Source organism: Adiantum capillus-veneris, chromosome 14 (genome assembly GCF_014529385.1).
Source record: "Adiantum capillus-veneris isolate H3 chromosome 14, ASM1452938v2, whole genome shotgun sequence".
Taxonomy (NCBI): domain Eukaryota; kingdom Viridiplantae; phylum Streptophyta; class Polypodiopsida; order Polypodiales; family Pteridaceae; genus Adiantum; species Adiantum capillus-veneris.
Window position 1 is genome coordinate 119,611,275 of NC_140944.1, and position 144,179 is coordinate 119,755,453.

At 40.8% G+C, this 144,179-nt stretch overlaps 1 protein-coding gene and 2 pseudogenes across 1 annotated transcript; 1 reads left to right on the forward strand and 2 right to left on the reverse strand.

The window, feature by feature from the left end:
* The first annotated feature begins 34,371 nt into the window (after positions 1 to 34,371).
* On the forward strand, positions 34,372 to 34,944 carry LOC147443028 (uncharacterized). The gene is made up of 3 exons (XM_086529768.1): positions 34,372 to 34,626; positions 34,715 to 34,759; positions 34,888 to 34,944. The coding sequence occupies exons 1-3, from the start codon at positions 34,372 to 34,374 to the stop codon at positions 34,942 to 34,944; spliced, it is 357 nt and encodes a 118-aa protein (XP_086385894.1).
* A 3,755-nt stretch (positions 34,945 to 38,699) lies between these two features.
* Positions 38,700 to 98,478, reverse strand: LOC147443029 (uncharacterized; annotated as a pseudogene).
* Positions 98,479 to 100,550: 2,072 nt separating this feature from the next.
* On the reverse strand, positions 100,551 to 107,481 carry LOC147443030 (uncharacterized; annotated as a pseudogene).
* Positions 107,482 to 144,179: the final 36,698 nt, after the last annotated feature.

A 144,179-nucleotide genomic window follows, 5' to 3' on the forward strand; every position in this document is an offset into this window, starting at 1 on the left:
TTTAATAATATAACCCTTCAATAATGCATACCTTCATGGATACATACAAGAGGGAAGGGCCTACTAAAAGACTTTATGAAAAGTAAGATCCAAAGCTTCTTGGACCATCCCAATTTGAAAATCCTGGCCTAAGGGCGTGGAGAAAAGGCCAAAAGCAAGTCAAGCTCTTTTAGTAGGCCAATTTTGCCTTTTGAAGCATGTCAATCCGAGTTACAGGTCAAAAGTTACAGGGAAACCAGTGAAAAACCCTCTCACAACTACACTGCAAGAAGAGATAGTAAACAGGTGAATCAAGTGAAAAGAGGTAATCTTGGTCTTTTTCCATAAAATAAGATATTTGGAGGGTAAAAGATATAAGCATGTGAATGTGACACCTCAAAGATGCCTTGAAGGACAAGACACACAAGTTGGGACCCCCTGCTGGAGCCACACAGAAGATGCTTAGGTGGGGCCCACATACATCATGCACCCACATAGAGCCTCAACGACCAAAAATGCTGAATTTCATGATATTTTGAGTCCTAATATTGCCCATTTTAAGAAATATCCAAAGAACATTTTATTTGGGCTAACTCTTTAGCCTAATCAAGTGATTATGTAAAACATGGCTAAAACATTATGTGATTATGATCTATCTCTAATTCTATCTTTACTCCTCCTTTGATCTCTCTTGTTGTGTCCTAATTGTTTCATTGGAAGGTATTCAAGCAGCAATCTTGTCAATGTAACGGGCACAACCTTCTTGCGGGAAACAATTATGTGCACAAGGTTAGTAACCATATCTTCATCTTTCACAAGCACCTCTCTCTCTCTTAAGGTTCTCATTCTCTTCCACAAACTCTAGAATCTCCTTGCTACAGGTACTTCTCTCCCCGCAGTATCCTTATTGTCTAAGGGCAACAATAGGGCTTGGGAGAGAAACTCGCTTCTTCTTCTCCTTTCACTTCTTTCACGCCTTTATCTTTGAACATACTAAGTATATCATCGATGAATAACCATAATCCATATAGAGGCGATTTCTTTCATTTCCATTCTATGCAATCTATTAGGGTCAACATTTGGATTAGTCGAAAGATTCACTTTCAGCAACGCAGAGTGTTTCTATTTGGTCTTGAAAGGCTCAACGAAATACTTCTCTCACCAGATCCCATCATACTACCTATTATTGACTATAAATTCTCTTTTGATGTGAGTGTGGTTATTTTATTATGAATCAAGAGGATTTGTACTCACAACTAATCCCCATCACTAGGAAAAACATATTCATTATAGTAAGCACAAAGCTACAGTTCCAAAGAGCAATCCTTAGCTTATTTGGACAACAAAGATTAAATATCATTAACTCACCCATTAACCCTTTTATCCTACCCATGATACGATATGATCGTAATCTCGATGTTTTCATTTTTGTTTTGTTTTGACTATCTTTCATGAGTTCTCTCCATCACGTGTGTGTTTGTAAGGGAAAGTGAGTGGCTTCTTTGGCTACATTTCTTCTTTAGCTCTAGAAGCTATGTTATCTACATCTTAGCTCCTTCTCATAACCCTTGAGCTTCCTCACAAACTCTCACAGCAAGAGGCCCGGTGCCTTCCTGGCAAGACCGCCAACTTCTTGACAACTTCTAAGTCAGAAGAGTCACTAGCTGGTAGTTGGGGTCTTGAGTAGTACTGCCTTGGGTTCCTGCTGATGACCTAGAGCCTAATGTGGAGGGATAATGGGTGCCCATGTAAACAGAGGTACTCTCTATATGCTCGTGCTCTAGCACACGACCAGAGTGTAGGGGCATGTGAACTTGAAACCCTAGAAGTGTTGGTGAGTGCTCATGAAGCTGGCCGCTCACCTAGTTTTTTTTGGGGTGTTTGCAACCCAGTTTTACTTATAAATTTTTGATTTTTTGGCCTTTTTATCTGACCAATCAATGGAATATAGCGTGTGATAGCTCAAAACAAGTGTCTCCATCAGAGAGATGTGGCGTGCTTTACAACCCAAGATTTGGTTACTCCTCGCCCTCAAAATCCTCAAAATAGTCTATTTCTAGTTGGGAAAACGCTTAAAATGGAAAGCCCAAGGGTGCAAGTGTGAAGGGGAGGGTGGAGGATTTGTCTCAGATGCACTCACTCCCTCTTGTGGAGGTAGACTATACATATAGTCTAGGGTCTCTACTATATCATAAGACTGAGGACTAGAGCTTGGGCTTGGGCTTGGGGAATGATCCCAATCCCTATAGGTCATTTTTTTAATACACGATTAAAAAAATATATATTTTTGGATTTTATATTTAATTTTCTTGATTGATTGATTGATCGATTTATTTTTGGATTGAAAATATAGATTTTGTGCAAAAAGTGTAGGAAATTATTGTAAAATGAAAAAAAAAGACAAAATTTGAACCGAAAATTCGACAAAATACTAAACACTAAGATTTTAATGAAGGGCTTGAAAAAAAATCCAAAAATTACTATAAAGTGCAGAACATTGCAGAGAACGCTTGAAATTACTTCTAGAAAAATAAAAGAATGCAAACACAACATTTGTCCAAACCCTAAACCTTTCCTCATCCAAACAACAGATCTATAGGAAGCCTTAAAAATTTAAAAACTGCAGGAAGGAAAAATAAACGGTTGCATCCTAAGGTAAACGCACAGTGCCTCCTCGACAGCGACGCCAAAAATGTCATGTTGTCGGGGACTTGTCGTGCGTTGCACGTGAGCCACTAAGGCTACAAACACACAACCCGTGCTTGCTCACAACCTCAAATAGTGTGTCACTCACCTTTGTTTTTCTGTCATTGTAGGAGTCTTGTCGTCGTGAAGAGGGATCCTTTCGTCACCACTGCTCAACCGCCTCGCTACTACCGTAAGGTCCCTTGCTTTACCCTCCCTCGCACACACATGCTCTCAAACACTCACGCACAAACGCAATGAAAAGCTACTTCAAACTCATTGAGGACATGATTGGTGATAAGAGTGAATCCTCATGGCTGGTGCTAATTTCTTGAGCACAAAATGAAGAAGTCAAATCCACCCAAAACTAAATCTAGAAATTGAATGTGTATCTTAATATTTTTATATAAGCTACCATGGTTTTCATCTATTTGTATCAATAAAAATCACCTTACATGGAAATGTTTTTAGATAACCATGGTAATTTATTGAAGGATACTTGATTTTATTTGTGGTTTTAATCATCTTTTCGTCAATCTCTTGATTCCAAACCACGATTGATTTTTTACTCTTGCAAACAATATGTAAAGATGGTATTACACAAGACCAAGGAGGGACTGCAGCACTCATGATGAAGGGGGATTGTTATGCCATTTGGGTTATTGGTTCTAGTGGCTAAACAAGCAAGAACATGAGCTACATGGACCAAACATATGCAAACACGACATGCATCTACTGAAAGCAAGCGATTGGAAAAACATATGGCTAGAGAGGGGAGATTTTATACCACTTGGAATGAAAAGACTTTCTATTTGCCATGAACTCCCGTACTAGAGTGATCTGCTGATTAATCATCTCCTCGATTGAATGCACATCTTCAAGAATGTGGGGTAGATCATATGGAGAACCATCACTGAGAAAAGGGAGAGCAAGGCCCAAAGAGATGAGCTGTAGGCTGTGGGTCGAATGCCAGAGATGTGGCCTCGACTTAAACCCAATGGAAAGTTTGCTATACCAAAAGGACCATGGGTTTTGAGTCGTGCAGAAGAGAAACAAGTGAAGAAGACTATATATTCATTCAAGACTCTCACTGGATGAATGCGATGTTTGAAAACGGCTTTTATTAGAGATGAAAATATTAATGGTCCTAACTCCCACGATTGGCACAAATTTTTACATTTTATCTTACCAATTGCCATAAAAGATTGTTTGATAGATGACATTAGAAGAACAATCTACAAAATTAGTGAGTTGGTATGCTGGATCAGTTCAAAAGAGATAAGAGAAGACAACATCGTTGCATGACGCTTAAATGCTATTGAAATGTGTGCATGGTGGAGAAGTACTTTCCAACAAACATTCTTACCATCCAAATGCATGTACTTGTGCATGTGGTCAATGAAGTTGCAGTTGTTGGGGTAGTTCATAGCAGATGGATGTTCTTCTTGGAGAGATTTATTAAGACTTTAAAGGGGTTCGTTCGTCAAAGGGCTCGTCCCAAGGGTAGCACGGCCGAAGGATGGCTTGTACAAGAGTCTCTTGTCCTCATGAATGAATTTTAGGGCTCAATTGATCCGGAGATGTCAACGTCAAGGTGATAGGGGACGAGCCAAATGGACAAGGCATAATTAGGAAGATGGACATCACAATACGAGAAAAGATTATAAGCTTTTACCTTCTCAACTTAGACATATGAAAAAGTGGCTAGAGAAGTATGAAGGAAAAAAGCTATAATGCTTGACAGATCACCTGCAATTCAAGTGCAACTATGCCACTAGAAACCTTACTTTTCCAAATCATCTTCAGAAATTGTCTGACTTTCCAACTTGGTTAGATCCAACAATCTCAGAGGCAAAGAGGAATGGAGTGTTGATTACTGAACATAAAGAGGAGATGTCAAGGGGTTGCAATTGGCATGTATATTTTCACAACTTTTGTTTTGAGCTCCACATGATAGCATTACTTTAATAACTTTAAGTCTGTTTCAATTTTGTGGCTACAATATCACAAATATGTAGCTTTGTGGTCGCATGGGAAACACTTGAGATTGCAACGGATCGACAAACAAAGGGTCACTTTTGACTGTGGTGTTAAGGCAAGCTTCTTCCAAGAAAGCAGGAGTAGTGTCAGGGATGAGAACGTAGAGACTAGCCAGCTTGAATACTTTGGCTACATCTAAGACACCTTGAAGATTAGCTTTAGAAAGTTTTATATTTTTATCTTTGATGTCAAGTGGTTCAAAGTTATATCCAGCGGCCCTAATGCAACTGTGTGCAAAGACAAGAGTGGATTGATTCAAGTGAACTCTAGACGGGTGTGGACAGATGTGTGGGATATATTCGTATTTCCGCAGCATTGTGAACAAGATGTGTTTACACAAGATCCACTATGAAGAGAAAATGATGAAAATGATATGTCTAAACTGTGCTAGCTCTATGTTGTTCAAGTTGCTCCATGGAGCAAGCAAGTGTGTGAAGGATTGGACGTTGAGGTTCAAGAGGTGATTCATGAAAAAAGTGCAGGGCCGATGGATAATGTATGTTTGGATTTTGAGCTAGAGGTCAGTGGTGAGCATATGCCTGAACCTAGAGATGAAGTGTCAAATACTGAAGCTAATGCAGAGAACGACAAAGAAGTAGGGTTTGATAACGAAATTGTAGAAGTATAGATTGAGATAGACATCTTTGGTGCATCAAATCTCATAGAAGATGAGCGATTAACTAATGATTTTTGCTAGGAACTCCTTTGTAAAACTCTTTTTATTAGCCTACAATACACTTTAGATTTATTCATTTGTCTTTGCGATTTATTTATTTTTTATTTGTGTTGATTAAGCGTTTCTTCTGTAAACTAACATATTTTGTGGGTGTTATTTGTGTATCTGTAGGCGTGGCTGATGACAATGATCCATACTCTCCTAGTTTTAGTTTTTCTGTCACTCCGGTTGGCATGTCACCTGAGCAAAATAGGTCTCTTTTTGACACAGTTCACACTAGAGCAGATCGCAATGGCACAGAACCTTTGGGAAGCAGGTTCCTCTATACCTACTACGACCGACCCTATGCCTAGGCCTAGTGTGGTCCCTCACCGACCGGCCCCACACCTCAGTCGAGTGGACCCTCTATGCTTAGGACAAGTGTGCGTCATTCTGCAAGCAGTGTTTGATGTGTTAGCGGTTCTACCAAAGCGTCCATACCACCAAGAGAGTGTCCACCACTCTCTTCAGTAGATAGTTCACCGATTGGCACATCACATACACCTTGGGGATCACACGATCATGACCCTAGCAAGGTGTACAAGAGGAGGGATGGGGCTGTCGTGGAGGATAGGGTCAGAAAGGCCATCCAGTAGAGGATTTGATAGCTCTGTAGAGTTCAGATTGGTCACTCTGTGATGGAGATTTGCGATAATCTTGACGATGAAAGAAAGAGTTACATAGTCAAGGCCATTCACAGAGAGTACAGGCCGATAGAGGGGTACGATCCAGTCTCGAATGGCTAGATTTTGGACGTGGCAAAGGCCACAATGTCACACCGTCGGCCAAGGACGAGACACAGGTACAATGCCGACAGTCCGAAGCCGGAATGGTTGGACATAGAGGAGTGGGCGGGGATTGCACGAGAGACACAAGACAATCCTAACAGATTTCAGTAGTAGAGAGATGTAGCGAGAGCACATTTGGAGTCTGTTGGAGCATCACATCTTGGGAGCAGAGGCTACGACACACTGTGACATGAGTTTGTAAGTATTGTACGTATGCTTTGCATTGTTGAAAATTTAGATGTTATTTGAAGATTTATCTCATGATTAAACCATAATTTTGCCTGAAATTGTTGTGAAGTGCCTTCCGACACGTAGAGAGCAAAAGTATGGGTACAAGCATGGATTTGTGGCCCTTTTGACCTTGCTGCAAGAGGAAGGAGAGGACGTCGACTGGGAGGCATTACCATGAGGGTCTTCTTCATACAGTCTTACTCAGTCATCTTGATACAGTCTTCTTGGTACAATTTTGTTTTTAGTTATGGTCTTCTTGATACACTCTTACTCAATGATTGTTTGCATGTACAGTTTGTAGTGCTTATGTTGATGGTTTTGCTTTCTGTTTGTGATTATGATTTGTTTTAGAATTATGGTATGGCATAGAGGTTATGGTTATGGTATGGCACAAAGGTTTTTGTGATGGTTTGGCAATCAAGTTATGGTTATGGTTTTGCAATGATGGTATGGCAATCATGTGATGGTTATGGTTTGGCATTTAGATTCTGGTTATGGTTATGGTTTTGCAATGATGGTATGGTTATTATGGTTATGGTATGACAAGCAAGTTATGATAATGGTTATGGAATGGGAAGTGTTTATGTTTACGGTTTTGTAGTTTTCGAATCATGTTTTCATTATGTCTATAAAATCTTTATGCCATTTTGCCTATGGTTAGGAGTCAACGTTATGGTTATGCTTTTGAGAACTTGTCATGATTAAACTTTTGATTTTGTGGTTTTGTTCTTTTTATAGTTTTGCTAATCTGTATACTTTTGCTCTTTAGCGTCAACTTGTAGGTGGAGTGCGGTTGCTTCTGCACTCTTCCTCTGGACAGAGAAGGCTGTTTTTTGTTGATGCATCACTTATGGGTGAGGCAATCTTTAAGATCATTTAGTGCCTTTTGGTATCTGATCTTCCTCTCTTTATATGGCACTTGCAAGAACTGCATGGTGATTTTGTTTTTCAGCTCCACTTGCTGAGTAGCCTACAAAGCGTTATGTCAGGTTGCTGATCACTAGCCCAAATATTTACGTTCCCATAGAGGACTTCTTCGGAAGGTTGACCACTAAGGTCATAGCACAACCCTTTGTTACCCATGAGAAATGACATCCAAGGGGTGCCTGCTTGCTCTGGCTCATGGAATGTCGTTAGTAGACGTAGACCTAATTTTAGGGAAGTCTCATTGAGAAGATGAAGACACTAGTTAGTGAAAGATTCCATTTAATTAGAGATAGTGTGTGTGTGTGTGTGTGTGTTGTTGGCCTTGTTTGACCTCTCCTCAAGTTGGTCGCTTAAGTATATGCAAGAATAATATTGATGGAAGAAGTCTCTTGTATACCTATGTGGCTTCATTGAAAGCCTTAATAATAGAGGTCAATGGAGATTGACGTGCTTTGCATAGTTGGGTGAAAAACACATTGTCCAAGGCAAAGAGTTTTTCATCCATTTCCAAGACACGTTTTGCAAGAAGTTCCTCCTCACATGAAGCATGATCATCTGTACTTGACATATGTTGGGAGAGATGAGGCAACTTTTTCCAACAATGAAGTCAATGGCCAATCTATATTATTTCACTGGGTGCCATCATACTACCCCTTATAGACTATAACTTTTCTTTTGACACAAGTGTAATTATCTTGCTATGAACCAAGAAAATTTGTACACACAATTAATCCCAATCACTAGACAGAATGTATACATTATGGTAGGCACAAAATTACAATTCCAAAGAACAATTTATAGCCCATTTGGTTGGCAAAGATTGAACACCATTAACTTATCTATTAAACCTTTCATATTACCCATGATAGGATACGACCATAGCCTTGATGTTTTCATCTTTGTGTTTTTGTTATATGCTCTTTTGTGTTCTTTCTTTTTGTGTGCGAGTGCAAGAGAGAAAGAATGGGGCTTGTTTGATTACGCTTCCTTCCAAACCCTAGACTTCATGGCATCTATGGTATAACTCCTTCATATAGTTTTTGGAGTTCTCTCACAAACTCTCACAGCCAAGGCCCGATGCTTTCATACCAAGACCGCAAAATTCTTGAGACCCCATTTGCTAAATGGGATATAGAGTTTGTGGGTCCAATACAACCACCCACAAACAAAACTCAAGCGCAATATATTATTGTGGTCACAAATTAATTGACCAAATGGACGAAGGCACGAGCCACCAAGAAGAACGATGTTATAACTATTATTGCATTCCTATACGAATGCATATGTACTTGATACAAACTTCCTATTGAGCTTGTACGTGACCACGGATTGCATTTCCTCAATGAGGTGATAGAACACCTACTAGACAAGTTTATGGTAATCCAAAATAAATTTACATCCTATCATCCTCAAGAAAATGGTCAAGCAGAACATACAAACCAAAATTCTGAGCTTTGTACTAACCAAAATTGTTAGTTCACGTAGAACGGACTAGGAAATGCATCTTCATTCTATCTTGTGGGCTTATCAAGTTTCATTCAAAATAGCCTTGAACACAACTTGTTTTAACTTGGTCTATGACCTGGATACAATATTGCCGATGGAAATCTTACTACCACTCTCACAGTCACAAGTGAGTTGGAATGGAACGGACACGAGTTGTCATAATTAATTGAAAACTTAGAAAGAACGACTAGATGAAAAATATTTAGTGGCCATTGCCTATATATATAAACGGAAACGAAAACAAAAATAGATTTTTGACTCACATTTGTTGACTAAAGTTTTCAAAGAAGGGGATTTAGTCCTAGTATACTCATTGAAACAACATATACCCAAGTTCAAGAAAAAAGGACATGGTCCTTTTGCCATTGAAGATGTTTGACCGAGTGGTGCAGTCAAACTAGCCACCCTAGATGGGGAAATTATGGAATTTTAGATTAGTGGGTGTCGACTTCGAAAATATAATTGTCCCTTGACTAATGATCTTTTGCAAAGAATGCATGCAGCCAAGGAAAGAAATCTTAAATGATAGTAGGTGACAAATTTGGGTGCCTAAAAAGTTCCAAGGGTAAATAATTGCCTCCAAGATTGTCATCACGACTTCACAAGGGATTAGAGATTCTCCTACAATTGCACTTATACCCCTCCCACCAAGGCCTTCTAGGCCAAAAACAAGACTACTCATTAAATGTGTTTGATGAGCACCCAATTGTTGTTGTGGACAAATTTGTTAAGTTTAAACTAGAAAAACATCTAGCTCTACTTAATTGAAGATTGGAATGTGACAATTGTAAAACGGTACATTTTTTCTCCACTCTTGACCTTCCTTGAGAGACAAGGTAATTGAAGCTGAGTAATCAACCACCATGATGCTGTCTTTTAAGAGAAGAGGCTGAATTTTGTGGTTTTTTGAAAGATATGGGTAATTTGGAGGAGGAAAAATGAGACTAGGTGGTCAATTTTGGAATGGAATTGTGTGTGGGAGGTATGAGTTCACCATGGTTTCTCTTATTCTTCAAGGTTGAGGAGAAGGTGAGTAGGGTGCAGAGAGGAGGGGTGAGAGAGGTGGGGATGATGAGTGGAGAAGTGTGTGTGAAAGAGGAAAATGATAAAGTGGAAGAGAGAGTGTGGCTGCATAACATGGGAAAACTGGGGTCCCCTAATAAAATCATAGCTCACAGCTCGTAGCACAAAAAAATATGAAAAAATTTGAGGCAAAAGTTTGTATCACCATTTCAAATTCGGAAAAAATACGAGCTACAACTTTCGTTTGTATCACCATTTCAAATTCGGAGAGCAAGTGAACTTTAAAAATTCAGCAAAACCGACCGTTTTTTTCCACTGCACAAGGTCCTTGTGGGGTCCTTCTTTGGATGATTCTTTTGAATACCTCCAAGAGTGAGCCCTCCATAGTGCATGTATGCATGCCACCTACCCTTGACCTTATTTGGTAGGTCTATAATTGAAGGTATTGTTGAGATCATGATATAAGTGAATAGTACAACTAAGAAAATCGAATATTGAGGGGTCTAAAAAATGTGTACATGTCAAATATAAATAATATAGGTGGAAAAATATAAAGGGGTCAAAATAAATCTCTCTCATTATAAGTCTACCATAAAAAGATGAATATTTTTTGTGGTCTAATTTATGAGAGTAATAGAGAATATATGTAGGAAGGAAAAAATCACAATAGTGAAAAAAATATACACATAAATAGAACTAGTTTTTTTGGATTTTTGTTGGGATGGAGTTACACCAAAAATAAGAGAAGCTTGCATGAAATTATTTTTATATGGAATAAAGAGTATGCAAAATGATAAGAAAAAATATGGTAATGGTGAGTCAATGTACATAGCATAAATAACACACCATAGGTAGAAATTTTTAAATAAATATCACAATATTTATGAAAAATCCTTTTATTTAGGCCCTATATACAATGAAATATTTACACACAAATGGGCCATAATATACTTATAATTTTTATTTTTTTTTATTTTTTTGGCTCAACTAGCCCAGTGACTAGCTAGCTGAGGGTTTTAAAGAAAATATGGGGAAAGTTCCCTAACTCACATACGCCTATATATAGTGAAATGGTAGGGATAGACATAGTGTTTGAGTGATTTGATAGGGTGAGGTAGCTTACTATGGCCACTATGGAAAGCCAAAAAACGGCTATCATTAGCCCTCCCCCAGGATGATGGTATATTCATGTACCATCATAGAGCATCTTTTCCAAAGAGAGTGCTTCAGAGTCCTTGACAAGATCTTCATTGTTTGGCCCCTTGGAATTTTGGTTTATGTTACACTCATGCTTCATGTAACAATACTTACATGAGACAGCGGCCTTTGGACAGATCTTTGGTAGATCCTTTGGTAGAAGGCGACTCAAATAGGGCTTCAAGCGATACCCGTTTACCCACCCAGGAGTGCTCTTTACCGTTCAAGTCCATAAGCTGATAGTAACTAGAATTGAAAGCCTTCTTGACTATGTATGGCCCTTGCCATCTAGTTTCAAATTTGGCATCAAAACGATTATCGAGTCGATTGTCATACCTTAGCACAAGATCTCCTTCATTGATGCCTTTGTCCTTCAGTTTCTTATCAAGCTTCTCCTTTGTCTGTGTGGCTTTCCTCTTATAGCACTCGTATGCTGCTTCTCTTTTCCACTCAAGCTCGGCTAAGGTAAGAAGTCGATCCATCCATGCTTCTTGATCATCTTGTGCTGATTTGCCATGAAGTCGCATTGTTGGAATGTTTAGCTCAATTGGCTATAAAGCCTCTTGACCATAGACCAAGTGAAATGGTGTGAACTCCGTGGCTTCCCTATATGTGGTTCGATATGCCCACAAGGCACCATCCAAGAAGTCATCCCATAATTTTGTCTTGTTTTGCACCATCTTTCTAATGATTCCTACAATGACACCATTAGCCTTCTCCACCAAACCATTTGACTGTGGGTAGTATGGCGTGCTATGACGATGTAGAATGTGAAGCTCTTCACAAACTTCTGTGAGAAAGCCCTTCCTAAACCCTGGACCATTATCAGAAACAATCTCCAAAGGTGTGCCAAATCTGCAACAAATGTGATTGTACACAAACTTGCTAACTTTCCTCTCATTCACTCTTGCCACACTTTGAGCTTCCACCCACCTAGTCATATAGTCTACAGCCACTAGAATGTAGAGTTTACCATATTTTTTCCTAGGCAGAGGACCCATAGCATCAATGCCCCACTTTTCAAAGGGTCCATTTGCAAGCACTATTTGCCTCGGGCCATGCACCAACCTTCTATTTCCATTTATCTGACAATTGTGACAGCTTTTACACCAATGTTGAACATCCACATGCAAGCTTGGCCAAACATACCCCGCAAGCAAAATCTTCTTCACAGTTGATTCTTGGGCAAAATGACCACCACATGCCTCTTCATGCAAACCTTTTAGAATGTCTGGAATTTCCTCGATAGTTGGTACTCTTCTGCACACTTGATCCTTCCCTCTTTGATAGAGGGAGCCTTCTAGGAAGAGATAGAAACTTGCCTTCTTCATGAGTCTCCTCTTCTGAGCCTTCGTGAAGTCTTGTGGAAACTCACCCTCCAAAATGTAGCCGATAATGGGAGCCAATGACTCCAATCCCTGGTATCTCGGTTGCTTGACAGCTGTTGCCACCATGATGACGTGCACTTCTCTCTCAACACATGTAACTGCTTGTTGTGCAAGTAAATCGGCATCTTCATTTTGTTTCCTCGGAATATGATATAGTTGCACTTCTTCAAACTGATTAAACATCTTACAAATGGCATGAACTTTTGTCCTTAAGCTTTCATTCTTGCATGCCCAAATGCCTAAAATCTGTTTAACAATGAGAAGTGCATCTCCCTTTACCATGAGACGTTTTATCCCTTGGCCAATGCACATCTTCAAACCATGAAGTAGTGTGTCGTATTCTGCTTCATTGTTGCTAGTTGAACCTGGTAGATTGACCTTCTCTTTCATGACCACCTCTCCACTTGGGTTGAGCAACACTAGCCCTCCCCCTGCTTTCCCTGTGGCTCGTCGAAACACTCCATTAAAGAACAAGGTAAAAGCATTGGGAATACTTTTTGGTGGTGGCAATGGTAGGGTCTTTACTTGAGGCACCTTAATTTCCTTCTCATGTACCCTATAAGTGAGAATCCCTGCCAATTGTGCACGCACCCTATCTTCTACCTTGAAAGAGTATTGAAACTCTTGCAACTCCATAATCCACTTTGAGATCCTAGTACTAAGATTCATTTGAGATGACACCCAAGGGAACAAATTCTCTGCGGTGAGGATTACAAAAGGTTTTGGGAGCAAGTAGGATCTAAACTTCCTCACCGCAAACATGAGAGAAAGCATCATGAGTTCTGCTTCTGTGTAGTCTCTCTCCAAAGCATTCATGACCCTACTAGCAAAGTAGATGGGTCGCATCCTTGTACGGTGGGGATCTTGTTGTAGCAACACGGCACCAATTGTTTCCCTTCCAACACTAGAGCTAACAAAGAATGTGTACTCCCAACAAGGAGGCATGAGTGTTGGTAGCTCTGACAAAATGACTTTAATGTTACAAAAATTCTCTTCAAGCTCATCAGACCATGCAAATTCTACTTGTTGTGTCGACTTTTGCAAAGGATGAAGCAACTCCGAGGCGAAGTGAATGAAGCGTGACATATACTTCACCTTCTGAATGAAAGAGATGACCTCCTTAAGACTCTTCGGTGATGGGAGCTCAATAAGAGCCTTTGCCTTTGAAGGATCCACCTCAATGCCTTTATAGGAAACCTTGTGACCGAGCAAGATCACTTCATCCTCACCTATGTGGCACTTGTCGGGGTTGAGTTGACCTCCCATGTCGTAGAGCTTCTTTAAACCTTCTTCTACCCTTTGTAGATGCAATGATTTTGAGCTATAAATGCAGAAATCATCAATGAACACCCTAATTTGTTAGGAAATAAGACGTAGCTAAATAGATAATTGAGTAGATTACTTAATGGAGAGAGACAGATTTATATACACGAGATTATAGAGTAGAGAGAGAGAGAGAGAGTACACACGATATACGTGGTTCACCCAATGTGGGCTACGTCCACGGGAAAGCAGCCACTCAATGGCTTTAGTACTTCAAAATAAGAAGTAGTTTACAAAGGGATTATACCCTTAATGGAGCTCCCGCCTTGCTTCACTCTCACCACCTCACACTCACCTTGTTGCATCAACTTCACACACTATAAAATGTGTGTAGAAATGGCCTCCTTTTATAGGCCAAAAGGGCTGCCCTCTCTTATGAGAGACAGCCATGTGTAGCCGCCCTTGTGCGAATAAGTCCAAATCGGACCCTCCAATCCGCCCATGTGTGGCCGCCCTTGAGAAGACAAGTCCGCTTTTGAATTCGGCCACCGGCCACCGGCCATTGACTTCCGACCACCGGCCACCGGCCATTGACTTCCGACCACCGGCCATCGGCCATTGACTACCGGCCACCGGCTAACCGACCGGTTGTTTTCCGACCAATTTCCGGCCGCCGTCCGGCCATAATATTCCGGCGACGAGTCCTCTTGGTTTCCTTGGTCTCCTTTGCCTTTTTGCCTTGTCCATGGTCACTCTGTGATGTGACTCCTTCTTTCTCTTTACCTTTCCCTCGGCCACGCTTAATGCCATTGGCTTCCATGTCAACCTCATTTGAATTTGTCACCTCTACCACATGCACATTTGGATCTGGCAAAGGTGGAACTCCTTCTACCCCTTGTGGAGGTGGTCTTGGCCCATTTGGCCTTTGTAGAAGCCTTGGTTGTTGACCAGCTCCTTCTCCTGCATTCATCACTGGGTAATTCAAGTTAGGTCTCCCTGGCTCTCCACGGGGCCAAGGACAATTATACATCCCATGTCCAGACTCTCCGCAATTCCAACATTGCAAGACTCTCCTAGTTCATGGCTCTCTCTCTTCTGACTTCTTTGCTTGTCCCTTTGGACCTACAGCTTGTGCAAGGTGAATTGACAGGCTGCTTAAAGATTCATTTAACTTCTCAATCACTTCAGCCGTTACCTCAGGAAGCTCCCTAGATGTTGATGCTTGTGACTTACATTTGGGTCTAAGAACTTCTATTGGAACCTCTCCCCTTAAGCACTTGAGTTTCCTATACTTCTCAGCAGCCCTAGTTTCCGCTGCATCAAAAGTAGTAGGTGCACCCGCCTCAACTTTTACCTTAAGGTCAGGAAAGAGTCCGGCTATGAACCTCTCCTTCTTTAAAAATTCTGCACCATCACCAGGGTTAGCAACATTTCGTATCCATAGAGCCCAAAGACGTAGAAACTCTTGCTTGTACAAGTAGTAGTCATCTAAGTCTTTTTGCTTATGAGAAACAATGTCTTGCCATAGTTTTTGAGTGTTTTGGGGATCAAAGAAGTATCTCTTAAAACAATTCAAAACTTCTGTGTAATTCCCCTTAACTTCCTCAGGCAAAGAGTCAAACCAAGTACTAGCATCTTTCCTAAGGACCACCTCAAACATTTCTACACGTTCTTGATCGGTTACTATCCTCTTGATACGGCAAGACATCTTGAAATTTGCTAAAAATAATTCTGCATCCTCTCCAGGCTCTCCAAAGAAAAGAGGATATCCAGACATTTGGCGTTGGCTCTCCATTATTATGAAAGATTACAACACGAGTTACAATAAGGGATACAATAGAGATTTAGAACCACTCGCCTGCAAATGAAGAAGTAAGAAAATACCACTCTAGGTTTCCTTCTTCAGCTATCCAAGCTTCAATAAGGTCTCGATTTGTTTGATCAAAACAGCAAGGTAGACTATTGATGAGCTCTAAGAAGGGTTGAAATTCTTCAAAGCTAAGGAGATAAACAGAAATCTCTAGAACTTCATTTTCTGGATCCAAAAGAGCAACCACGTCCCAAGTGATAAATTGCACTTGCTCTACAATTCCCAACGCACAAGCGGTTTGTATAAAAACTAGATCTTCATGCTCGTCGAAGGCCGTGAGAAAGTAGCAATTGACTAGGAGCTCCTTTCCTTCGAGTTCCACACAGTCGGAGTGAGGCAACCTTCTCACAATTTCATAAAGAACATCCTCATCAAGTCCAATCAAGTTTGCAAGATTTAAAGACTCCACTTGTGCTACAAAATTCCTGGACAAAAACTCCTTAGGATTATGGTTAAATCATTCAAAAGCATAAAGAGATTTACAATGTCTCTATGAACAAAGTGTCATAGAAAGTAGAGAAGGATGAGAATTTATACAAATTTTCAATCTTCTCTATGCTCTCTTTATTAAGACAAGCTCTGAATAGCTCCCTATCTCCTTTGTTGAAAGCGAAAGGAAGACTATTAATAAGACGCAAATGAGGGAAAAATTCACCAAATGTGAGTCTATGAAGCATGAACTCTGGCCGCAAGTTTCCTGAAGAGTCTTCCTCAATGGTGAAATGCACTCGCCAAATGCCAAATTTCACTCTATTTACCAATCTCGGGGCACACACTAGTTGGATGAATGCGCGGTCTTCCTTAGTGCCCAACAACAAGAGGAAAATGGAATCCACGCGTAGGACCTTCCGTCTTAACTTCACCACCCTCTTGTTATGAGGGAGACGCCTTACTACTTGCTCCTGCAACTCAATTGGTAATAGATCTAGATCTCTAAGGATTGAACTTTCACTGCACACACATTCCCAGTTAGAACAAATGATCGTTTTTTTGTTTCTTGTAACAACTTGGACAAAGAAAAAACAAACATACACACTATTTTGCCGGGCTGCACTTCATTTTAAAATAAAATGAACACATGTACATCAAAAGAAGTGTGGTAGTTGATGAGAGGTAGAATGACAGGGTTTGGTGATGCAAGAATTTCTCCTACTCTTTGGGCACCAAACATGAACACCATTCGTTGTTGAAAATGGATCTTTCTACTAATTGCAACGTTTATTCTAATGTGTGGAGTAAAATGAAAGGGAAAAACCTCTATTCCTGGGCCATTATCCATGGCCTATGCATGTCCTAATGCTTAAAATAACACAAAAATATAGACGTCCAAGCTAATATCGTACCTAATGAGAGGCAAAATAAAAGGATTTACCGAAGTGTTTATCTCGGCTAACCTAAGAGGACCTAAAATTCTATGAATTACTCGCTGAAATTGCAACTTAGTACTAACAATTATGTGTACCTTTTGCCTTGTGATGGGAATGAAGGGATCATACAAATTCTCGTGATTCATGCAAGCTACTTGATTATGCTAAAGGTTGAGCCTTCACAAAACATACACAAGCCTGTCCTCAGTGGGGGCACCAATTTGAGGCGGTCCGGGGCGGGCAACAAGAAGAGCAACCTCTAGACACCCTTCAAGGCTCCCGTGCTGCTCAATTGGGTTGGGGTTGGAAAAACAACAAACACACACACAAACCCGCAACCTAACCCTACACAAATTTGGGGCACCACCTAGTTTTGGATGCGAACTAGGACGCGTAAAGAGAGAGAGAGAGAGAGAGAGAGAGAGAGAGAGATAGTGCTCGGGCTGCTTTGAAACGTATCGGCAATGATCAAGCAAACACAATTATATATGTAAGAAAGAGAGAGAAGGGGGAGGGGGTGTTTGTTGCACTAATACCTTCTTACAAATCTGTCATGACCAATCAAAGTGATATTAGTATTTATTCAACATAGCTTGAGTAAATTACACCACAACACATCACAAGAAAAGCCACCCCACTCACTGTCTTAAGGCCAGGGGAGTCCTCTCCACCATGTCGCCCTCTTACAGTATGTGGGATTTATGGCTAAATTGATGACAACACTAGAGACAAGCTATCAAGAACTTAACAAAAAAAACACCAAGACACTTACACATCATTGTTGTCCATTACTTCACGTGGGAAGAGAGACAAAGTATCCAAGCTTAGTCCAAATCCACCCTCCTTGATTCAGCAAATATTGGGCTTACACTAGTAGGAGAAATGATAGATTTCCTACTCTCAATTGAGTGATCACTCTCTCTCTTACAATGGCATAGAGTTCCCTTGATAATCTCCTATTACAACACATGCACATGCATAAGACAATGAGCTTCCACTCAAGAGCTCCTTCTAGAGAGGTTGAGCTTGGCTTCTCAAGCTATAGCATAGTGCTCTTGCTTATGGCTCCCCCCCTTTTTGTGCTAGCTACACCCTCCTTTTATAGCAATTTTGAAGGCTAGGGTTACTCCTCTAACCATGGTTGGGTTAGATTTTCAGCAATTTATCTAATTTCTTTTGCTTGGAATTATCAAGAAGTTGGTGGGGAAAGAGAGAGGAGAGAAATGGAGGTGATAGGACTTTTCATAGTGGGTTAGTGTTAGTAGAGTTAGTATTAATTTACAAATGGAATTGGATATTTACAATGGGAGTATCCATGTAGGATACAAATAAGGAAGAAAAAATCTTAAGAGGTAAGAAAAGGTGGATTTCTTACAAGGTTGATGCTCCAAGTGTCTTGAGTAGGGCCAATTTTGACGCTTGTTGACGGTCCACTAGCTTTGACGGTACATTTTTTCTCCACTCTTGACCTTCCTTGAGAGACAAGGTAATTGAAGCTGAGTAATCAACCACCATGATGCTGTCTTTTAAGAGAAGAGGCTGAATTTTGTGGTTTTTTGAAAGATATGGGTAATTTGGAGGAGGAAAAATGAGACTAGGTGGTCAATTTTGGAATGGAATTGTGTGTGGGAGGTATGAGTTCACCATGGTTTCTCTTATTCTTCAAGGTTGAGGAGAAGGTGAGTAGGGTGCAGAGAGGAGGGGTGAGAGAGGTGGGGATGATGAGTGGAGAAGTGTGTGTGAAAGAGGAAAATGATAAAGTGGAAGAGAGAGTGTGGCTGCATAACATGGGAAAACTGGGGTCCACTAATAAAATCATAGCTCACAGCTCGTAGCTCAAAAAAATATGAAAAAATTTGAGGCAAAAGTTCAGTCCACGAGCTACAACTTTCGTTTGTATCACCTTTTCAAATTCGGAGAGCAAGTGAACTTTAAAAATTCAGCAAAACCGACCGTTTTTTTCCACTGCACAAGGTCCTTGTGGGGTCCTTCTTTGGATGATTCTTTTGAATACCTCCAAGAGTGAGCCCTCGTACTAAGGGTAGCATGGAGTTTGCTAAAAGTAATCCGGACTTCTACACAAAGTCCATCTGGAACATCTTCCGCCCCTATGTAAAATGTGCTTGCACATTTCTAGACCCCAAAGCTTCCTGTGAATCAAGCATTATGTGGTTTGACCATGCTATATGGTTTATCCTCAACCATTTGGAACTTTTATTCCCAGAGAAACCAGTAGACTTTCATCTATCCCCCATCTGCTCTTGGCTAGGTGGACAGGCCAAGCAGATTGTGATTGCTCAAATTGCCTTTAACATCTTCCGAGGACTGATGCATGATATTTTGAAAGAACTAAAAGCTGAGGAACCCGGTCTTTACCTCTAACCTTTACGGATGGCTTAGCGATCACGTTCTTATATTATTCTCGCAGGTATACTTGGTGCAAAAATCATGCAGGCTTTTCGAAGAAAAGAAGGATAAAAGCACGACGGGTGGTGCGTTTGGGAATCATTCATCGATCTCTTAGAGTGAGAGTGCGAGTGCGAGTGCGAGTGTGAGTGAGACGCTGTATGCAAGCGAACTGAAGCTCGGGGGTGGTCGGGAGGTTCGAGCTCCGTACAACGGAGTGCGCCCATATATTTTGCTCCTCTGTTGTATCAAAACTCTACAAAGATTCATCAATACAAAGATCTCTTTCTCTATCTTTTGCTATCGATCTCTATTATTCGGTTCCCGTGACAATTGGTATCAAAGCAAGCGATTGATTCTGGATGTGGAAGGATGCAAGAGGAGGATGAAGGAGCAAGAAGACCTTATTCGACGACTATAAGAAGATCTGGAACAAGAAAATCGAGAGCATGCTGAGGCTCTGCTGGGCAAAGCAGCACGAGAGCCTGATATCTATGTGGACTGGATGGCAAACATGAAGGCGAAAACCATGCTACTCCACCAGGAAACAATAATCATCGTGGCGGCGATGGGGCACCTAGCAGTGGTGATAGTGGGAGCGGTGGTGATGGACGTAGAGGTTGTCAACGCGAAAAGGAAACGATGACCATATGGAAAAAGCGACAATCAAATCATTCTTAACGAAGGCTAAGCTTAAAGAGTTTGATGGCATAAGAAAGATATGCGAATATTTAGAATCGTGGATTGAAGAACTCAAAGATTTGGATGATACTTTCAATATCGAGAACACGACCACCAGACTTTCGAATGCTCGAGCAAGGTGACCGATAAGACAATACATACCAAGATGGCTCAATTGGAGACTTTTGGCGATGCGTACGATAAAGGTAAGTCATCTACCCCTTCTTTGTGATGTTTTATGTTTTTGATATGTCCTTTGAAAGCTTCTGTGATCGAATTTATGCGTAAAAGTTGAGATTTGAATTTAAATTTCTTAATTGACTTGGATAGTATTCATTGCTTCTTATTGTTTAAATTGATTGAGAAATTAAACTTGAAATTAAATCGAGAAGTCAACAGAATTGTGGACTTAACCAATGGTAATAATAGTTTCACGAAAGAGTTAGTAGAAAATTTGTTTTTTTGTCTTTGAAGAGTCGGAAGCATAAAGATGATTTCTATATCATAAACATTGATATGCATGATATTATCATTGGTATCAATTAGATGATTGAAAATTATGTTTTGATTGATTGTTAAGAAATAAAAATATATCTTTAATCATTTGATGATGATAAGTCACACTCTTCGTGGAAACAAAGAGATTCTAAATCTAGTTTTGGCCATGGAATTGATAAGGTGACTTAGATAAGGGTGTGAGACGTTGCTTGTGTTTGCTAATGAGATTAAACAAGAATCTGGGGATAAAGAGAAAGAGACAAATCTAGAATTTGTAGAGGATCGCTTACATGAATTAAGGATGTGTTTCCGGATGATCTTCCTGGTATACCTCCGCCTAGAGCGGTAGACCATGCCATAGATCTATATCCAAGAGCAACACCTTATTCAAGAGCTCCATACAGGTTCAATATTGATGAGCTTAAAGAACTCAAGATACAACTTGATGAGGGTTTCATTAAACCTAGTGTATCTCCTTGGGGTAGTCCTGTGTTATTCCAAAAGGAAAAGGATGGTACATATAGGTTATGCATTGACTATAGGGGATTAAACAAAGAGACCATTAAGAACAAATATCCTCTTCCTCACATAGATGAATTGTTTAACCAATTGAGTGGTGCCACAATATTTTCAAAGTTTGACCTTCGTTCTGGCTGTCATCAAATCCGTCTTTAAGGTCGAGGACATTCTAAAGACTGCTTTTCGTACACGTTATGGGCATTATGAATTTAGAGTTCTTGCTTTTGGTTTGACTAATGCACCAACAACTTTCATGTGCTTAATGAATAATATTTTTCACCCGTATCTTGAGGACTTCATTCTGGTATTCTTGGATAATATTTTGTGTATTCTACGAATGAAGAAGATCATGCATTGCACTTAAAGAAAACATTTGAGGTTTTGCGTGAACATAAATTGTATGCCAAAGCAAGTAAGTATTCTTTTGCAAAGGATCAGATTGTGTATTTGGGAAGAGTGATTTCTAAAGAGGGGATTCACATTGATCTTGATAAAGTTAAGACTATGTTAGTAAGAGATGTAAGAAGCTTTATGGGTCTAGCACAATATAAGAGAGCACACATTAAAGATTTCTCTAAGATAGCAAGTCCTTTGACCGAATTGACCAAGAAAGACAAGGGTTTTGTGTGGACTTCTAGGTGTGAGATTACTTTTGAGACCTTGAAGGCTAAAATAGCGGAAAATTTTGTTTTAAAAGTTTCTGAGATGGGCAAACCATTTGTTGTGTCTTGTGACGCTAGTGGTGAACAATTAGGTTGTGTTTTGACACAAGAAGGAAGAGTGGTTTCATATGAGTTTAGGAAATTAAGACGACATGAATTGAACTATGCAACACATGATCTAGAATTGCTTCCTGTTGTTCATGCATTGAAGCATTGGCATCATTTCTTGCTTGGTGTAAAATTTGAATTGCGTACTGATCATCAAAACTTGAAGTATATTTTCACTCAGCCATTGTTAAATAACAGACAAAGAAGATGGATTGAATTGTTGGCTGAGTATGACTTTGATTTGAAGTATTTGTGTGAAAAAGAAAATAAAGTTGCAGATGCATTGAGTCGTAGGCCCATGTGTAATTTGTTGACTGTTGTGCGATCCAATTTGATTGATGAGATACATGCTTAAGTTGAAAATGATTCCTTTTATATGTCTATTTTGAAATTCTTGCGTGAGAATATTGGTGAGATGTATGAAAACAGATATCACTTGTATAAGGGAAATCTGTATTGTTATGACCGCTTGTGTATTCCTGCAAATTCTTCTTTTAAGAGTCAAAGTCTGCATGAGTGTCATAATTCACCTTTTTCTGGTCATCCTGGATTAAATAAGACATATGAAAAGATTAAAACCTCATTCTTTTGGCCGCGTATGAAATTGGATGTTAAGAATTATGTGTGTGAGTGCTTTCAATGTCAACAAGTTAGATTGAGCATAAGAGGATGCCTGGTGACCTTCAACCCTTAGACATTCCTTTACAGAAGTGGGAGTATATATCCATGGACTTTATCATTAGACTTCCTACTACTCGTGGAGGGTATGATTTGATCTTTCTGGTGGTAGATAGACTCACAACACAAGCTCACTTCTTTTCTGTAAAAATAACTGATACTGCATTGACCATTGCACACTTGTTTATGAAAGAGATATTTCGTTTGCATGGCATGCCCAAGAGCATAGTGTCTGACAAAGATTCTAAGTTCACTTCTCATTTATAGAGAGCGACTTTTGACTCTATAGGTACCCACTTACGCATGTCTACTACTTTTCATCCTCAAACCGATGGAGAAATGAAGAGAGTGAATCGTATTTTAGAAGATATGTTACGAATGTATGTCAATGAAAACCAATCTAATTGGAATGAATATTTGCCTTTGGTTGAATTTGCATACAACAGTTCATATCATTCATCTATTAGGATGACTCCGTTTGAGGCAATGTATGGCTATAACTGTCCTACACCTATAAATTTTCTTAGCTCAAGGAATAAGGTAGAACTGTCACATGAGATGCTTGATAAAATGGATAACGAGTTGGCCGAAATCAGGGAGAATATTAGAGAAGCCCAAAAGAGACATAAATTGTATTATGACAAGAAACGTTGTGTTGTGGAGTATGAAACTGGTGATATGATTTTCTTAAAGGTTATTCGTGAGAAGTATCATTTGGTTCTTAGTAAGGATAGAAGATTGTCTCCATGATTTGTTGGGCCTTTCAAAATTTTGAAGCGTATTGGTTCATTAGATTACAAATTGGAATTGCCTTCTCATGTTAAAGTGCATCTTGTATTTGATGTGAGATTATTGAAAAAGTATATCCGTAATGTGCATCATGTTTTACAAGGAAACTCTAAGTTGCAAGATGACGGAATATTGACTGTAGAACCAGACTTAGTGCTAGATAGGCGTGTTATACATCTGAGAAATAGAGACATTGTGGAAGTTTTGGTTAAGGGGCAGAACTATCTAGTAGAGGATGCATCATGGATTGATCTTAGTATTTTGCAAAGAGAATTTTCCTCTCTTTTCAACTCTGAGGACATAGTTAATTTTGATAAGGGGAGAATGTAACGGGACTAATTTTTGAAGTTCTAAAAGTCGAAAAGAATGGAGTAGGACATATCTTTCGTTTAATACGATTTGAAAGATTGTTGAATAGTCTATTAAATAGAGCTTATATGAATGAGTTTTAGATATTAAGAGAGAACATATATTCTTTTTTTAAATAATACACTAAAAACGTATTTGATAAAGATCAATGAATAACAAATAGTCTGTCTATGAATAGTAAAATTGAGATTTTTATTAATATCAATGTTTTATATTTATGTGTTTTAGCTTAAAATGCATGGGTAGGCTTAAAATAAGTTGTAAAAGTAGTGAAGACCCAAAAATAGAGGTTTTATGAGTCGCGACCTAAAAGTTGCGTTTTTAGCCAAACAGAGATGTTTTTCGCAATTCTGTCCGCATTGTCTTGTAGATCGAACCTATTTTCGTCGTTTTGAGTACCTGGATCGCTCTATTCTGAGTTTGTTTGTAGAAGTTATGATGAAAACAAATAGAAGGCAGCAGCAGTGTAGTATACACAGGGACAGACAGACATACAACATCATACAGCTCTCCCTGCTATCAACCAAGAAGTGGATTGTTTCTTCATGGTAGAGTATTGCAATTGAAATTATGAAAGTATAAAATTATGTTTTTTTACTTTGATTATCATGTTGAATTGGTTGCACGAGTATGTTCTTTTGACTATTTTGTAAGCGATGCAGAAATCAGTTTGTGAAACCGGATCTGTGCAAAGTGTCATGATAAAAATCTAATCTTACGGATCGCTTAGCGATCACGTTCTTATATTATTCTCGCAGGTATACTTGGTGCAAAAATCGTGCAGGCTTTTCGAGGAAAAGAAGGATAAAAGCACGACGGGTGGTGCGTTTGGGAATCATTCACTGATCTCTTCTTCTGTGAGTGCGAGTGCGAGTGCGAGTGCGAGTGAGAGTGAGAGTGCGAGTGCGAGTGAGACGCTGCATGCAAGCGAACTGAAGCTCGGAGGTGGTCGGGAGGTTCGAGCTCCGTACAACGGAGTACGCCCATATATTTTGCTCCTATGTTGTATCAAAACTCTACAAAGATTCATCAATACAAAGATCTCTTTCTCTATCTTTTGCTATCGATCTCTATTATTCGGTTCCCGTGACAATAAAATTGGTAGTGAAGGAAAGATTATTAACTCACTTTCAATGATTCTAATGTTGTTTGAATTTGAAAACACTTAAGATCTTGCTTGTTACCCCCTATCATTCATATGGAATGTGTGTATTTAATGAAAAGAAATGCATGAAAGTATAATATTTAGCCCAATATGATTGAATATGGCGCTTACCTTCTTGCAATGTTATGTTGATCCATTGTCGATTGTCGAAGTCTCGAGCTAGCGGCAAGAGAGGATACTTAGGAGGTATATTCGAGTTAGTGGCCTGAAGAAGAAGATTTTCGGCTTTGATGTTCCAAAAGAATCGATCTATGGCCAATATGAAACTCCAGCTTTGTCAATGGTGCGCCAAAACCACATTTTCGAGATGCATTCTCATGCAACGTTCGCCTAACGAATGAGACTGTGTGTGTTTATGAGAGAGAGAGAGAGAGAGAGAGACTCAAAATGATCCATTGAGTGAATTTGGAGAGCACTCTCACTCTATTCGCATATGAAAAGCGAGAAGCTTCACACTAGAGAGCCACATAGAGAGCAATGAAAAGTGTAAATCTACATACAAAGCAAAAATCCTTGATGTATTCTTCAGTCTCTGTAGCTTTTAGTCCTTGAAAGGCTTAGCAAGGACCCATCTGATGTGCTTTGCTTTATTAGAATTCATCAGGCTTAATTACTTCGTCTTGGATCCCATCTTCTCATAGAAGAAGAAACCACAGAGAAGGCTGAAAAGAGACCTGCGGCTCTGTCAATTGATGCATGCCTTCCTGAAATGGGCTCAATGGTAAACAGATTGCTTGTCTTTTGAGCCTCAGAGCTTTGTCCATATGAAACCTTTTCTCTGGAATAATCAATAACATAAGCGCACACGAAGTACTGGGCAAAAGGCATCTCTTTACCCACAAGCCAGACAGTAGTATTACTTGCGGGTGTATAAGGCTGAGGTGAGCCGATGTCAAATAAGCAGGTTTTGTCCTTCGAAAGTACATCGTTGGTCTTCAGCCATGCTCTGTCGACTTGGCTTGGTGGACCAACGCATAACCTGAGCTCTACCTTCTTGTAAGTGCTGTCGTCCACCCCTGCGGCGAACTTAAGGCATATCCTTCTAGTGATATCACTGCTCAATGAACAAGTGTGTGTGTGTGTGTGTGTGTGTGTGTGAGTGTGAGAGAGAGAGAGAGAGAGAGAGAGAGAGAGAGAGAGCGACTCTACCCGCCAACAGTACGTAAGCGGAGGTGGTGCAGGCGAGATATGAGAGAGAGAGAGAGAGAGAGAGAGAGAGAGCGTCGAGTCTACCCGCCAACAGTACGTAAGCAGCGCTAGGTGGTGCAAGCCAAATGTCAGAGAGAGAGAGAGAGAGAGAGAGAGAGAGAGAGATAGTCATGCACTCTCATGCCACCTAGTTTTCTTCGGTTCAATCGCTAGAGGCAGCTTAGCTGAAGACACGCCACTGTCTTGCAAGCCCTCAAGCCGGCCCGGACTTCTACGCCGCCATAGAGAGAGAGAGAGAGAGAGAGAGAGAGAGAGAGCGAGTCTACTCGCCAAAAGTACCTCAGCAGGTGGTGCAGGGCCAGGCTAGATATGAGAGAGAGAGAGAGAGAGAGAGAGAGAGAGTCAATATGCTGTCCTGACTCCTGCAAGCCCTCAAGCTGGCCCGGACTTCTGCGGCAAGAGTGGAGCTGTCGCCTCTAATAAAAGCTACCTGTCTGCAGGTCTAATCCATTGCTGGCCAGTACTGGATGGAGGGAGAGAGAGAGAGAGAGAGAGAGAGAGAGAGACGAATGCGAGTCCTGAATCCCAACTTCCCGAATCCCAAGCAAAATACTGTTGACCTGCAAAATTGATTCTCAGACTTGAGTTGTACAGCAACTCCCAAACTTTGGTAGGCTGCAAAGAGAAAGCGCGCGCGCACGAGTAGAACTCGAGTCGAATTTCTACACTAAGATTGTAACACAAGGAGCTTTAGAACAATTGCCATTGACAAGATGAAGACTAGGAGAGTATATGATCACCATGGCCTCCAGGTAGAAGAGCATTTTATACATGCCAAAGATTTACTTGCAGAGCTTCTAGAAATGATGTTCAACCATGCCATGTGCGAGGTCCTACCTGATACTTGGAGTTTGTCCATGACCGTACCTATCTTCAAGTCAGAGGACCCTATAGAGCTTGGGAACTACCGCACTATCATGATTGGACACACATTGGCACGATTATGCATATCCATCCTTGAGCAACAATTGAATAGCTGGACAAAGAGAGAGAGGATGTATGGGCAGCAGGATAGATGGGTTTCAAGAGAGGTTTCTCTACTCTTGATCATATTCGAATACTCAGAGCCATTATTGAGGAGGGGAGATTACGTGGGAGACTTCTCTATTGTTGCTTTGTGGACTTCCGCAAAGCCTTCGATACAATGCCTAGACCTAGATTGATGCACATATTGTAGGAGACGGGGGTACCCAAAGAGTTGATTTGGGGGATCATGGCTCTACACGAGTCACTAGTGGGGCATGTATGCACTCCAGAGCGGAATTTTGATTTGGTTCACTCCACTGTTGGGATGAAACAGGGTTCCCTGCTATCTCCTACAGTATTTGACATGTATGTGGATGAGGTTGCTAACTACATTGAGAGGGATGGTGATAGAGGAGCACAGATGGGAGGGACATGGATCTCACTATTGCTATATGCTAATGATATTGTGCTAATTTTTGACTCCCGGAGGGGATGCAACGTCATCTAGACGCTTTATACACATTGGCCCACACTAGTGGATTGTCGGTTGACCTGAGAAAACCAAGGTTATGGTGTTCAACACCACACCACAATGGGCCATGAGGTATGCACCTACTTTTACATATGGCCAGGAGATGGTGGAGTATAGAGATTTATACACCTATCTTGGGATAGTCTTCAGTGGACCAACGTTTTCATTGAGGAGAGTAGCAGAGACTAGATTGACGAGAGCCATTGACAAGATGAAGACTAGGAGAGTATATGATCACCATGGCCTGGTAGAAGAGCATTTTATACATGCCAGAGATTTGCTTGTAGAGCTTCTAGAAATGATGTTCAACCATGCCATGTGGGAGATGGTAAAGAAAGACATTGACAAGATGAAGACTAGGAGAGTATATGATCACCATGGCCTGGTAGAAGAGCATTTTATACATGCCAGAGATTTTCTTGCAGAGCTTCTAGAAATGATGTTCAACCATACCATGTGCGAGGTCCTACCTGATACTTGGAGTTTGTCCATGACCGTACCTATCTTCAAGTCAGAGGACCCTAGGGAGCCTGGGAACTACCGCACTATCATGATTGGACACACATTGGCACGATTGTACATATCCATCCTTGAGCAACAATTGAATAGCTGGACAGAGAGAGAGGATGTATGGGCAGCAGTATCTCCTACACTATTTGACATGTATGTGGATGAGGTTGCTAACTACATTGAGAGGGATGGTGATAGAGGAGCACGGATGGGAGGGACATGGATCTCACTATTGCTATATGCTAATGATATTGTGCTAATTTTTGACTCCCCGGAGGGGATGCAACGTCATCTAGATGCTTTATACACATTGGCCCACAATAGTGGATTGTCTGTTAACCTGAGAAAACCAAGGTGATGGTGTTCAACACCACACCACAGTGAGCCATGAGGTCTGGACCTACTTTCACATATGGCCAGGAGATGGTGGAGTATAGAGATGCATATACCTATCTTGGGATAGTCTTCAGTGGACCAACATTTTCATTGAGGAGAGTAGCAGAGACTAGATTGACGAGAGCCTATGCAGATTTGGGAGAATTGGAGAAGATGTGTTCGTAGGTTCAATTTCAAGAACCTCAAACAAAGCAATGCCTTTTTGACACTCTAGTGGCTTCACCTATGCTCTGATGGTAGCACTGATGGATGGAGATGTATGGAGAGGCCTCTAGTCTCTATTATCTCTCAAATGATTCGGACTAAGGCCTCAGTGCCACATGAGATTACTTGAGCTGAACGAGATACCAAAAGCACATTAATACAGCCGGTACAAGGGTTTGTTCAATAGCACTCAAGGGGTTTTTCGGGACTACTTCAAATAAATTAAAAAATACTCCTGAAATTAAAAAATAAATTCAAATACCCCCAAAATTTTAGTCTCTATGATCTCTTGAATGATTCGGGCTAAGGCCTCAGTGCCACATGAGATTACTTGAGATGAACTAGATACCAAAAGCACATAAATGCAGCCAGTACAAGGGTTTGTTCCATAGCACTCGAGTAAGAAAAAAACCAACATATCCTCTAATTTGTAGAAATCCCAAAGACTGGTGGGTTCTTATTTTATTAGCAGAATCTTCGCCGATACCTAAATCCTATTGCGCTCTAAAATCCCATCTGCACATTCCAAAACCAGTGATCGACCACTGGCGGGACAAATGAGGATGTCGAGTGCAACTTCCCTAGTCACTACACTTTCTTGTAACGCTAGTACCAAGTCCGTATTTTATAAAACAAAAAAAGAACACCACAGTCCCTCCTCGACTGTCGCCATCCCGTGCTCACTCCTGCTGCGACTTACTCCAACCCCTACTGCGATTGACTCCAACCCCTTTTGCTCCTGCCGCCAGCGCTGTGGTCTGCACAGAGAGAGAGAGAGAGAGAGAGAGAGAGAGAGAGCTAGTGCTGACGTTGGTGCTCGCCAGCCGGAGTCCACCGAGAGAGCGAGAGACAGCTGCTGGCGCGCGCGCGCTGCCGAGACCAGAGAAAGACAGACTTCGACTCAGAGCGCTGCAGCCGCCAGGTAGAAATGTTTTTGAGATTAAATGTTTCCAAAGATAAAAAAATCATACCTTTTGATAAGAAGACTGTTTGTATATCACTACAAGATGATAAAACTAGTTGGTTATGTAGAAGCCGCATTATTGGAACTTGTCAGTGGCTACTTAGGTGCCTGCGGGCCCTAGTGTTCGGGAAAATTGTGTCTTAGCTTAATATCGTGCCATTTTCAATTTTAAAAAATGCCGGTTGAGGGCAAGGGGAAAAGGAGAAATTCCGCCCCAAAACAGAGAAAAATAATGTAAAAACTCTAAAAAAGATCTAGATTTTAAAATTTCCTCTTGGAAATTTGAAGAAAAAGAATTTTGTATGTTTGGAAAAAGGATTCTTCCCAAACACTGCTGCTGCCCCTAATCTTTATGGAAGTGTCACCCCCTAATGTACACAAGTATTGGAAGATTTGCATAACAATGGAATTTGTTATGAATAAATTATCCCTAGGCAGGTCACACAAGTTTCCTTGAATGTGTGTCGTTTATGTAGCATTTTCAATTTGATTATATATTCCACTCAAATTTCTCTAGTAGATGGCACTCATTTGGATCGAGCCATCCATCATAACTAGACACAAGGGTATTTAGCCCCCCCGGGCGGCCGGGCGGAGGGGGGGGGGGGGGGGGGGGCAGCAACACACACACATACACTCATTTGGAGCCATCCATCCAAACTCTGCCACTCACTTGGCTAATTGTTGAAATTGTTTTAATTATGGGGGACACACACACACACAGGGGTATTTTGACACTAGGGTCATCCATCCAAACTCTGCCACTCACTTGGCTCATTGTTGAAGTTGTTTTAATTATATATGACTAAAATGTAAAATTTGGGGGGGAGGGGGGGGGAGAGACACACTGATTTAATTGAAGCCATCCATCCATCCCTATTTGAGTGTCAATTTGATTATAAATGGCACTCAAATTTCTTTAATAGATGGCACTTATTTGGGGACACACACACACACACACACACACACGAGAGAGAGAGAGAGAGAGAGAGAGAGAGAGAGAGAGAGAGAGAGAAGGGTATTTTGAATTTATGCTTTTTGTTTTGTGGTAGCTAGGACAATGGTTGCAAAAAAAGCATCGTAGAAGGTGCGTTCCGAGTTGGTGCAAAATATTGTGGACAATTTGGGGCACAATGGTGAGGAGTATGATCCATGGCCAAAGAGACGGTACTTTTTATTTGGACACACAAAACCTCCAACCATAGGAGTCACCATTTTTTTGGACGATCCAAAGGACTGGTACCTTAACCTAGGAATCACTTTAATTAAAGAAACACTAGGTCTCGTTAGTTTCTACAAGATTTCTTCTCGTGGTTGGAACATTGTACCCACCTATGTATTGGGCCTTAGGCTGAGCTATTTGATGACTATGCTACCCGGGAGAAAGATAATAATTTGTGATCTTCCCCCATTATCTCCTGAAATTGGGAATAGCAGAATGTTTCTATGAAATCAACAAATTTTTGTGAAGTTAAAGTACTTTGTGCCTTTTTATATTTTTGTATCTTTCATTGGATAGATATGTTTAGAATTTGTTTTCTGATGAAATGGGTTAGTCTCCGTTTGTATCTTGGATTGTAAGCGCCTTTTCATGTAAACCATTGAGTAATTTAAACATTTTAATCAAGATGATAAACATGATGCTTAAAAGTAGTTGTGATGGTGAACTTGCCAGTGCACACTTGTACATGGATCGATATGCTTCATCTTCTCAATCATTTCCACCGAGTGCTAGCGTATTGAGTGATGAGGAACTGGATTGGTACACACTAGATTGTGTGTTACGCATCCAATCATTATGTGACCAGGCCCGCACATCTGTGAAATTTCAAGACGATCTCTTGAAGATTCTATTTGGGGGATTGGATGTGAGTGCTCGAAAGAAAGAGCATATGACACCTCAAGCGCGGTCTCTTGCATCCCTCCTAGTTTGCAAGCCAAGCAATTGGAATGGACAATTGGGGGGGGTAAGAGCATTCCTTGCAACTTCTCTCAGCTATTGAAAATGTACAAAGAGATGGGCATGGTGACCCCTCAAGAATGGAAGCTTTGTGTCGGCACCGAGGATATGTCTCATGATCCTCAAGTTTTTGCACCTAGTCCTGAGGATGCATATGAGGGTGCAATTCTCAAGTGTGACTGTAGCATCGAAGACAATCCATCTTCTTTAGTACGTGACTGTAAAGAATGTTGCCAACGATGTCCACACTGTCAGAAGCCCAGAAAAGATATGATTTCTTTTCAATACATCTCTTTCATGGAACAACTTCGGCTCATATGTGCTAGTGAGACGTTTTGCCATGACTTTTTGGCCATGTGGAGGGAAAGAGGACAATGGTTGGATAAGAAAGCTTCTGACTATCCTTCACATATCAACGAGTTTTGGGATGGGGAGAAGACAAGAGTCTATCAGGACTTTTGGAATCCTGACAAATGTTGGGAGGCACCTGTAATATGTAAAAACGAATTATGCATGCAAGCATACAGGACCTTTCCCAAGGAGTCAAGGAGTTCATAGCTCATATGGAGTGAGCCAAATGAAGAGTATCAATTTACATGCTCAAAATGTTGTCAGGACATTCGTGCTAAGAGAAAGATGATACAGGTAATGGTCCTTCATGTATGGTTCATATTCACTCTGTGATCTATGCCATTTTCTTATTATTGTCAAGTTACGTTTTTCTTTCTTTCTTTGTAAAGGGGGATCCTCAGAATTTTTCTCTCATGCTACATTGGGATGGCTTCCAAGCCACTTCTACAACGATGAAAGATAGCGCCGTAGTTGAAATAATGGTGATGAATGGGGGCAAAAGATCAATTTTGGGATCTTTACCTGTGTTGTTTTTACCTCTATCTCATAGAGACTTGGAGATAAAGCATACCTATATACTTGGTGCATTCTTGCATCCTTTGCTTTTGGATCTTGAAAAATCTTTTGTGGAGGTTTTGATTTGCATTATGCATATCCTTCTTGTGAAATCACTGACAAACTACAAGGTGGAAGAGTCACATTGAGAAGCATGCTCATGTTATGCACGGGAGATCATCCTACTCAATGCAAACTTGGGCAAGTGAAGGATGGTGGAATGAGTTTTTGTAGGCGAGACAAGGCAAAGGCAACACTTGTGGGCAATCGCTATGTTTATGATGCTAACAGATTCCAAGGCAGGTATCCACCAAAGAAGAGGCATGTGGAGAAGATGTGGAGGACTATAAAAAAGTCAAAGAGATGCATGACAAAGAAGAAAAAGGAGGAAACCTTAAGAAAAGCAGGTTTATCGGGGGAGTCTACACTTTGGAGACTCTATCACTTGTATGGTTTTGACATTTCTAAGGACTTAGTCTATGATTCCATGCACATCTTGTCTCTTAACTTGTTTCAAAAGTACCTTAGAAAATTGTTGTCAACCGGTTGTACATCAATGAAAGAGGAAATTGATATGGCTGTGAAAGAGGTGGAGAGGGCAATACCCAAGACTATTTTGAATAGTGGATGATGGCCGCGACATCCTTCTCGAAACTACAAAATTTTCAAAGCGGAGGATTGCCAAAAGTTTATTCAGTGGTGTTTGCCCCATATTCTAAATGTGGTCAATGGAATCTCCCAAGAAGATGTGGTCCTTGGAAATCTTCTTATTGATATCTCACACATGTTTTTTGAGTGTACAAGGCAAAAGGGATGGACCCAAGATGACATAAGTGTTTGTCGATCTCTTTTGCTTTCGTGGCGCATCTTATCGGAGGAGTGGGAGGGTCCAAATAGCTCTCCTTTGGAACATGTTGCAGGTATTAGTCCTTTTTTTAGTTATGAAAAAATTCATATCATCTCAAATTCATTCATGCATATTTATGTTATTTTTTGTTTTTTCAGGTAATGGTGAAATGCTTGATGACATCTTGAGACATGGTTCGCACGATTGTTTTTGGTGCTTTTCTTTTGAGAGATGTGTTTCGGGCTACTTGAGTATACCCACCAATAACAAGGCAAATGAGATTTCTTATACTAAGTTTATTGTCGTCATTTGTTTACAAGGATCTGGAAACAAATCCATGTCGAGAAAGATGGGGCACGATGTTTTGACAGAGATAAGTATTTTGTACATTCTTTCTTCGTTTTCCCAGAGGGACACGGAGATCAGGATGTACCAAGAGATTGTGCTGATTGGCATGAGAAATGTATTCTTTTGGTATCGTCAGAGGACAAAGCCAAAGATGTATGGAATGCATGTTCTAGACTCCTTCCAAGTAGTTGCAAAGGCTTGGTAAATAACAAGGGTCTTATTGTTGGTGGCAAGGAGAAGAAGGTTTTCACTCTTAGTGCATTTGAAAGGGAGTCATTGTTTTCTATCTACAATTGGAATGGCTCAACTTTGCTTACTTTAGAGAATATATATGATATGGGTGTGTTCTATTTCAAGGCCTTTTTGCATGGATGTAAGTATACACAAGGTGACTATGTGGTTTTTGAAGATAAGCTATCTCAAACATGCCAACAAGGAGGAGGATTATGTAGACGCCGTCTAAAGAAAATATTTCTTCATGAACAAGAAGGAGAACTTCAGCTATTTATGGTTGTGGAATCTATTGTTCAAAGCATTTACATCATGGATGAGGTGACAGGGATGCCTCTCGTGCGCACAAGTGAGAAGAGTAATCTAAAGGACATGGTGTGACCTCTTGCTTGGCTCAAGCATAAATTTTTTTGTTTAAGATCTCCTATTAATGGCCTGGAGATAATGTATGAGGTGAGTGGGCATAAGGTTCGAGGGAGATTGGCGCAAAGAGGACAGCTAGGTTATGTACCACCATGGCCTGAGCCTAGGGATCATGTCATTGCATTCTCCGATGACTATCAAATGAAGGTTGCTTTTATTGTGGAAGTTGACGGGCCAAGGAGAAAGGCCCTTCTTTTTTGGTTGGATGATGCAGAATCTGAAATTTTTTGGCTAGATTGGAAATCAATAGCTACTGTAATTCCAAGCTCCACAGAGGTTATTCTCCACCTTGACAATATATTCACCTTTTTCTTATTTATTACTCTTATGTCAAGCTTCTAACCTTACTCGTTTCTTCTTTCAGGGTAGAGCGGATGAGGCCACGTCTTCGCAGCGTACTTGTCATGAGGTAGTTGTTCGCAAAGCCTTTGTTGAAAGTTTCAATATGATTTTGATATGTCTAAGCTTTGAAATTTGTGAGGGATGAATCCTAATCTCTGCTATGAAAAGAGATTGCTAACTAAGGTTTTTTTATAGCGAGCTCAATCTGAAGCTGGATGCGGAGAGCTCATGATGGACGGACCAGTTCACTAGTAAAGCTCCTTCTCTTTATGTGTTTTTTGCTTAAGATGTTTGAAACTTGCGTTGATCTCTCTCTCTCTCTCTCTCTCTCTCTCTCAAAGACACATAGATATATCTATATATACCCATCTATATGATACAAATGCATGTATGTATGTACATACAACACATACATGTCTGTATTATATACACATGTATTATGCATGTATGGATGTACATACATGGATACATACAGATATAAATGTATGTATGTATGTACACGTCCACAAACACACGTATAGGTACATATTGTGTGCAAACACACACACATGTATGTGTTGTATCTATGATGGATATTATGTCCGTTACCATGGAAAATACTTGACGGGCGTTAATTTCTTGCAATCTTAAATGGCATTTGATTGTGATTTTGTTGTTTGGCAGGAGTCCGTTGGTGTGGGGTAGAGCTGTTTTTTTCAGGTGGCTGTGCAATGCCTTGTGTTCTATTCTTATTTTGACACCATTTGTTGTATGGTCAAGTGCAACACCCTTGTTGGAGCATACTCTTTGCTTCTTTCTTGCAAGTTGCTAGGGTATGGAAACTACGAGCTATGCTTCATCTTTGTTAACTTTCAAATTGAAACCGTAACAACTCCTTTTTTTGCGAGGACTTGAAGAATCATTCTTTGGATAGTCTATGTTGAGTTGATTGTTGTAATGGTTCTGATAGATATACCGTGACAACTCCTCCTCGATAAAGACAAACTTGTTGTAGACACTTTTGTTTTGAACAACACCTCTTGTTGTATTTTAAATCTGATTATAGTAGTGGCTTGTTGTTAACAGTTTTTATCTGAATAGCACCTCTTGTAGGCTGTAAAATTATGATCACAGTTGCAATGTTGGTTTACGTTCAATAATAAGTGCAAGCAGGGATTTGTGTTGTTACAATTGTTTGTTTTTGGGTGAGTTTTTGTTGCAACCAAAGTGCAGCGAACATAAGGCTTTTGCTTGTTGATGGTTCAGTTATTCGATAATTGTTGGTTACATTCGATGTTGAAGTTGGTGCAAGCAAGGGTGTGTTCCGTTTGTTGCAGTTGATTGTTTTTGGTCAGTCTTTCTTGCAGCCAAAGTGCAGTTTGTGCTTGCTGATCGCATTAGTCGGTCTTCTTTTCGTAGTCTCTCTTGCAGCCAAGATGTAGCCAATTTAAGGCTATTGGTTATTGATTGCTTCATTTATTTGATGTCATCACTAGGAGTGTTTGGACAAGAACTTTAGTATGGCTATGGCAAAGGTAATCCGAGCAATTTGAAAGGAGGTGCCAAGGGAAGGCCTTGTTGTGCATGTTGCCTCTTGTTTGTTACCTTTGAAGGCCTGTTGGCTCTTGACTTACAATCACCTTTAAAGGCATGTTTCCTTGTCTTATTTACTTAATTTCCTCGTTGTTTCTTGGAGCCCATTGTTTGCTAGACAAGGATATGACAAGGAAGCTTGGAATATTTCGAGGTATATGCAATGGAGAGTTTCCTCTAGGCTAAGTCTGTTGGAATGCATGTATAGTATGTAGAAGTTTTGAATCTGTTTTATTGGGTGTGGTAGAGCTCTAATTTCTTGTATATATTGACAACAGTGATGTTTGTGGATGGTTGGAAGGGACTTGACAATTGCATGTGTTAACTATTCTTGCCTTGTCCGGAGTGTACTATGCAAGTGAAGCACTAGTATTGATGGATATAGGTAGGATAAAAGTGGTGTAGTTTACGGCATGAATATCATTGTGTAAATATCATTATGTAAGGTTTCAAACATGGCACCTCTTTATGTACATCTCTATCTTTGTTGTATCAATTGATATATCTAGGGTTCTAGTTGAGGTAGCGTTTATGAATACATGAAACAAATCGCATTGTGCTAAAAAAATAGTGCGCTTGCCAGAGAACAGATTGTTTTCTCAAGTATTTCAAATATATGGATATTTTTGTGTGCTTTCAATTGTGGTATGTTGTAAAGTATTCCACGGATGCAAAGTTCTTTTTAGGGAAGGTGTGTTCAATGTGTTGATGATGCTCAAGTTCAACACCTTTTTTTTTTTATTAAGTGTTGTAAATTGAGAATGCAAAAGAACAATGAATTCCCTCATGGAAAAAGAAATTCCCACCAGGGATATATTGAGGAGCATGATTCTCCCACTTGAGAACGTGGGAAACTTTATCACAGCTCCACTTTCCCAGGTGCAGGTAATTTCCCGCTTGAGCCCAAAATTCCCATGAGGGAAAAATGTCATTCCCTCCCGGGAGTTTGTCATCCCCACAAGGGTTTTCAACAGGGAAAAGGCTAAAAGTTTCTTGTTAATAGTGGCAACTGCCACGACGTCATTACAAGGCGATGATGGAGCTGCAGGTCGTATCGATGGAGTTTGTGGAGTTGTATTCTTGCGACGTCGAGGTGGACGGATGCGGTGTTGCGGTTTGGGGCGTTTAGTCCTGGCTGTGAGAGGGTTCGGGGTGTGATGAAGGACAGCTGGGTCGAATGGAGGTGGGGGGAGAAGGCCAGCGAAGGGAGAAGGGGGAAAAAGAGAAAGCTGGGGATGGAAGAGGAGCGGGCCGGGAGGCGGATAAGGGAATATTGTAGGCGGACGAAACGCAGGGTCATGAAATGGTCTCGCAGGCATAAACAAGGGCAGCGGCTGGCCACCGAGGGGCGGGGGTGGACCTACAAAATGCGGGTGAGGGTGGCCGGGGGGTCCGGGCCACATTGGGAAAGGACCAGGGAAGCCTGTGGGCAGTGCGGGGCCCTGATGCCGCTCCGTACGCCAATGCTGAGCCTTCCTCGCAAGGCGAACCATGTCTAACACCGGCGTTCTTTCTGCTCTGCCTTTCTGTCCCAGCCCTCTGCTTTTCTACATTCCGCACAATGAAATGCGACTAGCCCCTAAAAAGCACCCGATACGGCGTAAGAAGTTTATTTAGGGTTTCTTTTTTTTCCCAACAAAGCCATTAAATTTATAGAAAGAAGGCTTAGTTACCAGGCATACTCGTTCACTTGTAAACAATTCATTTCCCGTAAGATTCCCTGCCCTACCCATTTCTCTCCCCTACCCTACAATGCTCTCATGTGTGTTGTGCCCTCTAGCTCTCCTTCCAACTTAGCCATCTCCTCCTCCTCATACATCTCATGCAGTATGGCCATGGAGCAGCTCGCTCAGAGACACAGAGAGGACGCCTCATCAACAGAGACAGAGACAGAGCAGCTCGCACAGGAGCAACTCGTGCGGAGAGAGAGAGAGAGAGAGAGAGAGAGAGAGAGAGAGAGAGAGAGAGAGAGAGAGAGAGAGAGAGAGAGAGAGAGAGAGAGAGAGACTCCTTCACTGCTCTCTGCACTTTTGCCTCTCGCGAAGCCATAGGGATTCAAGGTGAAAGCATAGGCGATTGCATCTGTCAAGAGTCGGAGACATGTGGAGTCGTGGACTGCTGCACACGCACAAACACAAACACACACATACACATAGACAGAGAGAGCATTGCCATGCAAAAAGCGAATGTCGCCATGCAAAAAGACTAGAGAGAGAGAGACACACAGAGAGAGAGAGAGAGAGAGAGAGAGAGAGAGAGAGCATCCGAGTAGATTCTCACAAAGTTCCATTTTTCAAAATGGTAAGCATGTACTTACATAAAGCACCTCAAAAAGGTGATTCCCAAAATTGAAATAGTCTAACCCAAACCATCCTAACCCCCCACTCCATCTTAGATCACATATACAAAATACAAGATCCCAATACAAAAGATTCCTATGACACTCCAAAGGCATGTGTCGAATTTATCATATCCTGCAGATTTTCCATAAAGTCCCCAGGTTCAGCCACAACGTCATATGCATCTTTAATTGCTTCCCTGTTGGCAGCCAGCATGTTGCCTATTTCTTTCAACTTTCTCTTGTTCAGTGGCACCGCTCTATCTTCCTCGGTGAGGGAGAGCTGGAACTTTTCTGCATCATGTGCAATCCGGTTACGCACATAATAGAGATTAATATGGTTGATCTTCAGCTTGTACACCTGCAAATTAAACTCAACAAAAAGAGAACTCAAGTGGAGTGCCTAGTAAGTCCCATCCAACAAATAGCCATTTCTCAGTTTCCAGATTATCCACAATAACTCTGCCCTCGTACCGTTCCAATAACAGGAGAGATTGCCTACAAAGTCACCTAAAAACAATTGTCTCCATGAGATAGGGGACTTAAAGAATACCTTTAGAGGAGAGAGGATATTGACTGACTGGGGGTAAGACATAAACAGATGGAGGGTGAGCCACAATAGCACTAATTTCTTAGGCTCGATGTCTTTATCCCAAATCTTCCTGGATTCAAACATCCATGCATTGTCTTCTATCGAGGCTAACATTCCATCTTCTGTTTAGAGTGATTGTAAAGGGGGACCAACATCCCTGATCAGAATCTAGGGATAGTTGAGCTTGAACCCCCCTTTCTATATGAAGGCAGTAAGGTGAATTGTGTCCCTGTGAGATAGTTTCCAAAGGTAATCTTTAGGAGACATTTCCATTCTTGATAGGATGAGGGTTAATTCCCATGACTGACATTAGGAAGGGAATGTGATCTAAGGGGGCCTCTTTATTTGCCATGGGATTAAAAAGGAGATTATGGAAGGGACAAATGGGTGGATGCCATGTGGACTGAAATGGTGGGTATGGCAAGGCCTTAAAGTAAGTGGTCAAACTTGTACTCTTCTATGAAATATAAAGAGAAAAACTTCTAAAAATTTAAAAAAAATTTACACTTTTCTCTAAACAGCTAGGTTAAAAAAAATCCTTTCTCTCTCTAGTGTGACTGTCAGTTTCCCTTCCCCCTCTCTCCTAAAAGGGGGTGCCTCCAAAAAAACGTGCTAATCATTCCCTCCCTCTCTCTCTCTACTCTACCATCTCTAACTTCTCTTCACTACACCTTGCAAGTTGCTTCTCTTTCCTTAATGTCTCTTTTCCCTCCCAAAAAGCTATGCAACAGAAGTTTGAACCTCCTTTCACTCACCAAGCTTACTTTATTCTCCTCAAGCTTGGTGCATTCTTCTCAAGATAAAGTTATCCATTGATTTGTGAGCCTCACTATACACCTCTACCTAAAGCTGAAGATTTGAAGCATATCCTTCTGCTAGATCTTCCCTCTTTCTTTCCTCAACATGTTTCCTACTCCATCTCTATTAAGGTCTCTAGAGAGTATCTACATCCCTCTCAAGCTTTGCAACATTATCTTAACCAATTAGCCAACTTGCAGCTGGAGCAAATAGCAGTAAGTGGCATTACCGTCTGTGTGTACCATCAATAATCTTTCTCTGTATGCAACTAGGAACATGGATGTGCATAGATTAATCATAAGAGTTTTTTTGCAGGTTGTGCCACTATTCCACATGGCATCATCAGGTACTCGACGACCTAGAAGTTTCATTGACTCCATTTCATGCAGCAGCGTACAAGACGACAATGGATTTGGGTGACAATAGAGTTCAAATGATTAATGAGGGTGACAATGTAGCCCAGCTCAAGAGGTGCACACAAGGTCTCAAGGAGACACATGGCTTGTCGAACACACCATTGGAAGAAAACAATCATGGAGTTGAAGAAAATCTAAGATGGAAAGCGGCTCACAAAGGTGCAGCATTTGTACTATGCTACTTCACAACTGAATCTAGAGACAGTAGTGGCTCCATCGAGGTCTCTTACAAACTATAATTTCACCCCTCTGTCTATTTTGTATTATTTCCGTATATGTTGCTTTGATGACTATAAGATTTCCATTGCTTGGTCATGTTTTCAAATGTTTTCCCATTATTATTTGTAGAGTGAGAGCCAATAGAGTCCTTCAAAGGAAATTTTGAGGCTTGCCTCAAGGGATTTTTTTTTAATAACCATACTAATGTCATGCCTAGGCAACATGCAGGGTATGGTAATCTTTCTCCAATTCACTCGCCAACCATGCATAGTCTGGAATGGCCTAAGCCAAACCGTGCCTTGATTGCAGTAACCAAAAGGAGAATTGAAGCGGATGTGCATGCAGCAATGAAGTGCACATATGGTTCCCACAAAGCTACAGTAACATGGTTTATGTCTCTTCATGTGTTTGTTTATATCTTTCGATTGCAGAGTGTTCACAGGACACCAACAACGTGGACTTTCAAAGGGGGAAGCACGATCAGTAGCTTCCTTGCAGTTGGATAGGAGATTAAGGTGGTCAACCACGAAGGAGATAGAATCAAGTGATATGTAGTTGCTGAGAATATGGTGTTCAGATACCATATTGCTAAGCAAAGCTTGTCAATTCTCTTTCCCTACAGAAGATGGAATATGACAATGGGAGAATGGGAGACACCAGACCATGATGTTGCTACTAGAGAATCAATTGACTTGCAGATATACCTCCACAACGATGCAGTGCACAATATCTCAGTGAATAACGACTAGCACCTCAGTCATCTTCGCGAGTATCTTAATCTCAAATATACCTTGCCCAAGCAATATCTCTTTGTAATTAACAAAAAGGTTGCTCATTCCAAAAAAGAGCAGAGCTTTCTGTGTGAGAACATTGCGCTTCCGTGATGTATTTTTGTAAAAGCTTGTAAATGACATGGATTTTGCTCCCATTAATACATTTGGTGTTTTGAATCTCATCTTTGGGAATACTTGTTCATTCTCAATTTGTTCAAGATTTCGATTGAAATATGCAATTTATTTAATTTTGAGCATGAATGCTTTCAACGCTTTGTCACATGGTTTTGTTTAAAATTATATTTTTAAGTTGATTTGATGTTAGTTTACAATGCTTTTTAAAAAGTGACCCTAGGTATATACTCGATATATAAGTGATTTTCTAGCTTTTAAACTTCATTTTTCACATTCATTAAACTCTAGCTCTAAGCTCTCTTTCCATCTACTTCATGAACGAACCCATGGCAACGTCTTTTGATGCACTTATCACACAACTAGAAAAGGTAGAACTTGCGAATCGAGTACATAAACTAGTCAATGTGTTTGAGGGGACGATGGACATGCAAGCAACTCCCAGCCTGCATGAAAAGGCATTGCAAAGATTTCTTGACTACATGGCACAGCATATGGAAGAATATGCCATAGTGTTGGAGGGATCGGACATGGTGTAGTTGCAAGTGGATTTTTTCAATTACCTTATGCTATCAGCAAAAACTTTATCTTTCACTTGTTGAGGTTTATTAAAGGGCTCACTAAATAGGACTATAGGATAGAGGATGAGGATGACCTCATAGACTTGGGCATGGGGTGCATAGGCCCCCAATTCATTTTTTGAGACATGGTTCTCATCTTACTTGTGCTTGAGGGCATGAAGAAGGGAAAATTGAAGGAAAAGTGTTAACTTTGGTCATCCTCGTTATTATTACTGAGCTATGGGCTGGGCTTGTTGGCTCGACACATGTATTCATGAGTGATTGGCGATGATAGACGCCACATTTAGTAGAGAGAGAGAGAGAGAGAGAGAGAGAGAGAGAGAGAGAGAGAGAGAGAGAGAGAGAGCGCATATCAATTGTCAGCCCAAGTGTGGGCACCCAAGTGTGGTTGGGATGACTGACATTAGGGCTTGCAACCCTACGTTTATCTTAATCTTGAATGTACGGTTTGCTTGCTCTCTTTCTCTACAGTGTAGACTCCTACTGTGTGTGAGTGTTTGAGAGCGTGTGTGTGCGAGCGAGGGTGAGCAAGGAAACTTACAGTAGTAGCGAGGCGGTTGAGCAGTGGTGACGGAAGGATCCCTCTTCATGGCGACAAGATTCCTACAACGACAAAAAAACAAAGGTGAGTGACACACTATTTGAGGTTGTGAGCTTGCTTGCACACGGGTTGTGTGTTTGTAGCCTTAGTGGCCTAAAAACCTGTGTGTAGCGGAAATTAGCATGAACGTAGTGGGCATTTCATTAGAATAGATTCCTAATGAGAATTACAAGAGTGCTTGGGTGGAGAGAGCAACAAAAAGCATAACACCTAGTTAGATAGCATGAACAATACTTTCAAAAGAGAGAGAAATTAAGCTATTAACAACAGTTGAGGACCAGATTTGCATGGAGCCGGTCTCCCCTCCAAAAGGCTTTGTATTATGGGTTCTCCCATCAAGAGAGACATTGTACAATACAATTCTTTGTGTTCCTTCAAGACTAGCTAGTGCATTGAAGATGAAAGCTTCATGCACTAAGTCAAACACTTAGCAAACACAACATCAATTATCCCCGCTCTTAGACCCAAGACCTCACACACCTTCAAAGATGGTGAGAGGTAGCAGGGTATGAGAGTAGATTGAGAGGAAGAAGGAGTATCTTACGAGAAAGATGTACATCTCCTCAGATAATCAATCATATTAGCATATCTTAGCTTAGTAATTAGATTGGTAGAGGAGATGAGCGGGAGATGAGCATGCATTGGATCTTGGCTCTTGGTTGGATTTTCATCCACATGCCAAGAGTGTGTCGATGTAAGCTTCTATCTCACAAGCTTGGAGTAGGTGATGAGCTCTCCATTAAAGCTTGGGAAGAGATAGCCTTTTTCTTTCTTCTCACATAGACTGTGTGAGAGTGTGTGTGTGATAATGCCTTGCAAAAATCAGCCCCCTCTCTCTCTTGGGCGAGCCGTCTTGCTATTTTCTCTTGCTGTCCTTTCATTGGACCTCCCTAGGGCTAGCCAATGACAATTAAGTAGCATAAGTGATAGCCTTCTGACATGTGTTCCCCTTTCCCCTTTTGTGAGCGCTTTAGGTAATTTAATAATTCAACTAAACTCTCATTGGACCCCTTTGCCTCCTGACCAATAGGAATCAGGCAAGCCATTGGGCTGCTCAATGCTCATTGGACCCCTTGGGAGACTGTCCAATAGTCTTCTAGAGGACTTAATTCTCATTGGTTCTTTTATTAAGTGTTTTTTAAATTAATTAAACTAGATTTACTCTAGCCTAATTCTCATTGGTCCACCTCCAAGGCCATCCAATAGGAATTGGGTACACCTTGTGGGCATCTGCGCTAGGGAGCTGACATGTGTCCCTCAATCCCTTTGTGTAAAGGGAGCTTGTGTGTGTGTGTGTGTGGATTTCTCTCTCATCCTCTACATGCAAGGCTCGCCCCCTCCTAAGTAGGGATTTCAAAGAATTTTTGTACACACACAAAGCATCCAATTCCCCTATGGTTGACCTTTGGACACAACCTTTGAATTTTGGAACCTTAGCATTTTGGAAGTCTTAATGGGCTGAACCTTAGGTCTTTTTAGCCCATTGTTGCACATGGCTCTTTTGCGGATGGCCCCCCCTTTGGATCCCTATTTTCCCTCCTTTGGATCCCTACTGTGGCCGGTCTGCTAGCTTAACCAATATTCTAGCTTTTTCTCCCCTGGCACTTCCCCATATTAAATGATCAGTTTAACACGAGAAAAACATTTAGGAGAATTAGATATTGATTAGTATGACATTAACTCTCCCTTGAAATCATAGTCGTCCTCGACTATGGTGTAGAGAAGATAAAGCATATTCATGAGTCCTTTTCTTAGCGGGTAGAGGATCCCTATGTTACCCTACGACATCATTCCGCAATGGATGACTAGTCCATCTGGTGCTTGAGAGCCTGAGGCTGCCGCAAGCATGCCTGCACACTTGATCTAAGCATGCATGCTACTTCATTTTTGTGCACAATAAAGAAAAAGAGAGTCTTATAAGACAAAAACTTTGTTCATTTTTAACATTTTGTACATTTGCTTACTCTTGGGAAGCATTGTAAGCATTGACAAGGTTTAGGTTATCCTTTAATTGTATGCCTTGCATCCATCTAGCATCTTCAAAAGGATAATTCTTAAACTTAATAAGATATTGTCGGATAGTCTTACCGCCTCTTAGTACCTTGTCTTCATGTCGGAGAATGGACTTGGGTTGCAGCACCTCCTCTTGGTCTTCGATCTCCGGTGGGTCTTCAATAGTTCGTTCTTGAGGTGGATGTCCTTTGTAAGGCTTTAATAGGCTCACATGGAAAGCATTTTGTATGAGCCAATGGTTGGGAAACTTGAGCTGATAGGCCATCTCATTGATTGGCTTAAGAATTTGGAAGGGACCATCTTACGTTTTTGCTAGTTTAGCATAGTACTTTTGGTGTCCCGTAGGATTCTTGCCCGTCATGTGCCTTAATAGAGCCTTGGGAAACTTTAATAAGACCCAATCATTTTCTTTAAAGGCTTGGGATCTTCTGTGCTTTTCAGCAGCAGCCTTTTGCCTTTGCTGTGAGATAGAGATAGCATCCTTAATCTTTTGAAAATATCCTTGTAGGTCTCGGCTATACTCATCTGCCAGCGAAGATCTTCCCATGTACCTTAAGTAGCAAGGGACTTTTTGATCTCCCCTCAATTACCTCAAAAGGTGCTTTTCCCGTGGAAGTATGTACAATGTTATTATAAGCATACTCCACTAAGGGTAAGTACTTCTCCCATTGGGATCTTTGATCTACTTCCATTACATAGGCTTTTAGTAGATCGAGAATTGTTAGGTTAGCTATTTCACTTTGGCCATCCGTTTGTGGATGATAGGCCGAAGAGAAGTTTAGCCTTGTCCCTAAATTCTCAAAGAGACCCTTCTAGAAATTACTGGTCATTCTAGGATCTCTATCCGACACTATGGACATTGGCAAGCCATGGTACTTGCAAATTTGTGATATGAAGAGGGTTGCCATTTGATGGGCTTTGATAGTCTTTTTGATAGGTATAAAATGGGCTTGTTTACTGAACCTGTCTACTATCGTCCATATTCCCGTATTCCCATGGATAGACTTAGGCAATCCAAAGATAAAATCCATGGATATGCTCTCCCATGGTGAATTAGGGATTGGCAAGGGTTGAAGAAATCCAAGTTGCTTCCCTCTATCAAATTTTGTCTTTTGGCATACCACACATTTAGAAACATACTCTTGTATGTTCACTTTCATGGTAGGCCAATAGAAATATGTTTCAATTCCCTTTAAGGTAGACTGAATCCCTCTATGCCCCGCATAAGGTGGAGCATGAGATTCATACATTACTTTCTCCCATAGTGAGTTAGTAACACATAGTCTATTGCCATAGAGAAGATAACCATCTTGAAAAGTAAATGGTTCTTCTTTCTTCCCTAATGCAAGGGCTGAAATCACATCTCTAAAATTGGGATCAATAGCGTACTCATTTATCATTGAAGATAGATCATTGTGCATTGCTATGGAAACCGCATTCACTCTCGGCCATCTTGAGAGTGCACCAGCTACTTGATTATGCTTGCCAATAATGTGAGCAATATGAAAATGAAATTGCGAAAGGAAATTTGCCCACCTCATTTGTTTGTCATAGAGCTTGGTATGCGTCATGAAGTACTTAAGACTTTGGTGATCCGTTCGCAGAATGAAAGGAGCCCCCAATAAATAGTGCTTCCATGAGTCTAAGGCATGTAGAACTGCAAGGAGGTCCTTTTCATATATGCCTAGAGCTTGCTCAACAGGGTCGAGCTCCAAGGCAATCACCATAAGCATCACATTGAACCTCAAATGGTTTTGAGAGATCCGGTAGTGTAAGCACAGGTTGAGAGATAAGCTTTTCTTTAAGCTTTTCGAAAGCATTGTTCTCCTTAGCAGACCCTGTATACCTAACGCTTTTCTTTGTTAGGTCATGTAATGGTCCCGCAATTTGTGACAACTTTTCTGTGAAGCGTCTATAGTATGCACACATACCTATAAAGCTTCTTAGTTCATGAAGATTCCTTGGTTTAGGCCATCCTTTTATTACCTCTAACTTTGATGGATCCATTTGGATACCATCTTGAGCGATAATGTGACCTAAATACTGAATCTCTTGCAAGAAAAATTCACTTTTCTTTCGATTAACATAAAGTTTATTCTCTCTTAAAACTTGAAATATTACCTGGAGGTGTTGCTTGTGTTCGTCTAATGAATTAGTGTAGATGATAATATCATCAAAGAACACTCCAGTCAACGTCCGATGAGGCTTGAACAGCTTCTCCATCAAGCGGTTTAATGTGGCTGGTGCATTGGTCAAGCCAAAAGGCATGACAATGTATTCGTAAAGACCAAATGTGGTGCGAAATGCCGTCTTTACAATGTCTTGATCAACTATCCTTATTTGATGATCCTTATTTGATGATAGCCACTTTTTAGGTCAATCCTACTAAAGTAGGTCGATCCTTGTAGCTTATCAAATAGATCTTATACCCGTGGAACGGGAAACCTATTCCTGATAGTGATCCTATTTAGTGCTCTATAGTCGACACACATACGATATGTGCCGTCTTTCTTTTGCACCCGTAGCACAGGTGAGAAAAATGAAGATGAGCTAGCCCTAACCATGCCCTTCTCAACTAACTCATGCACTTGCCGCATAATCTCCTCTTGTTGACCTTGAGAAACTCTATAAGGAGGTATGTTAGGCAGTGAACTTCCTGGAAGGAGTTCAATTGCACGATCATCATTACCTCGTTTAGGAGGTAGCTCACAAGGGATGTCGTCAATAAAAACATCTTCAAACCCCTTGAGAAAATTGGATAACTCTAATTCTTTTTGGTTGCTTTTATTTTCTTTTGCTAAAGCATTAGGTTCATTTTGAGAATCTTTAACAAAAATCATGTACACGGAATAGAGCTCTTTATTGACTTGTTGAAAGCTGGTGTATGCACAATGGGGATAGTGATACCCATTTCCTTAGCATCTATATACATGTCTTTTTCCTTGAACTTAAAGGAGATTCTCCTTCCAGGAAATTTAACATTGGCAGCCAGGCGATCAAACCATGGTGCCCCTAGGATTACATCCTCATGCTTGAGAGGAGAGATAAAGAAGTCCTCTTTGTCCACATAGCTTTGGACATGAAGCCTCAATTTCTCGATTAAGGAAGTGACTGAAGCTTCTTGCCCCTTGAAAGCACTGTCTGCAGGTAGGACATCTCCCATCTCGTAAGCTTGTATGCCTAGCTTGGTGGACAACTCTATAGATATAAAATTGTGAGTAGAACTAGGGTCAAAGAGAATAAAAGCATCATGTTCTCTTACCTTTCCCCAAGCATGGCATAGAGGAGATCCTTTGTGGTGAGTTTGGTGAGTCACCTCCTCTTGGATTTAAATCAAGGTAGCTCTAGGAGGATCTTGGTGGTTGTTCTTTTGGGGACAAGCACGGTACGCATGCCCTTGTTCGCCGCACTTGAAACACCGGTTATCCTTGCGATAACGCTCAAGCTCTTCAGGAGAGAGTTTGTTTTACCTTTGTAAACTCCCTTCTCTTTAGCTTTGTTGGAGTTGCCCTTAGGAGACTTTTGGACATTATCCTTCCCCTTAGGCTCGTTGGAACCCTTGTTTTTCGCGGGCTTATTATTTCTTTTAGCCCCCGTTTGAAAATTGATTCGAGAGGCCACCATAGTATGGTGTATTACCGCCGATATGGTACGTGGCCTTTGGGAGTTGACATACTCCGCCATTTCTTCAGTTAAGCCCGCACAAAATTGTTGCTTTTGCTCTCCAAAATCCAACTTTTTGAAGACAGTGGCTTTGAGTTGTAGGTCCCAAAACTGTCTACATATTTGTGGATGGATTCATAGGAGAGAGCTTTAAGCTTCGCCATTCAGTGAGTACTTTGTCTTTGGCATCAGTGGCCAAAAGCTGCTTCATAATGGAAGCTCTTAAAGCTTTCCATGTTCGTGGAGCTTCACAGTTGGCTTGTAGGCTAGACCACCATTGGCTGGCGGACTTTTGAAAGTGCATAGCTACATGGCGTAGCTTAGAGGACTCCGTGAAGCCCTCATCTCCAAACGCCACATCAAATTGCTGGATAAAGGCCAAGACATTGTCCGTAGCACCAAAGGTGCCATCATAGGTAAGAAAAGAGATGCTCTTCCCTCCCTCTTTGAACTTCTTGAGTCTGGACGACCTCTTCCACGCGGCACAGGATTTCCTGTGGCCTCTTCTTTTTGATGGTTCAAAGGTTGCAGCATCACTTTCTTCAGAAGGTGAAGAATTTGAGGAAGGTGGAGAAAAGGGTGACCTCTTTCTCGCCTTTTTCTTGTCTTGATCTTCGTCATCTTCACCATCACTTTCATAAGAGGAAGAGGATGAAGAAGATGGAGAAGAGGGTTTCTTCTTTCTCGCATTTTTCTTCTGTTGATTTTTATCATCCCTCTTTGAATTATGGTGTGGAGAAGAGTGCGATGGTCTTCTCCGCTTTGGTGGTGATGGAGAGCGTTTAGCCCGTCGTCTTTGTGGAGCCATCTCCGCTGAGGTGGCGGGAGACTCACTTCTTTCTCGTTCCTTCGGTGGAGGCTCTTGAGTTCTCCTTTGGGAAGGAGATGCATCATCAAGAAGTAAATTCTTGAGCCCTTCGTATGGATTCTCTTCTTCTTCCCGAATTGAAGAGAGACCTCTTTTGGGAGTCTCACAAGGAGGCTTCCTAGGTGTTCTCTCGTCATGGTGGTGAGCTTGAAGAATCCCGTGAGCACGGAGCTTCCATTGCACTTCACTTTGGAGAGATGGATTTCCCATGGCTTGTTGAAGCCTAGAAACAAGATAGTTAACAAGCATCGGAGCATCATTAGTAGCTTGCTCATTAGCAAAATCAAAGTTATCAACATTAATTTCACTCTCTTTACTATTGTCAGCCATTCTAACAAATTTTAGGTGTACTTTGGCACCTTAAGCCCTACTTGCGACTCCTCTTTACCCCTTTAGAAAAATCACTCAAGCTACTGTACCCGTGGCTCGAATACCATTAATTGCAAGGAATAGAAGAGAGGGTCTTTCAACACCAAAACAGCACCGGCTCCTGTCAAGCTTCTAATAGCTCAATAGTGGTTAAGCCGTAGGCAAACCCCATAGGACTCCACTATTAAGACCATAGCTCTCGATGGTGATGCCCCGTTAACATCACGAAGGCAAGCGCACTGCAAGGCTGAAAAATCCCTATTCTACTTACTCACAGGCAATTAATAATACCAACCATTTATAGCTAGCTTGAGGACCTCCCTTCTTGAGCAAGAAAAGAGAAACATTGTGCTTTGATACCAATGTAACATTTAATGGCCTGAAAACTTGTGTGTAGCGGAAATTAGCATGAACATAGTGGGCATTTCATTAGAATAGACTCCTAATGAGAATTACAAGAGTGCTTGGGTGGAGAGAGCAACAAAAAGCATAACACCTAGTTAGATAGCATGAACAATACTTTCAAAAAAGACAGAAATTAAGCTATTGACAACAATTGAGGACCGGATTTTCATGGATCCGGTCCCCCCTCCAAAAGGATTTGTATTATGGGTTCTCCCATCAAGAGAGACATTGTACAATATAATTCTTTGTGTTCCTTCAAGACTAGCTATTGCAATGAAGATGAAAGCTTCATGCACTAAGTAAAACACTTAGCAAACACACCATCAATTATCCCCGATCTCAGACCCAAGACTTCACACACCTTCAAAGATGGTGAGAGCTGGCAGGGTATGAGAGTAGATTGAGAGGAAAAAGGAGTATCTTACGAGAAAGATGTACATCTCCTCACATAATCAATCATATTAGCGTAGCTTAGCTTAGTAATTAGCTTGGTAGAGGAGATGAGCATGCATTGGAGCTTGGCTCCTGGTTGGATTTGCATCCACATGCCAAGAGTGTGTCGATGTAGGCTTCTTAGGCTTCTATCTCACAAGCTTGGAGTAGGTGATGAGCTCTCCATTAAAGCTTGGGAAGAGATAGTCTTTTTCTTGCTTCTCACATAGAGTGTGTGAGACTGTGTGTGTGATAATTCCTTGCAAAAATAAGCCCCCTCTCTCTCTCTTGGGCGAGCCCTCTTGCTATTTGCTCTTGCTGTCCTTTCATTGGACCTCCCTAGGGCTAGCCAATGACAATTAAGTAGCATAAGTAATAGCCTTCTGGCATGTGTTCCCCTTTCCCCTTTTGTGAGAGCTTGAGGTAATTTAATAATTCAACTAAACTCTCATTGGACCCCTTTCCTCCTGGCCAATAGGAATCAGGCAAGCCATTGGGCTGCTGAATGGTCATTCGACCCCTTGGGAGACTGTCCAATAGTCTTCTAGAGGACTTAATTCTCATTGGTTCTTTTATTAAGTGTTATTTAAATTAATTAAACTAGATTTACTCTAGCCTAATTCTCATTGGTGCACCTCCAAGCCCATCCAATAGGAATTGGGTACACCTTGTGGGCATCTAGGCTAAGGAGCTGACATGTGTCCCTAATTCCCTTTGTGTAAAGGGAGATTGTGTGTGTGTGTGTGTGTGTGTGTGTGCATTTCTCTCTCATCCCCTACATGCAAGGCTCTCTGCCTCCTAAGTAGGGATTGCAAAGACTTTTTGTACACACACAAAGCATCCAATTCCCCTATGGTTGACCTTTGGACACAACCTTTGAATTTTGGAACCTTAGCATTTTGGAAGTCTTAATGGGCTGAACCTTAGGGTCTTTTTAGCCCATTGTTGCACATGGCTCTTTTGCGGATGGCCCCCCCTTTGGATCCCTATTTTCCCTCCTTTGGATCCCTACTGTGGCCGGTCTGCTAGCTTAACCAATATTCTAGCTTTTTCTCCCCTTGCACTTCCCCATATTAAATGATCAGTTTCACATGATAAAATCATTTAGGAGAATTAGATATTGATTATTATGACATTCCCCATGCCCAAGCCCAAGCTCTAGTCCGCAGTCTTATGATATAGTAGAGACCCAAGACTATATATATAGTCTACCCCCACACGAGGGAGTGAGGGCATCTGAGACAAATCCTCCACCCTCCCCTTCACACTTGCACCCTTGGGCTTTCCATTTTAACCGTTTTTCCCAACTAGAAATAGATATTTTGAGGATTTTGATGTTGTAGAGTAACCAAATCTTGGGTTGTAAGGCAATACTACTCAAGACCCCAACTACCTGCTAGTGACTCTTTTGACTTAGACGTGATGGAAGGTTATTTTTTAAAAAAACCCCGAGGAAGAAGGACACATGCCCACCGGGGCTCCACAACCTAGTGCTAGCATGTTTAGCAGTTCTATGGAGACATTTAGTAGAGCTACTCACTCTGAACCTGAGGCCAATGAAGCGTATCAAGGGGGTGGGGAAGTAGCACATCTCATTTGGTCCCCACACCCCTAAGATTGTCCATGTGGATATTCTACCTACCTCCTTTAATGCAGGCCTATCGTGCTACCTCCCTTGGAAGTTCCCTCTAAAGTACCGACCACAAAAGGCAAAACCACAGGGAGAAACATTGCTTCCACCTCACAAGGGACCTCTAACACGTCAAGTCTAGAAGGGGTATACCTTAATGAAAATTGGAAATATGACCTCCACACTTAGCTGTTGACAAATCTATACTCTAGTCACTCCTACCATGTAGGTTGGTTAGAGATTGTACAATCCACATCTAGCGCCATTAATATTAAGGAGCAACAAAGATGTGATGTCTTCCATGGAATCATCCACTTGGAGAGGAAAAATCAAGACGTAAATGTATCCTCAATTGGCCCCATCAGTTTGTTTTTGGATACGAGCAAGGCTAAACAGCCTACTCTGTGACAAATGGAGACTCCTATGATTAGTTTCATGGACCCCTCATATCGCCTTTTGCTTGGAGTCCTGATGCAAACTAAGCCCATAAATAGAAACTTTAGTTTTTCTAATTTTTCTCAACTTCCTCTTAGAAAATTTGCGGTGCCTACTCCACTGATGAACCTGATATGCATCACCCTAATATTGCTTACTGGATGGATGGACTTGAACAGTGTCCACAATACTACATGGAGGACTATTGGGGACAAGTCAAACCTATTTATCAAGTAGCTTCTCTTGCAGCAAGAGGAAAAAATATCAATCTCATTGCCAAGAGACCACCTCTTCAATGTTACAAGTGTGGGGGTCCATATCGTGTAGCTAAGTGTCCTATTAGACTACAAAAGAATGCCACACTAGTGCATACCCATGTGTAATCAATGTGGCACAGATCATTTGATTGCCCAATGTCCTAATAATCTGAATATTGCACCAAGGATCACCCATTGAACTTTATTGAGATTCCTGAGGCAGCATCACAAAGTACATCGGTGGTGCCAGTAAATGTACTCACATGATGGACGCTCCAAAACCAAAATTATATTCTTGAAGAAAGAGACGTGGCATCATTCGCCCAATCCAAGAAGAAGCAGAAAACACAAAGGAATAGATCACAAAAGGCAACAAATATATGCCCTAGTTCAAAGACTAACATAGGGACTGGTGACAACCCGTATATATGAACGATGTTAGAAATGATTTTGATTCAAGTGAGATCATGGAGACTAAAACTACCATTAGAAAAGAAAAAAACAAGGAGGATCATGATAAGCCCCAATATACACAACCCATGGAATATAGGAAAAAGATCAAAACTTACCCAAACCCTATAGAGGATATCGCAAGTCAATCAATTAAGGAGTTTGGTAGATGAGACTCAAAGGGATCTAGAACCAACACCTAGGAAGATCCAAATTACAGACACAATGTTTCCTACATAGAATCAATGTCAAAAAGACCATAAAACGCTAGCCATACCTAGTGTCATCCAAGAATAAAGTGACTTTAGGTCATTGGGAAGCGGGCGTACTCCCTTCTTGTTGGAGAGAATGTTTATAGAGGGATCACCTGACCCTATCGAAGAAATGGAGATTCCATCTTTTCCATGTCAAGAAACTGAAGCCCAAAAAGTTCCGTTAAATATTGCCAAATTGATGGATTTCATGGCTTCAAAAATTAGAACCACCATCATGTCTAAACTACATGGAGACCCCAAGCTATTCCTAGCTCTTTGAGCTTTCCTAGCTACAAGAGGTTGTGTGCTCTTGTGACGCTGTTAGCGACGGAAATACACTGGGTTTATAACCCCCGGCGTCGCTAAAACCGTCGCTAATAGCGTCGCTACGAGAGCGTCGCTATAAGCGTTGCTATATAGAGACGCTCAAAGCGACGCTCATAGCGACGGTTATAGCGACGTTTACACAGAAGTCTATAGCGACACTCCAGAGCCATAAATAACGACGGTTATAGCGACGCCCGAGAGAAATTTGTTTTGGTGACAGGGCATTGAATGCCCTGCCACCCATCAAACATATTGTACTTGATTGACTTTTAAAAAAAAGTGCAAGGGTAGATAATAGACCCAAAATAGTCACCCACAAGACGCATTGTTTGCAAAATTGACAAGCGTAAAATTGACAATTGTACACATCATAGGCAAAATGAATTGATTGGCAAATGTAATAATGACAATTGTACAACATCATAGGCATATAGAATTGATTGGCAAAATGAACTGGGTGACAAATGTAATAATATACATGGTTCAAAAAGACGTATAAAATCCGTCTCATGATACATAAGCTATGAGAAACCCTAAACTAATGCTATCTAGCTACGGCTAAACTGACGTCGTCTAGTCAGATGTCTCATCGCATCCAAGCGGCGTATTTGTCGGATTCTGCAAAAAAAGACAATAAGATAGCTTTCAGTAAGTATAAACATATAACGACATTTATAAAACAATACAAAAAATAGAAAAGAGTAAACCCGAATACTAACCATGCCGCCGCGAGAACTGAGAATGTCCATCAGGGCGTTTAAGCCCTTCCTGCCTGCGTACTCGCGCTCGTACGGTGTGGGATCACGTCCTGTCATCGACCACTGTCAAAACATACAAAGATTTCATTATGTTAGAATTAAAAAACTCATAAACCCTAAACTATCGAACATAAAGAGCAATGCAAAAACACTTACAAAATCGGCCTCAAATGATGCCCATCCACCGCTCCCCAAGTGGTGCGAGCTCCCTGCCTCTACGCGCGCTCTGGCTGCATCCTTTTGTTGCTTCCACTTGTCGGGATTCTCGCGCGCTGTTTTTTTCGCATTCTTCCAATCTTCTTTGGCCAACCAATCTGGCCTGTTCCACCCATTCTTGATTGCTTTTTGCACTTTGGAACGCTTGTGTTTGCAGTATTCGCGCATTCGAATCTTCATTAGGTCTTCATTGAAGCGTTGATCCCGTGTTGGAACGGGAAACTCATCATGAAGTATGCTGATGACTCTGTCTTTTAAATCACTTGGTACTTCACTCCATTTGTTTAGTATGTAGTGTCTAAACAGCTAAGAGCAAAGACCATGCATGCGCGAGATCACCTTCTTGCCGTCATCATCCATGATGATGCCGCCGCTGAAGTCGACGGAGTAAGGCAAGCCCTCTGGCCGGTGACGCGTGAACCTGGGTGTCTCGGCAGGGGTCTCTAGCGGCGTGTCGATGGGGGTACGGACGTCAGGTGTCTCCACCGGCTTCTGGGCCCCGAAGCGAGGAGTGTCGAGTGGGGTGGCTCCTGGCGGAGTAGGTAGAGGTGTATAGCTGCTAGGAACAGTCAGCTGCGCAAAACCTGGCGTAGATGGCGATGCTGTGGCTGGTGTGGGGGCGGGCAAAGAAGGGGAGGGTAAAGAGCCTCTTCGAAAACGAGGCGGTGTGGAGGCATCAGCGGCGGAATCCCGACAACAACCGCCACCGCCACTAGTAGAGCATCGGTGTCTAGACGAGTGTGAAGATCGTCTCGTCGACACCGAAGCTTCGGAGCGCGCCGAATGCTCCGAAAGAGAGGGAGATGCGGATGGAGTAGGAACGCGCGATGATGTGCCAGAGCGATGACGCTCCACGTACTACTGTCTCTGCTGCGGTGACAAAGAAGAAATAAACTCCTTATCATCCATACCTGCATTAAACACACGAATATTTAAACTTAATATTGAATGAATAGAGTAGACAATGACGCAAAGGCCATTAAATACAATGACGTAATGACGCATATAAATACAATGACGCAATGAATTGAGTGATAGAAGAGGCAAGCTGAAATCTCAGAATTTTCAATCAAAAGATGTGAGCGCGAGTAGAAAAGAGCGTTATACACCATGGAAGGTACTTAGAGAGCCAGAGCTTTTACAACACGGAGCAAAATTGTTCAAATACAATATTTGTGGCTTTACGAGATCTCTCTCTCATCCTCGCATAACTCAGCATAACTTCCTATATCTATATAGAGCTCTCCGTTTAAACACATATCCTCTGTTTCATTTTGTAGATCCTCTGCATGCACCCCATATAGAGTAGTAGCATCTTGATGCTCGTCAAGCACCACCGCAGCGGCTTCTGATTGAGCATCTTCTCTGATCTCCTCCATTGATGCCGTTGTGATTGGCACATGGTAGCCTTCATACGTCCTTGCACTATGAGGGGCTACCTCTATGACGTACCACCAGTTTGATGTAGACTTTGTAGGATGAAAGATTACCTGCCAGAGCCACATAACTTACATGAGAGCTTTCAAGCACATAACTTGTAAAAGGGGGATGTTAACTATTTACATACTTACTTGTCCACAATGCTCGAGTAGTACGAAAGTCTCTCTTAGGTCAGTCCATTTCTTAGTAGAATCCACCTCAAGAAAACCAGACTCTCCTCTACGCACAGTAGCGTTGCGACCCTCCATGATTATCTTGAACCATTGCATGTCGAACAAGTCGACAAAAAATCCTCTGTAATCGATCCTCAAAATCTCTTGTAGCGTGCCGAAGTAAGTGAGTTCCGCTACCACAGGAACTGCATCAGAGGAACGTCGTCGACTAGACTGTTCAAATTTTGCCATGATTCCACAATCTTGAGTAAAACGCTTTTTGTCGATCCGTTCCACCCTAAAATGTCGACCTTTACACCATGCTGCTGTGTATGACTTATACTACAACGAACAAATATTATGAGTGGCCGTTCAAACGTTTAGAAATAAAGTCACTAGCTAGTCGTACATTGCAAACTTACCTTGGTCGCGCAACCCCGAGAGTACTCCCACTCTTCCTCAGTCACTTCTTCACCGCATTGTTGTGCGCTTTTCAATTGGTTGTGCAACCATCGTAAGCTCATGAATGTTGGTAGGCTCTCCAGACCCATCGGATACTGCATCGGTGGTCGTCTTTCCCGTCTCCACTCGATTTGTGCCCTTTGTCGCTCTTGCTTTGCATCCTCATATTGTGAAATCCACTTTTGCATCACTGAATTGTGAAGCATGCAAAATCGGTTGATTTTAGCCTCTAGATCTTCCGTCATCTTCTTCTCAACACCGAGATTGCACATGACAATCCCAGATATGCGCTCATCATCTATGGTTCGCCATAGCGTGTCCCGGGCTTTATCAAATCCGTCTAGCCACTCTCCAATGTACACTAGGGACTCTGATACCAACCAACCTTCTGCCATGCTACCCTCCGGACGTGCCTTTTGACGCACATATCCCTTAAGAGTTTTCATGAAACGTTCTAAGAAGAACATCCATCTGGAATGAACTGTGCCAGCTATTTCCACCTCATCAACTATGTGAACAAGAAGATGCACCTGAATGGTTAGCATGGTAGTAGGAAAATGTTTCTCAAACATGCACACAAGCTCCGCATCATTTAGTTTGGCGAATGGTATGGAGTCTACGTTGATCTCCTTTTGTGAGATCCATTGCACCAGCTTTGCAAGTTTGTAGATTGTGTTACGGACGTCGAGAGACAAACATCCCTCAATGGCAACCGGTAAAATAAACTGTAAAGTATGTGCAGCAATGATATTAAAGTCCACATTTTATGCAATGATATTAAAGTCCACTATGAACGTACCTGACACATTTTATGCCAATCGTGTGACTTCAAACCGGTAAGCTTTCCTTCTTTAGTAAAACACGTTCGGAGCGAGTGCATTACGCCAGTGGGGGTTCGCAAAGATCGAATGGTCTCTTTTACTTTGCGTTCTTGGGCTCCTGTGAAAATCCATGGTGCTTTGGGAGTTTTATCGATCCATCAGACGCTGTTTGCGGCCAATATTGCTCCATACGATCCACATTTCTAAGGTCAACTCTGGCTCCCAAAGTATCTTTCTTGCCGGTCAGATGGTCCCATTAACGTAAATAAGCGTAAATCTAAATAAACGTAAATCTAACTAAAAATAAACCTAAATCTAATTTAACGTAAGTCTACATCTAACCTAATATTTAACGTCTTTTGGGATAGTTTCCTACGACGTTAAAACTCTCTTCTTCTTGTGTGTGTGTGTGTGTGGGTAAACCTAAATAAACCTAAGTCTAATCTAATATAACATAAATCTAAATCTAACGTAAATTATGTTATATTAAAAACAAAGAACTAAACTAGCAGGGATTATAAGAACCTTAAAAATGATTTAACACATAATTTTTCACATAACTCGGCAAGAGTTGGCATTCTCATCACTAAAGATGTGAGAGTTAACTTCCGGCGGTGACGCTATCTAATCTCCATCCACATCTGACGACAGAAATTGGCCCTTTGGACCGTTCTTGCTCTTGTTACTAACTTTGAAGTTGCTATTGAATGACTAGAGGTTGTCTAGATGGTCATTGTCGGGGATGTAGTGACTCTTGCCGCCCTGAAGATCCACCTTCTTCCCTATCTTCTGAAGACATTTCACCAGTACTTTTGGATCGACGGAGCCCACCATGAGTGAAGGCAGCAATACCCTATATTCCATTGAGGGCTTTCTTCACCCGCTTCATGCAGGCATCGCAGTCTATGGAGACCTAAATCTAATCTAATATAACGTAAATCTAAATCTAGCGTAAATAAACGTAAATCTAACTAAAAATAAACCTAAATCTAATCTAATTTAACTTAAATAAACCTAAATCTAATTTAACGTAAATCTACATCTAACCTAATCTTTAATGTCTTTTATGATAGTTTCCTATGACATTATAACTCTCTTCTTCTTGTGTGTGTGCGTGTGTGTGGATGTGTGTGCCAATAAAAAGAGATATGGTATAACCTTTCTATCACCCATGCCAAGTATGATAGATTGGTTATGCCATTTCCCTCTTGAATAATAGTTCTTGAGTTCAACTCCTCGTCGGCTAGATCTTTAGGTCTTTTAATTTTAATTAATTTCCTACGACGTTAAATTAGTTTCTCTCTCTTTCTCTTTCAATGTGTGTGCATTTTTTTGTTTATGCATGTTTTCTCTCTCTTTTCCTCTCTCAATGTGTGCGTTTTTTGTTTATGCATGTTCTCTCTCTCTTTTCCTCTCTCAATGTGTTCGTTTTTTGTTTATGCATGCTCTCTCTCTCTTTTCCTCTCTCAATGTGTGTGTGCATTCTTTGTTTATGTATGTGTGTGTGCGTTTTTTGTTTATGCATGCTCTCTCTCTCTTTTCCTCTCTCAATGTGTGTGTGCATTCTTTGTTTATGTATGTGTGTGTTCGTTTTTGTTTATGTTTGTACTCTTTCTCTCTCTCTCTCTCTCTCTCTCTCCCTCTCTCTCTCTCTCTCTCTCAAAAACACTATGTGTGTGTGTGTGTGTCTGTGAGAGAGAGAGAGAGAGAGAGGGAGACAGAAAGAGGGGAAGGGAACATGAGAGTGAGGAGAGGAAAGGAGCATACCTGGCTCTCCTTCCTCTCCTCGCGCGCGCGTGTGTGTGTGTGTGTGTGGAGAAGAAAGAGAGAGAGAGAGAGAGAGAGAGAGAGGGAGAGAGGGAGAGCGTTACCTGCTCCTTGCTTGAGGGCGCTGTCAGGAGTTTTTTGGAGCAAGGGATTGCGCATATGTACATACACATGCATGGTGCATCGAATAAAGGATTGCCCAATTTCCATAGCCAGGTGGTTACGTGGGGCCCACATGTGTACAGGTAGGACAACATGTACATAGTGCAGCGATTTTCACTATCACCAGTATTAGTATGTTTTTTCTACAATAATGAGGAGTTTATAGCACCTAAAACTTCTCGAGGAAGCTATCCGCGGGCCGACGACATGAGGTCAGCAGGTGCGTCAGATGGCATCTAGTGGCGTCAGGAGGGCGAACGAGGTCAATATTTGCACGCGGATGAGGACGGACACAACGTGGGTGTTTTCTTGTGAGAGTTACGCAGAAAGGTCATCATTAGGATCACTTTTTGGGACCACTTCACGTGGTGGCGAGATGCATTATTGGAAAAAAGCTGAGTACCAGGTGTGCGGATGATGCAAAAAGGTGACAACTATGCACTGCGAGGTCAGTTTTTGGCCTGTTCGGGGTCCGTTTGAGGTCATCTAAAAGGCCAAGGGTGCCCAACTAATAAAGCTAAGTGTGGGAACTGAAAAAAAAAAGAGAAGACCCAAAAAAACGTGGAGAGGAGAGGAGGAACAGCCGCAAGTTTGTTTTTTGGGTTTTTGGAGCTTGTTTTGGCCGTAAACTGCTCATCCGAGGTCGGATTTGAGCACTTTGACATTGTAGACTGGGGTTTTGGGCCGTTCCGAACGCGATGGCACTATCCATTTTGAAAATTCCTCACTCTTTTCCTGCTATTTTTCTGTGTAAGTTTCTCTTATGAGCGAAGTTTCTGCTCTAGTTTGTGATTGTATCTGGCTTATTTTACCCATGTTGTGTGAGCTATTTGCCCCATTGGTGTTGGCCCAAGCTCAATTGTATCTAAACATCAGAAATTCTCCTCTTTTGAGCTGAGTTTTTGGGTGTGTGTGTGTGTGTGTGTGTGTGTGTGTGTGTGTGTGTGTGTGTGGAGTGGGCAAGTGGATAGTCTCTCTCCTCTCACTCCAGAGGTGTGTTCCCTGTCTCGGCCAGGTGTGTTGTGTAAGCCGAGTGGTGCCCCATAGTGTGTGTGTGTATCCTTCCAAGAGTGTGTGTCGGGTCGTTATAGTGGCGCTGTGTGTGTTTTCATCCCGCTCACATTCTTTTGGTGCCCCCACTGAGGATCTTCTTCGAGTACCTTCTGCTTCGAGCTTCGAGCTTCGAGCTTCGAGCTTCGGGATTACAGGTTGCAGGTTGTAGATTACAGGTTACAGGTTATAGGTTACAGGGACATGTACAGGTATAGGTGATTCACACAGGTACAGGTAGCTGGAGTACAGTGATATACTAGCAGTGATGTCACTTGCAGTTGTTGTGGGAATGCATCACTTGGCGCCTATTTGAGCGCATTGTCTGCTGGATTGTACCTTACTTGTGGAAACTGCCGTTGTACGCATTTGTGGAGCCATACTTGGTTGTATTTGGCAGTCCCAGCCATTTCTGATACTTGGTCTAGAAGATAGTCATTTCTGAGACTTGACTATATGCGATTTGCATTAGCCTTTGTGTGAGGGTCGATAGCGTGAGGTTTTTATTGAGCTGGGGGATTCTCAAATGTGGAGATCCTTTCGGTGATACAGGTAGCTGGAGCACCCTTTTTGTGACCTCACCATAGGCTATGTACTAGTGAGTCCTAATTGATGCTCGGGTTCTATTGTTGACAGTTTATGCATACATAGATAGTCTATATTTTGGGTTCCTACTCCTCTACTTCGGGGGAAACTCTGTCGAAATTTTCCCAAGTTATGATGGCTGGTTTTTTGGTATTTTGAGCCATTTATGATGTTATGCTGCTGAAATTTTGGCAAAATTAGTGGTTGAGTCAGGTGTGCCTTCTTGGGAGCTTCATGGTTGGCTTTAATGGATGCTCAAAATGGCCCTCAGTTCACTCCTTTTCATTTAACTCAAAGAATTCAGATTAATGTTCATGTGTCCAAGAAGATCTTTTTCCAGCAGTGCATAGTCTTTATGTTTGGGCCAAGAAGATTGAGAGAGATCCTGGAATGTCCTTTGCCTGTTGTAATTCCAATGATCAACTATGAAAACTCATTTGATGTGCATGTGTTTGTCCTTATCTAAAGCTGAGCTCCATTGAAGTTTCTAGGGATTGGGTAGTGAAAAGTTTTGGGTTCTTGCACGTGTGTTCGAAGGGGTTCTCAAAGCATCATAATTTGGGTAGCCATGGCTTTCTCTTATCTCGAGTTTCATGGAAGAAGTGATGAAGATGTGGAAGAATTTTTGGAAAATATGGAGGTTGCCTGCATTAGCAACCAGATTCATGACCCTATGCAAATGTTACGCCTTCTCCAAATTTGTTTGAAGAGTGATGCACGAGTTTGGTCTAAAGCATTTGAAGAGGAGTTGCGTGTGGCTGATCCACTTGTAAGGTTGAGTTGGGACAATCTACGACATGGGTTGGAAGTGGAGTTTGTGAAGATAGAAGATCCTGACAAGGTGTGGCAAGAAGTACATGCTTTGGTGCAAAAGGAAGGTGAGCCAGTAGATGCGTACATACGTAAGTTTTCATTGGCATGAGAGCGAATGTGCAAGGCCTTAGCACCACAGGTACCCCCGCCTGACATGATGAAGAAGGACAGGTTCTTAGCTAGTCTTTGGGAGAATATACATTGGAGAGTGGAGCTAAAGAAGCCTAGGACATATGAAGATGCACTAGAGGTAGCAAGGAACAAAGAGTGGAAGCTGAGGAAAATGAGTCAGTTAGGGGTGGAGTCTTTTCCCATGAGGTCTGAATTTCAGCCTATGGACTCTTTACAAGGTCGTATGTCAGGGGTTCATCATGAACCAGTGGTTCCTGTTACTACTCAGGTTATGCCAGCAGTGGTCACTACAGCAGTGCAAGATGATGGCCTAAGGCAAGACATGAGGCAAGTGGTTGATTTGATGAAGAATCTCAGCCTAAACATGCTAGGTCAAGTGGGAAATAATCGAGGTCGAGTGAGGTTTGCAAATCAGCCAGGAGGTGAAGAAAGGCCTAGGAATGGTGTTGGACAAAGCAATGGTAGGTTTTGGAGGCAGACGCCCACATGTTATAATTGTGGAGAGTTGGGTCACATCAGCCCGCAATGTGATAAGCCACCAAGGATGGGGGGAGACATGTATCCATTGCCAAGACAGGTGTTAACTAGGTCAAATGATTATGGCATCGAAATTAAGGGAGACGAAGGAACCAGTGGACTGACCCAGGAGGAAAAAGGAAAGACAAAAGTGCTAAGTGTAGTCACCTTGGAGAAGGCATCAAAGCTAGAGGATACATTAGTGATGCCTATTGGGAAGAGGACCACAGAGGATAAGGAAGGAAGAACTGCCCCAGGTCCTAGTAAGAAGAAAGGAAAGAGCCATGAAGGCGAGGATGTCAAGGCCAAGAGAAAAAGGAGAGCTCGTCGAAAGTTTCATGTTTCAGATTTTCCACTAGGGGATGGGCAATTAAGCTATGACTTGAAGGAGGATCTGATGAGCAAGAAGGCAGATGTTACTTTTGGGCAGCTTATAGAGATGGTTCCTAAGCTAAAGCGACAGTGGAAGAGGATGGTTAACCCAATGGAGAAAGAGCTAGAGAGAGGTTCAGTGAAGGTGTTGGCAATGGACGAGCTACCAGACATTTGTCCAATAGTAGATGTGTGGCATAAACGGAAAAATTTGGGACAAGGTTATGTGGATGGCGGAGCCCAAATATGCGTCATAACACACTCATGCGTTGAGAAGATGGGTCTCACAGTGGCTGGAGTGTCAGGTTTTCGGATCAGATTGGCAAACCATCAAAAAGTAAAATGCTTGGGTGTTGTAAAGAGCTTAGAAGTGGAGGCATATGATGCAAAGGCAGTGGTTGATTTTCATGTGATGCCAGCAGGGTTGGGAGCATATCCTATTATACTGGGCAGACCATGGTTACGTGCAGTGGGAGCTGTTCAAGATTGGCGACATGGTACGATTAGCCTCTATGGAAAGACAGGTACCAAGAAGCTTTATAATATGGACACAAGGAAACGATTAGAGGAGCTTTATGAAGATGAGGATGAGTCTAGTGATGAAGACTCTTCCACGGTGACAGATGAGGACAGTGATAGCACTACCAGCAGTGATGAGGATGCTGATGTTGCATTTCTTTTGATGGACAAAGAAATCCAGGAGATTGGTTTAGTTGCATTTGCGAATGAGGTTGAAGATGAAAGTGAAGGGCCTTATGAAGTGATTGAAGGGCTGATGCAAACCAAGGTTGAGTTGTCAAAGAAGCAGGAATTGATGACACAAATGATCAGTGGAGACCTCTCAGCTATGGAGAAGGATATATATTTGCACATGCTGGCTAGTTTTCCTGATTTGTTCATTACTTCATATGAAGAGATCAGAGGGTTCAAGGGCAAAGAGATGCATATAGAGCTGAAAGAAGGTGCTAAGCCAGTGCGGCAAAGGCTAAGAAGGATGGGTCAAGAGCAAATGGAAGCCTTGCGGGTAGAGGTGGACAAGTTATTGAGAACAGGGTTCATAGTTCCAGTGGAGACCACAGAATGGGTGAGTCCAGGTGTAGTCAGTCCAAAGAAGGATGGGAAGTGGAGAATTTGTGTGGATTTTAAACCCTTAAACGCAGCCACTAAGAAGAACTCATATCCTCTTCCATTCATCGATCAGATCTTGGATTCAGTGGCAGGTTATGAGAGGTACAGTGTGTGTGATGGTTTTTTAGGCTATTTTCAATTGAAGATTGCTCTTAAAGACCGCACAAAGACAACTTTTATTACGCCATGGGGCTGCTATTGCTACACAGTATTGCCATTTGGGTTGTCAAATGGACCTTCCTTCTATCAAGAGAGAGCAAATTGGGTGTTGGAACCATTCATTGGTAGTTGTGTTAAAGCTTTTATGGATCACTTCTGTGTCTATAGCAGTAGGACTGATCACCATGAGAAGCTACAGATGGTATTGGCTCGATATGATGAATGTGGAGGACAACTAAATCCAAAGAAATGTCATCTAGCACAGCCAAGGGTGAAGTTATTGGGCCATATGGTGTCAGAAAATGGCATTGAGGCTGATCCAGATAAGGTGAAGTCTATTATTCTTCTTCCATCACCTATGAGTACGAAGCAATTGGCAACCTTTATACACAAAGTGAAGTACATGGCACGGTTTATTCCATTGTCTTCGCAGCTTCTTTATCCATTACAGCAAGTGGCAAAGCATGATCCATTGCAACGGGATGACAAGTGTGAAGAAGTGTTTCAAGAGGTGAAAGAGGTGTTAGGGGGGTTGTCAGCCATGCAGGCTCCTGATTGGGAGAAAGTTTTTTATGTAAATCCATCAGTAGGGGATGATTCCATTGGAGCCATGCTATTGCAAAAGGGGAAGGGCAGCCATTATATGAGGCCAGTGTATTGTGCAAGCCGAGTGAAGTTGGTAGTGGAGAGAAAGTTATCGGAAGTAGAGCTAGTGATGGCCACTGTAATATTTGCTTGTCGACGATTTCGTCATTACTTGCTACCACGGCCTTTTGTTTTCTTGACGAGTTATGCCTTTTTGCCACAGTTAATTAATGGTATTAACATGTCAAATGTGGTGAAGAAATGGGTAATTGAGTTGCAAGAGTTTGAGTTCTCTTTTCTAGTGGAAGATAGTACAAGGGCTACCCTAGCTGATTTGTTGACCTACAAGGAGAATCCCCTTATTGTTAAGGAAGAGGTGGTGAGAAAGGTAGTTGAAGAAGTTCCATAGATCAGCAATGCACATGTGTTGTTCTTTGATGGTTCATACAGAAAGAGCCACGATGCAGCTTCAGGGGGTATAGCACTTTATGATCCGGAGGGGAAGCTAGTATGCAAGAGAGGGTTCAAATTGGATGCACATAGTAACAATGAGGCTGAATATGCTACATTGGAAGCCGGATTACACATTTGTTTGAAGCATGGGGTTCGAAGGTTGAGCATAAAAGGTGATGCCTTGTTAGTGGTGAAGCAAGTGCTGGGTGTGTGGAAGAGCAAGAACACCTCATTGAAGGAAATGTGCTTTAGAATTAAAGGCCCGTTAAAAAAGTTTGAAGCATGGAGCATCAGACACATTGAACGTGCTCTAAATGGAGAGGCACATGAAGCAGCTCAAGGCATGATTGGGGAGCTATTCGTGTTGAGGACCAATTTACCTCTTTATCATGGCCGGGAAAGTTTGGCTCAAGAAGAGGAGTTTTTGTTAACAAGATTCATTCCAAAGGAGATTCAGAAGTCTAAGAAGTATGGCTTTGTGCGTAGAGCATACATGTACAAATTGATTGGTGATGTCTTATACATGAAAGGGGATGATCTCGTGTTGAGACGTGTACCTTGGCGGGAGGAGCTTTACAGAGTGTTGGAAGAGAATCATGAAGGCGCATGTGGTGGCCATTTTTCTCTAAAGATCACCTTGCATAAGATTTTGCAAGAGGGGTATGTATTGCCTAGTTTGCACAAGGATGTTCACCATTGGTGTAGGTCTTGCAATAGGTGTCAAGCATTTGGGAAGAGAGTGTTGAAGCCAGAGCTACGAAAAACCATTATGGCGTTTGATGTGTTTGAAAAGTGGGGGATTGATGCAATAGGCCCGTTACCTATCACAAGCAGGGGCAAAAGCTATATTTTGACGGCAGTGGACTATCTTTCTAGATGGGCAGAGGCTATAGCAGTAAAACAGATCACTGCAAAGGATGTGGCAAAATTTGTGTATGATGAAATATGTTGCAAGTTTGGGGTGCCATTAGAGCTACTTTCAGATAAGGGGCCAGGATTTAGAGCTAAACTGCTAGACTTCTTATGCACAAAGACGAAGATTAGGCACCAGCATACCACTCCTTATTACCCGCAGTGTAATGGCTTAAATGAAAGATTCAATGGTGAGTTGGTACAAATTCTTTCTAAAGTGACAGAGAACCAAGGAAAGAATTGGGATTTGGAATTGCCTAGTGCATTATGGGCTTACCGTACTTCGGTGAAGACAGGTACAGGGTTTACTCCATTTCATTTGGTGTATGGAAAAGAAGCACTATTGCCTGTGGAAGTAGAGTTGCCTGCGGTCAAGATGTTAGAGAAGTTGCTTGGGCCGCCTAGTGATGCATTCAAAGAGAGGCTCTTGCAGTTACAAGAGGTCCAGTTGGATAGGATGAGCGCATTGGAGCATTATGGGCAGATGCAGGATAAGGTTTTGGCAAAGATAAATGAACAGGTCAAAAGTAAGGGTATCAAGAAACATGACTTGGTTTTGCGCTACAAGAGTAAGCTGGACAACACCTTCCAAAAGAAGTTTCAAATTAAGTGGGAAGGCCCTTTCAAGGTAGTGGAGTGTTTTCCAAATGGCACATATCAGCTGGCTAACCTGGATGGTGTTCTACATAAGTCAAGGGTAAATGGATTGCGTCTTAAATTGTATCATGCTAGATTGATGATGGTGGAGCAAGATGAGCTGTCTGTGGAACAAGCAAAGTTGGTGAAGGATGAGGAGACCTGTGATGCGGCGAGTCTCATATCTCTCTTTGCAGCTGCTAATCATGAATGATCTAGCAAGCTAGGGGATGGGCAAATTATGTCAGGAGTTTTTTGGAGCAAGGGATTGCGGCATATGTACATACACATGCATGGTGCATCGAATAAAGGATTGCCCAATTTCCATAGCCAGGTGGTTACGTGGGGCCCACATGTGTACAGGTAGGACAACATGTACATAGTGCAACGATTTTCACTATCACCAGTACCAGTATGTTTTTTCTACAATAATGAGGAGTTTATAGCGCTTAAAACTTCTCGAGGAAGCTATCCGCGGGCCGAGGACATGAGGTCAGCGGGTGCGTCAGATGGCATCTAGTGGCGTCAGGAGGGCGAACGAGGTCAATATTTGCACGCGGATGAGGACGGACACAACGTGGGTGTTTTCTTGTGAGAGTTACGCAGAAAGGTCATCATTAGGACCAATTTCTGGGGCCACTTCATGTGGTGGCGAGATGCATTATTGGAAAAAAGCTGAGTACCAGGTGTGCGGATGATGCAAAAAGGTGACAACTATGCACTGCGAGGTCAGTTTTTGGCCTGTTCGGGGTCCGTTTGAGGTCATCTAAAAGGCCAAGGGTGCCCAACTAATAAAGCTAAGTGTGGGAAGTGAAAAAACAAAGAGAAGACCAGAAAAAACGTGGAGAAGAGAGGAGGAACAGCCACAGGTGTGTTTTTTGGGTTTTTGGAGCCTGTTTTGGCCGTAAACTGCTCATCCGAGGTCGGATTTGAGCACTTTGACATTGTAGACTGTGGTTTTGGGCCGTTCCAGATGTGATGGCGCTGTCCATTTTGCCAAATTCCTCACTCTTTTCTTGCTTTTTTTCTGTGTAAGTTTCTCTTATGAGCGAAGTTTCTGCTCTAGTTTGTGATTGTATCTGGCTTATTTTACCCATGTTGTGTGAGCTATTTGCCCCATTGGTGTTGGCCCAAGATCAATTGTATCTAAACATCAGAAATTCTCCTCTTTTGAGCTGAGTTTTTGGGTGTGTGTGTGTGTGTGTGTGTGTGTGTCTGTGTGGAATGGGCAAGTGGATAGTCTCTCTCCTCTCACTCCAGAGGTGTGTTCCCTGTCTCGGTCAGGTGTGTTGTGTAAGCCGAGTGGTGCCCCATAGTGTGTGTGTGTGTATCCTTCCAAGAGTGTGTGTCGGGTCGTTATAGAGGCGCTGTGTGTGTTTTCATCCCGCTCACAGCACCGAAAAACTCAGATCTGAGATCTGAGTTTTTGGGCGCTCTCTGTTTTTTTTTTTAGCCCAGCCGGCGTCGCTATGAGTGTCGCAAATTTACTTGTAAATTTGCGACGCTCATAGCGACGCCGAGATTTTCTTTTTTTGAGCGTCGCTGTGTGAGCGTCGCTAATATGAATAGCCTCTTGTAGATCAATGGAGAACTAGAAGTCCGGTTACCACATTTTGCACCAATAGCTAGGTCTAATGAAGTTCTAGTAGAGGAGTAACTCCTAGATCCACAACCCAACTTGGATGAGAACTCTGTTTTCGAATATCTTTAACAAGTTGGGATAGTACTTTGAAGGCAATGAAACCAATGCGACTTTACCAATCACTATCAAAGGATTAACTATGAAGGGGATCCTTGATGGCGGCATTGGGGTTAGCATTGTAATTCAAAATTATTGGGAATCTATGGAGAGACCTCACCTTGGGAATACAAACATTGTGGTAAAGATGGCCAATGGGACCATCGTTAAACCTATTGGGATGCTAGAAGATCTCAAGCCTCAAGGTTCTTGGACACAAGGGAAGGCACACCTTCATTGTTATGAATATTTCCAAGCACACTATGTCATCTTAGATAATATTAATATGTCCTTTCATGAGGGAAGAAAAATTGGTGCATGACTGGTCTACAAACCGTGTCTACTTATAGTTCCAACACTCTGTCATTTGAGTTGATCTTGTGACTATTCAAGCACATTCTCTAGGAAATAGATTTATAATTCACCGTCAATCTGACAACACAATTCACTTAGCCCCATTGTAGTATTGTTACACGTGTACAAAGGAAATTGATGTTGGAGAAAATTCCTCGTATATGAATGTTCTACCTGGAATGGTTGAGTCTGACAATGTGGATCGGGTCCACCTAGCGGCAACCATATACACTTAGGAGAATAGAGGGACGAGTTGGGCAACACCTAAGGGGGACGAAGTGCCACACTTATACCTTTAAATATGATAGGAGCATGCATAAATCTTCTCGTGACCTATCAGATGAAGGCTTGATTGACATTAGAACCAGTAGCGTCTCAGAAGACTATAGCCCACACAATTTGGATTCAAAATCATCAGTTGAAATTGACTTTAAGGATGAATAATCTGAGTTAAAATATTGGTGCGAATGTGGGACAAACCATTCAAGTCCCAGTGGTACCCTAAATGACAATCTATCCTTGAGAGGAGAAGACACAAGTAGCAATTCGTCTAGTGATTGTACAACAGAGATTGGCCATAATAAAAAATTAGACAAGAGGAATAAGCGATACAACAGGTGAAAATATCCAACCAATGTACATGCTAGGATAATTGTAAAGAAATCTACCACAACATGGCTATGCTACATGGGGACATGTGATTCTCATCAGAAGTTGGTAGATAATTGGGGTGAATACCTTCAAACAGCCATGTGGTGCAGTCCACAAGCCATTCACATTGCACAACTAGAGGTTGTAGAAAAGCCAAAGTTGAGCCGCAGTGTAAGGAGATGCCAAAATGGAGAGTTAGATCAACAAATAAGGGAAGTGGAAGCAAAATCACAGTCCACAACACAACAAGATCCCATAGACTTACACCCTGTACCCAATCATTTCAAATCCTACACCACGAAGGAGCGTAAGGTTGTGTATTCAAAGGCCCAAAGAACACCTACTAATGGAGGTAATGGAGTCTATGATGGTATGGTAATAGTTAAAGAGATAGAGTCAGTGGACCCAGGTGAGGAATCCAAATCTGTCTTCATTGCCCAAGACCTAACAAAGACTGAGGAATATGTACTTAAGGAGCTCCTCAAGGAATTCAAGGATATATTTTCTTGGACATATCATGATCTATGAAGGTCATTCCACCTTCTGTACCTACAATTCTACGATTCGCGCTACTAAACCATTCTAGCATAGACCCTACCCAATGAATCCTAAGTAAGAAAACATTATCGAGGAAGAACTCAAAAATCTTATCAAATGTGGCTTCATATTCCCTATTTAGCGCTCAGAATGGGTGTCTCCAATAGTTATTGTGCCAAAAACTATTGGGAAACTCAGAGTGTGTGTGGATATTAAGAAGGTTAATGCAACCATTAGGAGAGATCATTATCCATTACCATATTCAGAACATGTGCTTGAACTAGTTGCAAGAAAGGAATCTTATACCTTTGTAGATGGGTACTCTGGTTACTGTCAAATCACGATTGTGCTAGAGGACCAAGGTAAAACCACTTTTATAACTGAATTCAGAGTGTTCTCATTTCATGTTAGGGCTTTTGGCATAACCAATGCCCCTGCTACATTCCAAAGATTAATAAACACTGCGTTTAGGGAATATTTAAGGGACTTTTGCAAAGATGTTTTAAATGAACTCTGTGTTTATTCTTTGTGGAAAGAACATCTATCATGTTTACGAAAAGTGTTTGAAAGTTGCAAATTGTATCGCATCTCATTAAACCCTTTCAAATGACAATTTTGGGTTAGACATGGAACCATTTTAGGACATATAGTGTCCAAGAATGGGATCTCCACATATGAGAGCACAATTAAAACCATTTTTGATTTTCCACCACCTACAAACTATAAAGGAGTTCAAAGGTTCATGGGCCATGTTGGTTATTATCGATGATTTATTTTAAACTTTGCCGAGATAGCCTGCACACTATAAAAGCTTTAATATTTAGTTTCATTGGGCCGTGGAGTGTGACCATGCTTATGAGTTATTAAAAATATTCTTGACAAGTGCCCCAATCATACAAGTGTCCAATTGGAATATAATTTTTCATGTGTATATCAATGCATCGGACTTTGCTATTGGGTGTGTTTTGACTCAACCAGGAGAACATAAATTGGACTACCCCATTAGCTTTACAAGTCCCCAATTGAATGATGCTCGGAGGAACTGCACCACTAGAGAACATGAAGGTTTAGCTATGATTTATGTAGTAAAGAGTTTCTCCATTACCTTCTTGCCAACAAGTTTATTTTTTATGTGGATCATAAAGCGTTGTTGTGGATCATAAATATATCACGTTCGACGAGAAGCACTACACCATGGTTATTAATTCTTCTTGAGTTTGATTTTACCATTGTGGTGAGACATTGATCATTCGTCTCACATATCCAATGGTGAAGCCCCCACTAGAATTGATGATGAATTGCCCGATACTTCCCTATTCCTAGTCGAGACCATGCCTGAATGGAGTGAGAACATTGTAAAATTTTTAGTTAATGGTTTTCTACCCTAGGAGCTTTGTAAGAATATAGATCAAAATATACTAAAGGAATGTGAACCTTATTCTCTAATTGTTGACACTCTCTACAAGCTAGGGAAGGACGATATTCTTAGATGATGTTCTCATGAGGATGAGTATTTGTACATACTGCAAGAAGCACACATGGGCATATTCGGAGGACATTTTTTGGGAGAACTAACTGCTAGGAAGGTGTTGCAATTAGGCTATTGGTGGCCACCTTATTCAAGGTGTTGCAATCAATCTATTGGTGGCCACCTTATTCAAGGATTCATCACTTTTTGCAAAAGGATGTGATGAATGCGAACGTTAGAAGACCACACAATGGAAGGATTGGATGCCCTTATATCATATTAAAGTGATCCAACGATTTGAAAAATGGGGTTTAGACTTTGTAAGCCCAGTTATTTCAAGAGCTCGTAACACCCAATCTCCATATATTATTGTTGCGATAACTAAATTTGTGACAAAGTGGACAGAAGCTAAGGCGACACACAAGATTGATGTAATCTCAACTGCTAAGTTTCTCTTTAAGGATATTATTACGCGATGTGGTTGTCCCTTTGAAATTGTGAGTGATAATGGCACTCATGTTTTAAATGAAGTGATAAAGGAACTCACAACAAGCTTCATGACATCCCACCATAAGTCGAAACCTTATTATCTACAAGAAAATAGCCAAAATGAGAGTGCTAACATAACTTTAATTTCTATCTTGACCAAGACAATAGAGGCTCATCGCACATATTGGTATTTGAAGCTAACATCAGCTCTATGGGCTTTTCGTATTGCATACAAAGTGGCTATTAATTGTACACCATTCAAGATGGATATGGACAAGAAGCAGTTATGCCATGGGAGTTTATCATTCCTAGTCTTCTAGTAGCTTCACAAGAAGGTTGGGATGGTAACCCTTTAGTTGAGAGTTTTTATATCCTTGAGTGGTTAGATGAAGAGAGGCAATTGGCTGTGAAAAATGCACTTGTGGATCAAGATAGGCAAAAGAAATGGTTTGATCATCATTTAAAAAACAAGGATATCAAGGTTGGGGATAAAGTTCTTATGTATGGAGTACGTAACGAGAAGAGAAAGTTGAAATATGCAAAAAAAAGGACCATATAGAGTATGAAAAAGCACCCCACAAGGTACCATTTTTGTGGAAACTCTTGATGGAATGGAGAAGCTACATGCCATTCATCAAAAGAAGGTAGCCAAGGTGCAAGTAGGACTGAAAAAGATACAAGCTCAAGCCGAGGCTCAGGAGCGACAACAACATATTAGGCACCAACGAGAGGCCAAACTTGGAGTTACACATGCATTTCAAATTGAATCAAAGGACAATTTGGTAGATTCTAAACCACCTCTACGATACCCCATCGAGTTAAATAGTACCTATGGGAAAGTGCTATATAATGCTTTATTGGACATAGGAGCTAAACATAATATGTTCTAATGTCTTTGGAATCTTGCACACTCCTGCCAGTTATGACAACGGGGTTGTGGCTCAAAGCTTTTTGGTCATGCCTATGAGTGCTATGGAGGGAAACATCAACCTGGGACATGAGTGGATGTCTACAACCAAGTGTATTATCGATTGGGGAACTGGGAGTATCATGACACAGAAACAAACTCTCAGTCCTGCAACTCAAGCGACAGTCTCTGAGTTATCACGTTTTGAGGGAACATAGAATGGAACATTGCATATCCAAGAGGTTGAAACATCTATCCCTATAACACAACCCTCTAGAGCTTAAACTTCCGTGGCTAAAAAAAGAATGAGGCACCCAAGGCTTAGCGTGATTTGTCAAGGGAAGCATACAAATGGGTCCCTAAAGCTTCATTAACAACCACTTTCGATGCTCAATCTGTTTCAAAATAGAATCCTCATAAGAGATGCCCCACTCGCCCCAAGAAATGTAAGAAAATGTGATTTGGATTCTTAAGTGACTATTAGAAGCCCAAGGCTACTATGACGGGAATGATCAAATTTGGGAGACTAAACGTAAATTGTATCCTGCACTATCACCTATAGACCCATGTGCATCGAATCTTGTAGCTATGGAGCTGAGTGAAGACCGAGGAAAGGGAAAGATCACGGAATATGACACACTTTTTACAGGGCTAATTTGGGTACTGAAGCAAGAACAAGTTGTATCAGCTAGCTCAAGAATATGAAAGTTAAATGAAGCTTCATGTAGTTCATCCATAGAGATACAAGCTCCTACACAACCTCCACCTACAACTGTAAATATCCAAAAAAACAAGAAAGAAGTAACACCTCCCATTCTAAGCTCACCACCTAAAGAACCATTACAAGTAAGATCATGGGAGAGTACCTTACCACCCTTGCAACTTGATGAAGCGCATAAGGTGATAGAAAGCTATTGGTCAAATTCTTCACCCATTAGAACTTAGAACAAGTGGTTTCAAAGGGTGACAACATCTTTCCAAAAGGTATGATCTACCCAAGGAACCGGGGGGGGGGGGGGGGGGGGGGGGATGTTAATGAAATCCATCATTCGCTTGCTTCTCCCTTAACCTTCCTCCCCAACCTCTTAGCCTCCTATTCTTAGGGAATATATATATATATAGCCCTATACTAAAACCAGAAAAAAAAATAGTGAAATAGCAAGAGCTACCAAACAAAGAGCTTGGAACCAACAAGATCTGGTCCATAACCGAAAACCCTTGATGACACTTCATGCACACTGACATAGCTTTTATGATATTTGCAAACTAACCAAAATCTATATGTATGTACAGATATGGCTAGTATGCTAGAGTCACCCACTCCTACCTTGGGTGAGAGGTACTCTCTTTACTTTTCTCAAGTATTTCACATGGTCTACCTCTTGCTTACCTCTAAATGGGATTTGGTAGATCATACACTAGTGGATGAGAAAACTTTGCAAAATTAGAATGTCTAATATGTCTCCTTAAGATGATTGATCCCTACTCAATAGAGAACGTCGCTCCAGCTACACAAGCTTATCCTTTTGAGCAAGATGAATATCCATGCCTAGTGACCTTCTTAGTGAACCTTTGTGCATCTGATGGTGAGGAAGATTTACATGATTGGATGGGACACATGGTTTCACTGAGGATGGATTTATTTATCTTGATGATGATGAGGATAGAGGTTTAGACTTAGGACTTCCAGCCCATCTATACAATATCCTATTTCCTTGACCCTATAGAGCCGTGTAGATAGATAGGTTAGAGATCTTTATGTTGTTTTTATTTTGTCCAATAAGGGTTGATACCTCTTCCTAGTGTTGTACCCCTAGATATATTTCCTAGTGTTTTCTAGTGTATATACAAACACACTATATTAGCCGAGCTTTTGAACATCAGGCAATCTTTTTTCATTGCACTCATCAAATCAAGCAAGTCGACCATAACAAACATGTGTTTATTGTCCATTATCATTTCTTGTTGTCTTTTCTAACATCCATGTTTGTCTGCTTTAATCATGATTGATACCAAAATGTTCAACACATTTGCTTAGTATTCGACATTAGATTCTACATAATTTAATGCCGTAGTCCCTTGTCTAGGTTTATTAATCCAGAATGCACTATATTAGCAGAGCTTTTGAATATCAAGCAATCTTTTTTCATTGCACTTATTTAATCAAGCAAGATGACCATTACAAACATGTGTTTATTGTCCATTATCATTGCTTGTTGTCTTTTCTAACATCCATGTTTGTCTGCTTTAATCATGATTGATACCAAAATGTTGAGCACATTTTCTTAGTATTCGACATTAGATTTTATATAATTATATGTCATAGTCCCTTGTCTAGGTTTATTAATCAAGAAGTCAGACTAAACTAGTTTGACCAAGGTAGGACGTTGGGGATCTTCTCTCAATACCATAGGATATGCCTTCCTAATTTTCAATGTCTACCTTAGGCTCGTAGTCCGATATTATGAAGCATGGCATGCAGTGTGTCAGTTATTTCTAGTGGTCTTAATTCCTCATGACCTTCCGCTTAAGTATTATAATGGGAGTTTGACTATTGTGATGAGCCGGGGGAGGGTAAGATGTCAAAATGACCTACCAAAGTTACAAAATGGAAATTCGATGAAAGAGAAACAACCAAAAAACAAAAAGCAAAAGTGTCAATAATGCAAAACCTTAAGCTGGAAGATAAATCCAGTTTTGATTTCGTACTTCACTTACATGTATTGCCTATGGTACTAGAGCCCTAGAGGCTCCCAGTGTGGATGCTTTTCCTTGAGAAGCAAAAGTCCCCAGGCATGCAACATAAGCACAAGACCTTGAATCAATGTGAACCAAAGAGAGCCCAAAAGATCAATGAAGTCTCTATGTGGAAACAAAGCATCTATCATAAACACTTTGGGGGGTCAAACAAAGGTAACCATTCAGGCGATGATTTCATGTGCAATTTTCTTTCTCGTATCTTAATTTTCTTTCTCGTATCTTAACTAGATGATCTTCTAGGTATAGCCAACACCTAGGAAGATCCAAATTACAGACACAATGTTTCCTACATAGAATCAATGTCAAAAAGACCATAAAACGCTAGCCATACCTAGCGTCATCCAAGAATAAAGTGACTTTAGGTCATTGGGAAGGGGGCGTACTCCCTTCTTGTTGGAGAGAATGTTTATAAAGGGATCACCTGACCCTATTGAAGAAATGGAGATTCCATCTTTTCCATGTCAAGAAACTCAAGCCCAAAAAGTTCCGTTAAATATTGCCAAATTGATGGATTTCATGGCTTCAAAAATTAGAACCACCATCATGTCTAAACTACATGGAGACCCCAAGCTATTCCTAGCTCTTTGAGATTTCCTCAATGGAGAACTGGAAGTCTGGTTACCACATTTTGCACCAATAGCTAGGTCTAATGAAGTTCTAGTAGAGGAGTAACTCCTAGATCCACAACCCAACTTGGATGAGAACTCTGTTGTCGAATATCTTTAACAAGTTGGGATAGTACTTTGAAGGCAATGAAAATAATGCGACTTTACCAATCACTATCAAAGGATTAACTATGAAGGGGATCCTTGATGGCGGCATTGGGGTTAGCATTGTAATTAAAAATTATTGGGTATCTATGGGGAGACCTCACCTTGGGAATACAAACATAGTGGTAAAGATGGACAATGGGACCATCGTTAAACCTATTGGGATGCTAGAAGATCTCAAGCCTCAAGGTTCTTGGATACAAGGGAAGGCACACCTTCATTGTTATGAATATTTCCAAGCACACTATGTCATCTTATATAATATTAATATGTCCTTTCATGAGGGAAGAAAAATTGATGCATGACTGGTCTACAAACCGTGTCTACTTATAGTTCCAACACTCTGTCATTTGAGTTGATCTTGTGACTAGTCAAGCACATTCTCTAGGAAACAGATTTACAATTCACCGTCGATCTGACAACACAATTCACTCAGTCCCATTGTAGTATTGTTACACGTGTACAAAGGAAATTGATGTTGGAGAAAATTCCTCGTATATGGATGTTCTACCTGGAATGGTTGAGTCTGACAATGTGGATCGGGTCCACCTAGCAGCAACCATATACACTTAGGAGAATAGAGGGACGAGTTGGGCAACACCTAAGGGGGACGAAGTGCCACAACTTATACCTTTAAATATGATAGGAGCATGCATAAACCTTCTCGTGACCTATCAGATGAAGGCTTGACTGACATTAGAACTAGTAGCGTCTCAGAAGACTATAGCCCACACAATTTGGATTCAAAATCATCAGTTGAAATTGACTTTAAGGATGAATAATCTGAGTTAAAATATTGGTGCGAATGTGGGACAAACCATTCAAGTCCTAGTGGTACCCTAAATGAAAATCTATCCTTGAGAGGAGAAGACACAAGTAGCAATTTGTCTAGTGATTGTACAACAGAGATTGGCCATAATAAAAAATTAGACAAGAGGAATAAGCCATACAACAGGTGACAATATCGAACCAATGTACATGCTAGGATAATTGTAAAGAAATCTACCACAAAACGGCTCTGCTACATGGGGACATGTGATTCTCATCAGAAGTTGGTAGATAATTGGGGTGAATACCTTCAAAGAGCCATGTGGTGCAGTCCACAAGCCATTCACATTGCACAACTAGAGGTTGTAGAAAAGCCAAAGTTGAGCCGCAATGTAAGGAGATGCCAAAATTGAGAGTTAGATCAACAAATAAGGGAAGTGGAAGCAAAATCACAGTCCACAACACAACAAGATCCCACAGACTTACACCCTGTACCCAATCATTTCAAATCCTACACCACGGAGGAGTGTAAGGTTGTGTATTCAAAGGCCCAAAGAACACCTACTAATGGAGGTAATGGAGTCTATAATGGTCTGGTAATAGTTAAATAGATAGAGTTAGTGGACCCAGGTGAGGAATCCAAATCTGTCTTCATTGCCCAAGACCTAACAGAGACTGAGGAATATGTACTTAAGGAGCTCCTCAAGGAATTCAAGGATATATTTTCTTGGACATATCATGATCTATGAAGGTCATTCCACCTTCTGTACCTACAATTCTACGATTCTCGCTACTAAACCATTCCAGCATAGACCCTACCCAATGAATCCTAAGTATGCAAACATTATCGAGGAAGAACTCAAAAATCTTATCAAATGTGGATTGATATTCCCTATTTAGCGCTCAGAATGGGTGTCTCCAATAGTTATTGTGCCAAAAACTAGTGGGAAACTGAGAGTGTGTGTGGATATTAAGAAGGTTAATGCAACCATTAGGAGAGATCACTATCCATTACCATATTTAGAACATGTGCTTGAACCAGTTGCAAGAAAGGAAGCTTGTACCTTTTTAGATGGGTACTTTGGTTACTGTCAGAGTGTTCGCATTTGGTCTTTTCGCATAACCAATGCCCCTGCTACATTCCAAAGATTAATAAACACTGTGTTTAGGGAATATTTAAGGGACTTTTGCAAAGATGTTTTAAATGAACTTTGTGTTTATTCTTTGTGGAAAGAACATCTATCATATTTACGAAAAGTGTTTGAAAGTTGCAAATTGTATCGCATCTCATTAAACCCTTTCAAATGAAAATTTTGGGTTAGACATGGAACCATTTTAGGACATATAGTGTCCAAGAATGGGATCTCCACATATGAGAGCACAATTAAAACCATTTTTGATTTTCCACCGCCTACAAACTATAAAGGAGTTCAAAGGTTCATGGGCCATGTTGGTTATTATCAATGATTTATTTTAAACTTTGCCGAACTTTAGCGCGCACACTGTAAAAGCTTTAATATTTAGTTTCATTGGGCCGTGGAGTGTGACCATGCTTTTGAGTTATTAAAAATATTCTTGACAAGCGCCCCAATCATACAAGTGTCCAATTGGAATATAATTTTTCATGTGTATATCAATGCATCGGACTTTGTTATTGGGTGTGTTTTGACTCAACCAGGAGAACATAAATTGGACTACCCCATTAGCTTTACAAGTCCCCAATTGAATGATGCTCGGAGGAACTGCACCACTAGAGAACACAAAGGTTTAGCTATGATTTATGTAGTAAAGAGTTTCTCTACTACCTTCTTGCCAACAAGTTTATTTTTTATGTGGATCATAAAGCGTTGTTGTGGATCATAAATATATCACGTTCGACGAGAAGCACTACACCATGGTTATTAATTCTTCTTGAGTTTGATTTTACCATTGTCGTGAGACATTGATCATTCGTCTCACATATCCAATGGTGAAGCCCCCACTAGAATTGATGATGAATTGCCCGATACTTCCCTATTCCTAGTCGAGACCATGCCTGAATGGAGTGAGAACATTGTAAAATTTTTAATTAATGGTTTTCCACCCTAGGAGCTTTGTAAGAATATAGCTCAAAATCTACTAAAGGAATGTGAACCTTATTCTCTAATTGCAGACACTCTCTACAAGCTAGGGAAGGACGATATTCTTAGATGATGTTCTCATGAGGATGAGTATTTGTACATACTGCAAGAAGCACACATGGGCATATTCGGAGGACATTTTTTGGGAGAACTAACTGCTAGGAAGGTGTTGCAATCAGGCTATTGGTGGCCACCTTATTCAAGGTGTTGCAATCAGGCTATTGGTGGCCACCTTATTCAAGGATTCATCACTTTTTGCAAAAGGATGTGATGAATGCCAACGTTAGAAGACCACACAATGGAAGGATTGGATGCCCTTACATCATATTAAAGTGATCCAACCATTTGAAAAATGGGGTTTAGACTTTGTGAGCCCAGTTATTTCAAGAGCGCGTAACACCCAATCTCCATATATTATTGTTGCGATAACTAACTTTGTGACAAAGTGGACAGAAGCTAAGGCGACACACAAGATTGATGTAATCTCAACTGCTAAGTTTCTCTTTGAGGATATTATTACGCGATTTGGTTCTCCCTTTGAAATTGTGAGTGATAATGGCACTCATGTTTTAAATGAAGTGATAAAGGAACTCACAACAAGCTTCATGACATCCCACCATAAGTCGAAACCTTATTATCTACAAGAAAATAGCCAAAATGAGAGTGCTAACAAGACTTTAATTTCTATCTTGACCAAGACAATAGAGGCTCTATTTGAATCTAACATCAACTCTATGGGCTTTTCGTATTGCATACAAAGTGGCAATTAATTGTACACCATTCAAGATGGTATATGGACAAGAAGCAGTTATGCCATGGGAGTTTATCATTCCTAGTCTTCTAGGAGCTTCACAAGAAGGTTGGGATAACCCTTTAGTTGAGAGTTTTTATATCTTTGAGTGGTTAGATGAAGAGAGGCAATTGGCTGTGAAAAATGCACTTGTGGATCAAGATAGGCAAAAGAAATGATTTGATCATCATTTAAAAAACAAGGATATCAAGGTTGGGGATAAAGTTCTTATGTATGGAGTACATAACGAGAAGAGAAAGTTGAAATATGCAAAAAAAGGACCATATAGAGTATGCAAAAGCACCCCACAAGGTACCATTTGTGTGGAAACTCTTGATGGAATGGAGAAGCTACATGCCATTCATCAAAATAAGGTAGCCAAGGTGCAAGTAGGACTGAAAAATATACAAGCTCAAGCCGAGGCTTAGGAGCGACAACAACATATTAGGCACCAACGAGAGGCCAAACTTGGAGTTACACATGCATTTCAAATTGAATCAGAGGACGATTTGGTAGATTCTAAACCACCTCTACGATACCCCATCGAGTTAAATAGCACCTATGGGAAAGTGCTATATAATGCTTTATTGGACATAGGAGCTAAACATAATATGTTCTAATGTCTTTGGAATCTTGCACACTCCTGCCAGTTATGACAACGGGGTTGTGGCTCAAAGCTTTTTGGTCATGCCTACGAGTGCTATGGAGGGAAACATCAACCTGGGACATAAGTGGATGTCTGCAACCAAGTGTATTATCGATTGGGGAACTGGGAGTATCATGACACAGAAACAAACTCTCAGTCCTTCAACTCAAGTGACAGTCTCTGAGTTATCACCTTTTGAGGGAACACAGAATGGAACATTGCATATCCAAGAGGTTGAAACATCTATCCCTATAGCACAACCCTCTAGAGCTTCAACTTCCGTGGCTAAAAAAAAGAATGAGGCACCCAAGGCTTAGCGTGATTTTTCAAGGGAAGCATACAAATGGGTCCCTAAAGCTTCATTAACAACCACTTTCGATGCTCAATCTATTTTAAAATAGAATCCTCATAAGAGATGCCCCACTCGCCCCAAGAAATGTAAGAAAATGTGATGTTGTATTCTTAAGTGGCTATTAGAAGCCCAAGGCTACTATGACGGGGATGATCAAATTTGGGAGACTAAACGTAAATTGTGTCCTGCACTATCACCTATAGACCCATGTGCATCGAATCTTGTAGCTATGGATCCGAGTGAAGACCGAGGAAAGGGAAAGATCACGGAATATGACACACTTGTTCCAGGGCTAATTTGGGTACTGAAGCAAGAACAAGTTGTATCAGTTAGCTCAAGAATATAAAAGTTAAATGAAGCTTCATGTAGTTCATCCATAGAGATACAAGCTTCTACACAACCTCCACCTACCACTGTAAATATCCAAAAAAACAAGAAAGAAGTAACACCTCCCATTCTAAGCTCACCACCTAAAGAACCATTACAAGTAAGATCATGGGAGAGTACCTTACCACCCTTGCAACTTGATGAAGCGCATAAGGTGGTAGAAAGCTATTGGTCAAATTCTTCACCCATTAGAACTTAGAACATGTGGTTTCAAAGGGTGACAACATCTTTCCAAAAGGTATGATCTACCCAAGGAACCGGGGGTGGGGGATGTTAATGAAATCCATCATTCGCTTGCTTCTCCCTTAACCTTCCTCCCCAACCTCTTAGCCTCCTATTCTAAGGGAATATATATATATAGCCCTATACTAAAACCAGAAAAAAAAATAGTGAAATAGCAAGAGCTACCAAACAAAGAGCTTGGAACCAACAAGATCTGGTCCATAACCGAAAACCCTTGATGACACTTCATGCACAATGACATAGCTTTTATGATATTTGCAAACTAACCAAAATCTATATGTATGTACAGATATGGCTAGTATGCTAGAGTCATCCACTCCTACCTTGGGTGAGAGGTACCCTCTTTACTTTTCTCAAGTATTTCACATGGTCTACCTCGTGCTTACCTCTAAATGGGATTTGGTAGATCATACACTAGTGGATGAGAAAAATTTGCAAAATTAGAATGTCTAATATGTCTCCTTAAGATGATTGATCCCTACTCAATAGAGAACGTCGCTCCAGCTACACAAGCTTATCCTTTTGAGCAAGATGAATATCCATGCCTAGTGACCTTCTTAGTGAACCTTTGTGCATCTGATGGTGAGTAAGATTTACATGATTGGATGGGACACATGGTTTCACTGAGGATGGATTTATTTATCTTGATGATGATGAGGATAGAGGTTTAGACTTAGGACTTCCAGCCCATCTATACAATATCCTATTTCCTTGACCCTATAGAGCCGTGCAGATAGATAGGTTAGAGATCTTTATGTTGTTTTTATTTTGTCCAATAAGGGTTGATACCTCTTTCTAGTGTTGTACCCCCATATATATTTCCTAGTGTTTTCTAGTGTATATACGAACACACTATATTAGCCGAGGTTTTGAACATCAGGCAATCTTTTTTCATTGCACTCATCAAATCAAGAAAGTCGACCATAACAAACATGTGTTTATTGTCCATTATCATTGCTTGTTGTATTTTCTGACATCCATGTTTGTCTGTTTTAATCATGATTGATACCAAAATGTTCAACACATTTGCTTAGTATTCGACATTAGATTCTACATAATTTTATGCCATAGTCCCTTGTCTAGGTTTATTAATCTAGAATGCACTATATTAGTAGAGCTTTTGAATATCAGGAAATCTTTTTTCATTGCAATTATTTAATCAAGCAATATGACCATTACAAACATGTGTTTATTGTCCATTATCATTCCTTGTTGTATTTTCTAACATCCATGTTTGTCTGCTTTAATCATGATTGATACCAAAATGTTGAGCACATTTGCTTAGTATTCAACATTAGATTTTATATAATTTTATGTCATAGTCCCTTGTCTAGGTTTATTAATCAAGAAGTCAGACTAAGCTAGTTTGACCAAGGTAGGACGTTGGGGATCTTCTCTGAATACCATAGGATATGCCTTCCTAATTTTCAATGGCTACCTTAGGCTCGTAGTCCAATATTATGAAGCATGGCATGCAGTGTGTCAGTTATTTCTAGTGGGCTTAATTCCTCATGACCTTTAGCTTAAGTATTATAATGGGAGTTTGACTATTGTGATGAGCCGGGGGAGGGTAAGATGTCAAAATGACCCACCAAAGTTACAAAATGGAAATTCGATGAAAGAGAAACAACCAAAAAACAAAAAGCAAAAGTGTCAATAATGTAAAACCTTAAGCTGGAAGATAAATCCAGGTTTGATTTCATACTTCACTTACATCTATTGCCTATGGTACTAGAGCCCTAGAGGTTCCCAGTGTGGATGCTTTTCCTTGAGAAGCAAAAGTCCCCAGGCATACGACATAAGCACAAGACCTTGAATCAATGTGAACCAAAGAGAGCCCAAAAGATCAATGAAGTCTCTATGTGGAAACAAAGCATCTATCATAAACACTTTGGGGGGTCAAACAAAGGTAACCATTCAGGCGATGGTTTTATGTGCAATTTTCTTTCTCGTATCTTAACTAGATGATCTTCTAGGTATAGCCTCTGGTCAGCAGCCCTAGGACATGAAACACTCTACTTTTGCAATTAAACAGCTTAATTGACCATACAAAATCGAGAAGCTTTCCCATGGCATTAAGAGTTGACCTTTAGTGCCTATGACAATTAAATTAGCAACCCTAGATCTTTTGGTTTGTTGACTTTTACAAGTAGCTATGTGTTTAATTCTATTGCATTTTGATGTTTATTGATCAAAAAATTGTTTAATACTTTGTTACCAATCGCTCTATGTGCTTGCTCACTGCATATGATTTTTAATTATCCATGTTCTTATGAAATGCAGTTACTGTCCCATTTTTGGTTGATTTTGCAATATTCAAGTGAAGCTAAAGAGTTGAGCTCTTGCAAAGGGCCAGTGAAGACTCTTGTATCATTTAAACTTCTTGATTGAAAGCATGTCCATGGGCCATTACTGTCATCAAGATGTTTAACTACTACAAGACCCATCCACGTGTACCCACCAAGTTCCTACTTTCAAACACATGTTTAAGAATTCCGAGGTCAAAATTTACATCAGGAATGGGGGCATGTTAACTTTGGTGATCCTTGTTACTATTATTGAGCTATGGGCCAGGCTTGTTAGCTCCACACATGTATTCATGGATGATAGGTGTATGCCACATTTAGTAGAGAGAGAGAGAGAGAGAGAGAGAGAGAGAGAGAGAGAGAGAGAGAGAGAGAGAGAGAGATCATACTAATTGCTGGCCAAGTGTGGGCACCCAAGTGTGGTTGGGATGACTCACATAACAGCTTGTAACCCAAACTTTTATCGTATTCTTGAATGTATGGTTTGCTTACTCTCTTTCTCTACAGCATAGACTCATGTTGTGTGTGAGTGCATTAGGAAGAGAATGGGGTCTAGGAGGGCCTCTTTATTTGGCAGTTCAAGGAAGTTAAATCTTTAGCATTAAGAAAGTAATCAAAGACAGCTTTTTTAATCAAACGGGCCAAACAACTATTTCATTTGAATTCAAAATTTTCCCCCAAAATAGAATTTAAATTCTAGCGGGTAAAACTATATCATGTAGCATATCTATGGAAAGAGCTCCGATGCATAAATTGAAGATCTATAACCTCTGCTCAGATCGAACATCATATGTGGAAGTTATGGAATGTCAAAAATCATAAACTTTTCCACCTTCTTTTTGGGGAGGAAAATGCATCCTTTGACCACTCTTACACATCTCTTACACACCCATTAGTCCTGCACACATGGCATATACCTATTTGTCAAAATGTTAATCAATTCCATAAGCTCATGGCAAATAAAGAGACCCTCATATACCCCATCATTTTCCTAATGGTTTGAGAGCATGTGTATGCAAGTAAGAGTGAGCAACTGACCTTTACAGTAATGGCGAGGTGGTTCAACAGTGACGATGATGGGCTCCCTCTTCATGGAGGTGCGAGATTCCTGGAATGATAGAAAAACAATATGAGTGGCACGCTATTTGCGTTCATGAGATTCCCGGCACACAGGTTGTGTGTTTGTTGCCTTAGTGGCTCACGCACAGCGCATAGCAAGTCCCTGTGATACAACAAAAAGGCCAGCCAAAAATTTCTTGTGACCATTGTAGATGAATCAATTGAAGTTATCAAAGAGGTTGATGAACAAAATGAAGCATCTATGGCACTCGTCCTCTTGCAAGAGCCCAACTTCATTGAGGAGGAAGATCATATGATAAAGGGAGATGAGGTGTTGGAGGAATTCCTTGACCTCCAAATTCTCACTTTGCATGCAGTGGTGATGGATGATCATCACTTTTTGTTCCCTGAGGACATTGCCAATACACTCGGACTTTGAGAAATGAGTCACTCCGGGTGCTTTCTATCTATGCGAGCATGAAGGATCCCAATGGATTGGCAGAGAAGATCAAAGTTCAAGCTGATTTTGAAGACCAGGGTCTCCCAGCAAGCCTCTCTTTCCTCCCCAATGAAAACGAAAAAAAGTCGGTGCAAATGATGGCAAGTACCCTTGTGGAAATGAGATCATGTGCCTCATTTTATGAAAGCATCATGGAAATCTCTTTCCATCCACACAAACCGCTGATTAAATTAACAATATTAATTATATTTGAAGGCATCAAGACCTGCACGAATCGGTTTGGTGCCGCCAGCATTTTCGTTGCTTTGGTGCCGTGGCCGCAAAGAGGGATGTCTCGTCCAGTCCGCCATGGATTCAAAAGCCTCACATTAGGTCGGCAAAACTTGGTTTGGTGTTGTGTGGTTGCTCATCCGCATTGCATCCATTGATTTTGGCCTGCGCAAAGAGAGAATGTAGTAGCCCGTCTTGTGGATATTGTGGATAATGCGCCAAGCAAATGAGAGTCTGCAACTCCTCAGCGAATCCAACACGCCATCATCCTGCAACGTAGTTTTGCATGCAAAAAATTGTTAATTCGCTGCCATCACAGGCCTTGGTGGTTGTGCTCCCACTGCACTCTACCAAGCTGAGGATTCAATGCCTCATTGGCAACAGATAATTTGAGTTTCACCTTCACAAAAACCATATTTAGCAAAAAATCTGCAGCCCGGACGACATTGATGTGAATTCTTGGTTTGTTCCTTGTCGTAGCCCAAAACTCTAGCACATCTACAAAATCCTCTTACCTTATATTTACCACTCTCTGCATGCAAGAAGCATTACCTCAGTGGTTGTACTCTTGGTGTGATGCAATCCTTTGAGAGTTCGATACCTCCTTGCATGCGTTATTTTGCCTTTGCAAAAGCTTGGCAACAACATGCAGGACGATGGGCTTGAACACACCTCACGCGCTCAAGTAGACTTCAAAGCCCGCCATTGTAACCACTACACTAAATCCCCCAAAACTTCTTGAGTTCCTTCCCATCTCCATTAGAAGACATACAACAGGGATCGCCAAAGTGTAGAAGGGGGACAAAGAGAGAGGTGGCGGTTAGCGGTTAGAGCACGAGCATGAGAAAGAGATGATGTGAGAGAGAGAGAGAGACATAACTTCCATTCATTCACATGAGATTGATTGATTGATTTACAACAAGGCTCCACATTTATAACTTGCTCATGCCTCTTGGCACTTCCCTCATGGTGACTCTTCATGGCTCCCATAGACCTTAGTGTAAATCTTAGGGAGTGGTGCACTTTACGGTCCAACAAAGGGTGGAGATGATCACTCTAACCTCGACCTTATGAGGAAAACTCTCGAAGAGATGGATGAATAAACTGAGGTAAACATTTTTGAACCTAGTTTATTATTCATTGTTCATTACAACAAGTGTTAATGTTGTTTAAAATGTTTTCCAGACTGCATACTATGTTGATAAGTTTGCAATGCAAACTGGAGTTTTGATAGCTCCCTGTGGAGATATTTGAGCCACCTCGGGCCATCGATTCTTTGAGTGGCTCACAAAAATCTCTCCAAGCATGGCACTGTGGAGATGCTCAAGTGCAAAGCATTAAGTTCCATCCTAGCTAAATATTCCCTCACCCTTAATGCTCATAAATGTATATTGGTGGATCAGGAGACGGCATTGTATGCCTTCAGAGGCAAGCACCCTGGGTTAGTCCTCTCCCATTGTTCCTTAAGCCTAGGTCAAGGCGTGAAAAACCCAGAATAATTGTAAAAAGCTTGGCGTCAAACCAGCCATTCAAGCCATATCCACAGATGTAATTTGCATAAAACTTAATCAGCCATGATGTAATATCCAAAGTAATACAGAATAATTTTTGTTGAAGATGATGAAATAGGAAACAGAAGGAAGACAACAACTCAGAGTAGGAATAAGATGGAAAAGGAGAAGACACAGAGCTTGCGTACGAGATCTCTGTAGTCTCTCTCTCTGTATTAGAATAATAGTGTATATACAAACTCAGAGCTACAAAGCTTATATGAAACCCTAAGAGATAAGGTGTCCTTTCACACCAGATGTCCAGGGGGAAAAACCCAGTGGGAGAAAAGTGCCCCTGGTGAAGCGCGTATACACACTAACACTACTACATGTCTACAAATCCCCCCTGTAGTGATAGTGTGAATCCGTACAAGGTAGCAGATCATCATGTGTATGAGAGTAAGCCCAAATCTTTTCGAAAAGCTTCAAACTTTTCTCGTGATAACACCTTCGTAAATAGATCTGCAATGCTATCCTGTGTAGGACAGTAAGTTAGTGTGATCTCCTCTGTATGTAGCCTTTCCCTGACATAGTGGTAGTGAACCTCTATGTGCTTTGTTCTTGCATGAAATATTGGATTCCTTGCAACTGCCATAGCACTCTGACTGTCAGTGAAAATGGTAGTGGGTGCCTGTTGACACTCACAAAGATCTGCCAATAACCTGCGTATCCATACACAATCAACTGTTGCCGTGAAAGCTGCCCTGTACTCAGCTTCACAAGTTGATGTAGCCACTGTGGGTTGCTTCTTGCTTAGCCAAGATATACATGCATTTCCCAAGAAAAAACAATTGCCACTTGTGGAATGTCGTGTGTCAAAATCACCAGCCCAATCTGAATTGCTGTAACCAAGAATCTGCATAGAACTGTGCTTTCCATACATATCCCCCCTTGGAAAGAACATGGCAAGATTAGGAGTACCTGAAAGGTAACGAAGTATGCGCTTCACAGCCTGCCAATGATGCATACCTGGGCTGTGCATAAATCTGCTTACTTGTGAAACCCCAAATTGAATGTCTGGATGAGTGTTGCCTGCCAAATATATCAAGCAACCAATGGCTGCTGCATAAGTATGTACATCAAAAGGTTCTCCAGCATCATGCATGCTCAACTTTGATCCAGTTTCTACGGGTGTAGAGATTGGCTTACAATTTTGCATACCAAACTTGTCCAAAATTTTATGCAAATATTTTGCTTGCAACATGTATATGCCATCCTCTGATTGCACAAACTGAATACCTAAGTAATAATGTAGCAAACCAAGATCAGACATCTCAAAGGTTTTTCTCAAAGAATCTTTAAACGCTTCAATTTCATCTACACTATTGCCTGTAAGAATCATATCATCCACATAATGAGAACTCCATCTCTCTTTTTGACATAGAAAGTACTTTCTGTTGGACTATTCTGAAATCCCTGGCCAATCAAATAAGTATGTATCTTCTCATACCATGCTCTTGGAGCCTGTTTGAGACCATACAAATCTTTACGCAATCTATTCTGAAATCCCTGGCCAATCAAATAAGTATGTATCTTCTCATACCATGCTCTTGGAGCCTGTTTGAGACCATACAAATCTTTACGCAATCTATTCTGAAATCCCTGGCCAATCAAATAAGTATGTATCTTCTCATACCATGCTCTTGGAGCCTGTTTGAGACCATACAAATCTTTACGCAATCTACATACCTTTTGCTCTTGACCTTTTACAATAAAACCACTTGGTTGACTTACATAAACTTCTTCCTGCAAATCACCATTCAAAAAAGCAGTTTTGATATCCAACTGATGCATTTTCCAACCATGATGAGCAGCAATTGCAACTAGTGATTTAACTGTGGACGCACGAGAAGTAGGAGCAAAGGTTTCATCATAATCTATGCCTTTCTGTTGCGCATAGCCTTTTGCTACAAGCCTTGCTTTGTACCTGTCAACAGTACCATCTTGTTTCCTTTTTACCTTAAAAACCCACTTTGTACCAATAGGCTTTTTACCTGTAGGCAAGTCCACTAGATCCCATGTATGATTCTTATGAATAGAATCAATTTCTTGCTGCATAGCATCTTTCCACTGAACACACTCTAAAGCTTGTTCAAATGAATCAGGCTCATCTGCATCACAAAGAGTGCTAAAGCAAGCCAAATCTACTTGCTCTCTGCCAAAAGTAGTACCAGCACGTGTTTTCTGTGGCAGCGGTGCATCCAACTTGCTATCGTGCAAAGTTTTCTGAACCCATTTAGGCAAGGTTCTTTATTCCCTGAGAACTTCTTGCTCTTCACACACAATTTCCTCTACATCATGAGGTGTCACATGTTGATCAAAAGATTGATCAAGATTATCAACCTGTTGTGATTCTTGATTCTCCACAAAAGAAGGAAGCAAACCTTTAAATACATCATGTGTCTGCATATGAGGTACATCAAAAGCAACCATAGGTTGAGTAGTAGTTTCTGCAAAAATTACATCACGACTTTCAAAATATATTGTTTGTAGCAGGATTGTAAAGTCTATAACCTTTACTTCCACTATTGTACCCCAGAAATATACATTTGATTGCCTTATCATCAAGCTTCCCACGTAACTGCTGAGGGATGTGAGCATAAGCAAGACAACCAAAAACACGAAGATAACTGACTGAAGGTTTTCTGTCATACCAAGCTTCATATGGAGTAATGGTCTTCAAGGCACGAGTAGGACACCTGTTCAAAACATGTGCTGCACAAGCAATTGCCTCCATCCATAGCTTATGAGGCAAACTCTTAGCCTTGAGCATACATCTAGCCGTCTTCATTAAAGACCTGTTCTTCCTTTCTGCAACACCATTCTGTTGTGGTGTGTATGGCATAGTGCATTGGTGTTTAATGCCTTTATTTCCCAAAAAATCCTTAAATGCACCTGACATGTATTCACCTCCTCGATCGGTACGAAGAGTCTGTACTTTGCAACCTATTTCATTTTCAACCATGGCGACATAATGTTGAAAAACTGCAAACACATCTGACTTTGCTTTGAGTGGATACACCCAACAAAACCTGGAAAAGTCATCAATGAAGGTCACAAAATAAAGGCTGTTTCCCAAAGATGGCGTCCTCATAGGACCACATACATCACTGTGTACAAGCTGCAACTTTCGTGTCGCTCTAACTGAACCATCCTACGAAAATCCAAATCTGTGCATCTTTCCAAGAACGCAACCTTCACATACATGTCTTGGTGGCATCTCCAATAAAGACAAATCATGCACCATATTATGACATTGTAAAGTCATCAAACTGCCATAACTAACATGCCCAAATCTAGCATGCCACAACTCACCATCCTACATGGCCTGAGTCTTGGTTTCTGCAATACATACCTGAATCTGCTTTTCATAATGATCTAGCACAAATAGTCCATTTTCCAGCGTACCTGTAGTGATAAGAGAATAACCATTCTCTCGATCTCGTACAACACATTTGTCATCCTCAAAAATGACCCAAAGACCATTTTCTGCAAGAGAGGATACAGACAACAAATTCTTCTTGATCCCTGGAACATATAAGACATCTGGAAAGCATAAATCTGAACCATCTGAAATGGTAATCAAAATCTTACCAACGCCTTTGATTGGATAAGAAGCATTGATTTCACATGTCACCTTCTTTCCTGCTGGAGCTACATCCAATGAACAAAACAAATCCTTCCCTGAAGTAATATGCCTGGATGCACCACTATCAAAGTACCAAATCATTTGTGTCTTGTCAACACTGTAAGCAGAAAAATATGAACATACTACGAAAGCATAAGAATCCTGCACAAAGTTTGCAGACTCTTCTTTAGCTGTAGAAGAATCACCAGAAGCTGAAACAACCAAACTTGACTCTTTCTTCTTTTCTTTAGCAATTCTCTTTTTACACTCACTAATGTAGTGACCAGGTTTCTTGCAGTAGTGGCATTTACCTTTCTTCTTGGACTTGTCGGAATCACCTTTAGACTTCTCTGAAGATTGTCCTGCACTAGACTTGGAGTGATGAGCACTCTCTTTACCCTTGTTTTTGTTATGTACAACAAGAGCATGATCCATACCATCCACCTGTAAAGACTTGTTCTTACGTGATTGATCCTCCTGCAATAGCAAAGCCACTAACTCTTCAAAATGAAGAGGCTCAGGATTAGCTCGCAAAGACAGAGTCAAAGAAGTCTGAAAATTCAAATAAGATGGTGGTAGTGAATTGAGTGTTTTGGAAACCAAGTCCTTCTCTAGAATCACTTCATCAATGCTAAGCAATTGCTCTTTAAGATCCCTGATTTTTGTAAGATGCTCGACAATATCGTCACCTTCATCCATCTGTATTTTGTCAAGTTGTTTCTTCAAAAACTCTATTCTGGCAGCGTTTCTTCCTCCAAACATAGCTTGCAGAGTGTTCCAAGCATCCTCAGAAGTTCTGCAAGATCTGATATGTGGTGTGATTGTCCTCTTTATGGTTAAGGCAATCATAGCCATAGCTTGTGCATCTTTAGTATCCCATCTCTTTTGCTCTGGAGTGACTTGTGAGGGTCTTGCACCAACAGCTGCACCACGACCAGGCGTGGCAGGTGCAATGCTACCTGGACGAACTTCATCTCCAGATACATAATCCCACAATCCTTTACCAACCAAAACACTTTTGGCCATAAAATACCAAAGAGAATAGTTGGTACCATCCAATTTGTCTTCGGATGTAAACGCACCAAAAATCTCTTTCTCCATAGATTGAGCCATACTGTGGATGCACACAAGAGAGCAAAAGAACCTCCAAGAGATTCACAAATCTCCTCTCCAATCCAAGCAAAAATCTACACAAAATCTCAGCACAAAGCTAAGACAAGCTGCTTCCCAAAAGAATTGTTTACCTGAAGAAAATCTGTCAAAAAGCACACCCTCTTAATCTAAACGCCTTCGAAAAGTAACTTCTGCTACGCTGCTCAGAACAAAATTCTGAGGGCTCGAACGGCTTCTAAAGGGGGGTAAAACCGCAGGTCACCTGATCAGAATACTCTCGGAATGTCGAGGATGCTCCCACGAGCAAATTTTCCGAAAACTGCCTGAAAATTGCGATTGCGCGCGTGGACGCAAAAACGCAAGTAGAGGCTCTGGAAATCACCTCGCTCTGATACCAATTGTTGAAGATGATGAAACAGGAAACAGAAGGAAGACAACAACTCAGAGTAGGAAGAAGATGGAGAAGGAGAAGACACAGAGCTTGCGTATGAGATCTCTATAGTCTCTCTCTATATTAGAATAATAGTGTATATACAAACTCAGAGCTACAAAGCTTATATGAAACCCTAAGTGATAAGGTGTCCTTTCACACCAGATGTCCAGGGGGAAAAACCCAGTGGGAGAAAAGTGCCCCTGGTGAAGCGCGTATACACACTAACACTACTACATGTCTACAATTTTTCCTTTTCTATTGTTTTTTGTCAACATTATTTACTTGTTTTTTCTTTTGGTTCATATTGTCTTAAAAAAATCATTTCCACAATGCATGCACAAAATATCCACTATTCAAGCACCCGCCGATCGAGAGGCAAAGCCCAGTGAATTATTTACAAAACCAGGTGACAAGGGGGGGGGGGGGGGGGGGGGGGGGGGCATACGAGGGTGGAGAGATGCCCACGGTGCATGGCAGTGCTTGAGCCGATCCAGTGATGCAAAAAATGTTGTGTGCACCACAATACATAGCGACCAGATTTGTTGTACACTACCTTTTTTTGTGTCATCAGACCCCGCTATGCATTGTGGGAATCTCGCCACCCTCGTACGCCCCTCCTGTCACTCAATTTTGTAAAAACTTTATGGGGCTTTGTCCCCCCCGGCCGCCGGGTTTAAATTTAACAACTTGAGTAATCCAAATACTCAAAGAACACAATGTACACAATCAATTGTTGCAATTGCACCGAATGTAGAAACTCGACTCATTCAATAAACATATACCTTCTTCTTTGTAGGTACCACCTTCTTTGTATGGTTTTTTCCCTGTCAATACACATTGAAGTACTGAGTGGACAAAGTAAATTTCTATGTCTAAGTTAATTTGAATTGTCTATTCCTTACCACCAATTTGCTCATGCACACAAATTTTTCCTTCTTTGAATGTGTTCTTCTTATAACAGTATCATTAAGGCCCTATACAACATAGTAGAGCTAATCTATATATTAAGATTGGAACCCCTTGGAGTTAAGCAAGTATACCTTTTTCATTATCTCATCATCACTTTCCTCCTTGCTTTGTCATTGATGGTTTGTGACCTATAGCTCATTATTAATTAAGATTGCACAATATGAGCCTTAAAAAGCCTTGAATCATTGTAATAGATAGGTCTTCAAAGGAGCCATCCAAGTTAAAAACATTCCACGTGCATTGTAAGGATGATAGAAATATAAAAAAAATAATCTATTTGTGCCCAATGTATCAATCTTGTTATTTTCTTCCACGGTACAATCCAAGCTATTGAAAAATTTTGCACTTAATGCAAGCTACTTGCTACAATCATATATTAATATTTAAAAAAGCCAAGTAAAAAGCATATATATACCACAAATTACCAATTAGCACGTAAAAAGAGAATTTTCTTTAAAGTACCTCTTTAGGTTGCTTGCTTCTTGGCCGTGGATCCTTTGAAGTTGCCTTTTTCAAGAAAAAAGTGTTTTATTCTCAATGGAAGAAATAGTATTTATGCATCAATCAATGCAAACATAAAGATGATTAAGCATCTTTGAGCATACGATCTTTTCTTTGCTAGAAGAAATGGATACTTGGGTGAGCCATTTGCAATATTTGTAACCTAAAAAATCAAATAAATAAAATATGAAGGCTGTGCAAGAACAAAAATACACAATCAAGTCTTAACAAGAGTCAACGTACCTCTTCTAATTTTCTTGACTGATCAAACCCACAATCAACAGATAGACTTCTTGATTGAGTCTATGTGATCGAGACAATAGGAGTATTCTCATCCTTGTAGGAAACAAACATTGACATATGAGGAAAAAACAAACTTCATATTAAAAGGTATGTAATGAATTTACCTCTAATTGAACTTCAGACCACTTCTTGATGTCTCTAATGGTTGAATTCAAAGTTAACGTTTGATGCAAAGATAAGGGGCTCGTATCCTTCCAAGGATATAAGCATCTTGGAGTTAATAAACATATGCAAAGACAAATAGTTGATCTTTACAAGGCACAAGAGAAATATTTCAATTTACATCTCCTTCTTCATCAGTTGATTGGGACTCAATTTGGCTAAGAAACACACGTGGAACCTCTATTATTTGATTCTATATTTAAAAAATAACAAGAAAAGAATGAAGTTTAAATGAATTTAGTTTAGATTTTGCTAGAGAGGTACTTACAATATGTTATTTGGATGCTGGTAGAAGACTCCCAGGAATATAAATACTCTTTGCATCATTGCTCAGTGATTCAATCTTCACCTTCCACCGCTCATAATCATTTCCACCATGTGACTTCCAAAAATCCACATCTGCATCTCTTCAGTTATAGGATTGGATGATCCCATAAATTTGACCTTACTTGACCACTTGTAGGCACATAGCAAGCCTCTTGCATATTATGTAGATGGTCGGAGATTTTTTTTATAACTTGGAATGAATCATCTGCATCAAGGTCAACCATATCAATGCCTACTTTGTCATGGTTGCTATCATCCATCAGGGTAAAAGCATGTTAAGGTGACACGCTTTTTGTGCTAGTTAGCATATATATAAAAACTTGGGTGCACTGTAAAATTTTCACAAATAATATTAAGAAAAATTGGAGTTTTTATAGGTAAATTACTTGTTTCAAGAGCTTTCTGCTGATATATAATCATACTTCATAGATGTTAGAGATCTAGCTCATGTTATTGTACTAGTTAGCATATGTTAAAAATGTGCTAACTAGCACTGTTTAGGATAGCAAAAAGCACGACACGTTAACATGATTTCACCCATCAACACTCTCCAAGTGTGAGATATCTTGCATTGGGATTTGGTGAATTTTAGTAAGCCTTTCAAACAATGACCCCGCTTTGAGTCTCATGTAACTCCTATGCTGGTTTAGTTTTAGTTTAGAAGGATTTGACTCTTAGTCATATAATGAGAGTCCTTGGCTTCAGTGCGGGCCTGAAAAGGAGATAGTGTCTTCCACTTTCGATGAGTGAACTTCTCCATCTGCTTCCTCATTTCTTTGCCCATCTTCAAATATTCTTGCAAATACTTATCAATGGGAAACAAACCTAGCCCTTGTTCGGTCCACATGCAAATACACTTCAAGTTCCTTTTGTATGTGTGATGCTTACAGAGGAAACCTTTTTCCTTTGCATTGTTTGCAATTTAGACTACAAAATGAGATTATAATTTAGCATGGCCATTAACTTCATTGTTGGAAAAAGTTGCCTTATCTCTCCCAACATAGGTCAAGTACACATGATCATGCTACATATGAGGAGGAACTTCTTGCAAAACGTGTCTTGGAGTGGATGACAAAGTCTCTTCCTTGGCCAATGTGTTTTTCACCCAGCTATGCAAAGTAGGTCTATGTCCATTGACCTCTATTCTTAAGGCTTTCTGTGAATCCACATAGGTATACAAGAGACTTCTTCCATCAATATTATTCTTGCATATACTTTTGTATAGTGATTCACCCAATGTGTTTTTCACCCAGCTATGCAAAGTAGGTCTATGTCCATTGACCTCTATTCTTAAGGCTTTCTGTGAATCCACATAGGTATACAAGAGACTTCTTCCATCAATATTATTCTTGCATATACTTTTGTACAGTGATCCACTTCCAAAAAATAATGGTATTAACCCTATAAAACAAAAGTACATCAAAAAGATTATACACATGCTATAAAAAGTTTATAGCACATATAAAAAACTCTTCAAATATTGCCTAAGAATCACTAGATTAACCTCTTCTTCATGATCATTTCCTATTTGGACAATGGGCCACACGAACGCAATGAGAACCTACTTCAAATTCATTGAGGACATGACTAGTGATAAGAGGGAATCGTCATGGCTGGTGCTAATTTCTTGAGCACAAAATAAAGTAGTCAAAGGCACCCAAAACTGAATCTAACAATTGAATGTGTATCTTAATATATTTATATAAGCTACCATGGTTTTCATCTATTTGTATCAATAAAAATCACCTTACATGGAAATCTTTTTAGATAACATGGTAATTTGTTGAAGGATACTTGATTTTATTTGTGGTTTTAAACATCTTTGGATCAATCTCTTGATTCCAAACCACGATTGATTTTTTACTCTTGCAAACAATATGTTAAGATGGTCTCACACGAGACCAAAGAGGGATTGTGGAACTCATGATGAAGGGGGATTGTTATATCATTTGGGTTATTGGTTCTAGTGGCTAAACAAGCAAGAGCATGGCCTAAGCATCGTAGCTTCAATTCACAATGAAGTTTAAGTACCTTATAAGTGGAAAAACGCACAAGAGGGCCTTCTTTGCAGCTATAGAACCACAGTGGTTTGATCCCTTGGAGAAGATAGTTGCACGAGCTACATATTGGCCTTGGTATTTTTGTATTCATTTTGCAAGGTGCACCAATGGATCAAAGGTCAATGAGAAAGACAAAGGTGCATTCCCAAAGTCAAGGGAAAGAGGAAGGTGCACAGAGGAGCTATGAGTTGGTGATGGCATGTTGAGAGAAGTTTGGCGTTGCGAGCTTGAGAGTTTCATACTCAAGAAAAGAGTTGAAGAACTAGCAAAAGAAAACATTGAAGTTTGCATGGTACAGAACACGGGACCAAAGGCCATCATTTATAAGGCTCTTTACAATATACAAGGCCTTCAAACTTTTTATATAATATAAGCAATGACGGCACCATCATTGCTTAACTGATTGAGAATTTGAGAAGGGCCATTGTGAACGTGACACAATATGCATTTTGCAAGGAAAATTCATAGTGCCATCGCGCGGAGCAACTGAAGTTGCTGTCATGATCAATGTTGAGAGATACCCTCTTCACCTCTTCTCAGTGTGCTGATCATCCTCAAATTCTTGTCAACAACAGTGCAATAACCCAAGGTGGACTAGATTTAACTCATTTGGTGTAAAGTACATTGTTTGATTTCATGTACTTTCTTCCCAATTTCATTCACAAGTAGTTTCAAGTGGCCAAATCTTGCATCCATCCTCAACCATATGATGTCACAGATGAGTTTAAATGGGCACTTGGAAGTTGTTCATAAATCAGCAACTCAACTTTGTTTTTCATCTTTGAGAACTCATCTTGTATTTTGTGTATGACTTGTATCTGGATAGCACACAAGTATGTGGATCCATTCACGATAACTATATCATTTAGCAACTAGTTCAGCTATCGCATTGCTTATCGATGCGACTCCTCGACGTTGCGATTGGAAATTATTGCTTAGATTGCCCCCCAAACCTCACCACAACTTCCACATGTGATGGCATCTAGAGAGATGCACACACTTTGCACTAGTTGAAAATAGTTTAGAGCTTTCTGACCCTACCCCTATTTGGAAAATTGTGCAATCGGTGCATTCAAAGAGCTGATATTCCATATAAGAAGCTCCCAAGAACAATATTTTTTTGAGGAGTCCCTGACTAACAAAATTTCCATGAAGAGCCCTGACATAGAGAAGAGGTGAAGAGGGTATCTCTAAGCGTTGATCAAATCACCACTTCAGCTGCTCCATGCAATGGCACTGTTCCTTTGCCTTGCAAAACGCATATCGCATTGCATTCATGATGGCCCTTCTCAACTTGTCAATAAGTTAAGGAACAACGGCACCGTCACCGTGAAGTGCACAGGATCTTGTTTGATATTTGATTGTGCATTTGTATCAAGATGAGATACCTGGGATACCGGTTTATCTAGATCTCCTGCCATTTTGGATGTGGCATTGTTGGCTTGCCTTGGAATTCCTTAAGCAATTTGTACTTTATTTAGAGCACTTCAAACTTTATGAGTGGGAAGGGGAGAGCCTATTGATGCCATGTTTCATTGATGTTGACTGGTATGAGAAGGTTGACATGTATTTCTCTTGGCAACGAGCTTCCAACTATACTAGCCGAGTATTTTCAATATTTAGTTGGATCTATAGCTGTTGTATTGTGGAAGCTGACTCTTGTAAAGAGATGTTTGCTTCATTAAATTGCTGCTCTAGCTTCTGGTTCTTGGTTTGGAGATCTTCCAATTCCACTAGGAACTTTGCAGTTAAAATGCCTAGTTCCTTTTATTTGAATTCCATGGCTTCTTTGTATGCATCCTCATTACAAGTGTTTGCCATGTCGAGCCTGTCATTGGAGTGCCACAATCATTGCTACAAATTGTGGAAGTGTTGGTGGCAAGCATAGGTCTTGTCTCTCATTCTTTCTACCACATCATGCGCATACTAGGCATATTCATCAATGTCCTCCAAACTTTCCAGTGTTCTTGAGTGGCTCACTTCAGGTTGATCCGCTCATGTGCTAGGAGCTTCGGTTGTGAGTGGTTCATCTGGCTCATTTGTTTGCGTGTTTGGAGTCTCTTTTGGGAGGGCTTATTTTTGGGTTATCCACTTGCTTCTTTTTAGACTCCTTGGGCGGTTCAGTCTATGTTTCTATATTTTCAACATTTGGAGTAATTTCCTTTTGTTATGGTTTCTCTCTTGGAGGAGTGGTGCGGAACCCATCCTTCAATGTTTTCTTGTTCTATTGGTGAGTCCTCTCTAAGCAGTGTATTCTCTTTTTCTTGTGCCTTAGCCTACTCTTGTTGACGTTCTTCTTGTTGATAGAGATGTTCTAAACCCACCATAGGATCATCTTTCATATTGTACATGGGATTTTTTGTTTGCACTTCGAACGTCTCTAGGGATGGTTCCCATTTCTTCTCAAAGTCCCCTTTAAGTCCTCTCTCAAGCTCAAAAGCTATTGTATCTCTCTCTCTCTCTCTCTCTCTCTCTCTCTCTCTCTCTCTCTCTCTCTCTCTCTCTCTCTCTCTCTCTCTCTCTCTCTCTCTCTCTACTCTTGTTATTTTCTTCCATGGTACAATCCAAGTTATTGAAATTTTTTGCACTTAATGCAAGCTACTTGCTACAAGCATATATTAACATTTAAGAAAGCCAAGTAAAAAGCATATATATACCACAAATTACCAATTAGCACGCAAAAAGAGAAGTTTTTTAAAGTACCTCTTCAGGTTGCTTTCTTCTTGGGCATGGATCCCTTGAAGTTGACTTTGTCAAGAAAAAAGTGTTTTATTCTCAATGGAAGAAATAGTATTTATGCATCAATCAATGCAAACATATAGATGATTAAGCATCTTTGAACGTACGATCTTTTCTTTGCTAGAAGAAATGGATACTTCAACATGTGAGGGTGAGCCATTTGCAATATTTGTAACCTAAAAAATCAAATAAATACAATATGAAGGCTTTGCAAGAACAAAAATACACAATCAAGTCTTAACAAGAGTCAACATACCTCTTCTAATTTTCTTGACTGATCAAACTCACAATCAACAGATAGACTTCTTGATTGAGTCTATGTGATCGAGACAATAGGAGTATTCTCATCCTTTTAGGAAAGAAACATTGACATGTGAGGAAAAAACAAAGTTCATATTAAAAGGTATGTAATGAATTTACCTCTAATTGAACTTCATACCACTTCTTGATCTCTCCAATGGTTGAATTCACAGTTAACTTTTGATGCAAAGATACGGGGCTCCTATCCTTGCAAGGATATAAGCATCTTGGAGTTAATAAACATATGCAAAGACAAATAGTTGATCTTTACAAGGCACAAGAGAAATATTTCAATTTACATATCCTTCTTCATCAGTTGATTGGGACTCAATCTGGTTAAGAAACACACATGGAACCTCTACTATTTGATTCTATATTTAAAAAATAACAAGAAAAGAATGAAGTTTAAATGAATGTAGTTTAGATTATTTTCTAGAGAGGTACTTACAATATGTTATTTGGATGATGGTAGAAGACTTCCAGGAATATAAATACTCTTTGCATCATTGCTCAGTGATTCAATCTTCACCTTCCACCGCTCATAATCATTTCCACCATGTGACTTCCAAAAGACTATGCCTTTGCCAACTTCCTTTGTGTGCGATTCAAGGACTAAAATGAAGAAAAATTCTTGTGGTGTACCTTTGGGAAACAATCCACATCTACAACTCACATTCTCTTCAGTTATAGGATTGGATGATCCCATAAATTTGACCTTACTTGACCACTTGTAGGCACATAGCAAGCCTCTTGCATATTATGTAGATGGTCGGAGATTTTTTTTATAACTTGGAATGAATCATCTGCATCAAGGTCGACCATATCAATGCCTACTTTGTCATGGTTGCTATCATCCATCAGGGTAAAAGCATGTTAAGGTGACACGCTTTTTGTGCTAGTTAGCATATATATAAAAACTTGGGTGCACTGTAAAATTTTCACAAATAATATTAAGAAAAATTGGAGTTTTTATAGTTAAATTACTTGTTTCAAGAGCTTTCTGTTGATATATAGTCATACGTCATAGATGTTAGAGATCTAGCTCATGTTATTGTACTAGTTAGCATATGTTAAAAATGTGCTAACTAGCACTGTTTAGGATAGCAAAAAGCACGACACGTTAACATGATTTCACCCATCAACACTCTCCAAGTGTGAGATATCTTCCATTGGGATTTGGTGAATTTTAGTAAGCCTTTCAAACAATGACCCCGCTTTGAGTCTCATGTAACTCCTATGCTGGTTTAGTTTTAATTTAGAAAAATTTGACTCTTAGTCATATAATTAGAGTCCATGGCTTCAATGCAGGCGTGAAAAGGAATTAGTGTCTTCCACTTTTGATGACTGAACTTCTCCATCTTCTTCCTCATTTCTTTGCCCATCTTGAAATATGCTTGCAAATACTTATCAATGGGAAACAAACCTAGCCCTTGTTCGGTCCACATGAAATACACTTAAAGTTCCTATTGTATGTGTGATGCTTACAGAGCAAACCTTTTTCCTTTGCATTGTTTGCAATTTAGACGACAAAATGAGATTATAATTTAGCTTGGCCATTGACTTCGTTGTTGGAAAAAGTTGTTGAGATGTAGAGAGAAAGAGAGAGAGACGAGACAAGAGACACACCATATACGCTCCCAAAGACTGATTCATATTGAGGACAAGATACAAATATATAGGTGAGACCAAGTTTAGTAGAGTGAGCCATATATAGCTCCAACACCCCCACTCAAACAAAGGTCTCTAGCTTTGGATGAAAAAACCCTTGGGGAATTCAAGGGAAAAACCCAAGCCCCTATACAATGTGAAAATATGAACCAGTGATGATGATGTGAAAGTGAATTGTGCATCTATGTACAAATATTCAAGTGACTTAGAGATCACAATGTGCAAATGTGGAGTGTGCATAGTGCATGGTACCTAAAAGATTACAATGTCATATGTACAAAGCTATTACAATAGCAAAGAAGCTAATCTAGAAAGAGTGAGGTCGAAGCAACTCCAAGCTCCAAGCGCAAGAGGATGAAACGTGACTCGTTGAGGCCTTTGGTGAAAATGTCTACAATCATCTGATCACTTGGACAGTGTTCAACCATAATGGTTCCTTTGCGTACTTCATACCTGACATAATGATAATGGACAGCAATGTGCTTTGACTTATTATGTTGAACATAATCTTTTGCAAGACTAATAGCACTTTGGTTGTCACACCGCAAGGGTGTGCTAGAAAGAGGAGAGTGACCAATATCAACCAGCATTTGTCGAAGCCAAATCAACTCACGAGCTGCAAGTGATGCCGCAACATATTCTGACTCAGTCGTAGAAACTGCAACACAACGTTGTTTCTTGCTAGTCCAAGAAACAAGACAACCGTTTATAAAGAAGCAATTTCCACTAGTAGATCGCATAGATAAATGTGAGCTTGCCCAGTCTGCATCTGTGTAACCCAAAAGAGAAAGAGATTGCATAGAATCCGATGTGAGTTGTCGTCGATAGACTAAACCAAAATCTGTAGTGCCTTTCAAGTATTTCAACACACGCTTTGCAGCAGACCAATGCTTAAGAGAAGGACATGCAAGATGTTGTCCAAGATAATTAGCAGCAAACAGAATATCAGGACGAGTGTTCATGCCAACAAACTGAAGACATCCAATCAAGTTAGCATAAGGTTGATTTGTGACAAGTTGACCGCCATTGTCAGAAGTGTTCTTCGTAGAGCTTGCAAGACAAGTTGTGTTGGCTGAATGTGCAGATTCCATACCAAATTTTTGAATAGTCTCTGTAATAAACTTTGACTGTCGAAGGAATAAAATACCTTTTGTACGGTTCCGTTGGATTTGAATGCCAAGACACGAGTGAATCTCTCCAAGATCCACCATATCAAATGCAGAAGACAATAACTTTTTCACTTGCTGAAGAAATCCCAAATCATTGGAAACAAGGATGGTATCATCCACATAAAGAGCAAGAATCACAAAACTACTACCTTGGCGTTTTATGTATAAGTTGGGGTCTGACGAGCAAGAGATGAATCCTTTAGAGGTGAGAAAAAGATCAAATTTTGTATACCAGGCTCGCGAAGCTTGTTTGAGACCATATAGTGCCTTATGGAGTTGAGCAACAAGGTCTTCTTTACCTGGAATAACAAACCCTCCTGGTTGTTCCATATAAATTTCCTCTTCCAAGTCACCATTTAGAAAAGCAGTTCGCACATCCATTTGATGCGCTTCTAAATCAAATTGAACAGCAAATGCCAATAAAACTCGAACACTTGTAATGCGAACAACTGGTGAAAAAGTCTCTTGATAATCAACACCAGCTACTTGGGAATAACCGTTTGCAACTAAACGCGCCTTGAACTTGTCAAAAGATCCATCTGCTTTTACTTTTGTCTTATACACCCACTTACATTTAATAGCTGTACGACCAGGAGGTAATTCAGTTAGTATCCATGTACCTTTAGAGATAAGAGAATCGTACTCTGCTTCCACAGCCTCTTGCCATTGATCCTTTTGTGGTGAAGAGATAGCTTCATCATAAGTAATGGGATCTTCGGAAGTAGAAAAAGCATTATCAGCAATATCGTCATCATAAACATGACATGAGCCATGTTCAAAATCAATAGGCAGATCAACAAAAATATCAATATCATCATTGGCGACATTCGGAATGGATGGTTGTGAAAAGGAAAGTTGCTCTATAGGAAGAGTTTCATCTTCTGAAAGAAATGGAAAAGCTTGAAGCAATGATTTAGTATCATCAGAATCATCCATGGACCATGAGCCTCCTATAAGCTGTTCGTTAAAAGTAGCATCACGATTCACAATTACTTTCTTGGAGGAAGGGTCATAGAATTTGTAGCCTTTGAAAGTGTCAGAATATCCAATAAAAATAACTTTAAGACAAGGAGCATCAAGCTTTGTTCGTGTTTCTTTGGGAACATGAATATAAGCAATACATCCAAAGGTTCGAAAATGAGATACAGAAGGAATGTCACCTGTCCATGCTGTGATGGGTATCTTACCAGAGGGTGCAGTAGTAGGAAGATGATTCTGAATAAATACTACTGTCAAAGTAGCTTCAGCCCAAAAAACACGAGATAAGCCAGAATAAATCAGCATACATCTTACAACATTGAGAATAGTGCGATTCTTTCGTTCAGCAACTCCGTTCTGTTGAGGCGAATATGGAATAGTGTGTTCATGATGAATTCCACTGTCAGCACAGTAACTCACAAACTCTCGAGAAACATATTCGCCTCCATTGTCACTACGAAGCTTCTTAAGGCGACGACCAGTTTGAAGTTCCGCAGCCTTGTGGAATTGTTTGAAAACAGATAAGGCTTCAGATTTTTGTCTAAGTAGAAATACAGTCATATACCTTGAGAAATCATCAATGAAAGTAATGAAGTAGCGATATTGTGATCTCGAAGAAGGTAGAGGTCCACATATATCAGTATGAACAAGATCCAATATGTCATGAGAATGAGTTGTATTTGAAAGAGGAAAGGGTTTGCGATTGTGTTTCCCAAGAGCACAAAATTCACAAATTCCCATATGAGGATGGGCTTTAAGATCCATGACATGAACAAGATCACGACGTTGAAGATCAAGGAGTTTTGAGAAATCAGCATGAACAAAACGGTGATGCCATACTTTGCAATCATGATCACCTGGAGCAGTGACAACATTTGCTACAGCATCGTTGAGAGAGAGTTCAAACAAATTACCATTTCGAGGAGCAGTGGCTATAGTCTGTCCATCTTTCTCAATTCGGCATTTGGTATGATCAAATCCAACAAACAGACCAAGATCAACAAGTCTAGCAACTGAAAGAAGATTACGTTGAAGATCTGGTACATGTAATACTCCTCGCAAAATTCGAGTGGAAGAAGATAAGGTACCAAGATATAAGTCTCCAATACCCTTTACTTGACAAGTAGTATCATCAGCAAGATAAACAACACGTTGAACTGGCAGTGGATGATAGTTATGGAGCCACTTAGACTGATATGTCATATTTCGTGTAGCACCAGAATCGACAATAAAAACTGATCCATCGCGTACATGAAGTATTCTGTCTGGAGCAACTGAACATAGGACGCAGCTTGTTTCTGGTACAATGTTGTTTCGATGTTCAGTAGCATATGCTCTATTCCGATCTGTGTCGAATCGACGCTTATAGCACATATGAGTGGGATGATCAGATCGTCCACAATATTCACAAGAAGAGGAAGAAGAGTCTCTAGATAAACGTGGTTGTTTTGTGGTAATATTGTGTTCTTCATCATATTGACGTGCCCAACAATCATCTTCAGTATGGCCATTTCTGTTGCAGTAAGAACATTGCTTATTAGGAAATTTGAGACGAGAGAAAATATTACCGCGACGGCCACCTCTGCGGTTTCCTCGTTGAAATGGACGCCTTCGAGCATAAAAAGCCCGTTCCATCTGTTGTGACTCATTCTCCTCGTGTGAAATCATAGCTGTATCATGACTAGCATTACGACGTTCTTGACGTTGAGAGTATTCAATTAAAGACATGCAGGCTTGGTCGAAATCAAGACCATCTTTATTAGAGAGAATAGTAACAATGTTATCATAAGAAGAGTCCTTCAGCGTATCAAGGAGAAGTGTAATCAGTTGCTTTTGTGGAACAGGATCACCGGCAGTAGCAAGTTGATTAATAATAGATTTGAAAGATTCAATATGTCCCGTCATGGCAGTACCAACTTCATATTGTAACTTGTTAAGCAACCCTCTCAAATAAAGTATTTCTGTGACAGATTTCTTCTGAAAGTTTGCAATAAGGTACTTCCATGCGTCATGGGAAGTAGGCAGTTCGTACATATCAAGCAAAAGGGAATCAGTAAGAGTAGAAAGAATATACCGACGAGCTGCTTTATCACGTCGTTGCCAATCTGTATAGGCAACAATCCAATCTTCAAATATAGGTCCTTCAGTGATAAGCACGTTATCATTATCCGTATCAACAGGCTGAGGCGGACAAACACGATTTCCAAGAACAACATCGGAGAGTTCATCGCGTTCAAGAATTAACAACATCTTTGCTTTCCAGCCTGGAAAACCTTGACCTTGGAAAGGAGGAACAGAACGCTGGCCAGAAGGAAATCCGTTGACGAGAATATTCATAGCCATATGTTGTTGCGAGAAGACGTATAAGATAAGATCGCAGAATTTGCACACCATATATGGTGAAGGCCACAATTGAGAATGAGAGAGATATGAGGACTGCGTTCTGTCAACGATAAACGTAAGAAGGATGCTCAAGGAACGTCCAAAGATGTGAGAGACGTCACCCAAAAAAGGCAGGGTAAAGGAGACGTTAATAATAAAAGAGTCCTCAAAATAGAGTGGCGTGAGACGCAAGATTGACGGCCACAATATGAATAGCAAAAAGCTAAATCTTCTCGAAAAAGTTAACGCCAAAATAAGAAAAATGATCGCGGACGCTTCACGAAGAAGTAGGACGAAGAAAGCAGCGTCAAGCTCAATTGCAGTAAAAATAGCATCACTTTTTGCTGCGAACTCCGATTGACGCAAACCTAGAACTCAAATCGAAGAGCTCAAGGAGACGAACAAGTTTTGGATGAAAAGTGCCATTGCGTTATGCTCCATTGCGCTTTTCCCGTTTCTCCAAATTTTGAGCAGAACAGCAAGAAAAATTGAGATGAAGTTCAGGGTGTCATCAACAAGAAAACGTAATCAACGATTAGATTGATTAGCAATAAACGTCACACAAAACACTAATCATATTCTTCTTAACACAAAACAACCACAATTAACAAGAATCAATGCTCAAAAATAAAATTTGTAGCAATTTTTGAATCTTACATGCAAATCGCATACACATACTGTTTTGTCACCATGAATTGAATCGGCGCATGATCGTTACTGCTCTGATACCATGTTGAGATGTAGAGAGAAAGAGAGAGAGACGAGACAAGAGACACACCATATACGCTCCCAAAGACTGATTCATATTGAGGACAAGATACAAATATATAGGTGAGACCAAGTTGAGTAGAGTGAGCCATATATAGCTCCAACAAAAGTTGCCTCATCTCTCCCCACATAGGTCAAGTATAGATGATCATGCTGCATATGAGGAGGAACTTCTTGCAAAATGTGTCTTGGAGTGGATGACAAAGTCTCTGCCTTGGCCAATGTGTTTTTCACCCAGCTATGCAAAGTAGGTCTATGTCCATTGACCTCTATTCTTAAGGCTTTCTGTGAATCCACATAGGTATACAAGAGACTTCTTCCATCAATATTATTCTTGCATATACTTTTGTACAGTGATCCAAATGTTGCAACTATTTCAGCATTCCATAAGAAGAAGCTCTTTAAATTCTCATTCTCCATGTTGATGTGATTGGTATTAACCCTATAAAACAAAAGTACATCAAAAAGATTACACACATGCTATAAAAATTTTATAGCACATATAAAAAACTCTTCAAATATTGCCTAAGAATCACTAGATTAACCTCTTCTTCATGATCATTTCCTATTTGGACAATGGGCCACACGAACGCAATGAGAACCTACTTCAAATTCATTGAGGACATGACTAGTGATAAGAGGGAATCGTCATGGCTGGTGCTAATTTCTTGAGCACAAAATAAAGTAGTCAAAGGCACCCAAAACTGAATCTAACAATTGAATGTGTATCTTAATATATTTATATAAGCTACCATGGTTTTCATCTATTTGTATCAGAAAAAATCACCTTACATGGAAATCTTTTTAGATAACATGGTAATTTGTTGAAGGATACTTGATTTTATTTGTGGTTTTAATCATCTTTGGATCAATCTCTTGATTCCAAAACACGATTGATTTTTTACTCTTGCAAACAATATGTTAAGATGGTCTCACACGAGACCAAAGAGGGATTGCGGCACTCATGATGAAGGGGGATTGTTATATCATTTGGGTTATTGGTTCTAGTGGCTAAACAAGCAAGAGCATGGCCTAAGCATCGGAGCTTCAATTCACAATGAAGTTTAAGTACCTTATAAGTGGAAAAACGCACAAGAGGGCCTTCTTTGCAGCTATAGAACCACAGTGGTTTGATCCCTTGGAGAAGATAGTTGCACGAGCTACATATTGGCCTTGGTATTTTTGTATTCATTTGCAAGGTGCACCAATGGATCAAAGGTCAATGAGAAAGACAAAGGTGCATTCCCAAAGTCAAGGGAAAGAGGAAGGTGCAGAGAGGAGCTTGAGTTGGTGATGGCATGTTGAGAGAAGCTTGGTGTTGCGAGCTTGAGAGTTTCATACTCAAGAAAAGAGTTGAAGAACTAGCAAAAGAAAACATTAAAGTTTGCATGGTACAAAACACGGGACCAAAGGCCTTTATTTATAAGGCTCTTTACAATATACAAGGCCTTCAAACTTTTTATATAATATAAGCAATGACGGCACCATCATTGCTTAACTTGTTGAGAATTTGAGAACGGCCATTGTGAACGTGACACAATATGCGTTTTGCAAGCAAAAGTCATAGTGCCATCGCACGGAGCAACTGAAGTTGGTGTCGTGATCAATGCTGATAGATAACATCTTCACCTCTTCTCAGTGTGCTGATCATCCTCAAGTTCTTGTCAACAACGATGCAATAACCCAAGGTGGACTAGATTTAACTCATTTGGTGTAAAGTACTTTGTTTGATTTCATGTACTTTCTTCCCAATTTCATTCACAAGTAGTTTCAAGTGGCCAAATCTTGCATCCATCCTCAACCATATGTTGTCATAGATGAGTTTGAATGGGCACTTGGAAGTTGTTCATAAATTAGCAACTCAACTTTGATTTTCTTCTTTAAGAACTCATCTTGTATTTTGTGTATGACTTGTATCTGGATAGCACACAAGTATGTGGATCCATTCACGATAACTATATTATTTAGGAACTAGTTCAGCTATCACATTGCTTGTCGATGCCACTCCCTAACGTTGCAATTGGAAAGTCTTGCTTAGATTGCCCCCCAAACCTCACCACCACTTGCACATGTGATGGCATCTAGAGAGCTGCACACACTTTGCACTAATTGAAAACAGTTTAGAGCTTTCTGACCCTACCCCTATTTGGCAAATTGTGCAATCAATGCATTCAAAGAGCTTATGTTCCATATAAGAAGCTCCCAAGCACAATATTTTTTTTGAGTAGTCCCTGACTAAAAAAATCATCGTGAAGAGCCCTGACATAGAGAAGAGGGCAGCTTTGAGCGTTGATCATAGAACCACTTCAGCTGCTCCATGCAATGGCACTGTTCCTTTGCCTTGCAAAACGCATATCGCATCGCATTCATGATGGCCCGTCTCAACTTGTCAATAAATTAAGGAACAACGGCACCGTCACCGTGAAGTGCACAGGATCTTGTTTGATATTCGATTGTGCATTTGTATCAAGATGAGATACTTGGGATACAGGTTAATCCAGATCTCCCGTCATTTTGGATGTGGCTTTGTTGGCTTGCCTTGGAAGTCCTAAAGAAATTTGTACTTTATTTAGAGCACTTCAACTTTATGAGTGGGAAGGGGAGAGCCTAGTGATGCCATGTTTCATTGATGTAGACTGGTATGAGAAGGTTGACATGTTTTTCTCTTGGCAACGAGCTTCCAACTATACCAGCCGATTTGCAATATTTAGCTGGATCTGTAGCTATTGTATTGTGGAAGCTGACTCTTATAAAGAGATGTTTGCTTTATTAAATTGTTGCTCTAGCTTCCGGCTCTTTGTTTGGAGATCTTCCAATTCCACTACGAACTTTGCAGTTCAAATGGCTACTTCCTTTTATTTGAATTCCATGGCTTCTTTGTATGCCTCATTACAAGTGTTTGCCATGTCGAGCCTGTCATTTGAGTGCCACAATCGTTGCTACAAATTGTGGAAGTGTTGGTGGCAAGCATAGGTCTTGTCTCTCATTCTTTCTACCACATCATGCGCATACTAGGCATATTCATCAATGTCCTCCAAACTTTCCAGTGTTCTTGAGTGGCTCACTTCAGGCTGATCTGCTCATGTGTTAGGAGCTTCGGTCGTGAGTGGTTCATCTCGCTCATTTTTTTGTGTGTTTGGAGTCTCTTTTGGGAGGGATTCTTTTGGGTTATCCACTTGCTTCTTTTTAGACTCCTTGGGCGGTTCCGTCTATGTTTCTATATTTTCAACATTTGGAGTAATTTCCTTTGGTTATGGTTTCTCTCTTGGAGGAGTGGTTTGGAAACCATCCTTCAATGTTTTCTTGTTCTATTGGTGAGTCCTCTCTAAGCAGTGTATTATCTTTTCTTGTGCCTTAGCCTACTCTTGTTGACGTTCTTCTTGTTGATAGAGATGTTCTAAACCAACCATAGGATCGTCTTTCATATTGTACATGGGGTTTTTTGTTTGAGCTTTGAACATCTCGAGGGATGGTTCCCATTTCTCCTCAAAGTCCCCTTTAAGTCCTCTCTCAAGCTCAAAAGCTATTGTCTCTCTCTCTCTCTCTCTCTCTCTCTCTCTCTCTCTCTCTCTCTCTCTCTCTCTCTCTCGCTCTCTCTACTCGTGCTGCTTTTTGGGTTGGTTCCTCTACTGGTGTTGCAGATCTTGGCCTCTTTTTGGGCTCTTATCCTCTACTTTATCTTTTTCTTTTTCTCTCTTCTTTCATTCAAGAGGAGTATCTTCCTCCTCCTTTTCTTCTTCCTCTTTGTTTCTTTCAGGGGCCTTTGCTGCGATAGCGGTTTCTTGGCTTGGGACATTGACCGATCTTGTCCTTAGTCTTGTGGCCACCATAGGATCGTCTTTCATATTGTACATGGGGTTTTTTGTTTGAGCTTTGAACATCTCGAGGGATGGTTCCCATTTCTCCTCAAAGTCCCCTTTATGTCCTCTCTCAAGCTCAAAAGCTATTCTCTCTCTCTCTCTCTCTCTCTCTCTCTCTCTCTCTCTCTCTCTCTCTCTCTCTCTCTCTCTCTCTCTCTCTCTCTCTCTCTCTCTACTCGTGCTGCTTTTTGGGTTGGTTCCTCTACTGGTGTTGCAGATCTTGGCCTCTTTTTGGGTTCTTATCCTCTATTTTATCTTTTTCTTTTTCTCTCTTCTTTCATTCAAGAGGAGTGTCTTCCTCCTCCTTTGCTTCTTCCTCTTTGTTTCTTTCAGGGGCCTTTGCTGCGATAGCGGTTTCTTGGCTTGTGACATTGACCGATCTTGTCCTTAGTCTTGTGGCCACTGGTGGACATCTGGTCTTTATTCTTCCTCATCATAAATCTTGTTTAGTACCCATAAATTCAACTCTAGGGCAAGTGCTAGATGCTCTGCTTGGCCAATAGCATGATAGGCTATCTGTGTTAGTACTTTTGGAGCTCCCAAGAAAGTGATGTTCTCTAGCTTTTGCACATGGGTGAGAGTTGTATAAGCATATTGGGCATGGTTTACTTCAATAATTCCCTCTTTCTTTTATGAAAAAGTGAATGTGGAAGCCATGGCATGATTCAGAACCATGTATCTGGGAGGTTGCTTTGCAGTGAAATGAAAGTGCTAGTGATAGAGTCTAAGTGCCCGCTCTATCTATTTTTTCTTTAGGTCAAAAAATGAGGCTGATCTATTGGTGAAGATGTCGGTTGTGGGAAATTGTCGGTCTCTCATTGGTTTTCCACCTTTTTGAAGCTTTAGGACATCTCCAACTTGATCTTTGTGATGTTTAAGTCTATCGAGGAGTCATTCAAATTTGAAATGGTTTCCCTCCCTTCTTCTGTGCTATTGTGCAAGAGCTCATAAGACCTCTTGTAGTCCATACAGTAGGGCTCCAACTCTATGTAGTCTTTGAGGCCAATTTTCTCCCAAAGTGGCATGACTACCTCTTCTTTGGCAAGGTCTTAAGATTCCTTTGGCAACATTTGGACTTCTACTCAAGATCCTTGTGTGCTTTTGAAGGTGCCATGGTAGACAGTGACATGATGACTCTTTGCAACATAGGTGCCCTTTGCTTCTTTCAATAAATCTTCCTCTATCTGATATGGTGGAAGCTCGGCCAACTTTTCCTTCATGGTCTTCTTATTTGGAGCTCTTGAAGTAGATGAGAGTGAACCTAATATATTATCATAAAGTTTGTTGGTTAGACCAATTCTAGCAAATCCCAAGCAAGTAGAAAAGCTAATAAGGAAAGAAAGAGCACTAGAATGGACAATTCAGGAAAAAATTATCTTAGGTGCAAATGGGTGTAATTGCAGATTGGTGCCAGATTGAATGCATAGGAAGTGTATGAGTTGCAGGTGATATGCAAAAAGTTTGATAGCTTTTGTAAACTTGTGGTGAGAATTATGACAAATTTGTGCACGCTTTATTGCTTTCACAGTTTTTGGTGAATGATGGAGTTATATTGTGCCAAACTTCATGAAACTTGTCAAGGTGGTTTATTTTGACCCTTATAAACATTTTTGTGTCCCTAAATGGCAAGTCAGATCCTCCTTTTATCATTTGTATCTTGGCACATCTAAGATTGATATGACTAATTTTGGGCCATTTTGAGCTCCAGCAAACTTGATTTCCTGTGGAGTGTTGTTGCTTGGTGTCTGATGAAGTTTGGTCTCACTTGACAGGCTAAAAGATAGTTATGGTCACTTTTAGTCTCTTGATTGGCTGTGGAGTGTTGATTCTTGGTGTCTGATGAAGTTTGGTCTCACTTGACAGGCTAAAAGTTAGTTATGGTCACTTTTAGTCTCTTTAGTGCGATAAAGTTCATTTCAAAGTATTTATGCATGAAAGAAGTGTACCAGTGTGATGTAGGCTTTATGATGGGTAAGGGATCATGTCAATGTGAAAATGTGAGTAAAAAAATCTTCCAATCTAGCGGATTATCTTCAACATTCTTAAGATAAACTTTACAATTTATTGTCACTTAGGCCCTAATCTTGCCCCATCTAGCTTCCACTATGTTAATTATGAATATTGAAGCCCTTGGTTGTGTTTCTTGCACTTGGTGTTGTCCTCAATGATGTTGGCAGCCCTCTTTTGAGCCGAGCTTGACTTGATGTCACTAACCACTAGTTGTGCGCCCGCTGAAGGTTGGTAAAGCTCCAATGTATTTTATAGAGTGCCCCCTTTGAGTTTGAGGTCAAACGGATGGTGCAAAATGCCGCTTTGCGGTGCGGATATGGTCATTTTTCCCTATGATGATGATTAGGACTCAGTTCATCCCTAATTCTCCACGTTCCCCAAACATGATGGCCCCAACCCATACGCAAAATCTAGTCCAGATCTGGCCCCTTCATCTTCGATGCACCGAAGATAATAGGTCATCTTTTTTGGCATATTTTTCATCTTTGAGCTTAGCAATTTGTTCCTTCACTAGTGATGATCCCATGGTTCATTTTTGCTACAATTTGGATGTGTGGTGTGGTCGGTGGTAGTGTTTTTAATCCTTAAAGTTCCCAGATTGTCCTGTGTTGATGTGCCTCCTAGTGCTCTTGTGGTTGGCAATATGATAATCAAAATGCTTTTGGACATAGTTAAGAACTTACCCCTCATGGTTGGAGTGCGTAAGAGCTGGCAAACGGTGCATAGGAGAGCATGGAAGATTGCCGAAATCCACAACCTAGAGCTCTCTCTCTCTAAAGGCTAGAATGAAAATGAGAGGGAAAATGGCTTAAAGGACTATACATACCTAGACTCTTCCGATACCCCTCGTCCAATACCTACCCAATAAGCTCATTAGGCGTCACAGTGTACTCCGAGGTCAAAATTTTTGGAAAACTAACATCCATGGACCTTTCTGTCGCAATTTGTTCAACATGATTAGTGATCGAAGCGGCCCCCAAGTTTTTTCATCAAAATTTCCCAAAAAAAGGGCCTTTCCATTGAGCTTCGAGATTTGGCGTTTGAAGTCAAAATCTAATTTTGACATTCTTGCTTATTTATTTTGGCTTTTACTATCTTTTATTAGCAAAAGTTATAGGAAACTAATCAAACTAATATTAAAAAATCCATTCTACACTCAAAAATACTAAAACACTTCTAATGTTATTATTTGTCTACATTTTTTGTGGATTGCTCCATTTTCATAATGATTTTGGTATGAAAACACACAATATAAGTAAAGATTATACTAATTTTTAGCTTTTTGACATGTATGTATAATATATACTCACCCCTTAGGGGTTATCATATTCTGTTTCCCATTCATCTCATTATTAGGACATATCATCTAATTTTTTAAAGAAAAAATTTCATGTTAACACACATTTACTTCAAAACATTGCCCTTTTTCTCTTCCAGACTTATACACTTGGGTCCACATTCAAAATTTCTCCCCCCCCCCCTCCTTGCTGAATTCCTCTAGGGTGATAAAGTACAATCCAAGTTGTTCAATGCATGGGTTAGAAAGTTATGTCTATGCATGGCCCTGATTGGCCCTATAATGCTATTAATGTCCATGCATGTAAACACAGTATGATGTGAAAGAGGTGGAAGAGTACACAAGCAACCACACTCCACCTACAAGTTGACACTAAAGAGCAAGTGTATACAGTTTAGCAAAACTGTAAAAAGAACAAAACCACAGAATCAAAGGTTTAATCATGACAAGTTCTCAAAAGCATAACCATAACATTGACTCCTAACCATAGGCACAACGGCATAAAGATTTTATAGCCATAATGAAAACATGATTTGAAAACTACAAAACCATAAACATAAACACTTCCCATACCATAACCATAATAACCATACCATCATTGCAAAACCATAACCATAACCATAACTTGCTTGTCATACCATAACCATAATAACCATACCATCATTGCAAAACCATAACAATAACCATAATATAATTGCCAAACCATTACCATCACATGATTGCCATACCATCATTGCAAAACCATAACCATAACTTGATTGCCAAACCATCACTAAAACCTCTGTGCCATACCATAACCATAAATTCTATGCCATACCATAATTGTGAAACAAATCATAATCACAAACAGAAAGCAAAACCATAAACATAAGCACTACAAACTGTACATGCAAACAATCACTAAGTAAGACTGTATCAAGAACACCAGAACTAAAAACAAAATTTGTACCAAGAAGACTGTATGAAGATGACTGAGTAAGACTGTATGAAGAAGACCCTCATGGTAATGCCTCCCAGTCAACCTCCTCTCCTTCCTCTTGCAGCAGGGTCAAAAGGGCCACAAGTCCATGCTTGTACCCATACTTCTCCTCTCTACGTGTCGAAGGCGCTTCACGGCAACTTCTCTGCAAAATTATGGTTTAATCATGAGAGAAATATTCAAATAACATATAAATTTTCAACAATGCAAAGCATACGTACAATACTTACAAACTCATGTCGACGTGTGTCATAGTCTCCACTCCCAAGATGTGATGCTCGAACAGACTCCAAACGTGCTCTAGCTACATTTCTCTACTGCTGCAATCTGTCAGGATTGTCTTGTGCCTCTCGTGCAATCCCCGCCCACTCCTCTACGTCTAACCATTCCGGCTTCGGACCTGTGTCTCTTCCTTGGCCGATGGTGTGACATTGTGGCCTTTGCCACGTCCAAAATGCATCCATTTGAGACTGGATCGTACCCCTCTATCGGCCTCTACTCTCTGTGAATGGCCTTGACTATGTAACTCTTTCTTTCATCGTCAAGATTATCCCAAATCTCCATCACAGAGTGACCAAACTGAATTGTACAGAGCTATCAAATCCTCTACTGGATGGCCTTCCCGACCCTACCCGCCACAACAGCCCCATCCCTCCTCTTGTACACCTTGCGAGGATCATGCTCGTGTGATCCCCAAGGTATATGTGGTGTGCCAATCGGTGAACTATCTACTGAAGAGAGTGGCGAACACTCTCTTGGTGGTGTGATGCATCGAGAGAACCACTACCACATCAACCACTGCCTGCATAATGATGCCTACCTGAGCATGAACCACCCGTTGGTGTAGAGGGCACACTAGTCGTAGGCATAGAGGGTCCACTCAACTAAGGTGTGGGGCCGGTCGGTGAGGGACCACACTAGGCCTAGGCATAGGATCGGTCGTAGTAGGTCTAGACGAACCTGTTTCCCAAAGTTTTCGTGCCATGGCGATCTGCTCTAGTGTGAACTGTGTCAAAAAGAGACCTATTTTGCTGAGGTGACATGCCACGGGAGTGATAGGAAAACTAAAACTAGGAGAGTATGGATCATTGTCATTGTCCATGGCTACAGATACACAAATAATACCCACAAAATACGTTAGTTTACAGAAGAAATTCTTAATCAACACAAATAACAAATAAATGAATCGCAAAGACAAATGAATAAATCTAAAGTGTATTGTAGGCCAAAAAAAAGAGTTTTACAAAAGAATTCCTAACAAAAATCATTAGTTAATCTCTCATCTTCTATAAGATTTGATGGACCAAAGATAGTGCTAGCGCGGTTTAGATATGTCATTTTCATCATTTTCTCTTCATAGTGGATCTAGTGTAAACACAGCTTGTTTACAATGCTGCGGAAGTACGAATGTATCATGCGCATCTCTCCACTCCCGTCTAGAGTTCACTTGAATCAATCCACTCTTGTCTTTGCACAGAGTTGCATTAGGGCCGTTGGTAATAACTTTGAACCACTTGACATCAAAGATAAAAATATCAAACTTTCTAAAGCTAATCTTCAAGATGTCTTAGATGTAGCCAAAGTATTCAAGTTGGCTAGTCTCTGCGTTCTCATCCCTGACACTACTCCTACTTTCTTGGAAGAAGCTTGCCTTAACACCACAGTGAAAAGTGACCCTTTGTTTGTCCATCTGTTGCAGTCTCAAGTGTTTCCCATGCGACCACAAAGCTCCATATTTGTGATACTGCAGCCACAAAATTGAAACAAACTTAAAGTTATTAAAGTAATGCTATCATGTGGAGCTCAAAACAAAAGTTGTGAAAATATACATGCCAATTGAAACCCCTTGACATTTCCTCTTTCTCTTCAGTAATCAACACTCCATTCCTCTTTGCCTCTGAGATTGTCGGATCTATCCCAGTTGGAAAGTTAGACAATTTGTGAAGATGATTTGGAAAAGTAAGGTTTCTAGTGGCATAGTTGTACGTGAATTGCAGGCGATCTGTCAAGCATTATTGCTTTTTTCCTTCGTACCTCTCTAGCCCCTTTTGCATGATGTCTGAGTTGAGAAGGTAAAATTTCATAAGCTTTTCTCGCATTGTGATGTCCATATTCCTAATTATTCCTTGTCCCTTTGGCTCGTTCCCTATCACCTTGACGTTGACATCTCTGGATCAATTGAGCCCAAAAATTCATTGCTGAGGACAAGAGAATGTTGTACAAGCCATCCTTCAACCGTGCTACCCTCGAGGCCAGCCCTTTGACGAACGAACCCCTTTAAAGCTTTAATAAATCTCTCCAAGAAGAACATCCATTTGCTGTGAACTACCCCAACAACTGCAACTTCATTGACCACATGCACAAATACATGAATTTGGATGGTAAGAATGTTTGTTGGAAAGTACTTCTCCACCATGCACACACATCAATAGCATTTAAGCGTGCTGCAAGGATGTTGTCTTCTCTTATCTCTTTTGAACTGATCCAGCGTACCAACTCACTGATTTTGTAGATTGTTCTTCTAATGTCATATGTCAAACAATCCTTTATGGAAATTGGTAAGATAAAATGTAAAAATTTGTGCCAATCATGGGAGTTAAGACCATTAATATTGTCATCTCTCATAAAAGTCGTTTTCAAATATCGCATGCACCCAGTGATAGCCTTGAATCAATATATAGTCTTCTTCATTTTTTTCTCTTATGCACGACTCAAAACCCATGGTCCTTTTGGTATAGAAAACATTCCATTGGGTTTAAGTCGAGGCCACATCTCTGGCATTCGACCCACAGCCTTCAGGTCATCTCTTTGGGCCTTGCTCTCCCTTTTCTCAGTGATGGTTTTCCATATGATCTCCCCCACAGTCTTGAAGATGTGCATTTGGTCTAGAAATTCTTCTGTAATATTTGAAGAATTTTTTGTATGTGCTATAACCTTTTTATAGCATGTGTATAATTTTTTTGATGTACTTTTGTTTTATAGGGTTAATACCAATCACATCAACATGGAGAATGAGAATTTAAAGATCATCTTCTAGTGGAATGCTGAAATAATTGCAACATTTGTGAAATATTTGTTGAAAGTGGATCAATGTACAAAAGTATATGCAAGAATAATATTGATGGAAGAAGTCTCTTGTATACCTATGTGGCTTCATGGAAAGCCTTAAGAATAGAGGTCAATGGACATAGACTTGCTTTGCATAGTTGGGTGAAAAACACATTGGCCAAGGCAAAGAGTTTTTCATCCATTTCCAAGACATGTTTTGCAAGAAGTTCCTCCTCACATGCAGCATGATCATCTGTACTTGACATATGTTGGGAGAGATGAGGCAACTTTTTCCAACAATGAAGTCAATGGCCAAGCTATATTATAATCTCATTTTGTAGTCTAAATTGCAAAAAATGCAAAGGAAAAAGGTTTCCTTTGTATAAATCATGGATGGGAGCATCACACATACAATAGGAACTTGGAGTGGATTTGTATGTGGATAGAACAAGGGCTAGGTTTGTTTCCCATCGACAAGTATTTGCAAGCATATTTCAAGATGGGAAAAGAATGAGGGAGTATATAGAGAAGTTTAGTCATCAAAAGCGAAAGACACTATCTCCTTTTCAGGCCTGCATTGAAGCCAAGGACTCTAATTATATGACAAAGAGTCAAAACCTTCTAAATTAAAACTAATCCAGCATAGGCGTTACATGAGACTCAAAGCGGGGCCATTGAAGGGATTACTAAAATTCACCAAATCTCAATGGAAGAGATCTCACACTTGGAGAGTGTTGATGGGTGAAATCATGTTAACGTGTCATCCTTTTTGATGTCCCGAAGAGTGCTAGTTAGCACAATTTTGACATATGCTAACTAGTACAATAACATGAGCTAGATCTCTAAGATCTATGACGTATGATTATATATCAATAGAAAGCTCTTGAAGCAAGGAATCTAACTATACAAACTCTAATTTTTTCTTCTATTATTTGTGAAAATTTTACCGTGCGCCCAAGTTTTAATATATATGCTAACTTGGATATGCTAACTAGCACAAAAAGCGTGTCACCTTAACATGCTTTTACCCTGATGGACGATAGCAACCACGAAAAAGTAGGCATTGAGATGGTTGACCTTGATGTAGATGATTCATTGTATCTACATACTCAACCAACACCCATTGTATCTACATACTCAACAAAAACCGCAGTTACCAAAGATAAAATGGGTATGGCAATCAAATAAGGAATATACAACTAAGATAAAAAATCCAATTGCTCGCAACAGACAAGTCAAAGTATGGGTACCAAAGACTCCACCACAACTAAAGTCCACCTTGATCAGGAACAAATAGGTACCACAAGTCAAACCCTCGCTACAACTGTGACCATGACTTTCAATCATCATATAGTGGATAGTGCATATCGCACAATAAAAGAGCAAGCACAATTGCTATAGAATTTACTCTTGAAGAGAGTTCAATCATAGGATACCTCACCATCGGAAACCCTTGAGTGCAATACTTTAGACCCACCTCTTGCACATCATACTGTGTTTACATGCATGGACATTAACAACATTATAGGGCCAATCAAGGCCATGCATAGACATGACTTTCTAACCCATGCATTGAACAACTTGGATGGTACTTTATCACCCTGGAGGACTTGAGCAAGGAGGGGGGGGGGGGGGGGGGGGGGGGGGGGGGGGGGAGAAAGTTTGAATGTGGACCCAAGCGTATAAGTCTGGAAGAGAAAAAGGGCAATGTTTTGAAGTAAATGTGTGCTAACATGCAAATTTTTCTTTAAAAAATTAGATGATATGTCCTAATAATGAGATGAATGGGAAACACAATATTATAACCCATAAGGGGTGAGTATATATTATACATACATGTCAAAAAGCTAAAAAATATTATAATCTTTACTTATATTGTGTGTTTTCAGACCAAAATCATTATGAAAATGGAGCAATCCACAAAAAATACAGCCAAATAATAACATTAGAAGTGTTTTGGTATTTTTAGGTGTAGAATGGATTTGTTTTTTAGTAGTTTGATTAATTTCCTATAGCTTTTGCTAATAAAAGATAGTAAAAGCCAAAATAATTAAAATAAATAAGCAATAATGTCAAAATTAGATTTTGACTTCAAACGCCAAATCTTGAAGCTCAATGGAAAGGCCTTTGGGCGTGTCTCCTTCTTCCTCAGGGTTTTTTTATAAGATAACCTTCCATCACGTCTAAGTCAGAAGAGTCACTAGCTGGTAGTTGGGGTCTTGAGTAGTATTGCCTTGGGTTCCCGCTGATGACCTAGAGCCTAATGTGGAGGGATAATGGGTGCCCGTGTAAACAAAGGTACTCTCTATATGCTCGTGCTCTAGCACACGACCAAAGTGTAGGTGCATGTGACCTTGAAACCCTAGAAGTGTTGGTGAGTGCCCATGAAGCTGGCCGCTCACCTAGTTTTTTTTGGGGTCTTTGCAACCCAGTTTTACTCATAAATTTTTGATTTTTTGCCCTTTTTATCTGACCAATCAATGGAATATAGCGTGTGATAGCTCAAAACGAGCGTCTCCATCAGAGAGATGTGGCGTGCTTTACAACCCAAGATTTGTAAAATGAAAAAAAAAAGAATTTGAACCGAAAATTCGACAAAATACAGAACACACTAAGATTTTAATGCAGGGCTTGAAAAAAAATCCAAAAATTACTATAAATTGCAGAACATTGCAGAGAACGCTTGAAATTACTTCAAGAAAAATAGAAGAATGCAAACACAACATTTGTCCTAACCCTAAACCTTTCCTCATCGAAACAACAGATCTATAGGAAGCCTTAAAAATTTAAAAACTGTAGGAAGCTAAAATAAACGGTTGCATCCTAAGGTCAACGCACAGTCTCTCCTCGACAGCGACGCCCAAAATGTCATGTTGTCGGGGACTTGTCGTGCGTTGTACGTGAGCCACTAAGGCTACAAACACACAACCCGTGTGCAAGCAAGCTCACAACCTCAAATAGTGTGTCACTCGCCTTTGTTTTTTTGTCGTTGTAGGAATCTTGTCGCCGTGAACAGGGATCCTTTCGTCACCACTGCTCAACCACCTCGCTACTACCGTAAGGTCCCTTGCTTTACCCTCCCTCGCACACACACGCTCTCAAACACTCACGCACAACAGGAGTCTACGCTGTAGAGAAAGAGAGCAAGCAAACCGTACATTCAAGATTAAGATAAAAGTAGGGTTGCAAGCCCTTATGTGAGTCATCCCAACCACACTTGGGTGCCCACACTTGGGCCGACAAATGATATGCATCGATGTTTGAATTCAGAGAGATTTGGGATAAAGACATCGAGCCTAAGAAATCTCTGTCTTACCCCCAGTCAGTCAATATCCTCTCTCCTCTAAAGGTAGTCTTTAAGTCTCCCGTCTCATGGAGTTAGTTGTTGTTAGGTGACTTTGTAGGCATTCTATCCTGTTATTGGAACCGTACGAGGGTAGAGTTATTGTGGATAATTTGGAAATTGAGAAATGGCTATTTGTTTGATGGGACTTACGAGGAACTCCGCCTGAGTTCTTTTTTGTTGAGTTTAGTTTGCAGGTGTACAAGCTGAAGATCAATCATATTAATCTCTATTATGTGCGTAACCGGATTGCACATGATGCAGAAAAGTTCCAGCTCTTCCTCACCAAGGAAGATAGAGCGGTGCCACTGAACAAGAGAAAGTTGAAGGAAATAGGCAACATGCTGGCTGCCACAACAGGGAAGCAATTAACACTAGGTTGGTAACCTAACAGGACATAAAAGTGTCCTTTCAGGGTTTTGAAAAAAACCTCCAAAACCATAGTAGATCCACTCATTTTGTAAAATCCTTTCATGAGGTTATAGTTCAAGGTCTACTACACATGTAAAAAATAAGAAACTTGTAAAATTTCTCATCTTTTGGTCACACCAAGCCTCCAAAGTTGATGGACCAGTACATTTTCATCAAAATAGTCATGATTTCTTACGTTTTGTTGCATAAAAATAAGATTAGGGATTTTTGTAGGACTTGAGATAAATTCCCTAGTTAACTTCAATGGGTTGGTGATCAGAACATATGATTGCTTCTCACTCACTATTTTTTGTTTTGCCAAAAGAAATAGGTACAAAAAAGTTGAATTTTTACCATTTTGCAAACCTATCATCAAAGTTTCTATAGCCACGCTCAATAAAAATAATACATGCATGTTTTCTTACTTCCCTATTGTCCTTTAGGTTCATAAGGATCCATGGAGCATGTCAAAAGAATATTATATCTCTTACCAAGGGGAATCTTGGGGACAAAGATGAAGTGCTAAATACAGCAAACATGAAAAAATTGGGTTCAACATTATGAGTTGTAGAATCCCATAGAAACTACTCAATATCTAGCCAAATTTGATCCTTATGACTAGATATGGTTACTACCTACAAAATGCATGTAGTTGTCACAAGAAACTAACAATATTGAAAAAGCTATACTTGATATACTAGAATGTTTCGTTTTCTTCTATAATTGAAAAAATCAATCATCGTTTTCTACTATGCAAAATAGGGTATTAGGTACCCCAAAACTCAAGGAATATTAGCTTTATGTTACAATATACGACATAGAAAATCAAAACTACATTTGGATATCTTGAAAGCCACCAAAAAAATCATAGAAGAGCTAAAATTGGCTAAAAAACAGGATTTAACAATTTTTGTACTTTGGTCATAACTTACAACTTTAACATTTATTTCTCCTTAGAAGCATCAGGACATGTTGAGGACTACTAAAGATAGTTCTCTAGCATTATAGACCTCACAAACATGAATTCTAGAGTGGTATAGTTGCAAAAAGTTGAAAAAAGCCAAAAACAGGACCCGTTTTTTCACACAGTTTAGGTTATGAAATGTTGTGCAAGGACAAGGTTAAAGATGGAATTGATATTCCAAAAAAATGTCGAGTTTTTTTCAGCTCATGAGACAACTTTCTAGATAGATAGCACCTCAAAATCCATTTTGAAACTCTTGACATAATTCAAGGAAAATGGTCACTTAACAGGACATAAAAGTGTCACAAGACATAAAAGTGTCCCATTACCAACCTAGTGTTAAAGATGCCTATGACGTTGTGGCCAAACTTGGGGACTTTATGGAAAATCTGCATGATATGATAAATTCATCACATGCCTTTGGAGTGTCATAGGAATCTTTTGTATTGGGATCTTGTATTTTGTATATGTGATCTGAGATGGACTGGGGGGTTAGGATGGTTTGGGTTAGACTATTTCAATTTTGGGAATCACCTTTTTGAGGTGCTTTATGTAAGCACGTGTCTACCATTTTGAAAAATGAAACTTTGTGAGAATCTACTTGGATGCTCTCTCTCTCTCTCTCTCTCTCTCTCTCTCTCTCTCTCTCTCTCTGATCTCTAGTCTTTTTGCATGGCGATATTCGCTTTTTGCATGGCAATGCTGTGTGTGTGTGTGTGTGTGTGTGTGTGTGTGTGCTGCAGTCCACGACTCCACATGTCTTCGACTCTTGACAGATGCAATCGCCTATGATTTCACCTTGAATGCCTATGGCTTCGCAAGAGGCAAAAGTGCAGAGAGCGGGGAAGGGCTCTCTCTCTCTCTCTCTCTCTCTCTCTCTCTCTCTCTCTCTCCGCACGAGTTGCTCCTATGCGAGCTGCTCTGTCTCTGTCTCTGTGGATGAGGCGTCCTCTCTGTGTCTCTAAGCAAGTTGCTCCATGGCCATATTGCATGAGATGTATGAGGAGGAGGAGATGAAGAAGGCGGGTTGGAAGGAGAGTCAGAGGGCACGACACACATGAGAGCATTGTAGGGTAGGGGAGGGGAATCTTACGGGAAATGAATTTTTTACAAGTGAACGAGTATGCCTGGTAACTAAGCCTTCTTTCTCTTGTTAATATAAATTTCACGGCTTTGTTGGGACAAAAGAAACCCTAAAAAAACTTCTTACGCCGTATCGGGTGCTTTTTATGGGCTAGTCGCATTTCATTGTGCGAAATGTAGAAAAGCAGAGGGCTGGGACAGAAAAGCGGAGCAGAAGGAACGCCGGTGTCAGAGATGGTTCGCCCCGCGAGGAAGGCTCAGCGTTGGCATACGGAGCGGCATCAGGGCCCCGCAGGCTTTCCTGGTCCTTTCCCAATGTGGCCAGGACCCCCCTGCCACCCTCACCCGCATTTTGTATGTCCACCCCCGCCCCTCGGTGGCCAGACGCTGCCCTTGTTTATGCCTGCGAGACCATTTCATGACCCTGCGTTTCGTCCTTCTGCAATATTCCCTTATCCGCCTCCCGGCCCGCGCTCTTCCATCCCCAGGCTTCTCCTTTTCCCCGTTCTCCCTTCACTGGCCTTCTCCCCCCACCTCCATTCGACCCAGCTGTCCTTCATCACACCCGAACCCTCTCACAGCCAGGACTAAACGCCCCAAACCGCAACGCCGCATCCGTCCACCTCGACGTCGCAAGAATACAACTCCCCAAACTCCATCGATACGACCTGCAGCTCCACCATCGCCTTCTAATGACGTTGTCGCAGTTGCCACTATTCCATCGCAGGACGACGACGTCGTTGTTGAAGATGAACCCGCGCAGAGCGTCAATATTAATATAGCAAGCTGTGAGGCCGCTCCCTCTCATTATCTGTCAGCCTCGGCAATTGGAGAAGAAGATTGGACCATTAAAGAAGAGCCTGAAGTTGAAGAGGGGGTAATTGTACACGAGACTGCAGAGCTGGATCAAGCGGCCCCATTACCCCATTAGACCAAAAAGATGAAGCTCCAAACGTCTGGCAGCCATCACCGGAGCACGCACGCAGGCTCACTGAAAAACCATGGTGGTTGCTGGCAACTAAGATGGCCTATGACTACTGTAGCAACAACGGCCTTTTGAATTAGAAGGCTCTGGAATCTATGAATAGCTGTAATAAAGATTTTACAATGAAGGAACGTGTATAGCTAGTCTTTACTTGTACAAATTAGTGTCTTCATCTTCTCAATGAGAATTCCCTGAAATTAGGTCTACCACTAACGAAGTAGGCTTGGTTCCACGTGGTCGTTGCTATAGAATATAATGAGAACATAACATGACATACCCATATTGACATCAAGCATCTATGAGAAAAGAAGAGTGTATATATTTGATCTATAGATATTGTTGTGTACACGGGAGTAAGACCAAACTGAGTGTGCCTCTCTCTCTTCCGGCACTTCCTTATATTACCATCAAGCGGTTACAACCATAACATGTCCGACCACACTCGGTGGCAGGACTCTACCTGCACGACCACACACCACCCCCCCCCCCCCCCCCCCCCCCCCCCCCCCCTTAGGGAGAAAAAGATGGACATCTTTTTACAAGATTGGACTGAGAAGGGACTTGACATGAGTGAAGGGACTGCATCAACTCGAACAACTCATCCGGGGGGAGTGAGCTTACAACGGCTTGGGAGTTAGGGACTGAATTTGGGAGCTAGAATCGACAAGAGAGAAAACATACATCTCGACATAGGCATGGCATCAGGTCGCTATCCCAATGCGAATGGCTATACCGGATACACTATGGGGACTGCATCATAGCGACTTGGATGCGATCTTTTTGTGACGTTCATTGAATCTCATCTAAGGGGTTTGGTGCAATGGTTTATTGAACACTGGTAAACAGCTAACAGAAAGAAAAGCTAGAGACAGAAAGCTACGACATAATGGAGATGTTGGGCTAGATGTAATCACCACAAAAAGGCACCTCTCCAGCAATACTAATACTATAGCAACTCCTTGGTGGGTGAGCAGTCAGAGCAGCAAACCTTCTTTAGTTCTGGAAGCTCTTCAATCATTAGGTCTCAAATCAGCTTGGTTCAAATCAGCCAATAATTTGATTAATGACAAAGAAGAGCCTCTCTTGCAAGCAAAATAGCAAAATTGCTGAGAATCATGATAGCCGAGAAAAGGCGAGACTGTCAGTTGGGTCTGCATGGCAGCAAAAACTACTTGAAGTGTGTTTGTCCGCCGTTTTGGTGTGTGAACAATAGCTGTATCAAGAAGTTGCAATTATCCAGCTCAATCACATCTTCCATTTGTTCACTGGCATCTGATTGATTATGGAGCACCATGTGCAGAGTAGCGAGAATAGGCTGCTGCATTGAGATTTGGGCAAGGGTCAGCAGAGTTAGCGCAGTCTTTTGAGGAGAAGCATCAGCATCATGACTGGCCTCTTCAAGAGACAACGCTCCTTCTTCAATGTAGTTTACAAGCTGCAGTAACCTCTGCCTGGAGCCTGAGAGCGGCAGTACATCCATGCGCCCATATTCCTGGCTGACAGCACGCTTGACATGGCCGCCAAGAACTTTAACAATGAGCTGCAGGGCATAGAAAATGTCAAGGGCTGTAATGTGATGCGTGGCGGTGTACTCAAAAAACGAGGGGGGCAGAGAAGGGGCCTCCGGAGAGAATGACGAGAGAGGGGGCGTACGAAGGGATGGTGGGAGAGATAGCCCCCTCCTCCTCCTGCTGCTCTGCATCAGCAGTAAGATTGGCAAGAAACTAGAACATTTCCAAATCCTCGTCCCCTGCAAGGAGTACCCAGGAACATTGTAGCTGTTTGCGGCAGTGACCCAGGAGCAGTTGCGGCAGCAGCAGAAATGGCCATGGCGTTGCAGACTGCTCGACTTTCTTCTTCATTTTAAGGGTTAGCGAGCCGAGGGGCAGAGCTACAGCTATTTAGGGCATAAGAACCACACTATGAGTGACGAGCAAGCTTCTTCAAGATAGGGCTTGCAAGGCTTCAACCACTGCAGAGCTCATGAGGTGCCATCATGCAAATAACTGTAATGTAGGTGGTCGGGCAGCAAGCGCTCAAGCTCTCAAGCTAGTGGACGTCACCACCTAATTGAGGTTGCAGAAGAGCATGAGAAGCATCTATCCTGTGTCGAAACAGAACGCCATGGCTAGCGAAAGTGAAAGAAAAACTTAAAGAAACTAAAGAAAACTACCCCAAGAAAATTTGCCCGTCTCCTCCACCAATGTTGTGTACACGGGAGTAAGACCAAACTGATTGTGCCTCTCTCTCTTCCGGCACTTCCTTATATTACCATCAAGCAGTTACAACCATAACATGTCCGAGCACACTAGGTGGCCGGACTCTACCTGCATGACCACACACCACATGTGGTGTGTGGCCGGATGGCCTTGGTGTGAACCCAGGTCCTATGTGCCAAGATAGTGTGCAATCAGTTGAGATCGATGGGCTGAAGAGGGAGGACCAGGTAGATTCTTACATGGCAGCACAAGAGATGCAGAGTCAGTGAGAAAACGTTGCACGGGTGAAGTTGATGGCCGGAAAATAACGAGTGGCAAGAATGTGCAGGTTGTACAGAATGCGAGCAGCACGGACACCCTCTACAGTTGAGCCTGTGCAGGTTGTCGGGTCACCCTAAGGGGGGAGGTGTGGTGTATGGTCGTGTAGGTCATGTGTCCGACCACCTAGTGTGGGAGGACACTCAGTATGTGGTGTGTGGTTGTGTAGGTCATGTGTCCGACCACCTAGTGTGGGAGGACACTCAGTTCTTGGCATGTAGTCTCTATTGGCAATATAAGGAGCTACTCTCGGATGCAAGAGGCAAGCCTAGTTTGGTCTTAATCCCGTGTATACCACAATATGATGATCGAGATTGAGCATGTAGAAAATATATGTTGCTAAACTAAACTCAAGGAAGCATTGACAAACTCAAAAAATTAAAAAAAATCAACATATTATAAAACTAGTACGGCCTGCCGCCTTTAGCACCTTCGGCGGCCTCTCTCTTTCTCTTTCTCTCTCCCTGTTTATCATGCCCAGAGAACTTTTGGACTGTAGCTTTCAGCTCCCAGTTCTCGACACGTGTAAAGGGCACTCTCAGTGCCTTTATAGAATACATATAGAATAAAACTACACTATCGACCTTATAATCATGTACGGGTGTCATTCAATTGTCCAAGCCGGAGGTCAATGTTTGTGTGAAGCTATATACAACCCATATGAATTGTTAAACATTTCGTCTTGCAACAATGAAGCACCACATATTGAAAATGCTAAGTATACAATGCATAACATGCATAGGTGTTATACAAAAGTGTGTGGTGGAGAGTTGGCATTGTGCTCTCTCCAGAAGTAATAGGAAACGGAAGCCGTGCCCTGCCCCGTAGCATTTATGTGTTGCACCAAGAAAACGTATATGCAGCGGGACAGTCGTTACCTGTAAGTTTTCTAGGGAATTAGATGCTGATAACGGGCCTTTCAATGTTGTCGACCTGCTGGAGTCATGCTTCTGCAATTGAAACGTCCATGCTTGTGAATACATATTCTTTCTATGACACACAAAACATGAATTAATACAAATACAAAAGATCCAAGAGATGCATTAAATTTAAAGAGAAGCACATATAACTTTATGCTATACGTTATAGATGATGTAAGGTTTACTTTAGTGATAAGTTCTCAGTTCAAAATTTTTGACATCGCAATCACTACAGTAGAACGACTCAACTAGCAGGCTGTGAATATTGAGGTGGGGGGCACCTCATTTTGTTGTTTGCACTCTACACTATACTGTTTAAACATAACGACAGGCTAATATTAAATCGAGCATGAATTTTTATGTGAGACACTTGGCCGTCGATTTGAGTTTAGGATATAATGGTCTAGATTGTTGGGGTATAGGCGCGTGTGCCTTGCCCAGCCACCCAGAGTCTGGGCGCCCACTAACATGTATACCTTATACATAGCATAAGTGTATCGGGGGCTGCTCACTCTTTGAGTCTCCCCACCCAAATCTGTGTGTCGTGTGTCTCCTTCTCTCTCTCATGCTCCGTCTGTGGTGCTCTCCACTCCTCTTCAATTGGTATCAGAGCGAGGTGTGAGAGCGTAGATGGATGGCTTCGCGATGAACTCGTCGGCTATGGCGGAGAGGTCACAGATCTAAGCAAAGAAATAGAGGAGGCTTGTGGACAGCCATAGAGAGGCTTGCAGGAGAGCTCTCAGGAGATTCCTAGTGCTCACAGATCAGTCCACAGTTCCTCTACAGATCAGCCCACTGTGTACAACATTTTCCCTCTTCTCGGCAAGCTTTGTAACTGCTACATCAGCGGCAGATTCGAGCTTGGAGCTTCCATAGACATGGAAGCATTGTGAGATTGATACATTCATCTCAGGCATCGAGGTGGGAAGTGAGTTTGAGCCTTTCTATGAGCTCAAAGAAGCACAGAGGAAAGTCGTTCAGTTTTTGAATGTTTGATAGGAGTCTACTGTTTTGCTCATAACTCGAGCTACAAAGCTTCGATTCCAAAACTTTTTAGTTCAAAATGGAGCTGGCTTCAAGCTCTACGACTTTGTAGAAGAAATCTTTGTCTGATTTGGAGTGAAGGTGGGTATGAAATTAAAAACACAGAGACTGTTTTTCAGGACAGTTTTGGGCTCTGTTGTTCTCTTTGCTTCAGACAGCCTACCTGTGCACACTGCAGGTAGCAGGCACATATGAGGTGTTACAAGATCAGGTTTGACTCCGAGGTACAGGTTGAGTCTAGTACTCCCACAGGTGTTGACAATTGCAGTTGAGTGCTTCTTCTACAGTGTTGTAGCTTGCATACATGGTCTTTGAGCGGGTAATGCTCTATGTATGCTTATGTGGTGAGCAGTAGATCTTGTGAGCAAGTGCAGAGGTTGGTTGTGGATGATATGTATGGTCATCTATGGTACTCTTTGTGAGCATTTGTTGGACACAGTTTGCAGAGCTTATGCATGTATGTTGAGTGTAGTTTGGTGCGCATTGATTGCTCATTGTATTGAGCTTGCAGGAGAATGGTTATTTTGTCTTGATAGCCATTGTGTGTCGAAACTCTGGCAAAATTTTCCCAAGAGTTTTATGTGCATCATTTATGCAATCTAGGTAGAGATTGCGGGTTGCACTCAGCATTTGCGTGCGATGTTCCCTGCAGGTGGGAGATTTGTGCGTGTGTATGCATAGATACCGCACAGTGTAGGCTTGATGATTAGCTCACGGTTTGACAGGCGTACAGTTATCTTGGCACACTCACAAGAGTGAATATTGTGATGTATGCTTGTGTGGCTACGAGCTAGGTAGCCGGATTCGAGTCATATTGACTTGTGATTTTGTCCAAGGTTTTGCACGGTTATTGGTGCAATTTTGCATCAGGTTTTGAGCCATATTTGCAGACTTTTGTTGATGCGATTCGAGCCAGTTTAGGGCTGATTTGGTTGACATTTGCTACTTATTGTTGGTTGCTCTTTTGCGAGCATTATGGCTGATTTTTCATTTGACTTTCAGCGTTATGGTCTGACACAGTTTGATGGTACAGATTTTGTTGCTTGGAAGGAGCATATGCTTGTTGCATTGGCGGATTTGGGGCAGGATAAACCCTTGCGTGGTTTATTGGCGAAGCCCAAGTCTATGCGTGATGATGATTGGCAGGATCTTGATGAGTTAGCCATGTCTATGATTCATTTTCATCTGGTTGAGTCTGTTTACTGGCAGGTATCGAGGGAGACTACAACTCATTCATTATGGCAGAGTTTACATGCTATGTACGGGACATCCATGTCTACAGGGGAGTCTAGTCCCACTTCTATGTCCATGGGAGAGATTGGTCCCACACACAAGTCTCGACGGCATAGAGACTTGACATGTTGGCATTGTGGACATACAGGGCACATTAGGCGTCGATGTTTCAGGTGTTTGAGACAACGGAGGCGATAGATGCATGATGCAGATTTGGACATGACAGATGCTAGTGAGATCAGTACGGTGGTTACTGAGTATGCTTGTGATCGCGATGTCACGCTTACATCTAGCTTGTCTTCAGACAATCTTATGTCTACGGATTGCATATCGGATTGCACATTGTCTTCACATTGGTTACTAGATTCAGATGCTATTTTCCATGTCACGTCGCATCGTGAGTGGTTTAACACGTTTTCTAGTGGGAGACTTGGTTGTGTGCACATGGCTGATGGTGTTGTGTATGACATTGAGGGTGCAGGAGACGTATGTTTGTCCTTGCCCAATGGTATGAGATTTACCCTTCGTCATGTGCGTTATGTGCCAGATCTGAGACGGGATTTGATCTCAGTCAGACAGGTACGGGATAGTGGATGTCCAGTAATGCTGCTTGAGCGATCTTTTGCGTTGCATTTGGGTTCGCTAGTGATTGCGAGAGGTGCTAGAGTTGGCACATGGTACCCATTGCACGTAGTACTGGTGCAAGTGGTCAAGTCTCAATCTTGTTACAGCCATGCAGAGAGCGAGAGACCCGGACAGTCTCTTTTGCTCATGGGTTGCAGGGTGCTTTGCATGAAGTGCAGAGTAGTGAGATCGTTGTGCACATAGTTGGGGCACGACTTGAGCAGTCACACAGAGAGGTGACAGAGTCAGACATGCATGCTTTGCTAGTGACTGAGCAAAGCAAAGAGTCAGTTGTGCAAGATACTTCTATGCAGGATAGACAGGTAGAGCGGTCTTGCTCTACTGAGTCATGACAGGAGGAAGTTGTGCAAGAGTCTATGCATAAGGAGTTAGAGCATGAGAGCTCTAGTGAGTCACAGCAGATTGAGTGGTCATGTTTGCCGTGGATGATTGCAGAGGAGGCTGAGATGTCAGCGATTATGCAGTCATTCCTTTTTTTGCTCGACAGTGAGCATGGGGATATAGTTGTGCTGGATATGTCTTCCAGCAGACACCTAGAGCAGCTGGTTTGCTCTGAGGTTGCACGATAGGTTGATGCGTCTTTTGCGGACAGTCAGGCGATGCATGTGGCTGACATGCCTTGTCAGTCAGAGATGCCTATTTCCAAGGATATATATGTTGATGCATGCTCCGTAGAGCTAGCAGGGCGTGCTAGCATTGCATCGTCATTCGGTGATCTCATGTATCAGATGTTGATTTTGAGACCGGATATCGCAGCTGCAGTGGGAGCATTTGTAGTTGGGGTTGTTAGTCATTTGTTGACTGATGATGGCATAGTGCACGAGGGAGATATGCAGATATTGCGTACGTGTGCGGTACGTCTCGTGGTGTATGGACTTACACGGAAGCAGGACAGCCGGATGCTTACACGGGAGCAGGACAGCCGGATGCACGGGATCATAGCCAGCCACTGGGCATCGGTTGAGAGTGATTTTCCCTCGCCTTTTGTAGTCTTTAGACTAGGTTCTCTTGCTTAACGGCACAATCGCCTTTAAGTAGGAGGTTGTTGGGGTATAGGCGTCTATGCCTTGCCCGGCCACCCAGAGTCTGGGCGCCCACTCACATGTATACCGTATACATAGCATAAGTGTATAGGGGGCTGCTCACTCTTTGAGTCTCCCCACCCATATCTGTGTGTCGTGTGTCTCCTTCTCTCTCTCACTCTCCATCTGTGGTGCCAAGCGACCAACTTGAGGAGAGGTCAAACAAGGCCAACAACACACACACACACACACACACACACTATCTCTAATTAAATGGAAGATTTCACTAAATAGTGTCTTCATCTTCTCAATGAGTCTTCTCTAAAATTAGGTCACGTCTACTAAGGACATTCCATGAGCCAAAGCAAGCAGGCACCTCTTGGATGTCATTCCTCGAGGGTAACAAAGGGTTGTGCTATGACCTTAGTGGTCAAACTTCCGAAGAAGTCCTCTATGGGAACGTAAATATTTGGGCTAGTGATCAACAACCTGACATAACGCTTTGTAGGCTACTCAACAACTGGAGCTGAAAAACAAAATCACCATGCAGTTCTTGCAAGTGCCAGATAAAGAGAGGAAGATCAAATACCAAAAGGCACTAAATGCTCATAAAGACTGCCTCACCCATAAGTGTTGCATCAACAGAAAACAACCTTCTATGTCCAAAGGAACAAGGCAGAAGCAACCGCACTCCACCTACAAGTTGACGCTAAAGAGCAAAAGTATACAGATTAGCAAAACTGTAAAAAGAACAAAACCACAAAATCAAAAGTTTAATCATGACAAGTTCTCAAAAGCATAACCATAACGTTGACTCCTAACCATAGGCACAACGGCATAAAGATTTTATAGCCATAATGAAAACATGATTCGAAAACTATAAAACCGTAAACATAAACACTTCCCATACCATAACCATTACCATAACTTGCTTGTCATACCATAACCATAATAACCATACCATCATTGCAAAACCATAACCATAACCATAATCTAATTGCCAAACCATAACCATCACATGATTGCCATACCATCATTGCAAAACCATAACCATAACTTGATTGCCAAACCATCACCAAAACCTTTGTGCCATACGATAACCATAACCTCTATGCCATACCATAATTGTGAAACAAATCATAATCACAAACAGAAAGAAAAACCATAAACATAAGCACTACAAACTGTACATGCAAACAATCACTGAGTAAGACTGTATCAAGAAGACCATAACTAAAAACAAAATTGTACCAAGAAGACTGTATCAAAATGAGTGAGTAAGACTGTATGAAGAAGACCCTCATGGTAATGCCTCCCAGTCGACGTCCTCTCCTTTCTCTTGCAGCAAGGTCAAAAGAACCAAAAGTCCATGCTTGTACCCATACTTCTCCTCTCTACGTGTCTTAAGGCGCTTCACAGCAACTTCGTGCAAAATTATGGTTTAATCATGAGATAAATCTTCAAATAACATCTAAATTTTCAACAATGCAAAGCATACGTACAATACTTACAAACTCATATCGAAGTGTGTCGTAGCCTCCGCTCCCAAGATGTGATGCTCCAACAGACTCCAAATGTGCTCTAGCTACATCTCTCTACTGTTGAAATCTGTTAGGATTGTCTTGTGTCTCTCGTGCAATCCCCGCCCACTCCACTACGTCCAACCATTCCGGCTCCAGACTGTCAGCATTGTACCTGTGTCTCGTCCCTGGCCGACGGTGTGACATTGTGGCCTTTGCCACGTCCAAAATCTAGCCATTCGAGACTGGATCGTACCCCTCTATCGGCCTGTACTCTCTGTGAATGGCCTTGACTATGTAACTCTTTCTTTCATCGTCAAGATTATCGCAAGTATCCATCACAAAGTGACCAAACTGAACTATACAGAGCTATCAAATCCTCTACTGGATGGCCTTTCCGACCCTATTCGCCACGACAGCCCCATCCCTCCTCTTGTACACCTTGCTAGGATCATGATCGTGTGATCCCCAAGGTGTATGTGATGTGCCAATCGGTGAACTATCTACTGAAGAGAGTGGGGGACACTCTCTTCGTAGTGTGGACACTTCGATACAACCACTAACACATCAACCACTACCTGCATAATGATGCCTACCTCGTCTCGAGGATGAACCACCCGTTGGTGTAGGGGGCACACTAGTCCTAGGCATAGAGGGTCCACTCGACTAAGGTGTGGGGCCGGTCGGTGAGGGACCACACTAGGCCTAGGCATAGGGTCGGTCGTAGTAGGTCTAGAGGAACCTGTTTCCCAATGGTTCCGTACCATCGCGATCTACTCTGGTGTGAACTGTGTCAAAAAGAGACCTATTTTGCTGAGGTGACATGCCGGCCGGAGTGATAGGAAAACTAAAACTAGGAGAGTATGGATCATTGTCATCGGCCACAGCTACAGATACACAAATAACACCCACAAAATACGCTAGTTTAAAGAAGAAACTCTTAATCAACACAAATAACAAATAAATGAATCGCAAAGACAAATGAATAAATCTAAAGTGTATTGTAGGCTAATAGAAAGAGTTTTACAAAAGAGTTCCTAGAAAAAATCATTAGTTAATCTCTCATCTTCTATGAGATTTGATGCACCAAAGATGTCTATCTCAATCTGTACTTCTACAGCTTCGTTATGAAACCCTACTTCTTTGTCGCTCTCTGCATTAGCTTCAGTATTTGACACTTCATCTCTAGGTTCAGGCATATGCTCACCACTGACCTCCACCTCAAAATCCAAACTTACATCATCCGTCGACTCTGCACTTTGTTCATGAATCACCTATTGAACCTCAATGTCCAATCCTTCACACACTTGCTTGCTCCATGGAGCAACTTGAACAACATAGAGTTAACGCGGTTTAGACATATCATTTTCATCATTTTCTCTTCATAGTAGATCCAGTGTCAGCACAGCTCGTTCACAATGCTGTGAAAATATGAATATCCCGCACATCTTTCCACACCCGTCTAGAGTTCACTTGAATCAATCCACTCTTGTCTCTGCACAAAGTTTCATTAGGGCCGCTGGTAATAACTTTGAACCACTTGATATCAAAGATAAAAAAATAAAACTTTCTAATGCTAATCTTCAAGATGTCTTAGATGTAGCCAAAGTATTCAAGTTGGCTAGTCTCTGCGTTCTCATCCTTGACACTACTCCTGCTTTCTTGGAAGAAGCTTGCCTCAACACCACAGTCAAAAGTGACCCTTTGTTTGTCGATCGGTTGCACTCTCAAGTGTTTCCCATGCGACCACAAAGCTCCATATTTGTGATACTGCAACCACAAAATTGAAACAAACTTAAAGTTATTAAAGTAATGCTATCATGTGGAGCTCAAAACAAAGGTTGTGAAAATATACATGCCAATTGCAACCCCTTGACATCTCCTCTTTCCCTTCAGTAATCAACACTCCATTCCTCTTTGCCTCTGAGATTGTCGGATCTAACCAAGTTGGACAGTCAGACAATTTCTGAAGATGATTTGGAAAACTAAGGTTTCTAGTGGGATAGTTGCACTTGAATTGCAGGCGATCTGTCAAGCAGTATAACTTTTTTCCTTCGTACTTCTCTAGCCCCTTTTGCATGATGTCTGAGTTGAGAAGTTAAAATCTTATACCTTTTTCTCGCATTGTGATGTCCATCTTCCTAATTATGCCTTGTCCCTTTGGCTCATCCCCTATCACCTTGACGTTGACATCTCCGGATCAATTGAGCCCAAAAATTCATTCATGTGACAAGAGACTCTTGTACAAGCCATCCTTCGCCCGTGCCACCCTTGGGACGAGCCCTTTGACGAATGAACCCCCTTTAAAGTCTTAATAAATCTCTCCAAGAAGAACATCCATCTGCTGTGAACTACCCCAACAACTGCAACTTCATTGACCACATGCACAAGTACATGCGTTTGGATGGTAAGAATGTTTGTTGGAAAGTACTTCTCCACCATGCACACATTTCAATAGCATTTAAGCGTCGTGCAACGATGCTATCTTCTCTGATCTCTTTTAAACTGATCAAGCGTACTAATTCACTAATTTTGTAGATTGTTCTTCTAATGTCATCTATCAAACAATCCTTTATGGCAATTGGTAAGATAAAATGTAAAAAATTGTGCCAATCGTGGGAGTTAGGACCATTAATATTGTCATCTCTCATAAAAGCAGTTTTCAAACATCGCATTCATCCAGTGAGAGTCTTGAATGAATATATAGTCTTCTTCACTTGTTTCTCTTCTGCATGACTCAAAACCCATGGTCCTTTTGGTATAGCAAACTTTCCATTGGGTTTAAGTCGAGGGCACATCTCTGGCATTCGACCCACAGCCTGCAGGTCAACTCTTTGGGCCTTGCTCTCCCTTTTCTCAGTGATGGTTTTCCATATGATCTCCCCCACATTCTTCAAGATGTGCATTCAATCAAGGAGATGATTAATCAGCAGGTCACTCTAGTACGGGAGTTCGTGGAAAATAGAAAGTCTTTTCATTCCAAGTGGTATGAAATCTCCCCTCTCTAGCCACATGTTTTTCCAATCGCTCGTCATGTTTGTATATGTTTGTTCCATGTAATATATGTTCTTGCTTGTTTAGCCACTAGAATCAATAACCCAAATGGGATAACAATCCCCCTTCATCATGAGCGCAGCAGTCCCTCCTTGGTCTTATGTAATACCATCTTTACATATTGTTTGCAAGAATAAAAAATCAATCGTGGTTTGGAATCAAGAGATTGGTCAAAAGATGATTAAAACCACAAATAAAATCAAGTATCCTTCAATAAATTACCATGGTTATCTAAAAACATTTCCATGTAAGGTGATTTTTATTGATACAAATAGATGAAAACCATGGTAGCTTATATAAATATATTAAGATACACATTCAATTTCTAGATTTAGTTTTGGGTGGATTTGACTTCTTCACTTTGTGATCAAGAAATTAGCACCAGCCATGAGGATTCACTCTTATCACCAGTTATGTCCTCAATGAGTTTGAAGTAGCTTTTCATTGCCTTCGTGTGGCCCATTGTCCAAATAGGAAATGAGCATGAAGAAGTGGTTAACCTAGCAATTCTTAGGCAATATTTGAAGAATTTTTTATATGTGCTATAAAATTTTTATAGCATGTGTATAATTTTTTTGATGTACTTTTGTTTTATAGGGTTAGTACCAATCACATCAATATGGAGAACGAGAATTTAAAGAGCATCTTCTAATGGAATGCTGAAATAATTGCAACATTTGTCAAATATTTTTTGGAAGTGGATCAATGTACAAAAGTATATGCAAGAATAATATTGATGGAAGAAGTCTCTTGTATACCTATGTGGCTTCATGGGAAGCCTTAAGAATAGAGGTCAATGGACATAGACGTGCTTTGCATAGTTGGGTGAAAAACACATTGGCCAAGGCAAAGAGTTTGTCATCCATTTCCAAGATATGTTTTGCAAGAAGTTCCTCCTCACATGCAGCATGATCATCTGTACTTGACATATGTTGGGAGATATGAGGCAACTTTTTCCAACAATGAAGTCAATGGCCAAGCTATATTATTTCACTGGGTCCCATCATACTACCCCTTATAGACTATAAATTTTCTTTTGACACAAGTGTAGTTATCTTGGTATGAACCAAGAAAATTTGTACACACAATTAATCCCAATCACTAGACAGAACGTATACATTATGGTAAGCACAAAATTACAATTCCAAAGAACAATTTGTAGCCCATTTGGTTGGCGAATATTGAACACCATTAACTTATCTATTAAACCTTTCATATTACCCATGATAGGATACGACCATAGCCTTGATGTTTGCATCTTTGTGTTTTTGTTATATTCTCTTTTGTGTTCTTTCTTTTTGTGTGTGAGTGCAAGAGAGAAAGAGTGGGACTTCTTTGATTCGGCTTCCTTCCAAACCCCAGACTTCATGGCATCTATGGTATAACTCCTTCATATAGTTTTTGGAGTTCTCTCACAAACTCTCACAGCCAAAAGCCCGATGCTTTCCTACCAAGACCGCAAACTTCTTGAGATCCCATTCGCTAAATGGGATATAGAGTTTGTGGGTCCAATACAACCACCCACAAACAAAACTCAAGCGCAATATATTATTGTGGCCACAAATTAGTTGACCAAATGGACGAAGGCACGAGCCACCAAAAAGAACGATGTTAGAACTATTATTGCATTCCTGTAAGAATGCATATTTACTTGATACGAACTTTCTATTGAGCTTGTAAGTGACCACGGATTGAATTTCCTCAATGAGGTGATAGAACACCTACTAGACAAGTTTATGGTAATCCATAATAAATTTACACCCTATCATCCTCAAGAAAATGGTCAAGCATAACATACAAACCAAAATTCTGAGCTTTGTACTAACCAAAATTGTTAGTTCAGGTAGAACGGACTAGGAAATGCATCTTCATTCTGTCTTGTGGGCTTATCAAGTTTCATTCAAAATGTCCTTGAACACAACTTGTTTTAACTTGGCCTATGACTTGGATACAATATTGCCGATGGAAATCTTACTACCCACTCTCACAGTCGCAAGTGAGTTGGAATGGAATGGACAAGAGTTGTCATAATTAATTGAAAACTTAGAAATAACGACTAGATGAAAAATGTTTAGTGGCCATTGCCTATATATATAAACGGAAACGAAAACAAAAATAGTTTTTTGACTCACATTTGTTGACTAAAGTTTTCAAATAAGGGGATTTAGTCCTAGTATACTCGTTGAAACAACATATACCCAAGTTCAAGAAAAAAGGACATGGTCCTTTTGCCATTGAAGATGTTTCACCGAGTGATGCAGTCAAACTAGCCACCCTAGATGGGAAATTATGGAATTTTAGATTAGTGGGTATCGACTTCAAAAATATAATAGTCCCTTGACTAATGATCTTTTGCAAAGAATGCATGCAGTCAAGGAAAGAAAGCTTAAATGATAGTAGGTGATTGAGGAGGCCCAAGAGGAAGCACGAATTTGAGTTTTAAGACAAAAGGCTGCAAGACAACCGGTTTGTCAAGCTATACCACTCAATACTCACAAATTCAACCCCTAGTAGAAGATGAAGTTGAGACTGATGAGGATGAGTGGATACATGGTTTTGATATGTGAATCTTCATGAATTTGAAAGAGGATTATAGAGTAAAGGCTTTAGCAAATACAGTAGCATCAATGCGGTCAACTATTCTACATATCACAAAGCAACTACTCAACCACTTCAGTATTGTCGAGCCATTGTCAAGGGCTGCAGTAAAAGAGTCACTTCAAATCTAGGGAAAATCAACTTGAATGTTATGGTTCATGGATTCTCTTGCTCGCATACTTTCATATGTATACTGGATGAACATATGAACAATGGACTAATATTAGGTGTTCCTTGGATGAGCTAGAACCTACAAAGAAATCCAAGATTGGGATGCCAAAATTTTGGAACTTACACTTAAAGGAGGACAACTAAAAATACCATTTGCAAACAACAAAGAGGAGTGGAAAGAAGCTCTTGGTGATTTCTAATCAAAGAAGCATGGGTCATCAGCCACAATCACAACTACTACTTCACTAAGGACTTCTTCTCATCAACCTATCATGCAGGGAACCAGGTAAATTTGGATACCAAAAATTCAACTCATCAACCAACCTCAACAATTTTGCGTGCCTAAAAAGTTTCTATGCACCACCAATAATCCTAAGGTAAACCCATTGTATCTACATACTCAACAAAAACCATAGTTACCAAAGATAAAATGGGTATGTCAATCAAATGAGGAATATACAACTAAGATAAAAAACCCAATTGCTCGAAACAGACAACTCAAAGCATGGGTACCAAAGACTCCACCACAACTAAAGTCCACCTTTATCAGGTACAAATGGGTACATCAACTCAAACCCTCCGCTACAACTGTGACCATGACTTTCAATCATCATACAGTGGATAGTGCATATCACACAATAAAAGAGCAAGCACAATTGCTATAGAATTTACTCTTGAAGAGAGTATAATCACAGGATACCTCACTATCAAAAACCCTTGAGTGCAATACTTTAGAAATTATACCTCTTGCACATCATACTATGTTTACATGCATGGACATTAATAGCATTATAGGGCCAATCAGGGCCATGCATAGACATAACTTTCTAACCCATGCATTGAACAACTTGGATTGTACTTTATCACCCTAGAGGACTTGAGCAAGGACGGGGGGGAGAAATTTTGAATGTGGACCCAAGCGTATAAGTCTGGAAGAGAAAAAGGGCAATGTTTTGAAGTAAATGTGTGTTAACATGCAAAGTTTTCTTTAAAAAATTAGATGATATGTCCTAATAATGAGCTGAATAAGAAACAGAATATGATAACCCCTAAGGCGTGACTATATATTATACATACATGTCAAAAAGCTAAAAATTAGTATAATCTTTACTTATATTGTGTGTTTTCAGACCAAAATCATTATGAAAATGGAGCAATCCACAAAAAATGTAGCCAAATAATAACATTAGAAGTGTTTTAGTATTTTTTAGTGTAGAATGGATTTTTTTATATTAGTTTGATTAATTTCCTATAACTTTTGCTAATAAAAGATAGTAAAAGCCAAAATAAATAAGCAAGAATGTCAAAATTAGATTTTGACTTCAAACGCCAATCTCGAAGCTCAATGGAAAGGTCTTTTTTTTGGGCAATTTTGATGAAAAAACTTGGCGGCCACTTCGATCACTAATCATGTGGAACAAATTGCGATAGAAAGGTCCATGGATGTTAGTTTTCCAACAATTTTGACCTCGGAGTACACTGTGAGACCTAATGAGCTCATTGGGTAGGTATTGGACGAGGGGTATCGGAAGAGTCTAGGTATGTATAGTCCTTTAAGCCATTTTCCCTCTCATTTTCATTCTAGCCTTTAGAGAGAGAGAGAGATAGCTCCAGGTTGTGGATTTCGGGAACCTTCCATGCTCTCCTACGCACCGTTTGCCAGCTCTTACTCACTCCAACCATGAGGGGTAAGTTCTTAACTATGTCCAAAAGCATTTTGATTATCATATTGCCGGCCACAAGAGCACTAAGAGTCACATCAACACAGGACAATCTGGGAACTTTAAGGATTAAAAACACTACCACCGACCACACCACACATCCAAATTGCACCAAAAATGAACCATGGGATCATCACAAGTGAAGGAACAAATTGCTAAGCTCAAAGATGAAAAATATGCCAAAAAAACATTTCGTCTTGCAACAATGAAGCACCCCATATTGAAAATGCTAAGTATACAATGCATATCATGCATAGGTGTCTTACAAAAGTGTATGGTGGAGAGTTGGCATTGTGGTCTCTCCATAAGTAATAAGAAACGGAAGTGGTGCCCTGCCCCGTAGCATTTATGTGTTGCACCAAGAAAACGTATATGCATAGGGAATTGGATACTGATAACAGACCTTTCAATGTTGTCGACCTGTTGGAGTCATGATGGTGCAGTTGAAACGTCCATGGTTGTGAATACATATTCTTTCTATGACACACAAAACGTGAGTTAATACAAATACAAAAGATCCAAGAGATGCATTAAATTTAAAGAGAGGCACATATAACTTTATGCTCTATGTTATAGATGATGTAAGGTTTACTTTAGTGATAAGTTCTCAATTTTGACATCGCAATCACTACAGTAGAACGACTCAACTAGCACACTGTGAATACTAAGGTGGGGGGCACCTCATTTTGTTGTTTGCACTCTATACTATACTGTTTAAATGTAGTGACGGGCTAATATTAAACCGAGCGTGAATTTTTATGTGAGACACTTGGCCGTCGATTTGATTTTAGGATATAATGGTCTAGATCATGCCAACCGACCAACTTGAGGAGAGGTCAAACAAGGCCAACAACACACACATACACATACACACACACACACACACACACACACATGTTTATTTGTAGAGAGAAAGAGAGAGAGATAGAGACGAGACAAGAGACACACCATATATGCTCCCAAAGACTGATTCATATTGAGGACAAGATATAAATATATAGGTGAGACCAAGTTGAGTAGAGTGAGCCATATATAGCTCCAACACCCCCACTCAAACAAAGGTCTCTAGCTTTGGATGAAAAAACCCTTGGGGAGTTCAAGGGAAAAACTCAAGCCCCTATACAATGTAAAAATATAAACCAGCGATGATGAATTGTGCATCTATGTACAAATATTCAAGTGACTCAGAGATCACAATGTGCAAATGTGGAGTGTGCATAGTGCATGATACCTAAAAGATTACAATGTCATATGTACAAAGCTATTAAAATAGCAAAGAAGCTAATCTAGAAAGAGTGAGGCCGAAGCAACTCCAAGCTCCGAGCGCAACAGGATGAAACGTGACTCGTTAAGGCCTTTGGTCAAAATGTCTGCAATCATCTAGTCACTTGGACAATGCTCAACCATAATGGTTCTTTTGCGTACTTCATACCTGACATAATGATAATGGACAGAAATGTGCTTTGACTTGTTATATTGAACATAGTCTTTTGCAAGACTAATAGCACTTTGGTTGTCACACCGCAAGGGTGTGCTAGAAAGAGGAGAGTGACCAATATCAACCAGCATTTGTCGAAGCCAAATCAACTCATGAGCTGCAAGTGATGCCGCAACATATTCTGACTCAGTCGTAGAAACTCCAACACAACGTTGTTTCTTGATAGTCCAAGAAACAAGACAACCATTTATAAAGAAGCAATTTTCACTAGTAGATCGCATAGATAAATGTGATCTTTCCCAGTCTGCATCTGTGTAACCCAAAAGAGGAAGAGACTGCATAGAATCCGATGTGAGTTGTCGACGATAGACTAAACCAATATCTGTATGCCTTTCAAGTATTTCAATACACGCTTTGCAGTAGACCAATGCATAAGAGAAGGACATGCAAGATGTTGTCCAAGATAATTAGCAGCAAACAGAATATCAAGACGAGTGTTCATGCCAACAAATTGAAGACATCCAATCAAGTTAGCATAAGGTTGATTTGTGACAAGTTGACCGCCATTGTCAGAAGTGTTCTTCGTAGAGCTCGCAAGACAAGGTGTGTTGGCTGAATGTGCAGATTCCATACCAAATTTTTGAATAGTATCTGCAATAAACTTTGACCGTCGAAGGAATAAAATACCTTTTGTACGGTTCCATTGGATTTGAATGCCAAGACACGAGTGAATCTCTCCAAGATCCACCATATCAAATGCAGAAGACAATAACTTTTTCACTTGCTGAAGAAATCCCAAATCATTGGAAACAAGGATGGTATCATCCACATAAAGAGCAAGAATCACAAAACTGCTACCTTGGCGTTTAATATATAAGTTGGGGTCTGAAGAGCAAAAGATGAATCCTTTAGAGATGAGAAAAAGATCAAATTTTGTATACCAGGCTCGCGAAGCTTGTTTGAGCAACAAGGTCTTCTTCACCTGGAATAACAAACCCTTCTCGTTGTTCCATATAAATTTCCTCTTCTAAGTCACCATTAAGAAAAGCAGTTCGCACATCCATTTGATGAGCTTCTAAATCAAATTGAACAGCAAATGCAAATAAAACTCGAACACTTGTAATGTGAACAACTGGTGAAAAAGTCTCTTGATAATTAACACCGGCTACTTGGGAGTAACCTTTTGCAACTAAACGTGCCTTGAACTTGTCAAAAGATCCATCTTCTTTTACTTT

Excerpts from the sequence above, each read along its gene's own strand:
- LOC147443028 (XM_086529768.1), top strand. The coding sequence starts at position 34,372 with ATGTATGAGGTGAGTGGGCATAAGGTTCGAGGGAGATTGGCGCAAAGA. Across the intron at positions 34,627-34,714 it reads TAATTCCAAGCTCCACAGAG|GGTAGAGCGGATGAGGCCAC; the intron begins GTTATTCTCCAC and ends TTCTTCTTTCAG. Across the intron at positions 34,760-34,887 it reads CGCAGCGTACTTGTCATGAG|CGAGCTCAATCTGAAGCTGG; the intron begins GTAGTTGTTCGC and ends GTTTTTTTATAG.